The sequence below is a fragment of the Amblyomma mixtum genome, chromosome 2 (assembly GCF_055824585.1).
Source record: "Amblyomma mixtum isolate Tamu chromosome 2, ASM5582458v1, whole genome shotgun sequence".
NCBI classification, from domain to species: Eukaryota; Metazoa; Arthropoda; class Arachnida; order Ixodida; family Ixodidae; genus Amblyomma; species Amblyomma mixtum.
The window spans coordinates 317,757,290-317,880,951 of NC_143013.1; the positions used below are offsets into that span (position 1 = coordinate 317,757,290).

General features: G+C 48.0%; 5 protein-coding genes and 1 non-coding gene across 6 annotated transcripts in view; 4 read left to right on the top strand and 2 right to left on the bottom strand.

Annotated features, from left to right (window-relative positions):
- Positions 1-3,632: 3,632 nt before the first annotated feature.
- LOC149365108 (scoloptoxin SSD14-like) lies at positions 3,633-26,742 on the top strand. Its single transcript, XM_089575181.1, has 12 exons — positions 3,633-3,778; positions 7,942-8,289; positions 9,900-10,022; positions 12,242-12,339; positions 13,348-13,537; positions 15,146-15,309; positions 16,649-16,853; positions 19,150-19,225; positions 20,704-20,897; positions 22,650-22,887; positions 24,174-24,287; positions 25,958-26,742. Exons 1-12 carry the CDS (start codon positions 3,750-3,752, stop codon positions 26,102-26,104), a joined length of 1,926 nt encoding a protein of 641 aa, XP_089431307.1. The 5' UTR covers positions 3,633-3,749; the 3' UTR covers positions 26,105-26,742.
- TRNAT-GGU (transfer RNA threonine (anticodon GGU)) lies at positions 14,396-14,469 on the top strand. Its single transcript has one exon. It is a non-coding gene; the product is annotated as a tRNA-Thr (tRNA).
- An 889-nt stretch (positions 26,743-27,631) lies between the features above and the next one.
- LOC149365110 (uncharacterized) lies at positions 27,632-55,035 on the bottom strand. Its single transcript, XM_089568787.1, has 9 exons — positions 54,948-55,035; positions 40,961-41,296; positions 39,676-39,907; positions 38,153-38,324; positions 35,993-36,132; positions 34,678-34,816; positions 31,531-31,686; positions 28,457-28,588; positions 27,632-28,035 (listed from the first exon to the last, which is right to left on the bottom strand). The coding sequence occupies exons 1-9, from the start codon at positions 55,033-55,035 to the stop codon at positions 27,841-27,843; spliced, it is 1,590 nt and encodes a 529-aa protein (XP_089424913.1). The 3' UTR covers positions 27,632-27,840.
- Positions 55,036-56,723: 1,688 nt separating this feature from the next.
- Positions 56,724-76,613, top strand: LOC149365111 (uncharacterized). The gene is made up of 5 exons (XM_089568788.1): positions 56,724-57,028; positions 61,152-61,329; positions 66,961-68,199; positions 71,419-71,736; positions 76,479-76,613. The coding sequence occupies exons 1-5, from the start codon at positions 56,724-56,726 to the stop codon at positions 76,611-76,613; spliced, it is 2,175 nt and encodes a 724-aa protein (XP_089424914.1).
- Positions 76,614-81,088: 4,475 nt separating this feature from the next.
- Positions 81,089-103,875, bottom strand: LOC149365112 (uncharacterized). Its single transcript, XM_089568789.1, has 12 exons — positions 103,869-103,875; positions 102,594-102,645; positions 101,607-101,630; positions 100,188-100,273; positions 98,537-98,605; positions 95,728-95,841; positions 94,406-94,578; positions 93,806-93,930; positions 90,774-90,855; positions 88,246-88,395; positions 81,933-82,028; positions 81,089-81,256 (listed from the first exon to the last, which is right to left on the bottom strand). Exons 1-12 carry the CDS (start codon positions 103,873-103,875, stop codon positions 81,089-81,091), a joined length of 1,146 nt encoding a protein of 381 aa, XP_089424915.1.
- Positions 103,876-111,608: 7,733 nt separating this feature from the next.
- The window catches only part of LOC149365113 (solute carrier family 22 member 13-like), a 21,624-nt gene continuing 9,570 nt past the window's right edge, over positions 111,609-123,662 (top strand). Inside the window, exons 1-3 of the mRNA XM_089568790.1 lie at positions 111,609-111,857; positions 113,259-113,387; positions 119,321-119,455. Coding sequence (XP_089424916.1) covers positions 111,609-111,857; positions 113,259-113,387; positions 119,321-119,455 — 513 coding nt within the window. The remainder of the gene's footprint in view (positions 111,858-113,258; positions 113,388-119,320; positions 119,456-123,662) is intronic.

Consider the following 123,662-nt stretch of genomic DNA (forward strand, 5'->3'; position numbering starts at 1 on the left):
CGCTGAGCCACCGCGGCGGCGCTTAGATTTGATATCTTAGCAAGTTTGCGCCGTCATAAGCTATACGGGAGCACGGAAAACGCGGCCGTCACGCTCGCCAGCTAAAGATTTGGCCGGCAGTACCTGGTGCGGAGTCCAAGCATATTGTTTCTTTTTTGCAGAGCATGACTGGAATATAGTCTTTCAGTGCACGAGGAATGGACGGGGCTTTGGAAAGAAGCGAAGAATAAGCTTTATCTACGCTGCACCTTTCCACCCCATGTATTCTTTTAGGTCTAATAAACTTTGACTTTGAGAGACCACCACAGTGTTGTAGGAGATTTAGTGATTACATATGCGAAAGTTGCAGGGTCAGTTCGGAGAAATGTTTATCTACAGCGTAAAAGTCTGTAAGGCCATTCATTAACTTGGCGTTCGAATAGCAATCTTGGACTTTTGCTGTCTAGCCGATCAGCTGCACATCGAATAGTTATAAGTTTTTCAACAAATACTGTGCGAGCTACGCATAGCTTTCGCACCTTCCCGAGCCTTTCCCTCAGCGAAACCATCGTTTCATATCATGAGCCATAGGTCGAGTAAAGGCTCGAGCGCACCGCAAGTAAGCATGCTTTGGATATAGAATACTGAAGTGTCGTGACACACAACTTCTTTCGCGGAAGTAATTAAAAAAAATGGCAGTGGTTTAGCTCCAGTTAAACCCGGAGGATTGCGAAAGCAACGAGGAGAGAGAGAGGCGATGGAGAGCGCGCGGCAGTGGCGGCGGCCCCGGCAGGCTAGCTATGCCCCGCTACTGCGCGTGCGCAACTGGCGAGCGCTGCGGCGGCACCTCTGAGTCACCCGCGGAGCGACGGCGGCGGCGCGCCAGCTGTGCGCCGTGTGGCGTCACTGCTCGCGCATGCGCAGTATGGCCTTTCGTCAGCTCCGCGTAATGGCTCCGCGACTCACGTAGTGTTGCTTTCGTAACAAAATAACCGTCTGTACAGCGCTGAAATTTGTGCAACGTGACCGTTTTTGATTAAATAATTCTGAAGAATTATATAACGCCGTTTCAAGAGGAATTGCCTTTTCTTCGCAATGAGGTTAAGCTGTGATTAGAATTGGTTGGTGGCTTGGAAGATAAGCAGGCCGAGAATTAAGCTTGTAAGAAAACTATCCGACTTGAAGAAAGCGGAAATACCTTAGTAGAAAACAAGATAGGCATGCTCAACTGTATTTTGCTGTGTTTCAACGTCTGCGTTAATTGAACAATATTTTCTCGTGTAGCTTCTGCAGAATATATCAGCGCTTTTTCAGGAGCCGCGTTTCATGCCTAGCTGTAGTAAAACTCCGTGCAGTGAAAACAGTTGAGGCTTCTTTACAGCCTTGCTTCGTTGTTCCGCCGATAAGAAAGCAGCTTAGGATCGGCACGGAAGCGGAGGGGCACACTTGGTTTTTACTTTGTGCCGTAAAGAAGTATAAGACCGGCTATAACAAGCCGAGTTATCTCGGAATATCACGGCCCTATGTTGCAAAACAAACCATACACTACCCGCTGGAAGAATTCCAACCGGTGCTGTATAACCTGCCGAGAAGGCCTTTCTCCGCGTCTGCGCTGAAGTGGCCCCCATAACACAACATGCGAGACAGCGTGAAATGCTGCGCGTCCAAAAGGAACTCTGCGTGTGGTCTTAGCCCACACAGGGCTGGCGTTCGAGGTTTCGAGATTTTTTCTTTTTTTTTTCTAGTGGAGATAGCGTTACTGCGGGGAATGGGCGGAGTCAGTTTGAAACGTGCGAAAGATGAAATTCAGTACACTACTGCCGGGAGCCGCCGCGGTGGCTCAGTGGTTATGGTGCTCTGCTGCTGACCCGAAAGATGCGGTTTCGATCCTGGCCGCTGCGTATTTCGATGGATGCAAAATACTAGAGGCCAGCGCACTGTGCGACGTCAGTGCACATGAAATAACCCCAGGTGGTAGAAACTACCCAGAGCCTTCAACTACGGCGTCCCTCATAGCCTGAGTCGCTTGGGAATATTAAACCGCATAAAACCAAACCATAAAACCAAAGCTACTTAAGGGTCCACTTCAGAGGATTTTGAGTTCGTCTTTTTGTCGCGGGAATTCGATCTACGCGCCCCGAGCATTCTTAGAAACTTCGAATTAACCAGTGTGGCCGATTTCTCTATTAAAGCGGATTTCTCGGATTCCACGTTTTTTTTTTTTTTTTGCTTTTAACTCACCGTGGATTGTGAGAGGAGTCAATCAACATGACTATCGTGGCGGAAAGCATGCGCGGAGTGCCTTCCAGCCAATCGCGAGATGGCAAGCCGCTCCGCCGTTGGCGGAGCAATACACTCACGATAATGCGCGGGTTGCTGGTAGGACCATGGTCAGCCAGAGCAGGCGGTCGGGTGCATCACCCTTGCGGCAGCAGACGAGGAGAAAACATAGTCTGCTTGATTCGGGTTCGTCATTTCGGGGATGTGTTCGCTGATCCACAAATACGTAGCGGCTTTATTGAACTGTTAGTCACGGCGAGTCAAACAAGAGCAATAAAAATTGTCTTGGATGTCTTCACTTAATATAATATTTTCATTGGCAATTGCAGACTGATGAGGTTGAGTCTCGCGGACGGAAATTGTCACTGCTTATTTTTATTTCTGTGAGATAAGTGGTGGCTACGTTGCCTGCGACTGAAACTATTTATTCACGGAAACCCCATGAACAAAATAAAGCGAAAGCAAATTTTTCCAAAACGCTCCTTAGTACACTCTTAATACGAAATGAATTGAATTTAGCCTCTACGATTTCGGTGGAGGCTTAATGAGCAGAAACACTCGTGTGATGAGATTTCGGCGCACGATAAAGAATCGCAGGTGGTCGAAACATATCGGCAGTCCTCCAATGCAGAGTTCCTCATGCCCTTCATGGAGTGCTTCAACGCCGCGTTCAAGTGCACTAATTAAAGTTTTTACCGCGATAACCAAGTCGTTTTCAAATTACCTGTGGTAATGACACGCGCCTAAACAACTGTTATGCAAGTATTTAAGGCGTTCATGGTGCTTTGGTGCGATCCACAACAGCTGAATGGCGTTAGTGTGTAGTATACCTTGGTTGGTTCTTTGGAAAAAAATGACAGCGTAATCTGTAACTTGTGCAACAGAAGGAAAGGAACTTCAAATAACTGACACCCTTGACATTTTCTGAAAACCAAGACTATTGAAAATTATGAAGAGCGAATAGCCGAATATAACGTCCTTGTACACAGTGGAGGTTCCTCAGCCTTAGCAAGGCCCGAATAACCCTAAACTAGTTTTCTGGTTTTTTTTTTTTCTCGCTTTGAAATGGCATGACTGCGCTTGAATTATACAGCGTTATGTCAAAGCGCGAAGCAGTAATCTAGACCAGGATGTAATGTCAGCCGGACATGCTTTTAAACACCTGTAAGGGTCATTCGGGGGTAGGCGACTAGCAGTGAATGACCAGAGTGTGAATGCGTTTCTGTCTACGAATGCGCCAGACAGTAAACACCTGAGGCCGGTGCGTAGTCGGAAAGGGACATGTTACCGTAATCTCCCAAACGGAACACTTCGTGACACGGAGGAGGTTTTTATCTCAATGGCTGTTAGATTATTTGTTTGCCTACTTCGCGTACAAGACATTTGCACTGTGTTTGGAGCGGCACCACTCCATCTGCGACTACTGGACGCTACGGACCAGCCACTAGCTTCAGAAACTCTGTCGGGGTTGTGGAAAGCGTGGGAAAAAGATGGCTTCATTAAGTAGGAGACGTAACACGTGAGTGCCTTGCTTCAGTTTTCTGATCTTAATTTTCATACGGCGTAACTTTGTTCCTTCATACAGCTTTTCATATCGCGGTATATGAGGCAGAGCGCGGTCAGAAGCTGCGTATAAAATGCATAGAAGCAGAAATGAGACCTTAGCCAATACAGTGACCCTCTTAGCGTTATTAGTTGCCAAGGCGGAAAATTGATGGGGTTGATTCGGCTGCACTGGTAAGACAGAGAAAGAAAACAAATGAAAATGAGCGCGAAGGAAAAAAAAAAGAAACTCTATGAGCGAGTTTTTTCGTGGTGTTACTAACGAGGTCTACGAGTTTAAAGAACTAGCTGAACTTGCCTTCTTATTAGCGTTTATTTGTAATGCATTCGGCTGCATTTCTCTTTGGAGTTTTAAAGAATGAGCTTGTATGTTCTCTGTTCTCGTTCTCGAAAATGTTTTTTCGCGCAGTTAGCCAATGATGGGTTTGCAGTGATGTGAAATAGCTTTATTAAAACGAGGGGGTGGAGTCTTTCGCCAAAATGAAGAGCTGTTCAGCAGTATCTAAGTTCAGTTTTATTTCCTTAATGGCCCCCGTTCAAGAGGTGTAACATACGTTCTAGAAGTGTGTGATGAGAGGCTAGTTGGTAAGGCATTCTGAAGACATAAAACTACGCAGGAGGCAGGACACAGAAAAGATGCAGACACGACGAGCGTAGTCCGGTCTGCCTGTCTGCCAGCGTAGTTATGTCTTCAGAGTGTAACATAAGGGTGAGATTGCACTTAAAGGGAGAAAATAAATGGCGATAATTACTCACAATTGAATATATCAGTTACAAGTTCTTGGAAAGCAGATGACGAAGCGATGACGATGATGGGTTGGTTGTTCGTGAAGGAGGAGGAAAACTTTATTCGTTCCAGAAAAAAAAAAAAGAAAATCAGAATTTGAGGTCGATGCTAGTTGATTGGAAGACGTTGCTTCATGATGACGTCGGCGGCTCGCTCGAGGGCCCGTCGTTTTGACAGTCAGGTCCGAGCTGAGCAGCGCCGCCTTCCATTGCTCAAAAGTACGGAGTTGTAGTTCTGCTTTAGGGAGATGAGCGGAGAAAGCCCGCATGATGTAGGCGCCATCGGCGCGTTGACCGCAGAGGGTGCAGTCGGGCCTGTAGCTACCGGGAAACATGGCATGGCTGGACAACATGGGCCAGCGTAGGGAGGGACAGCGCTTAAAGCGGTCACCAAAGGACTGTTTCATATTTTGTACTAGATTTATCACCCGGTGTAAACAGGAGTCGTTCGAGTCGGTAATGTATCGTGATGGCGTGGTACGTCACCAAGCGGTCCTTCGCGGAAAATACCGCGTCGTAGTCGGCGCTGTTCACCGGGTGAGACCTCGAGAAGCGTCGTGTGCGACCCTATGGGCAGCGGGGATCCAGGTGCGGGGAAATGGTGCGGCTGTCGACTGGGACTGTCAGAATCAGGAAAAGAGCAGTTGGGGAAACGCCACCTTTGGCAAAGCTATGTATTGCAGACTGAGAGTCCCCAGTAATAGTAGTACATAGGAAATTCATGAGCGATCAATGCGAACGATGCGGAGAGGAAAGCCTTAACACGTGCGCTCCGATTTCGTGACCGCTTTCTGTTGAACTCGATTAATTAACAATAGTGACAATTTATGTTCTTTGTTACCCTGTTGCGGTAGTTCGAACTTCCAGCTGTTTCATGTAACTTGTTCCATTCTCGTCAGATGGCGCTTCCTTGCGCCTATTTTTAAAGTCGAAGGACCTGCGTACTTTTCCGTTTATAAGCGGGTGAAAAGTGATGAAGACCTGGATGTCCAAAGCACAAGATGAGAAACTGGTAATTTAACATGCGGGTGAAAGGCTGCGGTGATGGCAGAGTGGTCTAAACCAGGGGGCAGGCGAAGCTGGAGTGAAACCTGCTGGAGGCTACGTGTTCTTTTCTGACCGCTATTTCCTCACATCGAGAATTCATGCAGTCTGAGGACGGCTTTAAACTTAATGGCGCTCCTAACGATATGGCATTCGAAAGTTGGCGGCAGGAAAGTAAAATCAAGAGTACGAAGCACCGGGAGACGCTTAAGCTTCACCTTTAAGAGCAGAACGCGGTAGCGACATCGGGTGCCGTTCGCATCTCCTACTCCGTTACTTAATTCCGAATCAGTACACTCATTTTCATTCAGCACGCATCAGTACATGTCTCTAAGCCACTTCACTTAGTCAACACCACAACACATTCACTAAGCCCACCTTTATTTAGCTTCAATCAACGAGCCTTCGTGGCTTATAACCTTTGGAATGACCTTTGATTTGTGCGGAATCAAAGGCCGTAGTATTCAAAACCATATCCATATCGCACGTTCCGGGTTAGACACAGCGTCAGATGAGGTGAGTCAAGTGGCTGTTGTTCACATTGATCTGGCAAAAGATTTTGATAAAGTGCGCCATAATTTTTTGTTTGCTGTGTTAAAGAGTGCAAATATTGGTGATATCTTGCTTAAAGGTACAGAACTATGTTATAAAGCGGCCACTACAAGACTATTTGTAAATAAAACGTTTACCAAACTGATTCCGCTTAAAGCGTCAGTTCGGAAGGGCTGCCCGCTATCGCCTTTCTTATTCGCGTTATATCTTGAGCCCCTATGTCGTATTATTATCAAGAACTCAGCAATTCGTGCCTTCTCATTATCGCAGTGTGAAATTAAGATATTGGCTTATGCTGATAACGTTGCCCTTTTCTGTTCTGAGAAAAAAGTAGCGTTCATGGCTTATTGTTAAAGTGCCAGTCTTGCAATCGGGAGGTCCTCGGTTCGATTCTGACTCAAATGTAAGGCAACCCGGTTTTATTTTCAGCTTCATTTTATTAATCTTTTGCTTCCATCGAGATTTTTGCTAACGGCCAACAACGCCGACGAGGACAACGCTGGCTTTTCTGTCCTTCACGCGATCGTGTTAAAAGATTGTTGACAGTCAATTTACTGTGAGCCATTTTTTGGATAGAATACCACTATATATGCCTTCTAAAAAGCAGACAGTTCGCACAAAGGTAAATTAGCAAGTGAAATATGCTGTAAAGTTAGATTTTTTTTTTATGCCTAGGAGCGTGGCAATAGAAATTTGAGCCGCTCTTTTTTTATATGAAGGAACGCACTTTGGGAGCCAAAGCAAGTTTCATGCAGAGCTTGTTGATGGCTTTCCCTCGCTTCACCATCCATGATTATTTTGTGTTTGCAAAGTATGCCACTGACAGGTTTTAAAACAATCGAATGCAGCGGTGCCTGCTGGTAATGGCGTCCCCCCGTCCTCCACCCCCTTTTTTTGCGGCGAGAATGCTTTCGAACCTCACTTATAGTCTTGAGAGCCCTAACGTTCTTTAAAGAACTGTAAGTTATATCACTTCTTGTCTCATTTGTCTCAGAAATGAAAAGACGGACGTGTTTCACTGAAAAGCATGCATTAACTTAAGAATTTGTGCTATGGGTCACGGTATCCTGATTTCACGATTAAGAGCGACATAATTATCATCTACTAGTGTTCCCATAAGTTTATGTTAATGGACTCGCATGCATGACACACACACAAACACGCATGCGCACGCACAGACACTTTATTAACCTTCAAATTTACATCGCACTTTCTGGTGCGGGTAGAAGCGCACAGGCGTTAGTGCGCGGGCCACGGCAGTTGGCAGGCGCTTGCTTCGAACTAGCAAATAATGAGTAGTCAACGGAAGGTACATCAAACCATACAGCACAGTATTTGGCAGGTTCCCATTCTGCGCTATGTTTTCTACACTCAGGCTTTAGTTTTACGTTTGGCTTGAGGAATTGGCGGCAGCTGTAATATTTCTGTTGAAAAAATCTACTGAATACGGAAAATAAAATTCACACCTCTTCCCCTATTTCGTGTGCATTCTTGGCAGTATAAAGAGTTCATCCATAACTCTGTGCTACATAATAGTCATGAACAAAAAAGCTATGAGTAGAAACCATAGCGCAATAGTGAACAAGCGGTGCTTAGAACTGAAGAGTTCGTTGGATCTCGGCTTGCTAAGGACACTTATCTTCTTCATGATTTTTGCGTGACATGTCATCCAGCCTAAAAGGACCATAAGCTGATATTTTATAGCATGTTTTTGTCCTTGCTGTTTCCGTCTAACAGGCTCAGTTGTCTAACGGCACTGGGAGTCATTTCACTCATCTTGGCGTCCGCAACTGCACAAAGCACCACTGCTCTACCTGAGGAAACCGTAACTGCAGAACATCGAGATGCTGCTACCGGGACTGAAGTGCCAATCACAGAGGAAAGCACCGCTTCAGCACCCACGGCTGCAGTAACGGCCACGGACTCGCTCTTCACATCACCGGCTGACGTGGACGACCTAACGACTGCTGAAGAAGAATGCGACGCATCAACGGAGGCCAACCCGACTGTTATACAGTCTAAACTGGGGAACTTCAGCCACTGGGCCGTGTCTACGGACGCAGCGCCATGCGCCGGGGTAGCAAGGTAAGCACGGCTCATTGTCGAGAACATGGTTAGCGGGGGCACTGATAAACAAATAGCTACATGATGCGCAGACACACTTGCCGCTGAAAAGCCTCAGTTGCGCGCAGCGAGCTTAACCGCTACTGTGGCGTCCACGTTTCTCTCTGGATAAGAAAAAAATTGCCCCGGATTTGCCTGGTTGACCTAATGCGACTTCGCTGCGCTAGCACGTTTGCCGTTCTTTAACTTTTTATAATCTTGGAATTTCGAGCTTTCCCGCAGTTCTAGGAGTCTTTCCTTTGCTGTCCGCTTGGATGAGCCGTCTGAGGATCTCGTTGCAATTCGACTCGTCGTTCCCTCTGCTCGGCGGTCTCTGAAGCCTCTCGACTGCCCGTAACTCCGGCGACTTCATCGATCGCCTTTTCTTTCTCGCTCTTGACCTGTTTCCGCATCCCGTTTAGCAAGGTTATACGCCGTTCGGCTTCGGCTGACAGCCTCGCTATATCCTCTGAATCGATTGATTCACGTTGGCGCTCTCTTCTTTTGCTTTGCTGTTCAGCTCGCCGTGCACGGCGTTCGGCTCGGAATTCGCCGAAGGACCGTCTTCATCCATGATTCACCGTTTGCTGCACTGAACGTCTTTTTCAGCGACTTCATCCTTCGCCTCTTTTTTCTGGCATCTGCATGTGCACGCAGCAGCGTTTCTCGTCCTTCATCCTCTCACCCTCTCCACTCGGCTGCAGCTAGCGCGGCACCCTCCTCTCAGCGGCTGCAGCTGGGGCGACGCTCCTCCGAGCTTAACCGAGCTTATCCGGGCTTAGCCGAGCGTACCCGAATCACTTCGAGTTACTCCAAGCCTCCAACACGACGAGTCACGGCTTTTCGCTAATGATCCATCTAGTGCTAGCGCAATAAAAGAGACGATAGATCTGCGAAGAGTGGTTCATTTTCATTTCGGAAAGAGTCATCGCTAACTCCAAATAACACACAATGAAGATGAACGTTTAGCGATGGTCCACATGGAATAGTTCTGTCCTTGGTATTTTTTACTGCACACTGCTGGCACTTATTTGAATAAAACATTAAGCACAGGAGAAACAACATTTTAATAATTTCATTCCGCTTTAGCCATGTGGCTCATCGCAACTTTGAACGAAAGTGCGGTCATACCCACCCATACGATATCTACCACTGACAGTAGTTACAGGTCAGTGGCAAGAAAGGCTTCATTGATCACCTATATAGGCTATGGACTTATGTGGGAGCTTGACCTAGATAAAACTGCACATTTATGCGTTCTGCCCACAGAGACCTCTAATGCAAAATTAAGAATTTTAATTTCCTTTCTAAATACGACTGGTTGTGCGAAAACGTTTGGTCGGTGAGTTCGACCTTGGAGTATTTCTATAGCATTCAACAGCATAGTTTCCGTTGTCAGTGGCTGCCGCGGCTTCAGCGTAACACTGCCTTTAACTTTTACAGTCCAACCTTCTAACGTCGATGTTTCTTGAAAAAGGCTTTTTTTGCCGCTACCACCACTTGCGAAGTTGCTGCAACGCTGAATATTTGTGATTTTCGCTTTCATTGAAAAAAAACTGCGCTCATTCACTCCCACTCCTTTGTTATTTCAGAAAGATTCTGATGAAAGGCGGCAACCTAGCTGATGTTGCCGTAGCCACCATGATCTGCATGGGTGTGGTGCTCCCACACGCCATGGGCATCGGCGGCGGCTTCGTGGCTACCGTCTATCTGAGGTGAAAATTACTTTTGCATCGACAATTGTCAAGCTCCTGTTCTCTGCGTTTCGCGTCATTGTAGTAGCCGTAGTAGAAGTCGACATACCCGCAGGGCAGTTTACAATGGGAAAAACTCGGATGGTGTTCACCTTGGAAGGAGGAGAGTGTGAATGCATAACCTGAGGGTGCTTACCACGGGAACCATGCGGAGGACGTTTACCATGAAAGAATGGCGAGGGTGGAAGGATGCGTCACCGGAAGGTGGCCACTTTAGAAGACGGAGGAAATACGCGAGGGTAAGAATGCTCAACCGAATGGAGATTTCCATGGAAGGAGGAGAGGGAGGCTGTTTAAGGAGGCTGGTATGGAGAGTGCGAGGAATGTGCAACAAGTAGGTGGCTGCCACAGCAGCCACAGGAGCGACTGCTACAACTGAAAATAATGCTCTATAACTCTACATTTACGCGTGCCACTCACAAATTATTTGCTTCAATCTATAGTGAAACTAAAATACTTGAACAGCGGTCGCTGAGCCTTGCGTGTGGTAATGGTAATCGCCAGGGTGTTAAAATTTTCGTACACCTTTGCAGCAGTCGCGTTGGCGACTATCCTAATAACGTAATATGCAGAGTGCGGTGAGAAATAGGCGAAGATAATAGTGACAATGGCAAATTTAATGGACGCATAACTTCACTGGGATTTATCAGATAAGGCTCAAAACTGAGTCTAACGAGAATGGGCAAAAAGAAAACAGACAAAAAATGAGGGGTCAAACGCTAAAGAACCGTGAACGTATTACAGCGTAAAGTTTCTGACAGAAGTTTGTGATGCGACGTCTCGCCCATAGCTGACGAGTCTTGCAGGCAGGGCAAGGGTAAAAGACGGTTATTTTACCACGTATTCACTAACCCATGGACGGAAGTTGAGAGGATCCAAACAAAACTCAAAGTGAACGAAATGAGCTTACACAAAAAAGCATTTGCATTATATAGTGCAAGAAGTCGCGAAGACAATGAGTGGACCTATGTAAGCTGGGAAAGGTTCCCAATCTCGGTAGAGCCGAATGTGCACGTCTCCTTTCGTACTGCTGATACGATTAAATTAGGATTTCTCTAAGCAAGTTGCAGTCCAGCTGCGAATAGTTCGATCTGGTTTAACCCTACCATCTGCTAGCCTTCATTATTAGCTTACTCATAATACAGAGTACCGATGACTGAACGCTGTTGAGGGCATGCTTTCGAGGCCACAGCAGGCTGGATATCGTCTCTAAGGCACAGAAAGGAGTGGGGTAAGAAATACCAAAAACTTTGCTGCAAATAGAATTAATGGCATGATTGGATGCCTGCTTTGAAGCTGTGGTCGAGGCGAGCCGAGATGTACCATTAGAATGACGGAAAAAGCAATGACATTATTACTGTGTGGGGTGAACCGTGAGCGCTCTGTCTTCACATGGCTTTTTTAGCGTCATTTAAGGGATGTGGTTTAGCCTGCTACACCTCCCTTCGACTCTATGGGAGAAATATATGCGCGTGGAAAACAGTCATAACAAAAATCAAAATTAAGTTATCACCGCAGAGAAGAAAAGTGGGAGCACAAAAGTACGTTTAATATCATCAAGTTCGATACAATCCAAGTATCCAACATATTCGCTCCACTAAACGCGTTTGCACTCTCATACTGCATCGGTCAATGATCTTTTCTGAATTAAGCATACCAAACACGAATCTTCTGCCAAGATTGCAACTGTAACCAGTAGAGTTTTCCTGCATAAAAGTGTAAAAGAGTCACTTCTTTGGCCAGAGTAACAGTTAAAGTAATATGCCAATATTTTTCCGCCAAATGGATGGAGCAGAAAATAAAAAGAAGATTTTAAACATAGTAAACGGCGAACCACTTCTTAAATAGACGAACGACACAATAGACAGAAATAAAAAATGGCCCGAAATGCGACGACAGCCAGAGTGTGTGTGAAAACTCTGGCTACGGGTGCCTTTTGTAGCCTTTGGGTACTGGAACTAACCAGTCATTGGTATTCTGGCTAATCAGGTTGGAGCGTTGTCACGGCCTCATGCGTCACGTCACCCCATTCCGACCAATCAGTGTGACACCTTGCATGTGATGCTCGTGGCGCGTTGCAAGACATTTTACAGCTATCGCTGTAGAATGTTTTGCTGTCCCGGTCGTGGAATTACTGCACACCGTAATGTAGCTAAGGAAGTGCCTTTTCATTGATGCAGGTGTCCGAGGCAGGCCATGACACTAGTGGCCAGAGAAGTAGCCCCGGGTGCGGCTTCGAGAGACATGTTTGTGGGAAACGAGACGCTGGCCAGGAGAGGTGAGAAAGACGACCGGCTTTTGCTGTGCTCCGTGACTATTTTTATTTTCTGGCAGTGGAGCAGAATCTACGCAACCGACACAAGCCGTCTCTTCCTACGCAGGGTAATATAGTCCCTGTTTGCAGTTATTTGTTTTTATGCGAAGCATACTACTTTAGCTACCACTTCAGCCCTTCACCGTGGTTATGCGCCTCCAAATCACGTGATACATGACGTCACACCACGTGACACGATGACGTCACGACAGTGGAGAAACGGGGGCCCACCTCGCGCCATCGCTGTGGTTGTGCGCCTCTAAATCACGTGATACATGACGTCACACCACGTGACACGATGACGTCACAACAGTAGAGAAACGGGGGCCCACCTCGCGCCGTCGCTGTGGTTGTGCGCCTCCAAATTACGCGACACGATGATGCTTCGCATTCTCCAGGCTTAACCAAGTTAAGCCTCAGCCATTTTTTTTTCTTAAAAGAGAATGTATCGTCAAGATTCCTAGTTAAGCCATATTCAAAGATCAATTGTCAACTTCCGACGACGTGCCTGACCAGTGCTTGATTATGCAATTCCATCGTCACGCGGATTTTTTTAATCCTATGGAGGACTCCGCAGCACAGGGATTCGAACTTCAGTCGGCTTGCACTCGAGGCGGACGGTTTTCCTCTACGCTACCACTAAATTTCACGAGCGTGGTTTTACTGCTCTGGTAGATAGAATCGAGTCTATAGCAGTTTAAAAGTCACGACACAACTTTTTATTACCCTCGATCCTCAAAAAGAACCTATTTATTGGTCAGTAAATAGAAATATGACACATAAGACCCATGATTGAGGGATTTTCACCGATAAGCTTCGTTTTTGATAGAGTAGTAAGGCGCAGTGTGTTACGTAAGTGCGCTTGAAGCGAAGGGAAATAGGCAGCATGGTCGGTTGTATCGGGACACCTCTATCAAAACGAAGATTACATTTGCAGCGTCTAGATACAGACGCAGTACCTGCAATGCGCAGGTGGCCTGTCCGTGGCTGTGCCCGGTGAGCTGCGCGGCTACTACGCGCTGCTGCGTGAGCTGCATGGCGCGCTCAATTGGCGGGAGCACTTCCGGCAGGCCATCCGGATCGCCAGGGACGGATTCCCCGTCGGACGGCAGCTTGCGGCCGCCCTACAGCAGCACAAGCACGACCTCTCGGACAGCATGAGGTGGGCACCTGAAGCCGCCGTGAAATGCACTGAGTGATGCGCATGCGTGCAGCCGCCCTTAAGTTGCTTGTTTTACGATACTCGTCTGTGACCGCCTGTGCACTACCTACATGGTTAATGACATGTGTTGGTGTTTGTGTTGCAGACACCAGTTTTATGTGCGTCTACTAACCGCGATGCGAGTGCCAGCCAGTGTTAAGTGTGTGTGTGCGTGTGTAGACATCACCCGTGAAACTCATTGTATTATGCCATCATCAACCTTGATTCGCACTTTCCTTTTCCTCCTCTTCCCTTTCCCCTGTGTGGAGTAGCAGGCCAGGGCCATGTTACCACCGGCCGACCTCTCCACCTCAGCGAATAAGAGTGTCATCATCATTATTATAATCAGTCTGGCTGCGTGAAATGTAGGACGCAAGCCTCTCCAATTGATTTTCAAATAGCCTGTCCTGTGCAAGAGGCGGCCATGCTGGCACATCCAATTTATTTTTCTCCTCTGCCCATCTAACTCTCAGCCCCCCCCCCCCCCCCCCCCCCCCAAGCTAAGTTTTCCTTCCTTCACTTCCATTCTGTTACCCTAGGAGGCCATCTATGATTCGTTCTCTGCAGTACCCGCCCCACCCAAGTCAGTTTCCTTTTCTTTATTTTGAGCTAATTGACGATTAACTGGCGTTTGTTGTGCAGTCAAGGCTGTTGCATTTCTTTGTTAAAAAGACACACAAAAAAAAATGTCGGCGCTATAATTTATATTGCTATAGTTGACTGCGCTGTCCTAAATTTAATTTCAAGGCTAATAAGGGAGCAATTACTCATTGACATCCACCCGAGCGCAGCCTTACGGCTGCAAAGGAAAGCTTGCCGTCCCGGTTGGCTCAATTGGTAGAGCGACTGCTCCGGTGAAGCGGTGGTCCCGGGTTCGAACCCCGGACCAGGAAGAATTTTTCTTTACGAAGTTTCTGAGAAAGCTGTTTAGCTTTCCTTTGCAGCCGTAAGGCTGCGCTCGGGTGGATGTCAATTAGTAATTACTCCCTTATTACAAATCTACTCCACCTTGGGGATTCCTCTAAGCATTTGACCAATTTCAAGGCTGCGCTGCGTTTTCCTGAATTCCAGCACGTAACACTTAATGAAATTTCATGAGCGTCAAAGACAAAAACATTTCCTTCACATAACATTCTGGTTTTGAACTCGTACTGTTTGCAATCGAGAGACAAGAAGTACATTGCGGTGGGTTGAACGGCTTTAACAAGACTACATAATTTGCAGACTGGAGATTCTTATTATGTTCCTGCCATATGTTATGGCAGTGAGAAAACATTCGTTGAATAAGCGCATGCCCGTCCTCATAATCCACTAATAATGTGCAGGCGCATCGAAAGTCGCCCTCTTCATTACACTGAGGATGGGCACAGCACATTATTAAGAACAAAGAGGGCTCTTTTAGGGATGACAGATGCCTTTAATACACCAGCGCCATTCGGTAGATGCAGACGGACAAGTTCATGTGGAGAGAGCGGACACGTACTGAGAATGTTGTATGGCGGCGCTCCCCACACTGAGGCGCAGTTGGCTAAGGTTTTGTCCAAGAGAACTAAATGTGTCTCGTCACAGGAAAGTCTTCTGGAACGAAGCCACCAACGACACTTACGCCGAAGGGGAGCTGTTGGTTCAGCCAGACCTCGCGGACACCCTGTGGGCAATCGCCAATAAGGGACCTGACTATTTCTACAAGGGCGACTTTGCCGAACAAATGGTCAAGGAGATCCAAGAAAATGGTAAGAATTCTGCCGGGAAGTAAAACTTATGGGGTTGGCGTGAACGAACCACGGGAGTGATTTGGCAGTAGGAGTATTTAATGATGCTGAGCTACTAAAGCAGGAGACTAAAAAAAAACAAAAACAAACCTTGCCATTGGAGCAACCATGCATAGGTGAGGCCGAAATCGCACTTTTTTTTTTTCAGTGATTATGAATAAATGTGTTTTTGTTTCTTATAATAACTTTCTGCCTCAAACAGTTTAAGCCGAACATGAAGGAGATGGTGAGGCACCCGTAGTCACCCTTCTTGCTGTTCAAAAAACATCAGTATCAGGCTTTCCGCAACAAGCGCTTCTCTTGAATACGTAAAGTTTCCATATCATTCCCTTGCGTGGGCTGTGCGCACTACCCAGTATGGGTGAACCGACTGATTTATTCGTATGAAATGGAACGTTATGTGACAAGTTCAATCCGAAACCAAGCGCCAACATTCCGGGCGTTTCACTAATGAGAAAGCCTACCACCAAACTAGGGAAGGCTTACACGGAAGACAAGATTGGTGCGTTCCCGCGCCACAGGCGATCAATGCGATTCATGTGGCAGAGTATACGTTAGCATTAGTGTTCCAGCTGCTACCGCTGACGGGTTCAGACCGTGCGAGCGGGTGGCACAGTCAAGTCCATCAATCGCCCTGTGACCTGCCGTATCCACGCTCCACTCTCCCCACCCGTAAACTGGCGACAGCGGTGTCCCTCTCGCCATCCGCACCCTCCGACCCCATCTTCTAATTTCCACTTCCTCTCGCCTCTCCCCTGAAAAAAGGAGAGAAGGATTTTCTTCTCTCAACTTCTGACTCCTGCCATCCAACGGTTCACACTCTATAGCCGGAAACTTTTTGCGATAATGGGCGTTCTAATTTTAACGCATTAAAATATAGAAATGATTCAATTTGAAGAACCAAAAATTTTGCACTCCAGCATAATAATTCCAGCATAATCAGACACCACAGTGTCTTGAAATGAAACACGATCGACCATAAGTTCAGCTGACCTTTAGTTGGCAGAAAAACAGATAAAGATGTGGAGGTACCACTGCGTATAAAATATTTTTCGTGCACGCAGAATTAAAGGGCGCGTAACCAACCTGAAATAACGAACAGCTTTGCTGCTTTGCATCATGTGCATAACTAAAAGATGAAACGCTGCTGAAGCTGTTACTGAAACCCCAACGATCAATTTAACGTGTGCGTTGGCAATCTTTGTCGTTGGTATTTAATTTCACTACCAAGCGTACGGCGCAGGGTGAACTAATAAATAGGGCAAACCCAAGACCTAACGGCTATCTACTCAATGTGCAGGCGGAGTGATGACGATGAGTGACCTGAAACGCTACGCCGTGTCGTGGGAAGCTCCTGTACAAACCACGTTCCAGGACGGTCTGACGCTGCACTCTGTGCCGGCGCCCGCCAGTGGCGCTGTGCTCGCGCACATCCTCGGAGTAATGGACGCGTTCCGGACGTCGCCAGACGACCTGCTGCCCGACGATGCGCTCACTTTGCACAGGTGCGCTGTCCGCCAGAAACTGCTACCCGCTTTTTTCAAACAGGTCTCAGCTCAAATGGACCTGGGACACTGTTTGTATCATTTCATTTGGTCGTCTGACATTGGTCGATGCTCCAGATGACGTATAGGCTGTGGGGTTGGCTTGTATGAACACGTTCCGTCACTTGCCACACTGGTGGGCCTGCGCCGACAAATGATGAAGCACGAAGACGCGTTTGACAGCCCTTCTTCTCGGGAAGGAAAGAGTGGGGTGGTTGTGCGACCAGCTGGCGAAGCCTGGTGCCTTGTGTCGTCATAGACTAGATGCGGCGGAACGCGATCAGGCTGGCCGTGCCAGTGACTACTGTCTTGCCTCCTCAGAGCCTGTTGCTTTCGTCACGATTGACGTCACGACCAAATAGAACGAAAGCAAAATGAAACGTTAGAAAATACGGCTCCAGGTTTTAATCACATGGATTAAAAAAGTGAAGTTGGGATTGAATACAAGCGATATACTATCGTGTGTTGCGGAGATAAACGCGCCCCGTAAATTGCTTCTTTCAGCTAAACGGGCTGATTGTTCGAGCTCAAATTTCGCATAGAAATGGCATTTGGTCGTCAGAATTGTTTAATACCACGTTTGCTTGGGGTACTTACCTGATGCGAACAGAATAAGTCGGATAGTCACATCGTCTGCGGCGACGACGAAGAAAATTAAGCTGCTCTGTCAGCTATCGCACTGGTGGCGCCATCTCGTTTGTTGGTCGGGAAGGATCAGCAAAGGAGGGGATTTTGGGGGGTTTGAAGACGCTCTTTCAACTGGTTTTTTCATGCTCACAAAAAACTTAACTTGCTGAAAACTTAGTTTTGCCAAGCTAAGTTTTCTGTGACCATTAAAAAAATGGCCTGGCTTAGCTTATGGTTAAGCCTAGGATGCGAAGCATACCGCCGGCGGAGGCTGCGCGTCCGCAAGCGAGCGCACGAGTTGAGCCCCAGCTTTCACAGCTGTTGTGACGTCATATCACGTGGTGCGCCGATGTAGGTCAAGTGGTAGCTACGCGGCCGCGCGCGGCGCAGCAAGGAAGAGCTCGGTTGTGCGGCTAGTATGCTTCGCATAAAAACCAGTTGAAAAAGCGTCTTCAAACCCCCCGGACCCCCTCCTTTGCTGATTCTTCACGACCAATAAACGAGATGGCGCCACCAGTGCGATAGCTGACAGAGCAGCTTAATTTTCTTCGTCGTCGCCGCAGACGATGGGAATATCCGACTTATTCTGTTCGAATCAGGTAAGTACCCTAAGCAAACGTGGTATTAAACAATTCTGCCGACCAAATGCCATTTCTATGCGAAATTTGAGCTCGAACAATGCGCCCGTTTAGCTGAAAGAAGCATTTTACGGGGCGCGTTTATTTCCGCAGCACGCGACAGAGTACGATAACTGTTTATTAACAAAAGTCAAGTTGAGATTGAATACAAGCAGTCTTAGAGTACAGAATTCGAATATCTTGCGTCTGCCTCGTGTTCCTTCCTAAGGTTGTCTTTATGCCTTGCTCGCCAAGATTGCCAGAGGACTCCGCTCTCTCCGCTGAGCGCGCTCACCCTGTATCGTGCCGCAGAGCTTCGCGAACAAAAGTAAGAAAGCCTAGGAGAGAAAAAGAAACCAGAGGAGGAAAAAAAAATTAGTCGCGCTCCTCAGATCAGTGTGAACATTTTTTTTGTTGCGAAAAAGGCGTTCAGTACAAGTCGCTATGTTACGCGAAAGAGTAAAGGCCCCGTTGCGCAGAAAAGATGGCGTTGGCGTTACCGGCGGCATGACCGAAAACATAGGACTAGTAGATTGAGATGAGGCGCCCATAGATGGCGCCAGCCACCAGCGGCGGCGCATCGGAAACCCCTGATCCTCGGGACCTCGGGTTGCGAATGAGACACGCTACCGCTAAGACATGCAAACACGTTCGTAAGCCGTGGTTAAAGCGAGGCTTAATATGTATGTCCGATGGTCTTTCACATAATGATTCTGACTGTAAAAGTGGAAACAGTGTCCATGTCTGGATGGGCAAGAGGAACCGTTGTCACGTCATGCCCTTAAAGGCGAAGCTTTAGTGTCCTCCAATTTCCTTGTGAAATTTCATGTTCTAGATGTACCAAAGTTCTCGAAAATAGTTTTTTTAGAATATTTCAAACTACGTCACCTAATCATCAGTCACGTCAGCACGATATCTTGCATGCGCTCTTTACATACCCCATCTCGGTCAGTAAATACCCACGATGACTGCGTTTACAACCTTGCAATGTAACACCGCACTTTTTTTTTCAGGTTTATTGAAGCGTGCAAGTTCGCTTATGCCAAGAGGGCTCTCCTTGGAGACCGGAGGTTCGTGCGTGTCGAAGAGGTGCGTGCAGTAAATTGAGTCATTGGGAAAACGGTCGAACAAAAAGGTCACGTGATTAGAAGGATGGAATCTGAGTATCCAGTATAACTAAGGTATTTAGAAAAAAAAAGAGAAGCCACTCTGCAGATGGCATGTATCCATCGATGTCAGTGCATAACTGTTGCGTTCACACACACACAAAAAAAAATAGCAGGAGCGAGATTGTGGTCTCAACAATCCCTATTATACGGGATGGTTTCCAGGGTTCGTTGACGTTAACATTTGAAAAAAGAAGATTATGAACGCAACTCCGTGAGACGGCCAGTTACTGTATAGGTTCTGTGGTTTTATACCGCGTGACCCGTACATGAAAAGCCTTTTCCTAACTAAGTTAAATAATAAAACCTTGTCCGAAAAAAAGCTTTCTGATTGTTCAATTCAACAAAGCATTCTTATGGCCACGAGCAGGAAAGGAGCGTATTTTAGCAATAATAATGCGACTACGAGCAATGCGCGAATAAAAATGCATGCTGAGGGATCCAACTATCCGTCCGCCCGTCGGCCCATTCCTCTATCAGTCCATCAGACAGTCAGCTGTTAATTAATCGACTGCTTTTTCTTAAAGGGGCTCAGAAACACAATCTTAGTTAACTGTTTTGCTTGTTGATTGCATACAGTGAGTTATAATGGTGCTATTAGCGTCGGTAATACCGTGTACATTCCGTTTTTTAATATTTTAATGTCCTCCCCAAAAAAACTTCATGGCTCTGATGGTGTCGCCACACAGTGGCGGGTTTTTAGCAGCGGATATGACATCACCTGGCGCGAGCTTGATGACCGGACAAACAGTAAATATACTGCAAATTATGTGAATAAATAGAGACACATTTTGTCGCCTGTCTGCGTTTTATATTAGATCAACAAAAACAACTTGCTTGTCTTAGATAAAAGCCCTGCAAAGCAAGTAAAATAAAAATACACCACCAGGGGCGCTCTGGCATGAAAACAACGCTGCCAGTCTCAGCAAGAACGAGTTACAGAGAGCAGGCAACCATGGAGTACAGACTTCCGCGACGTGCTCTGGTTGGCTGTTTTGATTGGTTGCGCCAGGTGCCGTCATTGGGAGAGCGAAATAGGAGTGGGAAGCCCCGCCAAAATCGAGTTGAGGGCAGCGTTTTGTTTGCTTGTATTTTGAAATTTCTTCACTGAATAACTCCCGTTCCTATGCATCGATTCCTGTAATTCTTTTTAAGTCAACATCTGTGTGACATAAAGAACCCACCTGAAGTATAGCCGGTATTCCCCCAGGCAGTGTTTCGCAGCCCCTTTTTAACAAACAACCGGCGATTACCAAAGGCGATCTCTTTACTTCCAGTCGTCATAGTGTGATAGTGGCACGGAGTTCAATCACGCGGATATCATTATTGAAAAGGGCTTCTGAAGTATTACGCCTATTGCTATGCGTCCTCTGACACTTACCGCTTTTGTTTGCGTTGCAGCTCCAGTACAACTTGACGTCGCAGGAGTTCGCGATGGCTGTGAGGAACATGATCAACGACTCGTGCACGTTCGACGATCCCGCTCACTACGGATTCGTGAACGAGACACTGCCACCGGACGCAGGGACAGCTCATGCGACCTTCTGGAGTGACACCGGTGACGTCATAGCCATCACCTCCACAATTAACTCCCAGTGCGTATCGAGAGATTGGTCTCCTTAGACTCGTTTTCCCCACCTTGTCTCAAGTGCTGGAATATGCAAGACCCGGTAGAAAAATTATGAATGCGTTTGTTCGCTTGCCCGTATAACGTCTTTCAGGTACTCACAAGAACTGTACCAGTGAAGTCATTCCTGTATTTCTTTTTCACTCGTGACGCGGTCGTCTGTGTGTTGGTACATCTAGGTTTATACATGGAGTGGCCTATTATGTGCCGTCACATTGTGCACGAGGTGTGGCCGACCAGATTGTTTGTGTGCAGCCTTACTTTCTTTTATGGTTTCGCTATTTCGGTAGTCTCTGTAGCATACTAAACTTTGCACCAGCAACGTCGGAGCTACGCGGACAGACGTAACCCTGTACACACCAAGGATGATCGCATTGCACCATAGCAACCTCTTTTGAACTGCTCTCGTGAATCTGCTGTACGCTGTATGCTGTACACTGTTAGCCAGCGTAACGCAGTATGAGTGACATAAAATCCTAAAGCACAAAAAGAAACGCAGGAACGAAAGGAAAAGGAGACGGCCATTTTTTAAAAACGCAGATTTAAGCCAGCATATGGAAACCGCCGACATACTACTCTGCGTTGGGGATTGTTTCTGGGCTAAGTAGGTGCTAACAGAAGGGTGCAGAGAATAGACAAAATAGTAAAAAAAAAATGCGATGCGGCCATAGAACCGGGCTGCATACTATGGGGTCACCCGCGAGCAGCCGGCCGGGAGGGCGAGCTTCCGTGCCAGCTATGCGCGGGCGTTCTCGTGTCCCCAACCCGTGGCGCAGAGTCACAGCCACGGCGGGTTCGGACGAAGTAGGCAACGAACAGAGTACGCTAGGAAACCGTTTATTTACCTAGCGCAAGGCAAAGCACACTGCGGAAGAATGTTCTATCCGATAATAGATGGTTCAGCAGCTTACCAGGTCGTCGTCGACCGGCGATGGATAATCCGGGAGGGCGTGGGCAGGATACGGGGTCGGCGGGGCAGTAGCGGCAGTAGCACCGCGGCGAGAAGAGAGGGCGAGTTCCCTGTTCCCGCGCGAACTTCGCCTTTTAACCCCTACGACATTACCTCCCTCTTGAGCAACTTGTTGCAATCAAGGGGGGTCGTTCACCCGTCCCTAAGACGCCAGAGCGTAGGCGTGACGTCACGTCCGAGCTGAGGGTGAGGAGAGTTGCCGGGTGCCCTCCTCTCCCCATTCCCTGCGGCGTGCGCTCTCGTCTCGTGACTCAGCGCGGGGCGGCGAGGGATATCTGTATATCCCACAATACATATCAAGAGGGTATACAAAGATGATTTGGCTTGGTTTATTGGGGTTTAACGTCCCAAAGCGACTCGGGCTATGAGAGACGCCGTAGTGAAGGGCTCCGAAAATTTCGACCACCTGGGGTTCTTTAACGTGGACTGACATCGCACAGTACACAAACATCTAGAGTTTCGCCTCCGTCTAAGTTTGACCGGCGCGGCCGTGATCGAACCTGCGCCTTTTGGGCCAGCAGCCGAGCGCCATATCCAACGAGCCACCGCGGCGACTGGTATACAAAGAGGTTTTAAAGTATGTCATGCAGATAGCCAAACTATCTTTTGAACTATCGTTGATCAGGAACGGGATAATTTAATGGTCATAATCTTTATGATCTGAGCACGTGCCGTAAACTATTTCGCACTGCTTTGCAGACAACGTGTTACGCGTGCTTCTCCATGTAATTGTATTTATTTCCCCTCCAGCTTAGGCAGTCACGTGCGCACGTCGTCAGGCGTGATCCTCAACAACCAGATGGACGACTTCTCGACGCCCGGAATGATCAATTCGTACGGCTTCAGACCTTCGCCGTCCAACTACATAAGTCCTCGCAAGAGGCCCGTCTCCTCGATGGCGCCCTCGGTCATCGTCAACAGCAACGGTGACGCCGTGCTCGCACTGGGCGGTGCCGGAGGATCCAAGATCACCTCCAGTGTGGCGCTGGTAGGGAATGACAGGCTTTCTGTGCGACCACAAGGCCACGCGATTAGCGCATTTGTCGTGTACTGCGCAGTCAACGATAGGGCGAGCTCCTATTCTGGCCGACGGATTGCGGTTACTCAGCGCCACCAGTGGCGCAAGTTAAGAAACTTATTGGGGCTAGCTGGTACTGTTGATGAGCTTCTAAATGGTAGTGCAGAAGACGCGGAGGTCTTGGAAGAGTGGTTTCCAGTGAAAACAGCGCTATTTCCAGTGATAATCACTTTAGTGAGTCCTTTGTGTTTTGTGTTTGTGTGTCCGCGCTGAGTGCAATGTGAAGCTATTTAACGAGCGGAATCGACTAGTTATCGAGGAAGAGTTTGGCGAATGTAAGGTTCCTTACAAAAGGACGTTGCCACGTACGCCAAAACAGATAAGAGTTGGTGTTCAGAGGGGATCGGTGCAGCTTCACTCATCACCGTACACTGCAGGGACGACTTTGGACGGTGCACGAAATATGGATCTCGGCCTGTCTGGGCAGTGCAGTAATGAACTGTGCGAATAAGAGGAATGCAAGCGTGGGACAGAGATAAGCATGTTAGGGAAAAGAAAGCAAGGACACAATTTGTGTTCTGATGATGGTTTCATCATGACTCCTTTAATGATAGCTTCGCATGTGACCCATTATCTTTTTATGTGAAAAAGGTAATAAGCGTTAATAGCAGACGCTTTTGTTTTGCTATTATACAGGCAGCTAAATATCCCGCGCGGGAGAAGTTCGTATAATATCCAAGCGCTGCAGCTTCTTGAGAGCGAATGAGCGTTAACTGAGCTCGTCTTTCACCCTTGTAAGGGATTATTTCCCTGCTGACCTTTATCGCAGAAAGCGCTCTTTTTGCCTTTTCTCCCAACAAATAGACAACCTCATTCATTGATCTGCCGAGCTCGGCGCGAGCTATAACACTATGGATTATGAAGGGGTGATAGTGATGATAGACGGATGCTAGGCTGTCGTTTCACATAATAGATTGCGTTGGCCACTTATACGAAGCTTAGCGCTTTCGGCAAAATCTCCGAACGCTTACTGTACTATCCCCCTGCTTCGCAAGTGGTTTATACGCTATAGCGTGCTGCGGCCAACGTAAAAGAAGACGCCACTCGACAAAGTCTAGCACTGTAATCCTGCACTTACGTCTGTGTGGGAGAGCGAAAACTAAGACAACATAAATTCGAAGCTAAAATTACATTTGGATTTTTTCCTCATTGTCAGCTTTATTATTTTAATGTTCACTCTTACGCTTTTGACGCAGGTGGCGATGAGAACTCTGTGGCAAGGCGACAACATCAAGGAAGCCATAGATTTCCCGCGTGTTCACCATCAGCTCATTCCCAACGAAGTTGTAGCGGAGCCGGACTTGTCAGAGGTAAATTTTAAACTCCTAACATTTTGCCAGATCACATGCTTAATTATTAGCACTAAGATTCCGCAGAAGTGGGTAAAGTTCATCAGACGTCTGTATTTAGGTGCTTAAGGTGTCCGCAGAAGGACTTGCCATCTCCCGAAATATACCGCCAACATGTAAAGAGATCCTCGGTGCCTTAATGTAGCCTTTGATAGAGGCTCACATTTTTTTTTGTGCGCACAATAAGGCATAAAAAGCTATTTGGCCAAGAAGTAATGTCCACTGGAGAATTAAAGAGAGGCACATAAGAATTTCTTGAACTTTTAGTGTTCGCAAGCTTCTGAAACCTTGAAGTAGAGACGTTGTGCGAGAGTACCAACTATAGATTTGAGTACATCAATAAACGTGACGGTAATCGTTGAGATGAACAGGGTATCATGCCCAGGTGTGAACCGAGACAGGAGCAACGTCTCACCCACTGCATAGATGAATGAAAAAAATTTTTTGAACACAGCCCCAATGACCACGCCGCCACACTCGAATCAGTATCCAAAAAAAAAAACAAAAAAAAAACAAATGGGCATTTGAGTGTCGCTTCAACTGTCCTTGAAAACCATCTTCCAGGAGCATCCATAAACCAATTAACCCACGCGAAAATTCATTTTCACTTTACTAAAACACTGCCCACTGCACATGCAACAGGTCTGTGGCACAGTGGAAATCCAGCGGGTTCGTCATTTCCCCTCTATTGTGTTTTCTGTTTCTACTCTATCCTCTGAAATCCAATTCTACTTTTTCTATCATTCATCTACGTCACTCATGCGCTCCCTACCAATCAATCACGATATATTTGCAGCGGAAAATGTAGAGATTCTTTCCGGGGCTCTGAGCATCAGTTGTCGGCACCTAGGGCATAATACGCCGTAACAAACTGCTGCTTTCAGGCTCTAGCTACCGCTTAAGTTGCCAGCAAACGACAGGTGCATCAATGGGTCTGGAAAAACCCCATCTGTGCAGTGTTGTAGCGGCTGGGTCGAATTTTGAGCTTCATAGACACCTTTTTGAGAATTCCGCACTATTCAAGAATTCAGATCTGTATAAGCTGCAGGTAAAGCATGCGAACTGTTTTTGCGTTAGCGTTGAAAATAGTGGCGCAATGGGCGCTTAAATTTTGAGGCGTCTCCTCACTGCAACGGAGGAGTGCGGAGAAGCTCGATGTGACGTCATGGAAGGTAAGATTTCAAATTTCCGCTGCCGCCAGCTACAAACTGCTGTGCCTAGTTAAATGCTACCAAACAACGCTCGGAGGCCTTTACCTTCGGTGGCCTTTGATTTTTTTCCTTGGAAGCAGCCTTTTATGTGCTGGAAATGTACTGGTACCTTCGATGACGTCATGATGAGCCCCCCACTTGGAGCTGTGAGCCGCGAGAAGCTTGATGACAGTCTCGATTTCAATCGGCGATTGCTTCACCATTTGAAATGCTAGCCCGAAAGGACTTCGCCTGCTTTACCTGCAAGTTGCTCACATTCGACCCATTTAAGCTTGTCGATTTCTAAAACCTATGCAGTTGCCCTTTAAGGCGCGCCGCAGCACTTCAGTAAAATCGTAGTGCAAATGAACTCAACGTCGAATGAGCTTTGTCCGCTGCCTGCTAGGCAGACATCAGCCTTTCTTTTTCACCGTGTTCCAGGACTACGTATCCGAGCTGGAAAGTAAGGGCCACGTGGTGACGACGACTGAAAAGAAGAGCTCTTCTGTCAACGGCATCATGAGGGACGGCGACCGACTGTACGCCAGCTACGATTACCGCAGGGCTGGCGGTGTATATGGCGAGTAACTAACAGGCGTAGAGATAGCATAACTGTATTCGCTCAATAAGCGGTCTGTCTTGGAACCAAGGATGCAGACAGAATAGAGCCCTGTACCGATGCATCATTAGCTGATAGATTTCTTTTCACCATTTTATATGCGGAAGACGGGACCGGTTACTGACAAAATGTCCTCATAGAAAGGCTCCCTCTTGTAGAGCTGTTCCCATTCTAAACGATTACAAACTTTTCGTGTCTTTGCAACCACACGATTGCCGAGCTGTAGATGAAGGGACGCAGAGTGCTTAGGTAATATTTTATAAACCAAATAAAAGACAGAAAATATGCCTAACTAGAAAACAAGTGCACAAAGTTGTTTACCCTTTCATAAAAGCTGGAGGAGAGTGCGGACGTCGCCAACAACGAGTCAGCAAAATGTGTATTTTTACTTTCGTATTTGAACCATATTTGCGCGATAAATCAATTCAGTTGTGGCCGAAACACGCTTCGAGCTTTCACAGTTAATGTAAATTTGTACTTGGAAGTTTCACTTGTGCGCTCCTGCAGCCCCACAGAAATGTGCGAGAGCTGACGCCACCAGTTACAAATAGCTTTAATGCCAAAAATGAAGAATAAATCATACTTTGTTATTTACAGAAAAATCGAATCTGCGTCTATGTTTTTCGTAGACTAAGAAACCTATTAGCGGCGCCGACGCCCGATCTCTGCTCCTCACAGAGCACAGTAGTTTTCCGGAGAAATTTTTCTGGGTGTTCACCATAAATATGTAAAGAAAATTATGCCATCAGGGCCCTAAACGTATAAACTTGCCTGAGGCACCACAAAGTCATACCTTGGACGTGGTCGCTGTCTGGAAAGCAGGTTTACGTTTAGAGTGAAAAAACTCAGTACTATAGCCTTGATATACACGAAGCCTGAAACAGAGGTGAAGCGACCAGCATCAGTGGCTGTGTGACTGCGGCTTATGGTTCCTTAGCCAGATGTCCCAAGTTCGGTCGCTGCTGCGACGCAAGCGTTTAAAAGGAAGCTAGATGATAAAATGCTAACGAGCCGAGATCCAAGAGCACTTTAAAGGAAGGCGTGAGGTTGAAATCAAGCCGGAGCCACACGCAGTCATTCAAACCCCTTGTAAGGGCATGTGAGCGACCGGACTTACAGGTGATGTGGTGCAATTAGTGTACCGCTGTAACCTATAGGGACACCTCATAGAGACTAATAGAGGGCCAGATGAATATGCTGCACCGCGATGATTCGAACATCGATGAAGTAAAAACAACACGCGCAGTACTGAAACCGGCGAGTATATATACGAATAATGTAAAACACGCTAAGAAACCAAGCGTGCTTGTTCCTTACTAACAGGAAGCGAATAAAGCATCGGATAACAAGAACTGGATAGTAAAGCTCTAATCAAGCGCCGATAACTGTAGCAGAAAGAGTGCATGGCTATAGTGTTGTACAACAGTACGCTCAATTGCAAGGCGTCGTACATTGTTCACTAAACACATGCACGCAGAAAGTATATTTAAATTTCGAAGTGATGCGCATTTCTCGGAATGGCTTCAGAGTTCAGTTCAACACGCATAAGTTCGCCGCAAGGAAGGTCGTCGCCGGGCGTAAGCGGCTCTGTGTCACTCTTCACGTGGCAGAAATTGAACCTTCTTTTAACCACGAAAAACAAGCAGAGCGCGAACGCAGGGCTTCATGTCGGCAGCGCAGCCAGTGTAGCAGCAAGGCGATCTGATCAGGGACAACTGAGGTGAGCGATGAGGTATTCATAGGTCAGGTTGTGGGCGTACGGTGTGGTTTCCCGAAGCCTCTCAGTGCCCCTGAGGCCGATGTCACTGCTCGAGCATTTCTGGTCCCAGTCTTCGCATTCAACGTCGAAGAGGGCGATGCTGATCTCCAGTTCCTTGTAGCGGCGCTTAACCAGGCACAACTGGAGAGGCAGCGGAAGCATTGCAGTACAGCCGTTAAGCGACTTCGCCTGGATCTTACTGCGCTACAAGTTCTGATGTGGACACGCCGAACGATAGAGAATAAAAACGTCAGTTAAAGTATCTGCGCCTCTGACGCGTGGTACATAGCTCAAATGAGGCTAGATTGCACTTCAAAACTTTCCGCGCATTACAATTCAGCTGCTTCTTTTGTTACAGAAGTGGCAGTTTGATTTGACCAACGCTTAAGCTGCACCTATGCATTGTACCATGCAATGAACACCATAACTCTGCCCCGCAAAGTGAGGGTCAAAGTATAACGCAAATCCCAGTTAACATGCATGCCTTTCCATCAAGCGTTTTTACTCAAGCATGCCAGATAGTCGCTATCAGGACCAATGTGATGAAAATCGGGGGCCTTACCTTTCTACGGAAGTGGGATGCGAGGTGGTAGGCGACCAGGTCACCCCAGTGGTTGACGAGGTGTGGAGAATAGTATTGAAAAGGCTCTACGATGGGATGAGTGATGTCTTCGTATAAGCTAAATCCACATGCCTGAAACAAAGGATAAAAAAAAATGGAAAAGGAAAATAAGTGACGCTCTTATCAAAATTAGCCAGACCCGCCAGAATCAACGAAGATGGAAGCATGAAATGGAAAGCACAGCATTGTTTAAATGAACACGGCTGGTCAAAAACTTGCAACGCAATGTCCTGCTGCGTCGTAGTTCATGGAGCTGTTAGTGCATTGACGCTTACTGCCGTCTCAGAAAATATACGTATACGAAGTGCCAATCGTTCAGTTTTCTTCAGACGTGAGGCGTGCAAATCGAGCATTAACTTAGTCGTAATAAGGAAGAATCGTGATAGTGAATTTTGTGTCCAAAATTTTTCTGTTCAGAAAAGTGACTGCATTTCTAATGTGAAAAGCATTACCCTGATGTAGGCGCAACGCCATTTTTATGTTCCGTGAACCGGCCATTGTGGCTTCGCCGTTCGGCCGCTGAAGCGAAAGACGCGGAAACGAACAGTGGCCGCATATTGACGGAGGCGAAGTGTAAAATAATTTGGCCTCCTTAACCACATTATTCAAGAAAATTCGATACCATTTGGAAGCTGGCCCACCCCCGAATGTTCCAAAAGCTTGCCCAAATTTTGGAAGTAGGCCAAACCAAGAAAATGGATTAGGCCTTTCAGGCGCTTTGTACATCATCGTTTATACAGCAAACTCCCAGCTTTTTCTGAGAGACTGGTGCGCTTAGCAGTGATTTCGTTGTTTCAGTCGAATTGAACACCCTTAAATAAGTTGGTTTTTTGTGCCAGGTAGCGAACGCACTAAATAATATTCCACTCAACAGTGAGCTAGGTAGCACTTTGTCCGCCATTTTTGTAAAGAGAGATTTTGTCGCAAGTGAAAAAAATTGATTGTTTTTGCTCAATTTCGGGTGTAATGTGTATATTTGAAACGCAAAGGGATTGTACGATCCCTAGGGTGCTTACCTGACACACGAGAATATTTTGGATGTTACTATTTCTAATAAATCTGACACTTTGTACGAAATTTTGCACATCGTTGTAAAAGCTTACCCGATAGTTTTTCATGCTCAGAAACTAACAAAATCTATTTCTTGAGGCCTGAATACACTACTTAGGTAAAAAAACAAACTGATTTTAATAAAACAAAAAATGACGAATGAAAGGTTTAAGGTGGATTAGTGGGTGGAATAAGATGTGTTAGAGGGAATTAGCGGGCAGGATAAACTAGATTAGTGGGTGGAATGAGGTGACTCAGTAGCAATTAGTGGGTGAATTAAGGCGGAAGAGTGGGTCTGATTAGTATAACCCCATATGATAATACAGTGGATACTACTCAGAACATGATTATCCTCAGATTTTAAAATTTTCTGGTATTTATGTCATTACGACCCTCTAGATCAATCAGACAAATTCGTGCCGGAGAAACCCGGTGGTTTTCGCAAGGCGACAACCTAAAAAGGCTGTCGTATTAAAATTGAGGGACGATTACGGTACCCCTAATGCAAAATTCAAGCACAGCTTGATTTTGCGACAAACTTAGGCAGAAAACTTGGACGACGCTTAAGCTACCCTTAGCAGTACAGTGTGAAGCATTGCTGCTTTGTCGCACAAGGCCTTTAAACTATCGCACAGAACGGACGCAGCGGCGCGACACGACCTTTGCCCGGTTGCGACGCCATCTCGTGTGTTTGCTGCTCCCTACGAAAATGCGTTGGCGCCTTTTGCGTTTCGACGGAGGCGAAATGCAACGATCCCCGTGTGGTCGAAATCATCCCGGTGCCCTCTAATGCGGCATCTCTTTAACTCCCACCTTTCTCCCTTCCCTTACGGTGCGATTCGCGTGTCCAGCTAGATGTAAGACAATTACAGTGCGCCATTTCCATTCCTCAAAAACCAATTTTCAGTTTTTCTGCAAACCATAGCATAAGCTCTCAGCTGCTACTCCAGAAGCGGAAAATAGGCTTGCGTCCCATCAAAGCACTCAATAATATTTTCTGCCAAGACGCGACAGACAAACTGCCAAGAGGAGGACACATACCCACACGTTCAGTATGCGCTTTCGCGCTTTCGGTGTCTTTACTGTAGCTTATGGTTAGTTAAAGACTGTACATATGCACCGCGAAAAGGAGTCTAAGACTAACGAATGCACTGATGGAAATCTAGCTCTTTCTATACTATACGCTCAATGCGCAACTTGTCAGCACCGCCAGGTCCTCACTTTTTAAAACAGCGCAAAGGACATCTGGTGTAGGTTTATTCGTTGGTTTATTGGGTTTTAACGTCCCAAAGTGACTCGGGCTATGAGAGACGCCGTTTTGAAGGGCTCCGGAAATTTCGACCACCTGGGGTTCTTTAACGTGCATTGACATCGCACAGTACACGGGTCTCTAGAATTTCGCCTCCATCGAAATTCGACCGCCGCTGCCGGGATCGAACCCGCGTCTTTCGGGACAGCAGCCGAGCGCCATAACCACTGAGCCACCGCGGCGGCTTAGCGCGAAAGACGGCGATGACACAAAAAATGGCTGACGGTTTATTATCGCTAAGCACGATATATTGTGCGACAGCACGGTTTCCTCTTCATATGTCTCTGTCGGTGCCCTAGATGCCGTCGCCAGCTTCGACCCAATCGGTTACAATTTGCTTATCTCGATCTTTCCCGGTTGCGCGGGAAAGGCGAGACAAGCGTCGTTGTAACGTGAACTTGTGACGTCATCGTCCTCGCAACGAATCAGAGGCTTTCGTGACTAACGAAATCGCAATCGCATGATGTGAAGCGCCACGGTCGGCAGGTGACAACTGAATTGAATTTAATTGCCACCTGCTACAGAAGGCAGGTTGTGATGACGTCACAATGTTATGTGACCTTATGATGCCATCGCTATCTCTATCAATAGTTACTTTTGTGCCTAACGGACGCGAAATCACATGATGTAAAGCCTAATGCTCTCAGGGGCTTACCTCAGCCGACGTGAGCGTCTCGACGCCTCGGCAGGGGTGATCGATCTTCTTGGCGTCGCTTGCGTTGTAGACGCGCGTACACAAAGAGAACGAGACGGATAGAGAAGGCAGCATATTCCACTCGGTGCTTCTGTTCACCCAGTCCATCACCTGGTACTGCGCCCGGTGACAGCAGACACGCAAGCACACAGTGCGACATAAGATCAGATGGCTGACGACAATAGGTCGGCAGCTGGCTATGATGATATCAAGCCCCTTAATTAAAGAAGTCGCACACGAAATCGCGGGTACCCTAACACATATGTATGCAACAAAATGTTGGAGTCCGGTATTTGTCCTAAGGCGTTAAAAACTGCCCTTGTAGTAGTCATACACCGATGTGGCCAGTCCGATGACCTAAATAAATACGGACCAATATTGGTGCTACCACTTTTTTCTTGAAAATAACAGAACTCGTACTGTATACACGGTACATCAGCTTTTTTTCAGCCAGACACATAACTGCTGAACGACAATATTGATCTCAAAAAGAGAGAGGCACTGAGGAAACCCTTTTACAATTTAAAGGTATAATTCTGCAAAATACTGAACGCCTTTTTACACTCTGTATATTCATCTACTTCAGGAAAGCTTTTGATTGCATAAAACGCAGGGTACTGTTAGAAAAACTAGCATTATTCGGTATCAGGAGTCCAGCAAATAATCTCAATCGTAGTTATCTTGAATCTTGCTCTCAGTATACGTCTTTAAATGGGTTTCAATCTAGCAAAAATGTTATAAAGTACGGTGTCCCACAGGCATCTGTTCTAGACCCGTTGCTATTTCTCGTTGATATAAATGACGTCGTAAACAATCCCAAGACAGGTAGGATTATATTATACGTGGACGATACAAACGTCTCCTCTTCTGATACGAACTTACAAAGACTGGAGGCTGCTGTTAACGCCTGGTTGCATGAACTAAATCAATGGGTCTCATTGAACCAGCTAGAACTTAATGCCAAGACAACAAAGTTCATGCTTTTCCACAAAAACGGTAAGGCAACAGATTACAACATAAATTTCTTTTACGGAGTTTTTACGTTGCAAATTGTAGAAAATCACCGTATTCTTGGCGTTACCTTTCAGTCTAGCTTGAGCTGGTCGCGTCATATACAGAATGTACGTGTAAAAATAGCTAAATCCGTTGGTCTGTTGCATAGAGTGCTACTTTTCTCACCTTTATGGATAAAAAATAAGTTTACTTCTCAATGGTTCACTCTCATATGAGCTATTTTGTATAAGTATGGGGAACCACTAACTGCACTGGCATAGGCAGGCTTTATAAGTTGAAAAGAAGGGCATTTCGAGCACTGCTGAGCACTTCCGCATTAGTGGTTGACTGAGACGGCATTCAGGCATAAACATAATATTCCAGAAGAGGGCAAACACACAGCAACCATTTGGCTGTTAGTCAGCGCTGGTGTTTGTCCTTCTCTTGTCTCGTCTTCCGTTGCACAGTTTTATACAGTTCTTCAATAATGTTCCAATTTTCAGCATTGTCTACAGGCTTAAAATAGCTATGTACATACTCCTGAAAGTTAAAACCGAATACAATGAATTTATGAACCAATATTACAGCAGAAACATAGGTCATTACTTACGTAGCACTACCATTATTACTGACGCTGCGTGGACTAATTGCGGCAAACAAAAGAATGACCATCACAACACGCTCCTATGCAACGAATATCCAAGCATAATTGAAGCAGCAAATAGTGCCTCTACAACTTGAAAGTTCAAATATAAAATGCGGGCTTTCTAATGCTCAACCACTCCCGCGTCAGGAGTGAACAAGTTGGCTGTTTTTCGTATCAGCAGCTACGAACGAACGGGTCTCTATCGCGGATGAACATTCCACGCGATGCGCCATAGCCCGAGCATTGCCCTACTTTCTCCGCAAAACTCCGACAAAAACTCGTTCTGCCACAAGCATGATTTCGCAATAATATTGTCTGCTTAAGTGTGGCAGATCAGAACTGCAAGGGGGAAAAATGAGGGCGCACTTGAGCACCTGCTCCTGTAGACATAGTGCGGCGCTTCGTGTGCCGAGTCACTGATGGAATCGTCCGGCCGTGGGACGAGCAAAATGGCCACATTAGAGATCGGTCAAACTGAACAGTACACTTAGAGACGAGCTTTTGATACATACATGAACATCTTTAGCAGTGGCATGTGCTACTGATGTTCACGCTTAGATAACAGCACTGTGCGTCAATAGTTATGCGGGCTGCTGTTTGGAAGCTAGCCATGGCAATTAACTAACCTTGCCATTGGGAATTTTGCTTCTCGCTACTTCAGTGTAGCTCGCTTCCGAATGGTTGCGGTAGAATTTCGGTAGAATCTCATTCCATGCCATATGCCGCCTCTGAGCCGACTAAAGTGTCAATGGGCCTCATAAAATTAGCCGTGCGATAACTTCCATGCTTATCATAGTCTTGGCTCCGTCCTGCTGTAATGCGCATCCTAACGCTTCATTCAATCTTTGTGCGACATTGCCTGCAGTGCTACGAGAGAGCTTTAGCATAGCCTATTCGCCACCGCTTACCTGGACCATCGGCGCTGTCTGCACATGCGCATTGTAAGGATGCTCTTCGGCCTCTGCGCTTGCTAGAAGCGAGAGTTTTCAAATGCGGGGCGAGTTCACTGTGCCTTGTCGTTCGCTATAACCGAGTGATGCGCACACAGATATCTTTTTCACCTGAGACGGATTGCAATTGCCCTTATACGACGACGTGGAGGGCTTGGTTAGCCTCGGACCAGCAGTGGACTAGCTGGCTATGGTGACCCTTCAGTCCAGGACATCCTCGATGCTTAATATTGCGTTGCAATAAAGTTTTCTCTTCCTTTCTTTTGCTCTAATAAATTTTTGACGGCAGCACCGCCCTCATTCGTATTTAGAGGTCGTTCGTTACACCTGCGGCCGTTATAAGTGGGCTCTGCTGAAAATCTATGTTATGTTTCGGTGGACCGTACCGCGCTTGAACAATCATCACTGACATTGTTTACGAGGTTACTCCGGTCATCCTGCAATCACCGCTAGCTCGACCCTGGAACAGTTCTGATCAAGTTGTCAATCTGCAGTGTCGCAAAGGAACAAAACACTCACCGCGCCCAAGATGTTGGTGTTGTTCGCCCCCGTCAGGTCGACCGGCGACGCTCCTGAAATCCAGCATGCGGGATAGCCTGCTGTGATCTCGTTTTCCGTGAAATGGGTCCACGGCACGAAGCCGTCTACCGGGAAGTCCCTGCGCCGCCAGCAGAGAACGGACAAAAACGGGCGCAGACGATAACTCCGCCTCGCGTGCACCGAGAACTTCACAGTTGTTAACATCCCGGAGAGCACAGGCTCTACCAAGATTGCACTTTATAGCACAGAGGTGGGTATTGCTTGGCACACATTCCACCTTCGTCAACAGATAGCGATATGCAGCCGGCCCTTAAGGGCTACTCTTTCTTGCAGGTGAAATAATTTCAGGGTTTACATCAGCCGCACTTGACGTTTATAGATCGATCATTGCGTCGAATTCCCCTGTGTGCCATAAAAGATATGACAAGAAAAAGTGGAAGAGATAAGCGCGAGCTTCTTGTGAAAGCCACTAAGTAATAGAGGAGCGCAAAATAAAAAAAAAATTATTATCTACAGGTTATAAATTTCCTTGTATGCATGGGCACACAGCTTTCTATTCCCCTCAGTAAGAACACAATCAGCATCAGACATCAGCCATACTTTAGACGTGGGTGGATTTAAAGGCAGAGGGGGGGGGGGCTTTGGCATTCATCTTGATGTGTTCAAGCGGGTCGCATTCTGTGAGAAGTCAAAGACACCGCGGAGCGACATGAATTATTTTTTTTTATCTATTAGTTCTGCGTGGTGCAGATGGAGTTCCTCTGTTAAACCCTCTTCCACTCATCTCCATTTTTCAACGAAATAGTGCAAAACTCAGAATATTCAGGTGCGCAGTAGAAGTAAATCCTGAGTTAGCAGGCACGCGGGCATTACCTGTGATGAAGGTCTCAGTGCTTTCAGGTCCTTTCCTTCTTGAAGAACGCCACCATTAAGCTCATGATTAGTTAATACAGCGTACTTCTTTTAGCATTACCATATGCGAATTTTATACTCGTATTACGGGTGAATGGCTATAGTAGCGGTGAATGATTTCACGATTTTTGCCAGCGCAAGGAAGTACACGAGAAAGGGTATCACGAAAAAGAAAGTTCACGTCGCAGAAAAAGCTATCGAATAGAACAGAAAAACTGAATTTCGAAAAGGCACCTCAAATGTTGCTAACCAGCAGTATATAGCAGTAGTATAGCGAGAGTGTGTCCTTACACTTCCGACGACACGGTGACCGAAAAAAAAATAAAATGAAAGCATTTTATCCGGGTCGCCACATGGTTAAAACTATTCGACCGTTGCTCACCGTAACTCCGAGCTCACTTCTCGAAGAAACGCGGCTTGGTTGGCCGGCCATATTCGGATTCCTAGGATCACGAAGCCGAAATCGGGTGCAGTAGGGCCAGGGTAGTCTCTTTTTAGCTCCTCCTGCCTGGTACGCAGCTTCTGTGGCCACCGACAGATGCATAGGTGTAAGAAAGTCATGGCTAATGGTAGAACAGATGAACTAAATGGTACAGGCTGTAGAAAATAAAGGACTTGCGTAACAAGAACCACAAACTATGATATAGAAGAAAAGAATGATTTATGCAATTATGCATTGGAACGCTTTATGCGGGACACTAAAGATCCCAAGACCATGCAATGCGGTTTTGGTAGCGTGCGTTACGCATATGGTGCGAGTAATCTCGCTGTTCGTCCTTTAAAACTTCGTCTTTGTCATCATGTCTAGCATTCCTTTCACACTAGGAAGCGAAACCTCTTCAGTAATCATTAAAGAGTCTCCCTCTCTGCACTCTGTGAGGGATGCTGTACGGCAGGCTCCGGAAAGACTTAGTTGTTTAGTATCTTTAAGTCAGCGTGCGCCGCGTAAACCTGAGGTGTCTGAGGCGGAAGCGAAGCGAATGCTGCAACAGACATGCACCGCCTTACACTTGTGAATCGTCTTTGAAATCGCAGATCTCCAGGAAGTTTGTGGGAGAGCTCTGTGGGCAACATTTGCGATATTCTAATGGTTAAATACGACCACGAGCTGAATGCGTGCATTGGCATGCATTACATTCCTAGAACAGAGAGGACACTGCTGAAGGACACTCGAGTCACCCTAATTTCAGTATGTAAAGCAGTACAATCTGTGAAGTGAAACAAAAGTAGTCGAGTTGCCAGCCAAGGCAGGTACCAAATAAAAAACAAAATGTAGTTAAAAAGTCAAAGGCACACTCGATGCCGCCCCTCTGCGGTGGCTCAGTGGTTACGGCGCTCGGCTGCTGACCCGAAAGACGCGGGTCCGATCCCGGCCGCGGCGGCCGAATTTCGATGGAGGCGAAATTCTAGAGGCGCGTAAACTGTGCGATGTCAGTGCACGTAAAAGAACCCCAGGTAGTGGAAATTTCCGAAGCCCTTCACTACGGCGTCCCTCATACCCTGTGTCGCTTCAGGACGTTAAACAACAATAAACCAATAAACCAAACACTCGAAGCCAATTGTGTTAACATGTACACACTTGCCATCACTTCCACAGTGTCTGACAGATTGCAGCACTGTACAGTATTCTTTGTGCCGAACTCTATGGTGATAAATGCAGGAAAGATCAGCGGAAGAGCCGCCGCGGTGGCTCAGTGGTTATGGTGCTCGGCTGCTGACCCAAAAGACGCGGGTTCGATCCCGGCCGCGGCGGCTGGAATTTCTTAGGAGGAGAAATTCTAGGGACCCGTGTACTGTGCGATGTCAGTGCACGTTAAAGAACCCCAGGTGGTCGAAATTTCCGGAGCCCTTCACTACGGCGTCTCTCATAGCCTGAGTCGCTTTGGGACGTTAAACCCCATAAACCAAACCAAACCAAACCAGATCAGCGGAAGAAGCACATTGGTTGAAAAGCTGCTGTACTTGCAGCTAAGCGGGACGTGAAATGCCCTATGCATACAAGGCTACGACAGCAGTTCGACAGGAAGTATCAAAGAACCACGATAGATGGGGATGTGAGTGAAATCTGTATTTTTCTTAGCGTAAAGCACCAAGCTATGCAAGCAAAGACCATGTCCGAAAAGCAATCTGCAACCAAATTCAATCCAAATCCAAACCAAATCAATCTGTAACCAAATCCACCTGCAAACCCTTGCCCCAATGTGTCAGCTAAGAGAACATCCTAAGTCTGAGTTGAAGCAGAAATTAGTCTGGTTATCGCTTTTGGTGTCGATGCATGTAGACGTCATGTTCGGTTAACGTTTTATTTTCTTCAGCGTTTCGTCATGTACACACGAACAAAAGCTGCCATGAGAGGACCAAGGGCGTCCGCAGAACTTTTTCCAGGGGGGGCACCCGATGTCCGGGGATGGGGGCGGCGGTAGGTAAGAACCAAAAAGGAACTAGTGCATAAATAATATCCGTAATTCCAGGAGGGAGGGGCAACCGCCCCCCCCCCCCCCCTCCCCTTTCGGACGCACATGGAGAGATGGAGAGGACTCACCTTAAGCAAATTAAACACCGTCTTGACTTCGTTCAGGATGTCTAGGTTAGACCACGGCTTGATCTCCAGGTCGAGGACTGCGTAGTGGTAGATCCTCTTAGTAGTCCAGTACTCGACCATTTTGGCCTTGCCCGCCGCCTCATCCATATCTCTCGCCGCGACGGAATTGTTTCTGTAAGGACAGCGAATTGAGAAAATAAGTTTAATGTGTATATAACGGATTCTGTCAAAAACGGCCTCACCGCGTTTGCTTAGTGGTTACGGCGCTCGACTGCTGGCCCGAAAGACGTGGGTTCGATCCCGGCCGCGTCGGCTGAATTTCGATGGAGGCGAAATTCTAGAGGCCCGTGTACTGTGCGATGTCAGTGCACGTTAAAAAATCACAGGAAGTCGAAATTTCCGGAGCCCTTCACTACGGCGTTCCTCATAGCCTGAGTCGCTTTGGAACGTTAAACTCCAATAAATCAACCTGTCAGAAGCCTTATCAAATGCTGGTTCCCTGTCTGATTCATTGCGCAGGAAACATTTCTAAACCATCGCGGTGCTCCCGCCATTAGGGAAGAAGTTGGTGCAGAGCTGGAGGCTGCTAGAGCAAATCTCTTGCCCGCACTTGGTCGCTACATGCCTCTGCAATCGCAGCAGGAGCACATGGCAGAAGCATCCAGGGAGAGCGCGAGGCATTATTCTGGCTCTACACAAGTCTTCAGCGCGGCAACTAATTTTTGCCTGGACATGCCACGCCGCCGAAGTGAAGCGGCTTTCGCTGCGCTGAGAAGCTGACTTGGATTTTTACAAAGGATTCACTGAGCAGCTTTCCCAGCAGTCTATGAAGAGGTGGCTAAATTCCAGGCTGAGTCAAAACTATTCTCCTTTGCCATACCGTAGAAAGATGGCTACGCTTGGTGCGCCTGTCGCCATTGTATTGAATGATTGACGTGGTCACTGGAGACCTGTATTATAGAGAATAATTAGGAAATACCATAATATCTTTGTAAACATGCTGTTAAGGCATATTATCTTGCTTTTGAAGCAAAATGTAACTTCATTGCGTATTGTCCGCACCAGTAATTAGGAAGGCAAGCTTGTAGCAGCGTGCGAATAGCGGTTTTACAACGAAGTCACTGCTACTCAAGTTAATGAAATTCAGCGCATCACCTAGGTGGCGGCACAAGACTTGTGCTTCGCTCAAGCGTCACGCTGGCGCTTTATGAGACTTTCGCTACCATTTGATCTTCCTTGGTATGTACTCATGCATTCCTGCCGTACAGCAGTATAGGCGTAGCACTAACTGGCCCCGAAATGTTTTTGGAATAAGTGGTCGAAACTTCGTAGTATTTATCGAAAACTGTTTGAGAACTTCAGAATGGGTTCGATTAGTTTGTAATAGTTTTCAGTGAGCAGGAATGAAAAATAAGTGCCGCAATTACTTGGCACAGGAGAACGATCATGGCGTGCATTGATTCGCTATGTCCTCTCAGTGCGAGCGCATGCATGCTTCAAGGTGCGCAAAAGCGGGCACCTACCGGTGCGGCACGTTGATCACGTACGATGTGTTGACCGAAATCGCTGCCTTCGCTATCATCTTCTGCGCTATCGGGTGGCTGTCGTCGAGAAAGTTGTCACGCCCTCGCGTGTACAGTGGAATGAAGCCGAAGTCGCAGAATGGCTCGAGGTTGATCCGGTCGTAGTTGTTGTTAAAGGTGCCAAACGTGCACCAGACCAGATTCCTTCCCATGGGCCGCGGTCCGTGTGTGGCTGTGGACGAAAATAGCAAGCGAGAGAACAGTGCTTGACGAGCACAGGTGTGAATGAGTTAGCTCAAAAGTGCTCCCACTCCAGTAAGGCCATATACCTAGCCCATTCAGTGTCGACGAGCTGGTGCATTACCGCTTTACCACGGAGAGTGCAGGGTGCCTCTATACAGCGTTCCATCGGGGCACCCTAGAAAGCTGGCAGCTGTGAAACCGGCGAGTATATACGAGCATGCACAGAGTGCTCACACCACTGCCAGCTTTGTTTCCTAGGCTCTCCGCTCCTGCGCCCGAAACTGCTGCTGCTGTTGGCGCCCTTCAATCCATTCCAGAGAATGAAAGAGAGCGTGAGTCTGGTTCGCATTTCTGTTTTAGTGCGAAAGCACTACGTCAGTAGCAAAGCTGAACAACCAGAGGTATGTGTGAAGCCTCAACTTCTGACCTTTGACGGACGGCCTGCGCGGAGGCCTTGCGCAGCTGCTGCGTCAACGCGTGGAGACAATTTCCAAGAACCAATCGCACGGGACATATGGCAAGTGTCATCACTTACCTACGCTACACGTGTGTGAAATGCTGCTTCAAGAAAGCCTAGATTTATTTATTTCTTTACTGAGTTCTTGTAGTTCCTTGTGTCCACTGCGCCTTTGTGGCATTACGTTGGTTGCGAATGTGGGGTACACATACGAAACATACTTCACAAACAGCAGCTTATGCTGTGAGGTGCGTACGAATAGCCGGCGTCAAAAGTTTGCGGAGCACACGTTTCTACAAAAAACGCTATTTCCATGTAATGTGGGCAGATAGCCTAAACATGACAGAGGTTCTCCAAACTTCCCACCGTAAAGCGCAAGCGGTAGGTTTCTATTTCAGGGTACATCTCATGGCTTCCACAAAATGTACATTTTTCGCAATTCGTGTGCCCCGCGAACTTAAGACACAGGGTCTGCTTGTACACAAATTCGAATAGAATAAATAACAGCGACAGCTAAAATTACAACTGGAAAGACAATTAACGCATAGTGGCAACTTTAGAGACAACACACTACTTTAGAATTGCAAGTTTCAACATACATGTTGTGGTGCTGCTTGTTGAGCTTGTAGTAGTGGTAGTTGTGGTGGTGGTAGTTGTGGTGGTGGTAGTTGTGGTGGTAGTCGTGGTGGTAGTTGTGGTGGTAGTTGTGGTGGTGGTAGTTGTGGTGGTAGTTGTAGTAGTTGTTGTAGTGGTTGTGGTAGTAGTTGTGGTAGTTGTAGTGGTTGTTGTAGCAGTAACTGTGGTGGTAGTTGTGATGGTTGTGGTAGTAGTTGTGGTGGTAGTTGTGGTGGCATTTGTGGTAGCTGGAATTATGGTGGTGGTGGTGGCGGTAGATATAGCGGTGGATGAAGGTTCGGTAGACTTTGTTGTCGGCGGTGAATGTGGCACATCAGGTGGACCTGCAGATGGAACAAATAAAAGGCGCGAATCAAGAAACGAAGCATTTATTTTTGGCACAGCAGTTCACAGGCGAAATGAGCATGCAATAGGAAACCTAGAAAAGCAAGGACAGCATAATATACTGCTAATGTAGCACCGCAGAGACACACGTACTATGAAGTAGATTTTAGTATGTACGACCTTGAGAAAAGTGCCTCATTGCACCCGAAAGCGCCACTCTTTTTCCATCGTTGTCACCAAGGCTACTTACAATTCGCTGCTTTGCATTAGGGCTCTACAATTTTGGCAAACCATTCGATGTCGCTTTTTCTGCACCTCCCGTTTTCTTAATTCCTTTGGCCACAGAAGAAAAAAAAAACGCCGATACAAATTAAACTCAACTGTCGGGTGATTTTGAAGGACATGGACTCTTCTTCCGTATACACGAAAGGCCTAACATGCATGTCTGTTGGAATTTAAGCAACATACGAGGTGTAATAACCTCACGCTGCGATGATGCAGCTTCTGGGATTTAGTGTGTTAACGTCAGCCTTAATTTATTTACGCTGTGCCTGCATATTCTCCACAACTGTCCTGAATTACGAATGCATTTGCGAATCACATAAGCCTACATGGTGTTAGCGCGTCAATTAAACAGAAAGTTCTACATTAAAGAGCAGATGATTTCTCAAGTGCACGTCCTTCTGTAATGGGCGCCAGCCGCAAGCATAGTGATTTGAACAAACGGATGTATGCTGTCACTCGTGACATGAGTGCGAGGTACCACCTCTTCTCTGGCCGGAAGGCTGCAACCTCTAAAGCGAATGAACGCCACACCGCAAGAGCAGAAGACACAAATAGCGCTAGTCCCTCTTCCTGCCTTTCCCTTTCGCACAACTAAACTGCTAAGAATATTGCAGTTCGACGCTTATTTATCAACTGGTTTCCCGTTGTTGTGATCCTTGAAGCCGCCACGTGCTTGAGCACCTAGGTGAGCTCCGTTGTCAGGTAAGCGTCGCATATACCGTGAATATAAGCATTTCATACTGGTCCTGCACAAGTGCCACTTAGTAACTGCAGTATCAATGTCCGATCAAACCGCGTTGCTGGACCGCTCCATCCGTTGAATGTCCCCTAACGTAATAGCCGCCGCTCTTGGTAGCCTGCATAATCCATGTGTTGGGATAATCCCCAGCTCGTCAAGAACAGAAGCCCAAAAAAGCCTATTTAATCCGGCTGTTTGGACCTAGGACGTTTTCGAAAGCTTTCTTTCTCCGTACCCGCTGCGGGGGTCAATGGCTTTGGCGTTCAGATTCTGACCCGAAGGCCGCGTGTTCGAATTTAAAGAACCGCATGTTAAAGAACCCCAGATGATCTAAAATAATCAGGAGCTCTCCATACGGCGTCCCTCATAGCCCATTGCCTTTTGGAGGGTGTGGTAACTTATAGTAAACGGTGACACATATCCAACCAAAACCTGCCCCCTGTATACACGCAGGGACTTTGCTTTGCAGCCCACAGACGAAGAAAATGCGCCATCTACCACCCCCGCGCAGCCCGGCAAAGTGACTACAGCCTTAACCCCTAAGTGTCAACGTCTGTTCCCCTCACATACCATTCACATCGCCGCATTCATTCCTTCCGCCCCTTTCCGCGCCACCAACTAAACACGAAGACGCTAGGCATAACCTCCAATCACCTCTAAAGAACGACCGAGCCGGCTGCGAATAGTTAGGCTTCAAATTAAGGAAGTTATGGTTAAAGATGTGTCAGTTTACCATAAAAAAAAATATCATTACCCTTGTATCACTTTGGTGTGCAAGATTTCACAGTTATAGAATTATATAATTTCTCTCTGTGTTGGCTAGAGGTTCGACATAATTTGAAAATGCTGCGTACGGCCGTTACTCTAGGTTATCCAATATTCTAACGTCCGCCGAACCAAAATTCCGGACTACTAGAAGGAGAAGGGCCTCCATGGTTTTTTAATGCAGAATTGCAGTCTGGGGCTCGACTTTAAAGTTTTAGATTTAGAGTTAGAGCCCGTAAAAATGGAATATCTACATCTCAGCCAGAGCTGTCGATCGTGGATTGCACAGACGATGGGCAGCCCGAGGCAGTACTTGGACGGTCTTCGCGAATCTCGCCGCCAGCGCAAGCGACGACTACGCCAAGATCCCGGAGTTGCATGATCCGTGAAGCGGAGACAAAGCGTTGACGGGATCCTGGCGCGGAAGCTCTCCGTACCGAGAAGGTGAGACAACGGCGCCAGGCTCCTCCGCGTCCACTCAGAGCGAAGTTCGTGCAGCAGAAAGCGCTGAGGCGCTGCGACGCCCGGCTGCGAATACTTGGGACGAATAAGCAGCGGGCGTTGCCGCGTGTCCCTCGACGCGAAAACGAATGTGATCAAGTGGCAAATACCAATGAGCGAGGCGGTCCGTAAGAGCAGCGATGCTGACCTTTCTGTTAATATCTCGAAAGTGTTCATTTCGACACAACTCTCCTAATTCTAGCACGCGTGCATAGGTACTTATAAGGATTTGCGTGCTGTAATGAACGAAGTCGCGTACCTTCGGATGCCCGCTCAGCCGCGGACATCAGCGGCGCGGTCTTCTTCGACACCATTCGCTTCAGGGAGGAAACAGAGGCATTTCGATTCAAGATTAGCTCCTGTTCTCTCAAAAAGCGTGGCATTTCATGCTTGATTAAGGGTTTGTATCCACGGCAATGACATATCCGTGCCCTAATCACTGCTTAGCTCATAGCCATAGCGGCCATGTTGGCGGCGGCGGGCGATTTTTTGTTAGTGCTTTGTTAGTGCATTCGTGAATTCTCTAACGAATTTGTGAATTATTACTGAATTCGTTATTTATCCGCATTTCTTTATTCTTTATTTGCGCTGTCGGACGAAAGCCGCCAACCTGCCGCTGTAAGGTCGCGCCATGTATCCCGGCCATAAGGTCAACGCAAGGGCGGTCCGCTCCATCCTGCGCTTAAGAAGAACGTCGCCAGGGCACGCGGGGGCGCTGCAGGGATGCAACCTCCGTCGAACTGATGACCGTGTCCAGTCCAACCTCTTCCCGTAACAGCAGTTTAGGCCTCACGATCGGTGAAAAGTGTCCGGTGCGCGAAATTATTCACATATTGACTCCTTTCTGCGGACGTGCCGCGATAATGGTTACAATGGAATAAATGGAGATTACCTGCGCGGTCTTTTCTGGCCTCTTACTGGCTTCGTAAGCCTTGCCGTTGAGAGGATAGCTCACAGGACGAAACAAAACGCCGCATCTTGTAACTTTGATGGGGACTTTTTGTGGTAAAGAAATAGATTCCTGGGCTCTACCTCTCAGTTCTCAAGTACTTCAAAACGCGTTCCGATGTCAGCCCGAGCCGTCGCACCGGTGAACATTACTGACTCTAATAGCACAATGGATTGGTTTGGTTCATGGGATTCAACGTCCAAAGCTACTCAGGCTGTGAAGGATGCCGTAGAGAGGGACTGCGAAAATTTCGACCACCTGGGGTTCTTTAAGTGCACTGACATCGCACCGTACACCAGGCTCTAGCATTTCGCCGCCATCGTAATGCGACCGCCGCGGCCGGGATAGAACTCGCGTCTTTCGGGTCAGTAGCTGAGCCCCATAATCACTGAGCCACCGCGGCGCCATAATGGATTATCAGTCGAGGGCTATGACATGTGGCTAGTAAGATTTCAAGAAGCATATTGCCGAATTTTATTATCATTTCGAGAGGTTTTAGGCGATTTTGATGGCGATTTTGATTTTTTACCATACGCGAACGTGAATCACACCCAACTCGCCAAGTTTTCAGTTCTGTACTAATTTTTATCAGTGCTTCACCCTCTCCATTTGCTTTTACCTTCTCTGTCAGGCTGCCACAAAATATGCAGGCTCTTCTTAAAACCCGCGATGTCGTCGACGCAACTAGTGAAGCCGAAGCGTCATCCCTCAACAGAACTCTACGACCTATATTGTGGACATCGGCTTTAACGCAGGGGCCGTATGTTGGGGTGATTCTTTTTACGATCAGTCATTTTGCCCTTTTGTCACGGCTAGTTGAGACTTGTGACGTCATGGCTAACATTGAACACGGTCATCCGCCGCATCCGCTATCGAAGGCATAATCGTGTGAGGATTCGTTGCCAACTACGGCCATTGCTTTTGTTCCTACCTCCGGCAGTGAGGCTCTCACAAAGAGAGCGCATTTACTAGGTGAATTCAGTCGGGCTTACTGGCCACGAGGATGAACACAACGTAGCACAGCGCGGCCAGGAGGAGGAAGAGAAAGCAGAAGAGGAGGGTCAAAACGCTTCTGCTTTTCCTGCGAGAACAGAACCATCGACGTCAGTTTCGCCGCAATCGAATGTGCAAACAAATGAATGTACGAATAAGCAAACGGCTGTTGAACTAATGACCTAATTTCCGTAAAATATACTAATATACTATATCTTTTTGTGCGATTCCGCAAAGGGTGCCACATGTTTATAGTCTATTCTGTATTATTCACTGTAGCCTGTGTACGAGTTTTCCTGGCACAGTTTGTTTTGAAAATACGGCCAATACGAAGATTTCACTCACCAACTAGAGAGTGACATTACCTTGCGAACAATCTGTTAATGCCAACGTGTTGATATTGAGAACCATGTGCCCGTAGCCCAAGAGAGGAGATCACGAGAACACACAGACTGGTTCCTGCTTTCGGGTTTCATTTATTTCACTGTGCATCCCTCGTTATGTTTCCCCAGCCAGCCCAAGATTCTGTATACACTGATACTACTCTCCCATATCCATGTTCTTTGTCTGTGGTATCCTATTTCGTAGCAGTTCTCGACGCAAACAAATGTAAAATATGCAGCGATTTCCTTCGCTATTTCTTTGAAGTAAATCTGACCTACAGTGCAGCCTCACTCAGTATGGCTTCGTCAGCCAGATGTCTTCACCTTTAGTTGTGTTAGCGGGCTAAGAATTAAGGCACAACGTCGCCACAAGCTTGCCCTCTAGTCAACGTTACTGAAAGATTTTATGCTGTGACAGCCCGACACAACAGGTGTGCGTCTAGCAAGAACAGGCTATGCTGGCATATTATGACTCGTATTCGCTCTGGCAACGGCAGCCGCAGCCATTCGACATTCACATAACTGATGATTGCTCCACCTCCTCATTTGTTTTGGCACCAAACCTTGGGGAAAAGAAGGAAGCATTCCGACAACACGTACCAGCTTGCGTCTGTGGCTGAAGGGGATGGCGGAACGTAGGATGTTCTTGGGCTGCAATATAAGGATGACGCAACGAAGCCATTTCCTTTAATGAGATCCCTCATCTGTTGGGGGGCCGAGTTAAAGTTAAAAATGCAGTCCAGCCTCGTGACATTGTCAAACACTAACAAGAACCCAGGCTGAAAAGTTTATGGAAGGCAAGATTAGCGAAAAAAACAAAATTCTGTCGCCGTCTCTCCATGCATGTCGGAGTAGATATATGCGGACTAAATGTCCTTTTGCGACTTACGCGGTGCACAATTAGATCTGAAGCAATACGCCTTGAATTCAAGAAATAAGTTTTTCCGACAGAATCACCGTCCATAGCTTTTAATACTCAGTGTACGATCTCGTCACCTGCCTCCGTGAGCTGAGGGTTCGTTTTGTGCATAGACAGAATGTGAAAATGTCGTGATCAGGACGACATTTTTTATGCGCTATACACCATCTCAGAGACTCACAATTTGACAGCACGACAGAAGAGGGGAATTATTTTTCGCCACTGCCGATCCTAGAAGGGTTTATGGGGGTTTAACGTCCTAAAGCGACTCAGGCTATGAGAGACGTTGTATTGATTGGTTGGTTTATTGGGTTTTAACGTCCCCAAGACAAAAATACAAAATAAAACGCTACAGGGACGATGTCTAAGTGCGCTGACTACCACCGCCGTAATATGATCCATTGCGGACGCACCGTAGGCTTCCCTCAATACGATCTTTAGGAGATATGTTAGGAGATAAGGAATCTTCAGCGGCCGCTCACATGTTAGGAAATGTTTGAATTATAATAACGTTCTTCTCTGATGAAGAGGATGGCTTAGAGGATTAGAATTTATTTTTGTGACACTGAAATTATTGGTCCAGATCTACTCGTAACCAAGGGAATATACACGCATGGGAACCCTAATTCTCTCAATAAAGGTTTAAGAAGGGAACTACTGTTAACCGTGATTTATTCCGAAATACTTACAGTGCGGCTGAAGAAAAGAAAGAAAGCAAAATAACTAATATTTATTGCTGTCATGAAGCTGAAAAAAAGATCCAATTTTATTTCGTGCCAGTTATTCGGCGCTTCTTGCCACATGGGCACAAACGAAAGCGAATTGCTTCTTATTTACGTAGGCAACTGGTTATCTGTCGCGTATAAAAATTGATCTAGCCCTGGCTCTTCAGGAAGCTCAAGTGATCTGAACACAAACCGACTGGAATACGTCATGTTATATTAAGAGGATTCCCTTTTCCCATCACCTGCCTGAGGCGCCGAACATCGTCTCCAACGCTCTCCATTGGCCAGTCACGATGACTTCCCTCCCCCACTTCCCTCGAAGCGGTATCGGAAGAGGGGCTTTAGTGTACGAGGAACCACTGGACCAGAATGAAACGCGAATACTGGGCCGCGTAGTTCTTGGTTTTGCCAGCGCCGTCTAGCTTCTGATGTGCGGTCTGGGTTTGTAACTTCGTCCAAAACTACCCTATGCGTCCCCATCTTTGAAACAGAAAGGCGCAAATGGGACGAGTACAAAAAAAAAAGGAACGCGAAGCAACAGGACAGGCGCCAACTATCAACTGAGGTTTACTGCACCACACCCCACGTTTATACGCAACGCCCAGCCATATCACAGACGCCAAACACAAGGAGAGAATTAAAGAACGAAATTAACATCCACAATCAGCACACAGATTACAGGCGAGCGAGGTGACTGGCAGGAAAACACCTCAGAAGAATAGACACGTCACCTAAGAAACCAAAAAGCACCTAACGTGAAAGCTACCTCACAAAGCAGAAGCGCACGCGTCGAAACACGGAACACATTTTTGTGTTAAATTTCTGTACTTCGTAAGTAAACAAAAGCAGACAACCGACAATAGAAAACTAAAACTAAAATGGCCTACAAGAACGTGGAATAAACGGTGCACATGAAACAGTACCGGTGGTATAACAAAACAAGCGACAATGGAAAACAAAATGTCCAACAGGAACTCGGGAAAAAAGGAGCAAATGAACTTTTAAAAAACTTCTAGAGACACCCTCGGTGTCAAAGTGAAAGAATATGCTGCTATGGATTAAAATTCGAGAAGATGGCAAAGGCACGCGAGAATCGCGATTGTAAAACCTAAAGGAACCCTTCGAGGAAAGCCACCTCTGCGTCACTGATCGAGATGGTCTAGTACTGTTTCATGTGCACCGTTTTTCCCACGTTCTTGTTGGCCATTTTAGTTTTAGTTTTCCATTGTCACTTGTTTTGTTTACGCACGAAAATCAGAACTTTAACGCAAAGGTGTGTGCCGTGTTTTTTGACGCTTGCGCTTCTGCTTTGTGAGGTAGCTTTCACGTTAGGTGCTTTTTGGTTTCTTAGGTGACGTGTCTATTGTTCTGAGGTATCTTCCTGCAAGTCACCTCGCTCGCCTCTAATCTGGATACTGATTGTGGGTGTTAATTTTATTCTTTAGTTCCTTTCTGGTGGTTGGCTTCTGCGATACGGCTGGGTGCTGCGTATAAATGCAGGGAGTGGTGCAATAAACCTCAGTTAATAGTTGGCGCCTGTTCTGTTGCTTCACGTTCCTTCTTCTTCTCGTCCCATTTGCGCCTTTCTGTTTCAAACATGGCTACGAATCAACCAGCCGAAACCAAAGTACTTCTATGCGTCCCGCCACTCAGCAGTTCCGCGATCCGCGTCTAGCGCCGATGTAGCGATAGCCGCTCGTCTTCATTCCAACGCTCGCCGTGGCCACGGCCCACCTAGAGGTACGACGCTGCTGTTGTCGCCCTTTCCCGGCCGCGTCATTTCTATCGCACATACACTGACTAAAAATCAACCAGAGTCACGGCCCACCTAGAGGTACGACGCTGCTGTTGTCGCCCTTTCCCGGCCGCGTCATTTCTATCGCACATACACTAACTAAAAATCAACCAGAGTCACGGCCCACCTAGAGGTACGACGCTGCTGTTGTCGCCCTTTCCCGGCCGCGTCATTTCTACCGCACATACACTGACTAAAAATCAACCAGAGTCACCCACATCGTTCCGAAGCAACCGTCGCTTGCTCATTCATGCCGAGTTTATTCGGCCGTCGAAGTTTCGCGGCCGACCCCCGACGGAGCAGACGGGCAGTCGAGGAAGAACGAAACCAGGAGACGGTCGGCTTTGTTCGGGCGCAGACTGCGTGTTTTTTGCGCCTTTCTTGGTCTTCGACGCGGATCTCATATGGTTTCCGACGATGGCAAGGTGAGGTACGTTTTTTTGCCCAACTACTCTGCATTTCAAGCAGTTTCCGCTGACAACGCCGGCCGGTGCCTTGAATTACGCAGTTCGCGGAGAGGCGCGCACGCTTTGTGCCCTGCCGGCTGTTATGGCGTGGTTCGTGACACTCCCGCTCTGTCTGACAGTGGCAAGGTGAGATACGTTTAGCTTTTGCCAAACTACGCGTTATTACACGCAGTTTCGCTGAGCTTGCCGGCCGCCGCAATATGGTGCAGTTGCCAACGGCACGCCGGTAGTTGCGCTGTTAGCGAAGGGCGCGCCCATGCCTCGTGCGTTTTGCCTAGCGGTTAGTTTCGCATGGTTGTGCGTTGATTTTTACGGGAACGTGAAATTTTTTATGCGTCTAACAGTACGCAACTTCTTTCGAGTGGTATTTGTTGACGGTCGAGTAAAATATGAGGTAAGCTTGAAAAAAATAGGCAAACGTGTCGAAACATTCCTAATTTTAATAGCCTGTCCGTGCTAGTGCTCTTTGGTAGGTTTAGCGCTGCTTTGGTAGCCATGCGGATTAGAGCATTGATCTTATCTTTATCCGCAGAGGAGAGGTTCAGGTAAGGAGTGGCGTAAAGAATGCGACTAAGCACAAAGGAATGCAGCACCTTGAGATTGTCTGCTTCGTCTAGACCGGCTCGTGAATGTGAAACCCTTCTAAGAAGATGGATGACGGAGTAAGTGGACTGTGTTAGTGCTTTAAGGGTAATGCTGTTTTTCCCCCGTGTCCTGTAAATATAGGCCAAGAATGCGGAGGGTAGGTGTTTACGGTATGGGAGTGTCATGCAAATAAATCGTGATGGGGGAGGTAGGGACGCGCCGCGGGCGGATTACGAGGAGTGGTGATTTTGTGGGGGAGCATGCAAGCCCAATGTTTGCCGCGTGAGTAACACAGTACCTTCGTCTGGCTGGCACGGAAACTGGACGATATATACTGGATTCTCTGGGAATTCGCATACCCGCACACACTACCGACTTCATCTCTCTCCCTCGTGCCATACACACCGCGCTTATCCTCAAACCCCTTCCTAAGAATGTCCACCCTGAATACCACAAATCCCGCCGAGTCGCGCGAGCCAAAGCTCTCCATAAAGAATATGGCACTTCAGAGGACGTGCGCTGGGTGGACGCCGCGTGTGCTCCAGACAGTTCAGTAGCTGTGGCTTACCATCCAGCAGCCCCCCCCCCCCCCCCTTACCCATTTCATAGACCCCCCTTGTACCCCGGAAGAAGCAGAGGAAGCAGCTATAGCAATAGCCATTGCCGAAACCAATGCGGCTTATATAGTTAGCGATTCAAAAACAGCCATTCTTAACTTCGCCCGCGGACGCGTCCATCCCTCCGCGTGGCAGATATTGAGAATGTGCACCCTAAATTCCGATAGGCGTATTGAGCTTGTGTGGGTGCCGGCTCACTCTGGCAATCCTGGAAATGATAGGCCGCCGATAACATAGCCCGAGGACTTATTTGCCGGGCAAATGGCGACCCCAGCCGGGATTTCTCGAGGGAGCGGGCACACACGTTCTCAGAACTGACTCAACAAGCACGCCTTGCCCGTCGACTCTATCCCCCTCCCCACCCGCGCCTATCACACTCCCAACAAATCCTCTGGAGGCGACTCCAGACCCGAACTCTTCCTACCCCTCAGCTTCTATCCTACTTCCGCCATGTTTCCCCAGAGTGCACTCTCTGCGGAGAATCGCACGCCACCCTAGACCACATCCTCTTCGGCTGCCATGCCGATCCTCCCCCGCAGGGACAGCCCGCCATCGGTACACGGGAGGAATGGGAGGCCCTCCTTGCGTCGCAGGACCCGGACGCGCAACTTCGCTGTGTGAACCGGGGTGCCAGTGCCATGGCCCTACGTGGCCTGGACACATGCGCGTAATGTGAGGGCTGTGCGGCGGCCCTTAGACCTTGCACGGTCCAAACTAGCTTGCGTAATAAAGTTTTCCATCCATCCATCCATGTCGAAACATGCGTTCTCGCGTTATTAATTAGTACGGGTGCGTAATTCTCAAGAATTCCGGGAAAAGAAGTAAGGCATGAAAAGCCCAAAAACTAGAAACTTGTGCGTTGAAGACCCCGTTGGCTGTTCCAGTGAAAACGCGCATGCACCCGCGCCTAGTGATAACATGGGAGTGCGCTTTTCTAAACGACCAGGGGAAAAAAAGTGAACAGGTATGTAAACAAGTAGCTGGTGCGCCGAAAATTGTCTTCTACGCTGCTGAAGACCCGCAACTTGTGCCCGCGCATTTGTTCTCAGTGCTCTAACGGACTGTGACCGACTGGTTGGCAGCCACTGTTGTAGCCGTCAGGGTGCCAAACATTTGTCGCACAAAACGCACAGTTGGCCTTGGAATGGGACTTACAGCTTTTTTTTTTTTTGGGGTGGGGGGGGGGGGGTGGGGGGGGCAGAGAATAACGTCGGGGAACGGAGGAGTGCATATAAATCATTGGGTGATATTTTGTAGTATTGTATGTGGTGCATAAATATTCCGCATGCGGTGTTCGTAAAAACATGTATTCCTTGTTCGTAGCGTTTCGCCTGTTCGCATAGTTTTTGTGTAAGGTTGATCAGAACGACACCTGCTCGTAATTTAAAATTTTCAGCTTACGGTGCCCGGCGGTAGTGCCACTGTTGTTAGCCGTGTTTCAGTAACAATGGACGCACAAAAGCGCGGAACGAGCTAAGTGATGCGCCGAATGGCGACGGCTACTGAATCGTTTTCTATGCAGCAAAATAAACGTTCATTTCACAAAGCACCTGGTGTCTATTCTTGATTGGCTCTGTTGGACGAAGGCCGTGGCGCAGGTGCGTTGGTGGCCGGTCAAGAGCGCCCGGAATGTAATTTTTCATCTTCCTGGACGGAAAGTAGGTAGATAACAGGAGACCATACTGAACAGAAATAATGCGCCATGAGGGCGCGGCATTGATTGTAAAAGATTTTATTCGCCGGAAAGAGCTTGGTAAGAGGTAAGTGGTCGAGAGTACATAGCCCTCGACGACTTTGTCAATCCACTCCACCGCCAAAATTTGCGTTCTGGGGTATGAGCTAGCCAGCACGGTCTCCCACCGCTCGAGAGAAGGACCGGTACCTAGATCACCCGGAGGTGGCTGTATTTCACAATCCCATAGGATGCGATCGTAGTTGGCTCGTTGACCAGTATTTACAGTTTGGGTTGTACAGATCCGTATAAATGCGCGCGAGGAGTTATGGGGTGCGTATCGATCTCGTCTGTAGACGACGCCACGTAACTTCTTGTTCTTTAGTCAGGCTTTTGTCCGGAGCGGGGAAGTTCTCCTCCCTAGTTTAAAATGATTGGTGAGATCACATGGGATCATGAAGTCCTTCGTGAAATTCATGGAGCCAGGCTCGTCCACTGACCGGTCGATGGAACCTCAGGCTTTATTGTGGGCTGCCTCGTTCCCCGGATTCCCCGAATGGGCTGGTAGCCATATCAGTTCAGGCCGCAGCCCATGCTAGCATTCAAACTGCGCGCGCCTGAAACCGAAACCGGAAGTCTCTCACCCAGCCGATTGGTGCGCTACAGTCAATTAGGCCGCTGGATCCCATGGAAGTGTCTGCTCTTTATGAATCCCTTTCTCTACGGTTTCACCAAGTTTGAAAGGCGTGAAAGCAAATGACCTTGAGGGTGTAAAGATCACCCTTCAGATTACCTTTCTATTTGCTATAGCTGGCGCGACGCTACTACGAACTTACCCGAGCTTCCTCCTATTAGCTGCAGCTTGCGCGAGGCCCCTCCGTACTAACCTTAGCTTAGCCGATTTGCTCCGAAGCTTCACGCACGATTTTTGGTTAAAACCGTGCTAAGTAGTGCTTTCGTACTAAAAGAGCAGCGTCATACCGCCAGCCAGGCCCGCAGACGCGGAGAGCGTCGAAATGAAAGCAAGGAGGCTAGGGACACGCCTGCGCTATACGAGCATCGCGAAAATGTGTGAAGTCAAGTGAAGAGGCCCATAGGGTGGCTGGGGAAGAAGCTACGAACCCAGTGCACACGTCGGCAACATATCGCGGCCTCTGCTATACGGCGGAGCTGTACTCAAAGGCACGTGGTCACGTGTTCGAGTTTCATTCAGGTCCGATTGTAGACCAGTGCTGTTTAAACAACAAAGAAGCTGGAGCAACACCGAGGTAGGCGCAACGACGCGGGCCACATCTTGCAGTCAAAGTGGCGCACCGCTCCATTTGCGTTGCTGCCCTGTCGGCATGCCTGCCTGCGCTGCCGAGGGAGGCCAGCAAATCTGGGAGGTCACAATAAACTCAGTTTTGCCTGCTGGCTATTCTTCACTGTGTCGTTTTCCGCCGCCACAGGTGTGGTCGGAGTTAGCGTAGCAGTTTTGGCGCTGACCGCTGCAGAAACTCGACCATAGAAATAACGAAAAACGGTTGTCGGCATACCTGTGCTCGATGGCCGAGATTTTCGGGTTGGCGATTTTATTGCTGCGAAGTGGGGATAAAAAGGAAGACCAAATATTTACACTGTCTTCCTGAAACAGAAAAGCACGTTTAACAAAAGTTTCTGATCGGCTGTACCCGTTATCTCTTGTCGCAAAGAAAAATGGCTGTGGACGAAACATATTTGGGGCAACTAGAAGGCTTCATTCGTAGGACTTTTTTTTTCATTTGTAGGTAAATTCTTTTGCCTAATTGCTAGGGTAAGCAGTGTCTCTGATACTGTAGCTGACGAACAGATTTATTCACCTAGCTCGCAGCAATCGGCGGTTGCAAATAGTAAAGGATAATTCATCAATCTGAAAGAAAAAAAAAGAACACTGCAGAATACGACATGAGTGTTTCGGAACGCTGTTTTCGCATTGCCTGTGACGCACCACGGTCCGCCCTTTGCAACACAGTGCCGAGGACGCAATTCGTCAGGACGCTCTTGTCTTCTAGTGTCTAGAGCTCTTAATTTCCTTTCTGCCAACCCAGTGTAGTCACTAATTCTCTAAACGCTTTATCTTTTGCATGTGATGGCGAATCCTGCCTTACTATCCTTCTGCCGTCTTCTTTTCCTGCCGCGTGATAGTACAGCTGCCCAACATTCCCTTGTGGAGCTGCCTCAAGATGGTTCCCAACTCACGTTCGGTTGATAGCAGAGTCGTGCCACTCATGGCGCTGGTTAGACTTGTGCTTCCGGTGTTGCTACTCGGCGGGGTTGTGTCGGTCATCGTGGCGTGTCCGGAGTCGATTGGCGCCTTGGCGGCTGGGTAACAAGTGAATGGGAGAAACACTTCGCTCCAGCTTACCGCGCGTCATTCCAGGACCTCCTCCAGAAGTCTAAGAAGCACAAAATGCTGAGAAAGCAAAAGCAGTCGCACCATAAGCAACAATGCTGAACGTTAGGTGCAGTACACATTTTGTAGGGGGACCAAAACAACGCATCGGTATATTTAAAAAGGGCCACTGTACTGGCAGCGATGAAACTGAAATCTCTTTCGTATTTTCTTGGTTCTGAGATGACACAAATGCACACCTGCTTGTATTTGTCGCCTAGAGCTGGACCTACTAAGAATACAGGAAACAGGTTTTTTTTGAGCTTCCAGGACTAAAAAGAAGAGAGCACGTTGTTGGGCGAGTCGGTCGTACATACTTAAAGAAGGAAATTGCGCTAAGGAAAGAAGGAATTGCGCATGCCCATTCTCGTCCGTGTGTTTTAGCGCAACTCCCTTCATTAAGGACTAAAAAGAAAAACTACAATATCCAAATGATTCTCAACGTGCCGCCTTTAGGCTGGACAATTGATCTTCGCGATCATGCGAAGGAGGTTTAGGATCTCAGATGAAGATAGAATACTCTTTACCCATGGCGGCACTGTGGGGCCCGTAGAAACGCTGAGTAGTTTGTGAGAAGGTTGAGACGAAGGCAATAAAAGGACTGGTCGGGGCCGGCAGTCGATGAGCGATGCACACCGCTTTCTGGCATCAGAAATCTTCGAATCTTCTTCCCATGCTCGTGCTTAAGACTGGCGTGAGCGGCTTTCAATTTTCATTACGATTTTGGTGCCACTGATAATAGCTGATGCACAACATATTGTGCAGCGGAACAAATAAAAGAACGTGTTGAGTAAACTATACAGCCGAGACTACTTTATAAAAATAATGGGATTTCAGATGAAGGTGTGCATTTGTTTATTTTCGAGCGGGAGTAACAAAACGTTGGTCGTTTGGTGTAACCGGTGACGTACACAGGGATACATGTGTATGGGCATGCATAATAATCTGCAATACGTACGTGTGCGCCTGTGTAGGTTTGTGTTTGCGCGTGTGGTTTGATTGGTAAGTAAGTGCTTGAGGGGCGTTTTAATCCTGCCAACCAAGAGCGAGACTGGAATTTGAAACCAATAAGAATGGTTTCACCATATAAAAATATAGTCGCAAGCTGGAAAGATGATTTTTTAACCCTAAATATAATGGTTAGGTTAAATACTTAGGTTAAATCGTTAAGAAGAAGAGAAACACGCCTTACTTAACTGTGTGCTCATCGTCTTCTACGAACACGCAACCTCCAAATAAAAGCCTCGCTTCAATGAACCAAGCACCGGTAATAGCAATGTAGGCGTCAGCAAACTTCAGGGAAATTTACTGCTTGCCGCATATTTGATCGCCAATAGGTAGGCGAGAACACTTCCTGCAACAGTTTATGTGCTTATATGCAATGTCTGGGATGATTTGCTGTGGCCTCTCTCTCTAAGAGAACGTCCTTGGCCACCTGGCGGAATTCTTCTGTGTAGTGTGGCATCCAGTTTGAGACACCGATGAGAGTAAAAGACAAAGAATGGATGCACAGGCACGAGGATATCGTTAGAGAAGCCCCGTGTGGTTAGCATTTGCAGCCGTCCTTCCATTTATGAGCTGGCATGCGGCGAGGTACAAGCCCCTTCCAGCTTCCCGCGCGACCTCGGGGCCCCGTTCCGGTTAAGCAAGAGTCGGCGACCAGGGCCAACCCTCGCGCACCTCCGCAGGACACGTCCCGTCGCGTCTCCTGTCTGCGCTACTCTTCCTTCGTGCTGGTCGCCGTCGTGGTCACGTCGGCCACCCTCCTGGCGACGCCGGCGCTGCTGTTGAATCGACTGGAGCTCTCCCGGCGGCGGCGATTCTTTCTGGAAGAAGACCTGCGGCGCTCTCGGGATCTGGGCGTGCACCCGTGCGACGACTTCTACCAGTGAGCGCTCCTGGTGGCTGTCATTATGTCTAACGGGCAAAGTAAACATCGGCCTCAAGCGTGTAGTTTTACATGGCAGTCTAGGAGGTCAACCATTGTGATATATTGTCTGACGCTGTAAACCACAAGTACAGACTGGCTCTGTATAGTGTTCGCGAGTTGTTGCTAAATATTAATATCTACCAAGTTTTCCTTGCATCATTTTCCACCAGTGCTTAGAAATATGGCTCCGTGTCACACATACTCCACTCAGCGCTCCACATAACGACTTTGTAACCTATAAGAGACCTACGATGGTTAGGTGGCGCGGAAATTCTTCCACTGCGCGTCTGAAAATTGTCAGTTGGTTGGTCGCAACAAAAGCGGGACGACGTACTGAATTACTACGGGCGCAAGCTTGTCTGGCAGCTTTGCTTACCCAGGTGCTCTTGACTGTTAGCTCACGCTCGCCATGTGTGGCTTCTCCAGAGAGACAGATGCGTCTGAAATACGCTTGCCCCTCTCGCTAGGCTGTGTGGGGCGCAGCTGCGATCGGCACGGAAAAGTCTATTGCAGGCTGTCTATCGCTCACTTTTAGGAAATTTCTCTAAAGTTGTTGCACAGGCAACAACTTCCTGTGTAGTTGGTTCGATTCACATGTTCGCGCTCCATTTTCAGCAGGAGGTCTCAGTACTAGTTGCTTACCAATGCGTGTTGCGGCCTTGTCGATTTCGTTCGATATAGACCGATGTGACACACGCCGTCATGTGCGGTCGCAAGTAATGCTATCCTCCCGATTTCTGAAAGAACAGGGGTGCACTTTGCAGTAATTGTGGCTGTAGGAAGGAACCACTTGAGAAAGAAACAAGAAAGGCTGGGCCTGATTGTTGTCTGCCCTTTCTGTACGAAGATTTTGAAGTACCACATCTTTAAGGCCAAAATTATCCTCACACCTACTTTCTTCGAATTATATCGTATTTTTACTCGACAGTGTTAAAAGCCCCGTTGTCCAAAAAACTGCAGTGGCCTAGCTCAGCTAGGCCGGGATATGCAAAGCGAAAGCAGTTTCGTTTACTAACATTTCGGTAGCGATACGCTGTCATTCGCCAGCTTGGCAGCGTCTCTTCGCGAGACGTTCTTCTCGTTCTTCGGGTGTCTTGGCCTCCCGCTTAGGCTTTCTCGCCTGGTTTTCACGCTGTCGGCCGGCCTTGCACCATACGAGACTTCTTCTGAATCGGAAGACTCAATCTCACGCATCCTGTACTGCTGCCGCAGGCCGGCGTGGTGGCTCAGTGGCTATGGTGCTCGGCTGCTGGCCCGAAAGACGCGGGTTCGATCCCTGCCGCGGCGGTTGAATTTCTTTGGAGGAGAAATTCGAGGCCCGTGTACTGTGCGATGTCAGTGCACGTTAAAGAACCCCAGGTGGTCGAAATTTCCGGAGCCCTCCACTACGGCGTCTCTCATAGCCTCAGTCGCTTTGGGACGTTAAACCCCATAAACCAACCAACCTGTACTGCTGCCGTGACGAACACGGCCACTCTCCTTCCGTGGTGCGCGTCTGAGGAGGAGACCATCGCTTCCGGCTTATATCCCATCTGCGCGGCGCGACTCTGCGCATGCGCAGTGCAGCGCAGCGACTGCGTCGCCATGGTTGTCATGGTACTGGTTGCCATGGTAACGGCGCATGCGCAGTTGTGGCCTTTGGCAGGCACCGCGAGATGTGTTTCTGCTAGCCTAGTGTAGCTTTCGCTACAAATACCCGGTGTCGATGTCGACGGTGAGAGCAAAAAAAAAAAAATGGGCATGACTCTGGCAGGTGGTGTTCAGAGAGTAACCTTGGAGGCAGGTGGGGTCAAGTGACCTTGCGGCGTCATAACAACGTGCCCAACAGATAGCAAACTGCCCACCATGGCAGGTCGCAGTTACATTAATGATTAGAGGCTCGGGAAGAGCAACATTTGTAGCACAAGGCCAACCGCTGGGAGCACCTGCCATCGCCGGGCAGTGGCGCATCGCTTAACCGCTGCAACAATGTGCCAGGAGGGGTATGAGGACTCCCGGCGATCTATGAATATAAGGTAGAGAGTGACCTTCTGCATATATGGGAATTAATTACGCTCTCACGTCATGCCCTTAAGGCGGATCTTAAGTGTCCCGTCTCCCTCCAATTTTTATATTTATCCTAGAAGTTAACACGTATTTATCATCATATTATAAATAACAGGATCGGCACAGAGAGAAAATGGCTTTGAGAAATGCCTAGTGTTGGGCTAAGCATTTATTTAGACCACCCAGGGATTATATGTGCCAGGCCCCATTACACGACGATTTTCGCGACTCGCTTCTGTTAAAACACGGCCTCTGGAGCTGGTTCAATCCCATCGCCTCGTTGTGCTCAGTATGAGACCAAACGAGCCACAAACCGGTTGTTGCGCTGGAGTTGGGGACCTTGTTATTAAAATTCTCGGGCACGTAAATGCTGGATATGTTCAATCAAAAGGCTGTCTTACACTTGCTTAACTATCTGTGGACACCTCGGCGTATGCGCTGCCACATTGATGAGACCAGCATTGGAATAATTTCTTGCTGCCACATCGCTCTGCCTGGGTAAACGAGACTAAAGTATTCTCACGTGGTGGTGACAGCAACGAAGAACAGACGAGCAGACTGATGTAGTGCTGAGATGAACTCTTTATAAGCCTGCCTTATGCCCCGAAAGAATTAAACAACTCGGCGGCGGCGTTTGCAGCAGGCGGCCTCAGCGGTCATGCAACGACAGAATAATCGCCGCTGTCGGCCGCGCTCAATTTTAAAGTTGTCTAAGAACGTCTAAGATTAAGCGCCAGTAGCAGTCACAACAATTTTGAACCACGTACAAGTAGTTCCGTGTGCTTAAGATCATTCGAGATGAACCTGATCGCGTCTCGCGTCAGAAACAGATAAAGCCAGATGCCGGCTTTGCGGCAGTATAAGCACGCGAAACAAGAAATCTCGGGACGGTTAAGTTTGTGTAAAACCTCTTCCACATGCAAGCGAAAATGCTAGCGAATCCTGCCGCCGCGGCGGAAAAACCTGTTTTGAGTCGTCGCTGCGATGAGCGGTGAAGTTCCAACAAGTTGGAAATTTTCGCTGCGGCGCGCCGCTCAATCGCTCAGTCGCTTGCATGTTAACCAGCCTTAACGCGAATGTTTGGCTGTTAGCTGTGGTGTGACACGAAATAATTTTTTGGACGCGTTTTGTTTTTCTCGCAAAGTCAGGATGCCGGAGGTGTGTCCTTGTTTGCGCAGTCCTGCAGTGGTACTCTACAGTGGGTTTCAGTGGGGCGTTTCGAGCCAACCACTCCTCGCATTCGCGGCGGACAGCCAAGCCTCTAGGCCGCCCGTCACCTCTCACCGTCTTTCCCTCTCTCTGTACTCTTCACTAAGAGCAGGAAGGGCGTTTCCCTCTTTTCACTTTTTCACCCGTCGCCTCCCACCCTATCTTCCCTTTCCCTTCTTGGTTATGGCGCTCGGCTGCTGACCCTAACGACGCGGTTTCGATCCCGGCCGCGGCGTTCGAATTTCGATGGAGGCGAAATTCTTGAGGACCATAAACCAACCATAAACCAACCAACTATCACTTATCACCCCATCACGGCTGGCTGAGTAAGTCTGAGGCCAGGCCATCCCTACGTGTGTGAGAGCTGAGTGTGTGAATTGCAGGTATTGGCAGTGCATTGTAGTGTGTAGCGCTTGTTGTCCCATGTCCCTTGGAGAGTGTTCTTTGAAGTTATAGTGGATGACTGTTGGCGGAGCAGTCCTTCCAGCGCTACTCTACTGTTTTGGCTAAAGTGCACATATGTTCTAATGTTTGTTTAGGCCTAGGAAAATGTTACTCCAAGGCTTATCTGTAACGTTCCACAAACGCTAGAATAAAAGGAGATTAAGAACAATGTATTAATTTTTGGCCATGATGAAAAATTAACGCGTTTCGTGGTTACCCGAAGTTACGATGGATGAAAATAATAGCTAGGCAGAAGCTTCTCGTGCAACATTATTGACAAATTTGGTAACCACTTGGTCTGCCACTTGAAGGCGCACACAGTAGTATAGATGCTTTCGGTCAGTTATGTTTCAGTTTCATCCGAGATAAATTTGGGTCGCAGGCATGTCTGCGGAGGTTGGGACGCGAACGTCGGGCGCCGCTACCGGTCGCCGCTGGACAAGTACCGAAGCGCCTTCGACGGCCGCGTCATCAAGAGCCTTCTCCTGAGGCCAATCCCTGCGCTCCCGGTGAGGGCGCGAGACAAGGCTTCGGCGATGCTGCTCAAGTGCCTCAGCAGGGTGAGGAAGACAGTCGAGTTGATCCCTTTGTCAAAAAGAACTCACCAACCACTTGCACTTTTCATCACTACTCCTAGCGTCGCTTCCAAACTTTTGCGCTTCCAAGTTTTATTTCCTTTTTGTCATATCCCGAGCACTACTTTAAAGCAGATGAACGTTACAATCCGAGCGAAATTTAACTGTTGACACCATTTTTCTTTTTTCCTAAAGCTCAATAACTTACCAAAACTTCACCAAAACTCCTCTTGAAACTGTGTTCTTCTCAAGCGTCCTCGCAATGCGCGTAAATTTTTTTTTTCAAGACCAAATTGTTGCTATTTTGCCGTTTAATATTTTTCGTCATCGTTTGCAATAAATTAGGCCTGTAATGTGTTTTCTTAATTGCCTTTCCCACTGCAAACTCATGTATTATTTTGCATCATTTTGTCCGGTGTATAAATATATTTCTTTATGTACAGCCTACCAAATCTTTAGCTAGCGTGCACGACGCCACTTTTTCTGTGCTTTATGACGAAACAAACTTGCGGAAAACTCGATATTAAGAACGGGTTTAGTGAGCCTGCGTTTATTTATTTACTTGAGACGCTAAGTGTGCTGAACGGCATAAAACATGATGTTAGTAATGAACTGTATAATGCGTTACAAGAAAGCGTGAAGCCCGGTTGTGTGTAAAAAGTCACATAAGCTTCGGATGTAAATGTTTTTCGTTAGCCACAAGTGAAAATTGGAGTCATTGTTTGAAGACAGGCCTGCCTCTTGAAGAACACGAGCGCGCACCAGCGAAGTTCTGGGCATGTCCACAGTAGGTGGTGGACATTGGCGTCGGAAGCGGGTGTTTCGCAGTGAGGGCATTTTTGCAGCGCAGGAATCTTGTCACTTTGCCACTGGTTGCGAACTGCAGGCGTAAGGGCCACTCTGATCCGCAGCCGCCTCAGAGAGACCTCCTCCACCTGTGATAGGTTGGGGGAAGGGGGTAGGTACACGGCGGAATAAGAGCACGTGTATTCTGCCTGAGGGAGGCTGAAGATGTTCGATGTGTAAGAAGTGGATCTGGTGGCAAAGAGGCAGGTGGAATTTGTGGAATGTCAGTTGAACGAGATATTATGTCAGGTGCGATGCGATGGGCATCTGTGCGAGCTTGTACCCAGTGGATGAGCATAGGCACCGGGTAAGATTGACAAGCAGCATGTATGGCCTGGGTAACCCGAAGAGTACCCCGGACTTTCATTAGATGCTTCAGAGCTTCTTGTGAATGAGTACATAGGTGCACCTGATTATAAGGAGGGTCGTCAGGTAAAGCCTGTGTTTAGATTTTAGATTTTCGCAACTTTGCTCCGTCATAACTACAGAAGCACGGAATATGCGGCCGTCACGCATGCCAGCTGAAGATATGGCCGGCTGTACATAGTCTTTGCACTTCACGCAATCTTCCCCCACGCCTATGTAACACCAGAAAGGGCACTTAGGATGAACAAATTAAAATAGATAAGAAGTACTGAAACAAAGGTAACAGCACAAAAAACGTAAGACAAGGTAACGAAAGGGACCGACTAACGCAGCGCTCACAACTGGCTTTTTTTTTCGGAAATGCGCACTTAAATGTCTTCCGCCGCGGAACAAGCTAGTGTTGGAGTCCACCTATGAAATCTCCACCACTTGTTGTAAAGGTCGTTTTACGGGGAGCTGCGTCGCGATCTATTATCAGAACGTCCAGCAGTTTTCAAGAGTACACACGAGCGTTGAAACGTTCTTCCTTGAGGGCCGGGGCTTCCGGACCAAAGGTCTGTCCTGCACAAGAAACAAGACATCTCAGCTGGAGTACAGTGGCGCACTGCTACAGGCGTGTATCTTGCTCCACGAGCCCTATATCGTGATTAGGTCATGCTATGGAAGCCTGGCTTATATACGCGTCTGCTTCTTGGTGATATGCTATGCCTTCAGCCTGCTCAATATGTTCTTTGTGGTAATACGACACAACTGTGCTGAGCAAATAAGGAGTGCATTCACAGTTTTACGAAGTGGAACCAGCTTCGACGAAGCCTATCCTTCCAGTAACTTTTCAAGTTCCCACAGGTGTTCATTTTAAGCACCTGCCTGTTTTTCTGCGCGTAAAAATGGCCACAAGAGAACCAGGATCCGTTATACTATGCCAAACTTGCACTGCGCATATATACGGTGTGCTGTGACGCACACCTCAAACTTCCGTGGTAGTGTCAATTTGTCTTGCGTTGCAAAGAGACAAAGATTCTTGCTCAGTTGGTTTGAAGCAGAAGACAATGCCTTCGCCTCGAATTTTTCCGCTACTTTTATCTTCTGTGCGGTGACTCGTTAACATACCTTTTGCTGCCTTGTCTGTTATTTTTTGGCTGTGCGGTTTTCAGCCCCTTTCTGCTTCTTTGACTTCATTCATTCAAGCTGCTCGCCACCAGGTGGCTGCTCTGCACCGAGAACATTGTGCTCTGAAGTTTGTTTGAACCTCATGCCGACAGGATCCCTTTATTGCTGCTCCAAGGCCCACCATGACGGTCCTGTTTTTGACCAGCTTTGTGTGGTTGGACTCCAAATCAAGAAGCGGTTTTTCAGATCTTGGTGCATAATGACAACACACTTGGCTAAGTGAAAACATAAAATTTAGATCCATAAACTGCAGGTTGCTCTATTTTGGCATTCCTTACGCAAACTTAAGTTCAGGCGCCTTGCTTAAAAACACTGTCGTTATGTTATTCAGAATTACGGAACACGAGTCGGTAGCACAAGAAAGACATCCACTTACAGTTAGACCTAAATGGAGTGCGAACAGCGCCTGTGAACAAAACATAAATGTGATACCATTGTACTTTCAGTTGCAGGGTACAACTAGCCAGATTCATGCTTCTGGGAAGATGTAACAAAGCACGTGTTCATAATCGGGTTGTAAACGAAAATCTCGCTGCAAAGTAGAAAAGTACTGCATATGCGTGTTCGCGCTTGATTCCAGCCTGACAGTACTTGAAGTTGCATGTACTGTCCTTCAGGTCTTTTTTGAGTACTATGTCTACTCTGCTTAAATATATGCTGCTCAGTACAGGGCCGAAGCCTGAGCCAGTGCAAATACCGGAACGCTGAATATGCGCGTAAGCTCCACACAGCATCGAAGTGCTCTGCAGGTATAAAAACAGCAGCAGTCTTTCGCGGACAAGCTCTCGTCATTGTCCCTCTGCTAAACAGCGCGGAACCAGCAGAGTACAAGAAAGAGACATGACCACACGAGCGCTGACTTCCAATTGCTCATTTCTTGCTCTTACTACGTAAACATACTCGGGAAGCGTCAGCCATTAACCAGTTACGAATTACCAACTCACTCTGCAAGCTTCAATTCATCATTGTTTGCTGTGACACATTTCTAGAAGTAGTACTTCTAACTAGTACGCTGACGATTGCGTCTAGTATGGAGAAAGACAACATGATTCCGACGCATTAGTACTTCGAAATGAGCATAGCAGTATTTCTTCTTGGTGACACATCTGGCTTATGAATTTAAATATGTCTGAATGTAAGCATAATCGCTTTACTCGAAAGCATAAACTGAAAAATACACAGTACTATTTAAACAATGAAATTATTTCACAGGTAAGCGAGGCAGAATTAACACTTGAGTTTAACCTTTAGCTCAGACTTGTCGTGCAACCGCCATGTAGATAACCTAGTCTTGAAGACTGGGCGCTTTTTAAATTTTATAAAATATTATAAAAATGCTCCACAAGTCGTCAGAGAACTGCTGTAGGTAACAAATGTTCGCCCTATTGTTGAATACGCCTGCGTCATATGGGACCCGTGCACGCAAGTTCTTGTTAACAAATTGAACACGATTCAGAATCGAGCCGCGTGTTTTGTGTTCCGCAGCCACTTGTTTCAATCCAGTGCCACTGGCATCAAAAATAACTTGGGATGCCCTCTTTACTCACGTCGGGGTTTTTTTCGACTCTGTTTTTTAGTAGTCATGTTTCACAGCTACGAATAAAGAGGCCTGTCTTTTCTCACCTAAATACATTTCACAGCAGCGATGTCTCCAGGAATAAGCTTAAAGAAATATCAGCGCGCACTTTAGTTTTTTCACATTTATTTCTTTCCACGTACAATCAGCACATGAAACCAACTTCCCCACGACATAGCTGTGGTTGCATCACATTTCGAACTGAGCGCGGCGTTAAAGGATGCCCTTCTTGTAGAATACTGATAGCGCCAGTCTGTAGGTCAAGTTTTAAGCATGAAATGCTTTTAAGCATGAAATGCTTTTAGCTGCCGTTGTCGGCAGTGTGGTGACATCACGCCGAGACCGAGAGCCAACATCCGGGCACTGAATTCCACTCATCCGGGCACTGAAACGAGAGCATCCGGGCACCGTACGAGATTTAACGAGACTCTCTAAGCACTCCTACAGGACCGGCATACAAGCGCCGGTAGCTTCGCGCCGAACGGGTAGTGGCGTTCCTCCCTTCCTGTACGGTGCGGTTCGGGTGCCCACCGAGATGACAGAGAATTACTGCTCCATTTCCTTTCCTCAAAAAGAGTTGCGTTCAATGGGCAAGGCATCGCGCCGAACGGGTGGTGGCTTTCCGTGGACTGCCTGGCAGCGCTACAACACGCTGTCGCGTTCCACTTCTAAAAGCGAAGCTTAAGCGTCATTAATTAGCAGTTAATTAGTATTTAGTCACTATTTAGAGATTTGTCATTACTTCGTCATCAATTATTTGTGACGTAATCCAGTGGTGACGTCACCAGTGTCACATAGGCAAAGTGGTACAAATGACCGAGGAATGAAAACAACGATTACAAAGCTGAAAGGCAAACAGAAACCGGATACAGCTGACGAGTCAGGGCGGAAGAGATTCCCCAGACACTCACAGGAAACGACTGCGTCCCCATGGACCAGTGCACAGTATGTGTGGTGTGTTGAACACTAGACCCATTTCAAGATTTTGACTAATGCCATCTACAACGAGAGGCAGCGATTTTTTTGCTCAACGTTCCTCCCTTTTACCGTGTGTTTCAAGTTTTGTAGATTATATTTGTGTGTTGGTATATTACAGTGCATTTTCGTACCTCGAGAGTCTTTTTGGGAGCCCATCCTGAGCCGAGCTTCTAACCTGACGACACAGCTGGCGGAGACACCCGAGTCATAGCGCGGTCCAAGTTCGTGCTAAGGTGGAGCGGATGGTTGAGCAAGGACAGGAATGAGGAGAAGCCGATGATTGGGCCAGACATGGCGCGACGCCAAAACCTTAGTGCAGCCTAGACAAGACGAGCATTTGGTTGCGCTGGGCCCGCGCTCCTACTGTAGTTATGCTATGGCCGGAGAAGCTCGCACCCGCTGCCGCGTTCAACAGCGTGAAAGTCGTTGCCATCGCAGAGAAGTCCCTGCCGTGCGCGAAAGCAATAATATAAAGTTGCGAAATATCGTATGTTTTGCTGCACGTACTTAGCACAGCATGGCTCCCCTGTGTTTACTACATGTGGTTGCTCCAGGCTTTGTAAGCTGAAAGCAAAGCAGCACAGCACAGTGCGCGGTAAACTGGCTCTAACCGGAAATGCAAGCTTTGAATGGGAACATTTATTTCAAGTACTTCACTCTTAACACTGCTGGTGCCACAGGTGCGCAGAAAAAGCACGTGGAATCTTCGCCAGTTGCTGCTCGAGCTGGGTCTTCCATGGCCGCTGACGTCTACGGCTACGCGAGCTGCGCTCCTACAAACTCTGGTGAAGTCTTCTTTGCACTTTGGCTTACACGTGTTCTGGGCCTTCTACGTCGGCCCTCATCCGTCGCTACCTCACCAGAGCGCCATCTACACAACCTTGGACGAACGTTGTGTCGAGTGGATTCGGGATTTCGAGCTGCTCATAGCGCGTGGAACGCACCACAATTACTTGCGGCGCTGTGCAGAGATTGTGGGAGGCACCGGGCAGTCATACTCGGGCATGATCGAGGCCGTAACTGCCGCACATGACGACATCGCCCAGCAGGTTCACCTTTTGTGGGACCCTGCCGCATTGCCAACCTTCCAGAGCCTGACGGACTCGGAACTTCGGCGGGCTATCAATGGCCATCTTCCAGACGACGCGCAGTTGTGGCCCGAAGACGAGATTGTGAACATGCAACCCGAACTTTTCCAGCAGCTCAACGCGACACACCTCAGCCACAGAGACTTCACAGAGCGCTTCAAGCTTTTCCTCGGTGCTTACGTGGTTTGGGTTCTGTCGCCGTGGGTCTCACGCTACCTTGCAGCGAGCATGCTTGCCGACATTGGCTGGGCTAGCACCGAAGAAGCCTACCGCTACGATAAGTGCCTAGATGCTGTCGAGTTTGCGATGCCCCTGGCAAAATGGAAGATCGAACATGACACGCAGGCTGAGAGGGCCAACAGCTGGAAGCTCATGCGCCTGTCCGCGCTATCGCTCAAAGACATGAGTCGTATTTACGGTGAAATGTTCACAAAGCTCTTCGCTCTCGTTGTGGACAGTGTCTCGACAAACGCCTATAATATGACCCTGATCTGGAGCATGCTCGACAAGGTATACGTGTACGTACGCCTCGACAGCCGCGCGGACTTCTTCGACGGCTACATAAGGGCCGTCGGCAGAGGCGTGGACGTGCTGAAGAAGTCCATGAGCCGGCCGCTGCCGACCATGCTGCACGCGCCAGGTATTTCCAGCCACGCACTGTATCGTCTCCTGGTGGCCAGGGAGATCATCGTCCGGAACTACCGCACGGCGCCGCCGCTTTTCGGCCCGGCCAGTATGCTGGCTGTCCAAGTGGCAGTGGCTGCTACGTTGATCTGCAGGGAGTTGATCGTCCTGGCCCGGTTTGTTTTTTTCTACGACGATCGCTTCAAGGTGAGGGCATACGGCTTTTACCTTACGTTCGTACGCTCTGCTGCTTTTCTCAACGTATGCGTGATTTTCAGAATTACTGAAAAGCCTGCGGTCGGGATAAGATCATTGACGCTTTATGCCGACTTCATACGCTTTATACTATCTGCTAACATGAACGGATACTTTTTGAGGCTGTAGGGAATTTTGTAAAATTGAAATCAAGATTAACAGACGTAACTATAATTAAAATTTAGAACCTTTTTAATTTTGGGCTAGGTACGCTGGAAATTTTGATAGTCAAACACACGAGTTATGAAGTCGGCATTGGATTTTTAACAAAGCGGAGAATTTCCTGTTAACGTTCCCACCTCGGCGCTTGTTACAACAAATTGAATGGTGGCGTGGCAGGGCCTATTTTTACATTTCCGGTAGTGATCCGCCGCTGGCAGGTAGGACTGTTTAAGCGTCCCGTCACGACACATTGGCCATGAAGGACGCCTTCGTGGAGGGCTCCGAATTAATTTAGACCACCCGGTGTGCTTGCATTGCACAGCACACTTTTGCATACCGCTTCAGTGGACACGCTGCCGCCAGGTTCGATCCCGCGATATTGGTGTCAGCAGCCGAGCACCAAAGCCAACTGAGCAACGACGGCATAGCAGTCTGACAAGCCACTTGTGTTACTTGCATCCTGAATGGAAGTGATACGCAGAAGTTTAGGGGAGACTTAATTAGAATACGTGTCGGAAATGCGGTGTCCGAAGTCAGCTCGGCCTGCTTCTCTTCCTTCGTCAGTGCTACTCGCCGTATGCGCTGAGCCTGGGCAGCCGGCGATACTCCATATTCCGCGAAATACTGCTGGGGTCGCCCTCTCCGCATGCGGGGATTTTCCCGTGCGGTAGACACACGCGGCGTTGATTCCGGCTCGGTTCCAATCCGACACGCGGAGCTGTCTAGACACGTCTGCACACAACCAAGCGCACCTGCTAACACACGCACAGCCCGCCACCGCGCTCGGCAGATTTCACGTAGTCTCATGACGTAACCAAGCCGTTGAACAAACCAGCGCTCGGTGAGGTCAGTTGGCCTCATGACGTCACCCTCCCAGTATACCAATCAGCGATTTTTATCAGACGAACGCGGGACGCCGCCGTTTTTTTTTCTGCTCATACTATGCTCTTAATGCTACCAGCATTAATAAATGCTTAAACAAATAATGGTGTATCCAAGGGTATCCCCTGCCAGGTGGCTTTGCACAGAGCCACCTTCGGGCAGTGAGTAACACGTGCTGGACTGGAAGGCGCTGTAGATTACACCAGCAATCCGACACGCTGGAGAAAGTAAAAAAAAAAATGTGGGGCTGGCACTAACGCCGCAAGTAAAAAAAAAATTATTTTGATGTTTACCGCTAGGGTAATGCGAATTTATGCTACAGCTAGACTGGTACCAAGTGCTCATGGCGCCAGTTGAAGTGTACAGTAACTACTAGCGACAATGACTAGCGTAAACTTTGAACTGAACTTCTATAAAATTTCCGCGTCAGTAAATACGTGACCATAGCGCTAAAAAACAAGCATTAGCCGTCTTTCTCATGTCTGCGAATTTACGCGAATCACTGTCATTTGCGCCTCACACAAAAGATAAAGCGAGGTGACAATACTTTAGAAGAAAGGAAAATTATTTATCTAGCGGTGCCAGTAAAAGATTTCTTGCACACGCTTAACAACATGCGTGATGTATCACCGATGCCTCAGTCATCTGTCATAAAGCAGGTGCAAGCGATTCTTCAGTGGCACAAGCAGATGAAGAACGTTCGTTTCTTGCCTTAACGTTCCCTCGCTACGCGGATTGTCATGTTGCGTAAGGCGGTGACGCTTGGTTAATCGTTGCGTTATTTGACAGACACATTAAAGGTAGTTGGTGTTTTTTCTTTTACCAAACGGACATGTATTTATTGACGCAGGATTCGTTATTCCACCTCACGTCAAAGTTTAAACTCGTTCTTGTCTTTTGTCTTCTCCTGTACCCTCTTTCCATCCGCCCATACATTTTCTAGTTTTGAAGCCCGGGGTGTCTGTTGCGATTATGACGCTACCCTTGCACTGACGCCACGTATAAGCTCTAGTGAATGCGTTTTATTGAGGAGCCGGTGCAAGAGTGAGCCATGCGGTGTGGTGGTGGAGTGTAGGTGTTGTAGGCGTGCATGGTCATGTCGTGTACACCCGGCCAAATCTTTAACTTGCTCGGGTGTTGCATCGCTAAATGCACCTTGTAAAAGGTTCTTTTCGGCTACACAGCTGGCATATTCATGCTGTAATTTGACACTTGAAATGGCATTTCATTGTCTTTTTTTGCTCATTTAATGTTTGTTTGGAGTACTTGCGTGCTTCGATCAAAGTTACCAGAAATATTCATCTTCTGCCACTACGAAGAGCCGAAACAAGCGGAATACGCAGCAATGGTTCTGGTGGCGCATTTGCGCTTACTCTGGGTAAACGACTTGTCCGCCATGAAAGGAGTGGTAGTTTACCCAGAAAAGGAGGCCATATGGACCAGAACCATTGCTGCGTATGCCGCTTGTTTTGGCTCTTCGTAGATTCGGACGATTTGGATTTCTAGTAATTTTATCTAATCATGCAAGTACTCCACTCGAATATCACGTGAAAAAAAGTCCCCCAAATTCCACCTCAGGCGTCAAATTACAGCATGAATATGCTAGCGGTGTAACAGAAAAAAAACCTTTTACAAGATGTATTTAGCGATGCAACACCCGCCGCGGTGGCTCAGTGGTTACGGCGCACGGCTGCTGACCCGAAAGACGCGGGTTCGATCCCGGCCGCGGCGGCCGAATTTCGATGAAGGCGAAATTCTAGAGGCCCGTGTACTGTGCGATGTCAGTGCACGTTAAAGAAGCCCAGGCGGTCGAAATTTCCGGAGCCCTCCACTACGGCGTCCCTCATAGCCTGAGTCGCTTCGGGGCGTTAAACCCCAGTAAACCAAACCAAACCAGCAACACCCGAGGCACTTCAATATTTGGCCGGGTGTACGCGTAGCCGAATGTTTTGATGCTCTACCTTTGAGAGAGAGGAAGTACTCTGTGTGCCATGCCGCTGCAGGAAACACAGGAAACACAGGAAGCGTGCAGGAAACACAATGTAGGCGCTAAATGTTTCACACTTGTGCGCTATTCGCTTCACTAAGGAGCTAGTGATCCTGCTCTCCCATATCTGCTGTGCACAGTGCAATCCCACGGATCCGATCCTCCGCTACCTGGAACCGCTGGTGAAGATCGTTTCGAACTACGAGGCTGCCATGAACAGCAGTGGCTTCCTCTCGGCCCCGACAACGCGCGAGCGGCGGGAGCTGATGACTGCCGGCTGGGCGGCACAGATCGCCAGTAACATCCTGCGCCTGCCCGAGGCTCGAGCCATGGCTGACGCCGAGGCAGCGCTCCCGCAAACTCAGTGGGCTTTCCACGACGTCCCCGCAGAGCAGCTGTACTTCCTGATCAGCTGCTTCACTCACTGCGGCGCCACGGGCCGCGAGCTCCAAGTGCAGGTAATGGAGTCTCAAGCTGTTTCGAGCACCTCTCAGAAACTGTTCGGCCTCCAAGGGGTGAGCATCGCCCCTGACTGCGTACTTGTTGCACGCAAGGACGAAAAGTTGCAGTGAGGGTTCATCTTGCCACTGTTTATTTTCCTTGCCGGAGTGACTTCATGTATGTATGAAAGGGTGGAAAAAGCACAAGAACCTGTTGTTTTGCGTCCGGTACACGTGTATAATATCATTTCGCTGCCAGTAATTGGTTGGTTTATTGGGGTTTAACATCCCGAAGCGACACAGGCTATGAGGGACCGGAAATTTCGACCACCTGAGTTTCTTTAACGTGCACTGATATCGCACAGTACACGGGCCTCTAGAATTTCGCCTCCATCGAAATTCGACCGCCGCGGCCGGGATCGAACCCACGTCTTTCGGGCCAGCAGCCAGCGCCGCAACCACTGAGCCACCACGGCGGGGCTCGCTACCAGTAATGAAATTAGAATTGCTACCGTGGAGAACAATAGATCTCAGGCTTCATACAGCCTAGCTAGTTTTATTTTTCCGCTGCCAAAGAATACATGTACACCAGAAAAGAAGGCTGTCACGTCAGTGTTTGTGACAAAAGGCTGCTATTTGCGTTTACCCACTTGTATTGCAGCACAGTAGGGCCCGCGAATCCACACAGTAAACTTTTGTGAAACAAAGTTTACGTACTGACACTAATTAAATTATTTGCCTAATTTTTCATTACATTGTTGTCTAGTGTGGCTCCTGCTTATATCTGAAGCGAAGAATTTAACATTTTGAATAGTGCTATGGTATATGTCGATTATAAACTTTCGCGTTTTTCTCGGTTTCCATGTAGGTGGATTCGACTCATTTCGAAAAAAAAAAAAGATGGCGGACTATCGTGGCTAGGCCATGCGAGTTATGTGCGCTAGTGCTTCGGTTTTCACATCGGTATCTGTTCAAGGCTTCGTTTTCAAAATCAAGCAGGCTTCAAACCAAGATCTGCGAAATTGGACTTAAGGTCCGCTTTAAGGATATGACTCGAGACCGCTAATGGATTAATCTCCATATTTGCGGAATCGGTCATTCCCTACTTTACATCCATAGATCCCTGGGCGTCTTCATACCACTCCTGCTGCAGTTGTAGCGGCTAAGCGATGCGCCGCCACTGCCCTGCGATGGAAGGTGCTGCTACCGGTAGCGCCGAGCAACCGCTTGCGGCCAATCATTAATTGAACTGCCACCTGCAACGGTGTGCAGTTTACTTACAATCCGTTGGCCAGATTGTGATGACATTGCAAGGTCCCGTAACCTGGATGACCTGCTTGCCATCTGGGGGGACACATAGGTGGCAGGTTGCCCACAACCAGATGGGCGCAGGAACCTCAAAGACAACAGTTAAGCGGCTCAGTGCAATCTGTAGTGCTGCAGCGGCAGCAGCAGCGGCGCGGCCTGTTCTCGCTGTCCTATCCATAGAGATGCAGCGATGGCGTAGAGTTAGAGCATTCGCCTCGCGTTCAAGAGGACCGGGGTTCGAATTCTGGTGCCGCGGAATTGCATAACGAGGCCCGGGGTGCGGCCTGATCTCGATGGCCAGAACCGACAACTCACTGCCTCACTTGAAAGTTGGTTTTGAGGAAAGGAAATGACGCAGTAACTGTCTCACATATCTTGGTGGAAAACCGAACCGCGCTGTGCCGTAAGGGAAGGGATAAAAGAGGGAGTGAACGAAGAAGAGAAGAGGTGCCGCAGTGGTGGTCTCCGGAATAATTTCGACCACCACATCTTTAACGTGCACTAACATTTGCGTTTCGCTTCCATCGAAACACGGCCACCGCGGTCGGCTAGATACGGTACCCAGCACTGCTCGACGTTCCGACAGGCCCCTCGCGAGTCGGAAATAATTGTTTTTGAAGTGGGATTACATGCAGCCAACGCAATAGCGACCTCCTCCGCGTGTGTTATGTGACGGGCTCGGAAAGTAAAGCCGTTCACTGTTTTGGAATGGTGGACAACTGCGGCCTTGTACCAACCCCCATGGTGGTGGCCGGAGGCATCCACGTAGAATACGCCGAGTTTCGATCCATAGTGGCGGGCCAAGGCTTCCGCCCGCGCCAGGCGCCAGCCATTATGGTCCTCACGGTTTACGTTCGCGGGAAGAGGGCACACGTGAAAGGCGCATCTCCACTAGGAGGGAATACGTACGCGCTCTTCCATGAGAGTGATGAGTCGGATGTGTAGTCGGGCAAGGAGGCGGCGACCCGACGATGTCTTCGAGAGACTTGTGTATTGGTTGGTTAAGTGAGCTTCCCGGAGCTCCCGAAATGTGTTCACCATGCCCAGCCCCAGGAGGCGCTTGTTGGAGGTGTTCGCGGGGTGGTCCAGAGCCCGCTTAATAATTTCGAGGATGACTTCGAGTGAATCCTGGTCTTGCTTCCGCAGGTAGAGGTATGGAGTCGAATATAGCATTCGACTGGTTATAAATGCATGCGCCAGCCGCAAGGCGTCCTTACATTGTAACCCCCCGCGCTTGTTAGAAACCCGGTGGACCAAGCGGCCCGCCTGGTCCCCCACCTGACGGAGTTTGGCCAATGTTTTTTCTGACCGTCTGTCTTGATGTATAAAGAGCCCCAGTACCCGGACATCGATATTTTCAGGGATTGAACCTGTCTCAAGAGACAATGAAATTTTGGTTGTGCACTTTGGTGAGGGGCGTATGTGCACAAATTCAGACTTTTCTTCAAAACAGCGTCTGCACTGGGGACCTAGCTCACCGGCGTATCGTTTGGGCTTCTGCTCACATGGGCCTTGAGGGAAATTAGGCAGCTGACCGCTCCGCCCACGCGCTCTCTCACCGGACATTACCCTCGAACCCCGACGATCAGGAACTCGAATTCACTCCAGCTTACTCCTTCAAAAACATTTTCTTACTTTATCAATCTGGCCACGTCCTTTATCCCCGCCCGTGTAAAGGTCTCTCAAAGGAGGAGGAGCGGCTTCTGCTTCGCCTGTATACTAATACTTTGCTGTGCCCGGCAACTCTCAAACACTTCGCCCCTATCTTTCTCGGGCAGCTGTCCGCACTATGCGGAGAAGCTAGTCTTCGGACATCTACCCCATGATAGGGGCCTGCCTCTCCAGCTCCAACCCTGCTATCCCCCCCTCACCCCAACCCAACCCGGGAGGACTGGGAGGCGACCCTGCTCGGCTGCTCTGACCTGCAGGCCCAACGGGCTTTGGTCGCGTGAGCCCGGGCGGCGGCTGACGCCACTGGGGTACCGAACTAGGAACCTCCACGTACTTGTAATGGCTGGCCCCCTCTGGGTCAGCTCATACATAACCTCCTTAAGTGTTTCTGTACATAAATGTTTTTTCACCACCACCACCACCACCGCCGCGGTCGCGTTTGAACCCAGGTACGGCTCAGTAGACGAGCGCCTTTACCACTTAGCCAGAGCAGGATTTGGCCACCCTGATGTAGCACTTGGCCACAAATCTTCTATGAACAAACCAGTTAACAACAGTGATGTTGAGTAAAGAAAGGTGTCATCGTTCTTTTCCCGGCGTTCGATTTAACTCTTTGAATTCCACGCGAGGCATATGGTTTTTCTACTTTCTAGTCAATTATATTTTAGCCTTAATGTAACTGCGCTACTAATGTCACATTCATCAACACCGCAAATAAAACAGAAATAATGCAAACATCCCTGTATGCTTTTACTAGTTTCGGAGACTGTTGGTTTCTTTCATATGCATGTCATAACAAGCCCCTCACTTCTCTACCCTTGTGTGGTCAATGGCTTAGCGAGGGCCTCGCTTCTGGCAGTCTTGATGCTATAGGTAGCATAACAGGGTTCTCTCACAGCTTCCGTCCTCACCATTAGATTACGTTTCACGTCACATTCGCGGTAGTACAAAGTGTGATATACACCCACTGCTAGGACGAGGGTTGCGCTGATAAATATTCTTAAATTTAAGTTTAAGTGACACGGGTTCGATCCCGGCCGTGACGGTTGCATTTCGATAGAGACGAAATGCTAGAAGCCCGTGTAGTCTGCGATGTCAGTGTATGTTAAACAACCATTAAACATCAGGCGGTCGAAATTATACGGAGTCCTCCACCACTCCATCCCCATAGCCTGAGTCGCTTTGGGATGTTAAACATTATAAACTAAACTAAGGTTAGATCACACGCAGCATAAATATTCGCAAAAGTAGGGAATCGGACAGCCGCCGCAGTAGCTTAGTTTGTGCGCGAAATTGAGAGGTCGTGGGTTCGAATCCCACCAGAGACATGTGGTTGTTTTTCTTCCCTTTCCTAATCATCTTTCAGCCTTAAAATATTTCCCATTGATCAACACCAGAAAAATAATAATAGAATCATACTTTTATCCCCCGCCGCGGTGGCTCAGTGGTAACGGCGCTCGGCTGCTGACCCGAAAGACGCGGGTTCGCTCCCGGCCGCGGCGGCTGAATTTCTTGAAGACGAAATTCTAGAGGCCCGTGTGCTGTGCGATGTTATTGCACGTTAAAGAACCCCAGGTGGTCGAAATTTCCGGAGCCCTTCACTACGGCGTCTCGCATAGCCTCAGTCGCTTTGGGACGTTAAGCCCCAATAAACAAAACCAAACCAGACATACTTTTATGCTTACCATGGTTTCAGGAACCGCTAGTTTCTGCCAAAATGAGCGTTTAAGCATTTTCAAAGTTTACGCAAAGTTAACAATTTTCGTCTTTGTCCCCACCAGAGGGCCATCTGCAACGTTGCCATGCCCTCCGTGACGGCCTTCAGAAAGGCGTTCCAGTGCCGGCCACACCATCGCCTGGTGACAAACTTCACTTGGCCGGAAGCAACCACGACGACCGGTGGTGTCGCACTCTAGTTCTACTCACTCAAATTTCGATGAACTTTACTGGTAATCATGTAAATGTCTAAGCTCGCAAGCTTTTCCACGCGCATTTTACGTGACTTCACCCCGTCGCATGTTAATCGTTGCCGAAAATGCAATATAAGTTATAGATCTACGCGATTTATATCACGTTCACGCTTGTCTGGTGACAAATTTTTTTACTCCAGGTGCCTTGTGTAGAATTTCGCTACCGGAGGTTTCTGGACGAGCATCGAGGGTTTATGCGGCAGGAGTGCTTCCTTCTGCATCCCAAACAAAGCCGGGCTAAATGATAGCTTCAATCGCCGAACTTCTGCCTTGTTTAGTCTACGAATTCGTTAATACTTACGCTTATTCATGGGGCCCACTAAGAAGAATGGGCATCTTTCGGCGGGCACTGTGGCACAGCTGAAATGTATGCATATCGCGTCGTCCTGCTAGAAGTGCCTTGAAATGGGACAGAGACGCGCTCTTCGCTTCAATTGCTTTGACGCAATTTTTAGAGAGCAGCTGCTGTATCTACGATTTTTTCATGAGCTTCTATCGCTCAAACTGCCACAATGGTGTGGCTGTGGTTGTGTGGTCTTCTTTTTCTAATGGAGTGACTGAACACTAGCGCTGGACGAAACTCTCGCTTCTAAGAGGAGCTTTCTTGGTGTTCTTTTGTACAAAAGAGCCTGGGTATCCTGCCCGAGGCAAACATTTCATCATTGCACTACTTCTTTTTATTTGTTCAATTTTTACTGCTAAAATATATTGTAATAGTGCGTCTTCTCCGGATTCCGCGAACACTGTGCTGTATGCCGCAAACTCCGAAAAATAAATCCTCTTTGTTGTCCAGCTTAATTTTTGTTTTATGCAAAACTGAGGCATACGTAAATAGATTTTTTCAGTTAATCTTTCGGATACATCAACTTGACTGCTGCTATAGCCACTTTCAAACCAGAGCACAAATAAAGAATTCTTAGGCCTTAAATTACGGCTTTCTGTGTCTAACTAGTACTCTACGAACTGGCTAAAATAGTGCATTGTTTATCACGCCATGTTTATTTTTAAGTGCTCGACTTGTACATAAATGGAACGATGTCTTCAATAAAGATGAGTTTGTAGAAGTTGCGTGCAGTTTTGAGGTATAGTGCGTATTGCGCGCATAATCGAAAAACGCTGACAGGACAAGGTGACGCACAATTGGGCACAATTTGCTGTTGTGTTTGGCAGCTTGGCCGCACTATAAAAATAAGGGGACACTTAAAGCTCCGCCTTAAAGGTATGACGCTATAGCGTTATGGGTCCCTTAAGCGGTGTGCGGTCATCTTTGGAGCAACTTCGCACATGTCGACAATGCTTTATTTTTTACTTTTTATTATGACATACATAGAGTCGGACGAGCGCCCGACGGCAAATTTTTCTTTCATCGCTATCGTTTGTCTGGGCACAGTGCAATGGAGGTGGAATGACGTCACTACCCTCTAGACCACTAAGGAATTGCGTTGTGGCGTATCACTGTTGTGTTGTGTGATCGTTGTGGGGTGTTTGAATTATCCGCTCGAGGTCAAACGGTTGTGACGTCATGTTCCTCTAGACCAATCCCGATTTTCTCGACATGCCATCGCCGATGGCGGGACGCTTAACGCTATCGCACTAAATATAGTGAAGTGCACATATCCTAGTGAATAGTCAGTATACATATGTGTCAGTGAAGTATACATATCTGGCGTCTGAAGCGAATCCTCCGAGCCAAGCGAGGTACCTCCCGCCCACTTTCACCTTCCAGAATCATCACTTACCTCCTTACAGCACACCTTAGCTAGAGGCTGCTTGCCCTCCCCTCGCCACCCTGGGTCCACCGCCTTACCCCCCCCCCCCCCCCCCCCCCCCCCCCCCCCCCCCCCCCCCCCCGAAGCGCTATTCATCACCCATCCACCTTGCTCTGCTCTCCAAAAGCTCCAGCCACCACAAAGCCACCTACCTCATCTTCCACAAGGCCTATACACACACGAAGTAGTCCATGCAGCAGAGTGTCTTGTGGCAAAATAAGACTTACACTTAGGGTTGTAGGTGTTGTGAGGTGAGAAGTTTTCAGGCGAGGGAAAGGCGTTTGTCTGTACTTGCCGCAATATAGGGCAGCTTCCTCCCTGAGAGTTCGTGGTGAGGGAGTACAGTATAGATGCGAATGTCCTCACGGCGCTCGTTTAAATACTGTGCCCAGGAGAAATGCGTGCCCAAAAACTGCCCCGCATTCTGGGTCAAACCCCGAACTGTCCTCGGGGCAACCTGGTTCCATCGCTGGTAGGTAAGCGCGTTTGCACTTTCTTTCCCATGGAGTGCCTTGGCACCCGGACGATTCAGTAGCAGCAGGCGTAAGCGGCGAGAGGGGGACTCGCTACTCGTGCTGCGATATGGTTGAGGCTGCCTTGTTTTAGATGCACGCTTCATGAGAGTCGATAAGGATTATAATTAACTGTTAATTGTTACCGTGCAGTGTGTTGTGTGCTGCATGGCTTATATCTTGCTATGGAGAATTCTCGAGGTCCGAGGCGGTGCCAGCGTGAAGTTCAGTAGCGACGAGCTTTGGCGAGCCGCCGGTCTAGGCTACTAGAGTGTGTTTCTTGCTCTCTGTGTTGGCAACGGGGATGAGTCTCTTGCAAAGCACGTACTCGGGCTCAACCGTAGCGATTCTGCATCCAACGTTCACGGAGTTATCTTCTGACCTGACGTCGTATGGGTGCATACTGCGCAGTATAAGTGAGACGTGGAATTGAGCGCCCTCCTCGTGAGTGAATTGTTCTCTGTGGTTAATGGTAATATCGTGCACCGCGTAGCCGACGAGCACGAAGACATCGCAGTCCAGCGGGTTTTCACACAGGCGCTTTATTTGGATTGCATTGTGCGCGTCTAACAGTTTGTCTAGCGTGTTGTTCATGGCGAGAGAAAGGAGTCCTGTTATGCATGTGCTTTCTTTGCCTTTCATATAGGAGCCACCAGATGCTCTTCTTTGATGACGTTGATGTACGGGAAGTAGTAGGTGGGGTGCGAATGATCTAAGGCTTAAGTCAGTTCAAGGATGTCGGTCTCTGCCTATCCACGTCGACTGTTGGACGCGCACCTTACTATCTTCGTGACCCTGTGGATCTGTTGCTAAGAGAAAATATATGGTGGAGTCCGCGTTGCCAAGCCCACGGATACTGTCCTCGTTGAGGCGTACCGTAAGGTGTGGAGGTTAGCGCGGTCCTGATTGTACGTGGAACATGGAGTCCGCGTTGCCAAGCCCACGGATACTGTCCTCGTTGAGGCGTACCGTAAGGTGTGGAGGTTAGCGCGGTCCTGATTGTACGTGGAACATCTCTAGTGAAGCAGCGCAACGGCACAAGGCCAAGGGAAGAACAGGACAAACACAGCGCTGATTCAACACAGCGTTGCGCTGCTTCACTAGATATGTCAGACCAACTCGCCCACCAGTTCATGTTGTACGTGGAACAGTCCCGACTTCTCGCTGCACATGTCAAGCCCGAGCTCTGCGCCCTAAACGGAAAAGAGTATAAAGGGAGTAAGCTCTGCTCTAGCGCACTGCCTTTTTGCCACCCATATGGGCGTATTCGTGTTCACAGTGTTCACTATGCATGCACCGGCGTCCGTTGTCTCTTGAGGCGCATTCTCTGTACGTGTCCATCCGAGCCCGTCGGGGTCTATATGGCACGGTCGTCTGCATAGATGGCATGCCTTACGCGGTCGATCGTGTTGAGACTGACAGGGGGACCCGCCATTGTGACGTTGAACACCAGGGGCGAGCGCAGAGGCCCGGTGGCGCGCCGCGCCCATGGAGCTGGAGGCGAGCAGGCGTCGCCGAACTGAATCTCTCCAGTGCGACTGCGCAGGAAAAAGCGGTCGTGGCCGTACACACGCTTACCCATAGTTTGCGGCCCCAAAATCGTCTCTCCCTCCGACCTCCGGGCTCGCTTTTATACCCTCGGTGGTTGACTACCTTTGTATCACACGTCTGCAAGGAGTGTGTCTCATCAGCGGCGGTGCGCGCCGGCCTGGGCACGTCCGAACGTGCTGGGACGCCTTACCGCCGGGCGCTGGGCAGCGCTGGACCCATGAGCTCGGCACCTGGCTTCGGCATGATGTCAGCGAAACGGTTTGGTTTGGTTTATGGGGTTTAACGTCCCAAAGCGACTAAGGCTATGAGAGACGCCGTAGTGGAGGGCTCCGGAAATTTCTACCACCTGGGGTTCTTTAACGTGCACTGACATCGCACAGTACACGGGCCTCTAAAATTTCTCCTCCAAAGAAATTCAACCGCCGCGGCCGTGGTCGAACCCGCGTCTTTCGGGTCAGCAGCCGAGCACCATAACCACTGAGCCACCGCGGCGGCCTGATGCCAGCGAAACAAATTTCTGTTGAATAAAACTCTGGCACATCATCATGTACAGTCTTCCGCAAGCAAAAACGTTTATTGCAACCAGGTGTCAAGCACGGACTCTTCCCGCCAACTGTCTGGGGCCTTTTCTATAGAAAGTTTTCAAATCAAATATCGGACAGAGCGTGTCGTTTTTGGGCGTGTACTGTTCTATGTCGAAGAAGGCAATGTTAAATTTCCACGAAGAGGACGTCGATCCGTCCCCAGCGGATACAAACTGAAAGGGAAATAAATAGTTATGTCATGATTTCTGCTTGCGCTCCCGAGGCCAAATTACTGCACGCAAGGGATTAACAATTGCCACCATACACTATGCAGCGCATATGCACACAGCAACGCATTGTTGCATGACAAACAACAGGAATAACGAAGATCACGACAGAAAATCATGCACCGTCAGAACATAAGGAAGGCTACAAAGGACTGGATGAAAGAGTTGTGTGTTCTTTAATCGAGAATTTTTAATTAACGCTATCATTTTTTATCATTCATGAAAGAGCATCCTAATATCTTAGGAACTGTGATAATCTATTTTTCCCAGCAAGGGTTTTAAACACCTGAACTTTACTTACCTAAGCTTATAAACTGAGTACCTAAAGTCTATAGCTGCACGTGCTATCTTTCGCTTCTTCGTTTTTTTTTTATTCACCAGATTCACTGGCATCCAGTTGCTCAAAATGTGCTGTGTATTTTATATACCAACGCAAGCATGATCATAATTGTCGTATTAACTACGTTTCCAGCAGGGAATGACCACTATCATATCCCTCTAATTAGTTACCTTCCCTTCGCATTACGTGTTGTGCCCCTGTCCATCTCCACTACGCTTAATTAACATTGCACAGTACAGAGCACTGAAGTAGAATACGTGAGATCGCGATCACTTTACTTACCAGCGCCTGTGCTGTAGCATTAGTGTTGCACAGGAAAACATGGCCATCTTTTGTAGTGTGGCCCGTGTCAGCGTTGAATGACAGGCCTTCGCATGTCTGCATTGAAAAATAAAGACGAGTTAACCTTTTCTGCCACTTTGGACGCAATGCGTATGTGTCACCAGCTGACAGCTTTTGCTGAGCATGCGCTACAGGTCTGCTTGGCGAAATTTTTTGACGATGAAGTGAAAGGTACAGGGGCGGAGCGTCTCTGCGTCACTCTGCCTTACGTCCAATCGCAGGACAGCCGCCTGGCTGAGCGATTGCTTTGCTCCGTCGATGGTGTAACTGGCGCCATCTATGGGAGCTTCGTGCAACAGGACGTACGAGTGTTGCGAAAAATCCACGGGGGATCAACGCGATTGACGCAGAGAGGAATGCGTGAGCATGTGGGCTCCGATTTCGTGAGCGATTTGTGCTATCGAGCTGTAATCACTTAAAGCAATGACAATTTAAGTTTCGTGTTGACAAATTATTCCTCCGCATGTTTTCCACTTCTTTGGCTGCAATGAAATTTTTTCCAATTCTATTTCTAATTTTCTTCCAATTCTAATCAGAACTCATTTATTTATTTATTTACTTACTTTTTCTCTCACTTTACGCATTTGCTCATTTTGCTTATTTACTCTCTTTCATATTTATCTATTTACTCTCAGTGTCAAAATACAACAGAGAGGAGCGAGTTAAAATAACAAAACACAAAACGAACAGAGCTAGAACGGCAGCGCTACAATGTATAATTGGTGACAGGTTTTCGAACATGACGGCATTTGTAATGGAGGCGACGGAGGTGGCGAGGTAGTTCTATTCCTTGGATGTCTTGGGGATGAATGAACCGAAATGTGAGTTTGCACGACTGCTGGGCACATCAACCTTGAACTGGCGATGGCTGCGGGATGAAATGTATGGTGACGGCACAACTAGCGAATATCTGAGGGGAGGGTTGGGATGGTATATTTTATGGAAAAGACATATGATATATGCGAAATTCTGCGACGCACGAAAAGATCGGGCAGGTTTCAATTTGACTTCATTAGAGTTACGCTTGCAGTTCGAGAGTAGTTGGTTCGATCTTTACAATTAGCCAACTAAGGTGAGGGCTCCATATTGACGATGCAGATTCGAGTTTTGGCCTGACTAGTGTTTTGTGAAGTAAAGATTTCATGTTAGTGGGTGCCGTAAAAATGTTGAGCCCTCAATAATGAAGTGTTCGGTTGTCGTTGTAAAGTAGTCCAAGTGAGCTTGCCACGAAAGGTTACTACAGATACGGACACCAAGATATTTGTAAGAAGAAACCTGGGTTAGTGGAGAATCACTAAGGGAGTAATCACTGCGTACTTCATTAGATTAATGACAGGAAATTCTCATGAACTTGCATTTAGTAACGTTAAGATTCATTAGCCAAGTGTTACCCGAAGAACAAATCTTATTAATGTCGGAAGGAACGGTAAGGATATCTGCAGGGCTTGCTATTTGACGGAAAATAGCGCAGTCAGGAGAAAAAAGGTTTATGGGAGAAGATTATTTGGCAGGTCATTAATATATACCGTAAAGAGCAACGGTCTCAGCACTGATACCTGTGCCACGCCAGAGGTTACATTGCAAGAATGAGAGCCCTGGCTATTAGCAGTTGCAAATTGTATGTGGTTAGACGAGAAGTATGCAATCCGTTTTAAAACATTCGGGTCAAGGTAAGCTTGCTTAAATTCAGAAGCAGTAGTCAGTGGCAAACGGTATCAAATGCCTTGGCCAAGTCAATGAAAATGTAGACAATGAAGAATCAAGAGCAGAAAAAGAAATTTGTGGAGGTTGAAGCTAAGTTTCCCATGAATGGCGCTTCCGCAAACCGTGTTGTTCTTCCAATTACAATTTCATTTTCAATTCCAGTTCTTCCAATTGCAGTTGCAACCCAAAAATTTTCCATTGCAATTACAATTTCAGTTCTGATTCGAGCTCTGATTCCAATCTTTCCAGTGCTTTTGTGTTTATTTCACTCCTACCCACTGAGCCGAGGCGCATTTGGGTGCTCTGCGCTTCCTGCTTCGTGACGTCACGGGGCCTGCTCGGACTTCTCACTCCACTTCCCCTCCTCTTCACTCCATTGTGCACGGACAGACGCGCTCCGGTCTTTCGTTCGTATGGTCGTCAAACGCTGACGCATAATAAAAGTGTTTTTCGCCGTGACCGTCTAATGTTGAGAATATGAAATTATGTTCGCCTTAAATAACGAGCGTTACTAGTGAACTATGTTTTAAGAGAAAAACACTGACTGCAACCGGAGCCTATATTACGCTGTGAAGAAAAAAAGAAGAAAAGTTGCGGTGCATCGCAGTGAAACTTTGTTTTGTTTCTAATAAATATACCACTGCTCGAATAAAAAAAAAATGGCAGTGCTTTAGATTTGGTTAAACCTGGAGGATTGCGAAAGCAACGAGGAGAGATAGAGAGGCGATGGAGAGCGCGCGGCAGCGGCGGCAACCTCGGCACGCTAGCTATGCGCCGCTACTGCGCATGCGCACCTGGCGAGCGCGGTGGCGGCACCTCTGAGTCACCCGCGCAGCAACGGCGGCGGCGCGCCAGCTGTGCGTCGTGTGACGTCACTGCTCCTCGCGCATGCGCAGTATAGTACATAGCATAGTACCCAGTGACAACACCAGATCTCAGATATCTGAATCACAGCCACATATCTTAACACATTTCAGTACTTGCGAGGTATGTCCACCGCAAGTTCTTGTTTTAGATGTCCTGACATGTTATACGCTGGATACCACGTTCGGGTAATACTGCGGGCATTTAATTGAATCATGCCTCATTACGTTTGCGTAATGTTCGCTACAAAGATGGCAGAGTGAACTCTTGTTTCTTTTTTTGTAATACAAGATATCTGCAACGTGGTCAGCTCAATTTCATTTCTTGTTTGGGTCATCACAGATTCACAGTTGAATGAAAAACGTTACAGATCACTGAGGCGACCCGCTTTGGGAAAATGCGAAAGTATTGATGCCTCCTCGACACTCGTCGCACCTCTTTGCTTCACTTTGGACTGTTTGCCTCTCTTTTTGCCTCTTTTGACTGTTTGCCTCTCTTTTTACTTGTTCCAAATTTGACGTCTACCGCTATTTTCACGTCCTTGCACTAATGCACTTCCGACGCCAGCCATTAAGCAACTGACACTGTCCATGCTCCACTTCGAATACTGGGACCGTACTCACGTCTATACGGATGGATCAGTAACCTCTACTAGTTCTGCTTGCGCTGTGGTCGTTCCTGCGCGACAGACTCAAATTCACCAACAAATTTCGCATCGGACTACCTGTACTGGAGCAGAGTTGGCCGCACTTCTTGCGGCGGTACAGTGTATCTCACAACAATCACCTCAAAAATGGGCTGTTTTCTGTGATTCAAAAGCTGCCCTACAATGTCTTCAATCTGCCTTGAGACATAGCGACCATGAGCAACTTATAGCGGAGATACGATATCTGCATCACCAGGCAATCGAACAAGACCATGAAATCATCTTCCAGTGGGTACCAGGCCATAGCGGCATTGTTGGTAACGCCTTAGCTGACGATGCTGCTCGATCGGCTCACGAGACAACCAACACTGTCCGCATACCACTGACAAGAGCTGACGCAGCAAGGCACCTTCAACTGCTCGCCCGAAACCTGACTGTAACATCGTGGTCTGCCCCTGGGGGTTGGACACCCCGCTCGCATCACTTCAACCTCTTGCTCCAACATCATATACCATTCGGCCTCCCCCGCAGTGATACTACGCTGTTGTGCCGCCTGTGGCTGGGAGTGGCGTTCACAAACGCCTATTCCCATCTCATCTCAATGGCTGACTCTCCTGCGTGTGGCCAGTGTGGTTGTGACGAGACGATCAGCCACCTCCTCTGTGACTGCCCTCGTTTTGAGCGAGAGCGCGGTTGCCTAGTTGCTTCTCTGCTCCGCTTGGACTCGCGTCCTTTAACAGAGTCTAACGTTCTGGGGCCTTGGAGGCAACCTTCCAGACAACGGAAAGCGGTGAAAGCGCTCCTGAATTTCCTAAGGGACTCAGGGTTGCATTCCCGCCTATAATCTAAGTTTTCTGTGCGCGCCCTCTGTCCCTGTGACATAGTGGTCGATGGACACTTGACAGACTAATTTCTTTGCCGCTCTTTTTCCTTTTTTCCCCTTTGTTCCCCTCCCCAAGTGTAGGGTAGCCAACTGGGCACCGCCTGGTTAACCTCCCTGCCTTTCCGTCCTTTTCTCTCTCTCTCTCTCTCTCTCTCTCAGGGCTATTTTAACATCAAAATGACTTTTTGGCCTCTAATTAACTAAATTTTCCAGATCAATCAACTTTGGTGTATAAGGACATTTTATCACCCTCCGTCACGTGGTTGCGTTTTTTTCTCCGCAATCTTGAGGTCTAGTACTATTTTCAGGTCCTCGCACTATACCAACGTTCGATACTACTTTAACGTCTAGGTGACATTTTTAGCTCTAATTAATTAATTAATTACTGCACATTGACCCCATTTTCACCTGCATCATCCTCACATCATCCTATATCGCACGCAATTAATCTTTTCCGTTTTACTCTCATAGGAACGGAGAAATGGCTGCCGACACAACTTTTGGACACGAAATTGTCGATGTAGCCACGTAATACTTTCGCATTAATATTATTGCTTCATTGAATTGTATGCAATTTTTCATTTTACATGGTCTTATGTTTTTTATGTATGCATTCACATCTTGTCACAAATGCCCTTCCTTCCTGGACCGCGTACATATGAGGTCTGCAGTATAAGCAAATTAATAAAATAAATAAAAACGTGCAAGAGTCACTCGCTCCATAAGGAGGCTCTTAGATTCGGAGTAATAACCTCGTGGAAATCCTTGGTTTTGAGGATGTGCGCTCAATATGTAGGCGCCGCATGACTTCTGGCTTCTAGCATTTCTGTAGCCTGACACGTGTTTGGCATGTGCTTATTAGATATGAAAAAAAAAAATGGCTGAGGCTTAACTTGGTTAAGCCTGGAGAATGCGAAGCATCATCGTGTCGCGTAATTTGGAGGCGCACAACCACAGCGACGGCGCGAGGTGGGCCCCCGTTTCTCCACTGTCGTGACGTCATCGTGTCACGTGGTGTGACGTCTTGCATCACGTGATTTGGAGGCGCACAACCACAGCGACGGCGTGAGGTGGGCCCCCGTTTCTCCACTGTCGTGACGTCATCGGGTCACGTGGTGTGACGTCATGTATCACGTGATTTGGAGGCGCACAACCACAGCGACGGCGCGAGGTGGGCCCCCGTTTCTCCACTGTCGTGACGTCATCGTGTCACGTGGTGTGACGTCATGTATCACGTGATTTGGAGGCGCACAACCACAGCGACGGCGCGAGGTGGGCCCCCGTTTCTCTATTGTCGTGACGTCATCGTGTCACGTGGTGTGACGTCATGTATCACGTGATTTGGAGGCGCATAACCACGGTGAAGGGCTGAAGTGGTAGCTAAAGTAGTATGCTTCGCATAAAAAATAGCGCTGGGCTAAGCAGCTGCGCTATTGTAATCAGCTGTAGTCATTTCATTCTCCACGTCGCAGAAAATATAAATTCGGCTTGGTAAACATTTTTCAAGTGGGCCGAGCAAGTTTTTTCTCTTAGGCACATAAAATTCCCCAGGGAAATTTAGAGTTAATTGGCGAATTACCAATATGGCCTTATTAAGGCCTATGAAAATTCTCAGGGACTTCCTACAGACCTCCCTTGAATGCAGAAAGTGCGGCCAAAAAGTTATGTGACAGTTGTCTGCATGTCCTTTCAAGATTTCGTAGTAATATTCCTTGGATGCCAGTGTTGTAAATGGGTACATAATCTGAGGTCGAGGAAAGTTGCTCTAATATGACAATGATCACAGTGCGAACGACTTTATTGCAGTTTTATTTGATAGGCCAATTAGATTAATTTCGTAGTGCACATTTTTTTTCCAAAACGATAACCAGTTTTTTTATTGACTAGCCATGCTGGCATCTGTCAAAAACTATATGATGCTTTGGACGAGCCCAACTAGCCTTAAACCAAGCAGAGAAGTCAGAAAACAAAACAAAAAGCTGGACTAATTACGCGCCAGAATGACAGCCGGCTAAAGACGAGCCTGGCTTGTCAAAGTTCGCGGGGGGTTAATGAATAGTATCGGTATGTGGTCAATTAACGTATGCAGTGTGCCACCTAATGGACTCACGCCCGAAGCGCGGCGCGTTAAGAGGTACCATAAAAGCGACACGTACTTTACTCGAACGTTGTAGTACTTTGCTTTCCGTGCACGGATCGCCTATGTTTGTCTTGCCCGCGTCTTTGGGCGTGAACTGCGTGATTCCGATGGTCGTAGAGATGGCCACAGAGCCGTTGATGCCTTCGGCCAGCTTTTCGTAATTTTTCTGGAATAATAACAAAACGAGAAATTTATGATTGAATTGACCGTTAAAAAACTCTTATTAAATTCACTCGCACGAAAAGTAGTACCTGTGTGTTACCAAGAGAGCAGTCTTAAGTATGTAATCACATTTATGCTGCATATCTGGAATTCAGTTTATGCAAATACAATACAATAAATTGCACGTATGTTTTTTTTTTGTTTTTTTACTAAGTGCAGTCTCTGGCTGCCATGAGTTTGGCCGACAGCACAGATGTCGCCCAATTGGCAAAACAAGCGTTATCCCCAACCAGATGTTTGAGCAAGTGGTGGTTGTACGCTAGGTCGAGGAAGATTTTAAACTGTGTAACACGCCAGAAAAGCCGAATTCGCCGTACGAAGCCGCTGCACACTTAATACACGTTGGAAGGGTGACCAGGAAGTTCTTCATTACTGAATTTCACGATAATGTCTGATCGCGTTCTAAAATAAGAATTTATTTTTGAAAAGTTTCCAGAGCGGCTAATTGCGCTCAGTGTGAAAATTGTGACTGCTTAGCACGCTTTAAGGGTTGCTGTCCCACTAACTGCCAACTCTCTATTTCAGTTTCAAAAAGGACGTCTTGAAATGTTATCGGAGCAGCATCCTTCTGCCCTGTACTGTGAGTGAGAGCAGCAAGCTACGCCTGCTCTCGCCTTACGACGACTAAGACGCCAAGGATACTGTTGCGTCAGAATGCCTTTTACGCTAGCGGGACATCACAGAGTCGAAAGAAAATTCTCTGGTTTTCGTAGTGCGTTCTTTATTTCTACACCCTGCTCTTTTCGTAGATTCAGAAAAGCGAATAATGACACTTTCTCTTCGTCTACAGGTTGTGCAACAACGCGAAACAATAAATGTTCGACATTCATTGCCACGCTGACAAGCAGAATTTCACACGCACAACGCAGAATAACCGGTAAAAAAAAATTTGGGGACACAAGTTCACCTCATAAGTATGACGAGAAAGCGTTGAAGGGCCCCTGCCGTCTCGTGGGGGTCTCTTGCGCACCCTTTCACTGAAATCGACACGCTTGTTGCGATGGCATACTCCGTAACACATCATCGGCCATATTAATTGGTGACGCTAATTAGTAACTAATTGCCTAATGCACCTAAAGACCTTAATGCCAGTATGGGGCTATGTTCTGAGCCCTGTTATCGGACTTCTGACATGCTCAGTTGTTGTTTGGCGCTCTTTCTTCTTTTCTGTTTTTTTTTTGTTTGGTTTGAGGGGGTTCAACGTCCCAAAGAAACTCGGGCTATGAGGGAGGCCGTAGTGAAGGGCTCCGGTAATTTCGGCCACTTGGGGTTCTTTAACGTGCACTGACATCATACAGTACACGGGCCTCTAGAATTTCGTCTGCATCGAACCACTGCCAGAACTTTGACGGGTGTGAATGCACATTGCGCTTTTATGCCTGTGTGTATGTCTGCGCGGTTCCGCTGCCTGTCGGGCTCTGCCACTCAAGCCCTATGAGGCTTTGGCAGGCCGGATTTTTGTACATTTTTATTAATACTTGGCGCAATAAAGAATTATTATTATTATTATTATTATTATTATTATTATTATTATTATTATTATTATTATTATTATTATTATTATTATTATTATTATTATTATTATTATTATTATTATTATTATTATTATTATTGCACAAATGGTTAGACCATGCCGTATGTTCGACTTTTATATGTATATCCACCCCCACCCCCCCTCCCGCCCCCTCAGCCACAGCCCCCTGATGTTATGCCTTCACGGCGCTGCAGGAAATGCAAATAAATAAGTATTCCTGTAATGCAGTGCTGCTACTGTGCGATGTGAGGCGCTCGTGCAAGGCTTCCATTTATCCCGTGTTACGAACGTCTGATAGTAGTGTAGAGGTAGCGTCCCTAGCTCCTGGCCCGAAGGTGAGTGGTTCGATTCCGCTTGACTACCTTTTTCTCTTCAGTGAACCAGCTTTTACACGCCACTACTCCATCGACCCTCCAGGACTTTGCAGCCACAACGATGCCGACGCCGGGTTTCCCGCCGAACGGGAGCTTTAATGCTATCCAATCCATCATGATATGCTGTCTACCCGATGCCTCCCAGCGAGTGGTAGCGCCGAGATGCGATCAAATCTGGAAGCGTAAGAAGATCACTCCTTTATTTAATTAAGGGAAGGCTTCTTGGACAGTAAAATCAAGTTCAGCATAACACGCCGAATACTTTTGGATGAATCAGTCAGATACGGGCCTGCTTAGGCAGCAAATACCTAAGGGATGCTGGTATATTTTCTCAGCAAAGGCTCTTTTCTATCAACCTATTAACCGGTTTGTGTCTTTTCCTTTTGAAGGTTATTTATGAAATGTTGTGCTTACCTTCGTTATCATGAGCTCATTGATGCCGATTATGCATGAATCCCCTGGAGGCTTGTGCGTCTGGAAAATAACTATAGCATTCCTGCAAGAGAAATATTTGTGGCTGTGAGGAGCGCATATGAGGCACCTCCGGTACAGTCAGGCCGGAATGAAACGTGGACGGCGCCCCTGAACAAAACAAAAATATTTTACCTGTATACTTTAAGCTGCAGTATACAAGTAGCCTGATTTGCGTTTCTGGGTGAAGTATCTATCGGAATACACATTCACACGGCGGCTATAAAGGGACATATCGCGGCAGGCTAGAACAGTACAGCATATGCGTCTTCGTGTTTCATTCTGGCCTAACTGTTCCTGAAATCAAAATGAAAGCAGTCAGCGAGCAAATGCAATGAGATTATAATAATGCAGCTCGATATCATAGCTCACGGCCAAGCGTACGTGTGAGGAATATTTAATAGAAACAATGCCCGCTTTCTTCAACATGTGTGACCTTTGTTATGCTCTACAGCTTTCACAAAATATTTACATGTCACAAAACTCCCTACCGCTAAGAAAGCACACACCTACTCCGCTGTAACGTATGTTAGTGGGCAAAACGATAAACGTCACCAGTTGGTGATACAACAAGGCACTAAGTACACGCAGAGTGTTCAGACTGCTACATCCACAGAAACATGTTAGTACATCGCTATAGTACTTGGCCACACTGCGAGTCTGTGGGGGGCGGAAATCTGGAGTGCGAGGTGCGATACTGGCACAGGTGACCCGTAGCTGTTGACATGCTGGCGGCATCTGTCCACACGTAGAGCGGCGAGCTTTATACGGTCAAGGTTTACCACAGATTGCATTACAGAATTTGGAGCCGCCGCGGTGGCTCAGTGGCTATGGTGCTCGGCTGCTGACCCAAAAGACGCGGGTTCGATCCCGGCCGCGGCGGCTAGAATTTCTTTGGAGGAGAAATTCTAGAGGCCCGTGTACTGTGCGATGTCAGTGCACGTTAAAGAACCCCAGGTGGACGAAATTTCCGGAGCCCTTCACTACGGCGTCTCTCATAGCCTTAGTTGCTTTGGGACGTTAAACCCCACAAAAACAAAGAATTTGGAGCTACTTATAGTTAAGGCATATAGACGTTTAGGTGCAACGATGAATTATGGCAGGCACGCCACGCAAGATATGAGGGACGAAGTAATGATGATTACGGAAAGAAGCGCAGCTGTCAGGAAGCACAGGATGCTTCGCGATCATATTAAGAAGTGGCTCGCAGAATCTAATAAGGCGCAAACGCGCTGGGATCGTTATTCGCACGAACTATATTGTTCTTGCCACCTGGCACAAATATACATTAAAATAAAACAGAAGGCAGCCCGATGGCTTGCTTTAGACGCATCAGCCTGACTGATCAAGCAGTTCAAGGAAATATGAAGGTATCAGTGTTAGAGAACGTAAGCCTACTATCGGACGTGATTCGGTGTAAGTGTATGTGTATTCGAGGACAGATGACATACAGCCACCATACACCCACCATACCCTAGAGATGTTGAGGAGGAGCTCGCCCCCGGTGGCGCCATGAGTGACGAGCAGCTGCGTGCCCGGGCATACGCACTAGTGGCCGCTACAGGCGGCCAAACAAACAAGTTCGTCCCCACATATTTCTAAAACTATAAAGCATCCGTACAGCCCTGTCGTAAAAATAAAAAAACTGGCTTAGCTCAGCTAGGCCAGGATGCACGTAGCGAAAGCAGTTTCGTCTACTGACGTTTCGGTAGCGACACGCCGTCGCTGTCGTTCAGCAGCTTTGCGGCGTCTCTTCGCGAGATGGACCTCTCCTTCTTCGGGCGTCTCGGCCGCCCGCTTAGCCTTTCTCGCCTCGTTTTCACGCGGATAGAAAGCTGTGCACGGTCTGCCACATGCGCCACCTGCTGGGTCAGCGCCGTACATTACGAGAGGGGATTTCAGTGATGGCGCTTCTACTACATGCCAAGAACGGAGGAAATTTACCAGAAACGAAGGAAATTCGGTACTCGCTTAGTTGCGACATCTGTAATTAACATGCTCATAATTACTCATGAAGGCCTTAATACATATATCTCGAAGATATGTTTTTAAGAACTGCGCATTCAATAGACGCGTCTTTATTCCGCTCCAAACGTCGAACCTCCTGTGCAGTACACCAGAGACAATTGACCATTGTTTTATTCTGTGCATGGACGCTGTGTTATTCTGGGACGTATTACAACTAACATTTAAGGACACCGACATCACACCCTACGGCATCCGTTTTTTGCATGTGGAGAAAAACTGTGCTGTGCCATTAGATCTATTTATGTCGCTGGGACTATTTAGTCTCTAAAAGAGCCGCACGATGGACAACTACGCCGAATGACCACGGTCGTCGAAATCGTCGAAAACAATGCGCTTCGGTGCGGCGAGTATACGCTGCCCTGCAAGATCCGCCTAGCTGGCTCCCCTACCTGGATGCATGTGTGTGCCTCCCAGACTTTTGATGTCTTGGAAGGTGGGGTCATGCGGGGGTATGGGGGCCTGGTGCTTTGCGGCGTAAGCATGCTTAGATTTTTCTTGTAAGCACAATTTCCATGCAAAAAACAAAAAGAAGTGTCGTGGCAGAGTGGCAGCGTCTCGCTCGCCGGCGGCCCGGGTTCGACTCCCACCTAGACACCAATTTTCTTTTTTGCTTTTCTTATGATTGACAGTCCGAGCGGCGCCATGCTTTCCATAGTACTGTTTGCTATGGTAACGACGGATGCGCAGTAGCGGCCTGTGCCAGGCACCGCGAAATGCGCTTCTCCTAGCCTAGTGTAGGTTTCGTTCCAAAGCAGTTGTCAGTTCATTATGCGCGGTGTGCGCGATTATTACCTTAATGATTTCTTTAACTAACTAGCGATCATTTCTCGTCGTACCCGTGGGGGTAAAGGCCATGGAATTGTTATTATTTTTTTTTGCGTAGAACTAACCAAGAAATAGCATAATTACGCTGCTGTGCTGTTATTGCAGCCGCTTTCGGGACTCACTTAGCGATGCTTGCCAGCTTCTGTCCGTTCTCCGCTGTGGCGTCAGCATCCTTAGGTTGCACCTTGATGCCAAGGAAGGCCACCGTGGGCTTTTGGTAGCTCTTTCTGATGTTACTAAAGGCGTCCTAGAGGAGTAAGCAAAACCATGCGCTGCGTATCACGCGCCATTCCTTTTCAAACACGCAGCAAGGAGCCGAGTAATGACAATAATAATCAATAGTAAATGATCGGCAAGCAAATTATTATTCGCGTTTTGTCAACAGGTGACCTCCGCTGCAAGGCCGACCCCGCGACCTCATGATGAAAAACGCTGCGCCATAGCAGCTCAGATACCGCGGCGGGCGAAAGAGCCGTTCGCGCTAACTTCTTAGGTTCGCACACCGTAACTTGACAGAGGTTTAAGATAGTGCCACGTGCAACAACCTCGCCTTGCCGCTTTGTCTCGCCACTAAATGCTTCGTGAAGTTTGCGGCGAGATCGCAAGAACCTCGTGCACTGCGATCGGTCCACATTACAATGAAGCAACGACCGCAGATGAAGAAAGAAAACTTTGAGGTTTTGTTTTCTGCGACCGCGGAATCGGACCTCAGTTTCACGAACCTGGAGTTCTTTCGTCTTCGCGGAGATGTCGGAGAAGTCGTTGGCGATCGTGAGGTCCAATATGGCGTACTTGATGCCGACCCAAGAACTCAGTTGCTCGTAGTGAGTTTTGTTCGGGTCTTTTGTGTTAAACCCGACAATAACTTTTACACCACGAACGTCGAACGAAACTTCTGAAAAGGAAATATGCGCAAGTCAAAAGTCATTGAATCCAACCTTAAGGTTGCTTAAACAGCCTGCAGCTCAGTATTCACTAGATATATTATACTGGTGGTGTATTATCCTGCGTGTAAGTGAAGGCCCGCCTGTTTCAGCAGCTGTTTGTATTAGTGATATGATGGCTGGCACAAAAAACGCAATCTTGTGTGAACGGAAATTTCCAGTGAGATTCGTTCGCTAATGACCCATGCATGTACTACATGCAGTATAACAACGCAAGTTCTCGTCGGCCTGCCTTAGCAGCAGGGCACCGCAGACTAACTACCGCTGTTGGTCAGATTATTAATGCGATGGCATTTAGATTATCGTCTCACAAAACTTTTCCGCTTTCGTTGTCACGAAATTGCGTGATTGAGAGCTGTCACGTGACCTTGTGAGGTCATCACAACCTGCCCATCAGGTTGTGAGGCACTTAATTGCTCAGCGTAGTGCTGCGCGCGAGAATTACGGGAGTTCAGAAAGAGCAACTTGGGTCTCACAAGCCCCACCAGTGACTGAGTATAAAACAGTCACATCCGGGGCCAGTGCTGCATAGCATACCACAGCGCCAGTAGTGGTATGAGGACTGCCCGAGATCTAAGAATGTGATTGAGAGGGTCGTGACGTCATCAACAGCACGTGACCGCCAGTTGACCAATCATAGAGCACCGCTAAATTTAGAAATCCAAAGACACCCAAAATTTTGGCGCTAGACCACCTCAGAAAATTAAGGTGGATTAGTGGGTCGGATTAGTATAATCCCGTATGATAATTGAATGGAAGGTATTCGACATTCTACGAGGTGATGACATATGCATATCATATAAGGGCATCAGAAGCGGTTAAACCGAGGTTTGAGCGGAAAAATTGGAAAAACAACATTAGACAGTAATTGTAGACACGATGGCAGGCAACCTAACTGCTATCGCATTTGCTCCTTTAAGAATGTGGTTAAGGAAGGTCCCCAAGTTTTTTCTTTGTAGCCCTGAAAAATTAAGCACGTCGTTTGAAAGATCTGCTGTTGTATTTTTTCGTCGTATTATAAGAATTAGTCGTCACTTCCCATGATAACAAGCTATTAGAAAAGAAGAAAAGTCACCCGGCCTAAAGCAAAAGTTACGTACTTGGATCGAAATTGTCGATATCCGGATAGTATATTAAAAAGTCGCAAGGGGTGTAAGGAACGTCGCCCTTCTTGTCGTAGTTGGGGCTTATCTTGATCACGCAGATTAGGTGGGCTGAAATGAATAAGAAAATCACAGCTTGAATGCAGATCCTACGCAGGATAAGGAGGCCTTCCTTTCCGGTCGAGCTTCATGATTATATTGGAAGGTACAGCGCGAAAAGAGGCGCAAGACGTACAGAAGACGACAAAGACAAGCTCTGACTCCCAACTTAATTCTTATTTGGAAAGATACGCACTTTAAACAACTCTGTCATGGGATAACACGTCGAGAGCACTTGCGTTGACATATTGCAAGACGAAAAAAACCGCTATCACCGGGCAATATCTTACAGAATTCCGTCCCCTTCCTTGAAATTAAGAGAAGGTTAGGAATTATTGAGAAACGAGGCCTCTTTATCAACTGCATAACAGAAGGCTGGCTTACACACTGCCATTGTCTTTTTCGGATGAAGTAGGCCTCCATCAGTTCTTTTGTTGTTTCATATTTGTGCCTAAATAAAACCTTTTTTACTAGTAACTAATGGGCGACGGGTCTTTCTTTTTTATTTATCTTTTTTTTTCTTTAAATCTTTTCCACATTCGCGTCAGTGCTCTTTCATATGGGAGTAGTTTTACCAGGCAGGGTTTGGTTTGGTTTATGGGGTTTAACGTCCCAAAGCGACTAAGGCTATGAGGGACGCCGTAGTGGAGGGCTCCGGAAATTTCGACCACCTGGGGTTCTTTAACGTGCACTGACATCGCACAGTACACGGGCCTCTAGAATTTCTCCTCTAAAGAAATTGAACCACCGCGGTCGGGATCGAACCCGCGTATTTCGGGTCAGCAGCCGAGCACCATAACCGCAGAGCCACCGCGGCGGCCCTTACCGGGCAGGGATTTGAGATGTTCTCCGAGGCGAATATTTATACATCTTCCAGCTTGCGCTGTGTATACTTAGTTGCATGAAAGTGGTATTTAGTATATTACGGCACATGCGGGTTCCACCATCCTTGACCTGTGCGATATCTGGCAATTCTAGTGGCTAAATTTTATCACTCTCTCTTGATGGTCCCTGATCACACGGCACAGACCACTGAACTTACACGGCGCTGAGTTACCATGAGTTACTCTCGCAGTATTCTTCCTCTCCTTTTTCCTCTTTTTAATCTGGGGAGGGGCGATTGGGGGGGACAAAGAGTAAAGTCATACTGTGTAAATAATGGCTAATTATGCGCTACACGTAATCAGTAACTATTCTCGGCGACTTGCAATCGTAAGATGTTTCTTTTTAGTTCGCATGAGCGATAATTCTAATAGCGTATTTTAAAATGCGAACTGGGTGCAAAATTGTACCGAGCTCCTAGTGGGTGGTTTTAAGAAAGGCCCACGAAATGAAAAAGGGAAAATGCGTTTTTCTTGCTCGTACCTTGGCTGGTCAGTACGGTAGCTAATGAAGACTGATACGTATTGTTTGGAACGAATATCCAAGACTATAATCCTGGACTGCAAACCGCAGGAAGCAATACAGCCAGAGAGTGGTGGTCCGGGAAAATAGAAGACGTTTCATTGCTCAAGCTGCATGATGGCCATAAGGCAGGCTTTAGTTGGGGCCTCCTTTCAAGCTCTGATGTAGACTCAGGTGGCGTAATTCTAGAGGAGTGCCCCAAAACAGGCTGCAGATGATGCCTGTTCGGCAACCGTGGTTTATTTGGATTCACTGCTCTAAACTGTGCTGCTGTTTCCGCGCCTTGGAACAACCCAGCCAATCTGCGCTTTTGAGTGCCGGTTCCCCCCAAAATTGGTGGAGCGCGTGGTGATTCTATCATTCACTTTTTGTTATTGTTGAGACACTAGATGGGCATATGTGCGGAAGACCACAAGGGCACACTTAATGCGGCAAGGGAGGTGTGCTAGGGGATATGAGCCAATGCACCCGGGTTGTGCCCTGTTCCCCTTTCTTTTTTGATCACGTAAAGCGAATGCTTCTACATCGTTAAAACTTCCTGTTGGGCGAGTTGCGCTATAATATTTCTAATTCTACATCGCTCCTGTAGAGAAGCTAGCCAATGAAAGTTTGTTTAATTTACTTTTTTTTTTCAGAATGCTAGGAATGACAGCTTAAGGTTAACAAAATGTGGCGACGACTGAAATATAGAAAAATAACAGTACAAATAGAGAAAGGAATGTGCTGCGCGCACGCGATATCTTTGGAACCATGGGGAGGCTTCATATTGCATGTCCGCGGGTGTAATTCACTTTTTGTTACCAGTTTACAGATTTTTTTTTATAGATAAACTGACAGGGACCACCCGTGCTGCATAAGTTCTAACGTTGTGACCTTCAGCGCACACGCCCAGGTAGCCCGCTCTACAAGAAAATAAAGATAGATAGAATATAGCATCAACACATCGCCACTTAATCTTTAGGTAATCCGAAATGATTGCTCTGATGTATGGGAGTGTAACGTTCCCAATAGACTCGAACTATGAGGGACACCTTATTGAACAGCTCCAGATATTTCGACAACCTGGCGCTCGGCTATTAACGTGCACTGACATCGCACAGTACACGGGCTTCTAGAATTTCGTCTCCATCGAAATTCAACCGCTGCGGCCGGGATCCAAACCGGGTTTTTCGGGTCGGTAGCCGACCACAACAACCACTGAGCCACCGCGGTAGTGGCTCAGTGGTTATTGACAAATGTGCAAGCACGTGCTCTTGCTTTATACTTGCAACAGTTGGAATAAAAATATTCTCGGCGCACTTACGCGTTAAACTTATGGCACTCTTGTCGTGAGTTTCGTCTGGCTGGCCATCATCATCATCATCTTGGCGGTCTGCGGAAAATTTAAGGCTTTTTCATGGACGAAGCAGACAAACTTGTCCTGCGCTTGTGTCCGCTACTTGTAAGCATGAGCGAAAACGACTTCCAAGAATGAATATAGAATGCCCCTTTTTGCTTATAAGTCAGATTACTTTGTACAAGGGCCGTGCTTTGTAGTGTGTCGTTTTCCTTTCCTTGCTTTGCCGGCTTGCCGCTGTTCGGACCTGCCGTCGATAGAAGGAGCCGATGAGCGATAAGGCTAGCCAGTTATCGGCACTGACATCACAGGCGATCGCTGTCAATGATAAAAAAGCCGAACAAAGAAAAGGAAAAAGAAAGCCTATAAAGGCCTCGCGTAATCCCTGAGACGCTGACCTAGGTCAGTGCCAGGGCCTGTGATACAGCAGCGGTGTAAGGCCGGTAAAAGAAATGAGGGATAAGAGTTATTGTGATGCAGAAGTACGGCAGGACCAGCTGCCACGAAGGCTGACTGCCTAGACTTTAGCTAAGTTTTACTTCCCACAATATACTGACCAATTTTGACTCAGTTTACTTGAAAGTAAGCTTTACAAATATCATTTCAACAGAAAGAAGCCATGACGTAGATATGTGCCAATGTGTGTAGGAAAGATGGCACCCGTTGCACTTTTCTGTTTCGCGGGCGAGGAAGGTGGGCTCGCGCAGAGAAATATTTCCGCGCGGCGAGGCAATCAATTAAAAAATAAACATTGAGAAGTGGTGGGTTACGTACGCTTTATGCACTATAATAAATGCCAGTACTGTAGGTAACGAAGCAACAACATACCTATATACTTTCGTACTACCATGTTGCTTGGGGCTTAAGATTTCGTTGCTCACTTGACGCAGTGTTTCGTAACCGAAAAGGAATAGCGCAGAAAGTTTCATACTGGAGCTCATAGATAGCTAGCGATTACGCTGGCCACTGATTGTAAAAGGGGCATGTAAGTGGGTCGAACACCCTTTGGTGTGCGCGTTTTCACACTCTTTACACGCCCAAAAATTCTGAGAAGCGCGCATTTTTTCAACAGAATGTTGTTTATGAACGAACTTTTTTGGCCATATCATAAGATTGCATAATAACAATCAATATATCCGCAGATTCCTTGTAGAGGTGCTTGAAGTTTTCTGCTGTGTGCTGTCAAACGTACCGCATCAGGTTTCTAAGGCAGTCTTAACTAAACAGTGCAAGTGCGGGACAAACTTTAAAAGCAAGATTTTGCTATTGATCGAATGATTAGGCCATTCTCGTCGATATTACCTTATCTTACAATATTTCAAAGTCGCTTCACAACAAAAAGTGATGCCCAAGAAAGCTGGACTTGCACCCAGTTCCTGCACAATCACGGGGCATCAATTTAAAGCAGCGACAGGCTTTTGAGCGTACAAATGGTTGAACCATGCAGAAGCTGCCACAAAGATCAAGGCTTCGTGCCTAAGACAACTTAGTGCCATGTTTTCTCGGTGTCTGCGGCAACTGTTGCAAATTGAGATAGTTCGCACGGATGCATATTCTTTGCGGATGGAAGTAAAAGAAAGATTTCTTCGGCAAGCCGAAATATCATGGTCCTTACTACTGAGCGCCAGGAAGTACGCTCCAACAGCGCAGCCAACTGCCAGCAGTGACAACATCACGATCATCTTGAAGGAGTGCGCAAAGTTGCTGAAAAAAAAAAAGAGGGCCAGATGTGATTAAACGATAGCTCCGGAACAGACAAATGAACAGCAAAACATCTCTCCTTTATTGAAATATACGCTGAAGGCAGTTCGAACGTCGCTCAGAGTGGCTATTTCGAGGACTCTGGCAGCTCAGGCAACAACGCGGTTCCATAGAGACGGATAACTCGAACGACACAACAACTGATTTATTCTTGATAAGATGGTAGCTTGAAGAAGAAAAATATTCTCGCCTCGGAGAAATGGAGTCACCTCATAGAAAACTCCAGCATCATGATAGTACCAGTGTGCTACAGCAACCAGTAGAGGCTACGGCACCGTCAGCGTCCATGAGAAGAGTCATGTGCGAGATTGTGGCGCATGCGCTGTGCCTGAGCCCACGCCAAGCACCGCATGGAGGCCGGGCGTAGAAGGTTATCTCGATATTCGGCGGGTCCAGATGGCCCAATACAGCACTAAGGCACAAAAATCTTACTTGAAATATAGAAGCTTCGAGTCAATGTCAACGGTCGGTGTCATGCTTGCGAAACAAAATGGCAGCTTTCTGATTGAAAAACGACTGTCACGCCGCTAAACAGAAGAAATGGCATGCAGGCGTCCTATCGCGCAGCTTACAGTGCTCTAGAAAAATGGGATGCGCACATGGAACAATCAGAAGAAAGAAGACGGGACGGGCGTAAACTAGCAACTGAGGTTTATTGAAGGAATCGACATTTATACATAAGCATGTCAGCACTGGACACAAAGGGAATCAAAGGCAGATAGGGAGGATAAAACAAGAGATAAATACGCTAGGTGGATTCAGGTCACCATGTTTTCAAGGAAACGTGTCTCTCTATTATAAAGTGCTGCAGTTCTCGACTAAGACGAGTTGATCTTCTGCATGTCGAAAGTTATTACGAGAACGCTAATTCAAGCACACTTGTCTTTTCGACGGGCCTCCTCCAAATGACGGTAGCTTCGCGTTATGTGATCGCTCCCGTCACATGAACTTTGCCTCTGTCACTGACGAGCGCAGAAAAGTGATGGCCTGCCTAATACGTGATGGCTCGACAGGAAGCGGTAAAGGCCTGAAGTGGGTGGAAGCGAAACGCTTTCTAAGGCAATTACAGTGGAAGCACCGATGCGGCTGCTGTCCCGGCACCGGTGACGCCTGTTTTCATTCTGTTGTGCTAGTTCGCCTTATTAGCCGCTCATTAAACAGGCTTTCAGCATTCTGTTTACTCTACTAAGGTTCACTGGCTCCTGCACTACGTCGCAGTAATGTGAAGTCAAACCCGGATCGCCATTAGCATTGCAGTGATGAAGGCAGGACTTACGATTCCGCTGCCGCTTTAGCCTCGCTGCAAAATGAAAGCATTCATATTAGTGCAGAACGTGAATGATAGGTGACACACATCACCATCACATTATCATCATCAACATCACTACGACCACAGCAGGGCAAAGGCCTCTCTCACGTCTCTCTAATTAATCCTGCCTTTTGCCAGCTTCGGCCACCCTATCCCTGCAAACTTCTTAATCTCAACCGCCCACCTAAATTTCTGCCGCCCCCTGCAAAGCTTGCCTTCTTTTGGAATCCACTCCATTACTCTTAAGGACCAGCGGTTGTCTTGCCTTCGCATTACATGCCCTGCCCAAGCCCATTTCTTCCTCTTGATGTCAATATAACCCGCGTATAATTTTTTTTCCATAGCTCGTTGCGTTGGCCTTAACTTAAGCTGAACCTTTTTCGTTAGCCTCCACGTTTCTGCCCTATAGGTGAGCACCGGTAAGATACAGCTGTTGTATACTTTTGTATTCAGGGATTCGGTAAGCTGCTATTCATTATTTGCATGCCATCGTCGGAGAACGAGCGTGGCCTTATATTGCCTCGTGCACATTACTACACCAACCTAGCGCCATCAGGCACTTGGCTGGTTCCGAAGACGACAGAACAGGTGAAAGGTCCCTGATCCAAGTCTAATTCACCGATGCGTTGTGCCGTTGGTGTCAACGTTCAATTTTATGTCTGGTTTTTAAAACTTTATAATTTCATTAGATTCGCAGCAAAATAAAGCTCGAGTGCTGAGGCAATGGGTGAGTTTTGACACCATATCATGCCGGTACCCTTGAGACAATAGATGAAGCCATACCGGGGACACGAAGTGAATTACAAGGAACAAATAATGACTGTTTTCCCTAACACAATTCATCCCTCCCGCGCACAAGGCTGCGCACACGTTGCACGCATACATCGCGAAACCAGGCGCGCTTTCTACAAAGCGGCCGGGGTCTACCGAGAGCACTTTTGACGTTGAGCTTACTCTGGGAGACCTTCGTCCACCTTGTTCTCGCTTATGCCAAATCTTCCAGGCCCTGCGGTAAGAGCGCCTTATTTTATATGATCACATGAAATAACTACGCGGAATGCAGTCAGCATAGAAGCGCTGAAGGGAGTTAAATGGTACACTTTTCTAGAATACAAAGAAAAAATTACCGGACAGCCATCAAAGATGCGCCAGGTTTCAAAACGAGATGAAGATCGCTGCAGTTCACGCATTTCTTCTGTCACACGCGTGCTGAGCCACGGAAGAACTGGGGTTACTACGCGAGTGTTGCGCATCGTGGCTCTAGATCGGAAGATTAAGTGAGATGAGGGAAGGCTCAAAGGTCCGTGCACACCTGTCAGGTACCTGCACTTATCCGGTGCACAAGTGCGTCTCTGAGTGGTAAAGCTGGAAGCACCGGTAAAGTGAAGGATTACTGGTGTGGCTGGGCATTGATTAGTTCGCGAGCGGCTTTGTACACGGCATTCGACGCACACTTGCGCCGCACCTCAGTTCAGTACTGAACGGAAGGATGATCCCAACGGGTTGTCAAAACACATTTGGCTTCATTCGCATGTTTCCCACGATCACAGTAGAGTGAAATTTGTTTTCGTAACCCACTTCGCCAGCTGTGTTACAGTCGCACTAAACACGCTGCTAACTTTGTCGCTGACCATACGTTGACAACTTTTAAAGCACTAGCCCAGCTGGGCTAGTCAGTGGCGACGTCAAGGCCAAAAATATTTGAAGGTTAATCTAGGGCGTTCCGTGGCCGGCGCCGTAAAAGGGAGCGTAGAAACGTCATCGTAAAACGCCACTACTGTAGGCAGCGGATGTTTCCATCACTAAGAGTGTCAAAATTTCTTTGCTGTGGTTAATCTCCGCTATTGTATGGCCTTTTCTTGACCTGAGAGGTGGGAGTGGTGCGTTATAGTAACCTCTCGCAAACACTTATTGGTCCCGTTGAGCTTTCGTGACGTTTCAGAGCACACCTAATTTGTATCGGTTGACCAAAATCCTTTCTCGGACGCCGCATAGTTGCGAAGAGCAACGACACATGTCCCTGAAGAGAGTTGGTTGGTTCTTCGCGGATCTTTTAGCGTGCCAATGCATTCCAACTGCCAAAACTTGCGCTGGTGGGCGCTGACACGGTTGGGAACGCCACCACTGAAAACACGAGGCGGACAGAGCGGGGAAAGGGCTTCGAAAAGCAAGGCACTCCGCTCTAGCTAGACGGCAATGCGCATGAAGACAGTTCCATAGGGCGCTCACCTGCCATCGTCTATCGGCACTATAGGCTCTCTCTTCTTCCGACGTAAGCCTCGCAAAAAAACAGGGACAGCCGCGCGCGATCACTGGATGATGATGACGATGATGATGTCCTCAGGCTTAATGGCACATACCCACGACGGGGGATTGGCCATGGTGCATAGTGGACACAAATACACTCTTGTACGAGGAGGGGAGTGTTCAGGTAATGTTGTGGCTTAAACTAGAATTCGTATAAAAACACGAAAAAAAAAACAATTAAGTGACATTCTGGAGCAAGGAGCTTCCGTCTTCTTTCTTTCACATTCACCGCTTCGCGCTTTTCGTAACCTGCAAAAATGTGCGCTGTTGCCACTGTTGTTGTTAGTGGCCTCACAACAGATGGCAATCTGCTGGAGGATGTACCAATAATCGCGGGGCCTCTACTCCGGGAGAGGAGTAGAGCATTTATTTAGTAATAGACTAACACTTTAAGTGGTGCTGTGGATGCCAGTTGGGTCAGTTCATTTTGCACCCTAGAATCTGGGCTTCTTCATGCTTCATTCCATACTCTACCATCTTAATAATTGCTTTTTCCTGGAGCTTCTTCACATTATCTGATGATGTGATCCATTTCGGCCACTCCTTTCCAAAAAAGAAAAACAAATAAATAAATAAAGGCAAGCACGTGTGCGCGGGCCACTTGGTTCGACATTATTGCTTTCCATAAAACGATATAAAGCCTTCCTATTGTTTAGGTTTGACAAATATGAATTAAAATTTTGATTGTAGCCATCTTTTGCTTTTGCTATAGCTCTTATACACGAGGCCAAGTAAAATTTGTAGTTGATTCAATTTGCGGGCTCTGGTTATGCGAAAGGCTCCTCCACGCTGCTTTCCTGGGGCAAAAGGCTGTCGCAGACGCGTCTTTCCACCATCGGGATGGTGATTTATCGCAGACAGCAGACCGCACAGTGAACTGGGATCTTTCCGTAGCCTTCAAAAGTGAAGAAAGCACTCGCTGCGCCCTGTCTGTCCTACACGAACAAGGATGAGATGTAAGGGAGGAGCACAAAGGAGATTTGTAGATTTGTAGACTTCTTTGTAGTCTGGCTCGTGTCTTCTTCTCAGTGTGAAGTCTATTTCTTTAGCGAATTTTAATAACAAATAAAGGCAGATGAAATAAACGCGGGAGTGCGAAGTAAGGCATCGGATGAAAGGAAGAGAATTACAAAGTAAAGAATTCAAAATTAAATAAAGAAGGAGAAGATGATACTATCTATCGGGGTAGTCGATGAGCATGAACGGAGAAATAAACAGATCTGAGGCTGAACCAAGTGTCGTGGCGCAAAATGGTTTGGTTTGGCTTGGTTTATACCCAAAGCAACTAAGGCTATGAGGGACGCCGTAGTGAAGGGCTGCGGAAATTTCGACCACCTGGGGTTCTTTAACGTGCACTGACATCGCACAGTACACGGTCCGCTAGAATTTCTGTAGTAAGAACGGACTGCTCGAACTAAGGTCAAGATGCTGAAAGAGCTCCTCCAACAACTTTCTTCTCAGTGAGGTTCCTAAGCAAGGCGGGCTGCGAAAACGGTCGTGGCGGGGCTGCGAGTTGCAGTATTGATAATGAAGACGTGTTTCAATAGCGCAAGGGCGACTTGGTCAAAGAGCACCGATGCGCAAGATGCTATGATCTATACCGGGGTCAATGACCTAGGTTTTAAACATGTGACCCCATGAAAGCCCGGCACCATGCCTGGGGAAAGCTTGTTCCAGTCAGGCAACCGGTGAGCATCTGGGAACAATAGAAACTGATCCCCGCACCTCCAGCATACCAGGAGAATGCTCAAACCAGTAGGCCACCGCTGCTGTCCTGTAGATGCTTCTATAATACTAGTAGCTGTTTTTTTTAATAGTAGCCATAGTAGCTGTTAGTAGTATAGTACGCGTCGTTCAAAGTCTTTAGGCTGCACATAGCCTGCAATAGGTGCTTAGCAGAGGGCTCCGGGAGAATTGCGACCGCATGAGGTCGTGTAACACTCGCTGTCATTGTTTCTAGCCACCGCGACCGGGATTCGATCCCGCGACCTTGGCCTCAATTAACCCCCTATCCACTAAGTCAGTAGAGGTGGTATCGGTAGTGGCACAGTAACACCTCGTTGATTTGAACCCCGTTTATTTCCGAAAGGGGGCAATTCGGGTATTGCATACGGTTCCGTCAAACACATATACAGTTGAATGGCGTGAAACCCTCGTTAATTAGGGGGAAATTGGCCGCGCTTCGATTAATTCGGACAAGCGGCGGAGCTCGCATGTGCACAGGGCACCGGATGTGGAGGGACTGTGACGCTGAATTAGCAACTGGGAACTCTTGTCTTTGTAGCGCGAGTGGCGATGGCGTCAAGCCGAAACGCAAAGGTGACGTAGTTGTCGTTATGAGGGTCGTAAAAAAAAGGTACATCGAGATATTTCCTACATTGTTTTCGTTGTATGCGCATCGCGGAGCCTGTAATCGTTTTGTACTACAGCGTGTGTAAGAAAGCATGGTGAGCTGTTTTTTTTATATTTCGCGGTATGTGTGTGCGAAGGAGGGAGGGGGATGACGAAGCTGCTGATTTCCTGAGTGTCCTGAGAACTCATGCGCACGGTTAATCTGACTATGTATAATTTGGCGGAACTGTGAGAAATAGCTACTGCAACGGACACTTCCAGCATGAACAATCAACGCTTGCGTATATTGCCGCACTGTTAACCACCCTAGTAGCGTTATGAAGCGGCCGGCCTGAATTATTTGGTACTGGCTTAGCACTGGACATTCTAGGGGCTAGAGTTTTCTCCGGGTTCCTCTCTAGAGTTCTCTGCCTGCTGCCTTGCGCGTCCTAGCTATAGTCTCAGTAAACCTTCTCTCTTTACGCCAACCGTTTGTCGGTGACAATATTTTCGTGTGGAAATAAAGGAATGTTAATGTGGGGCACCTTGTTATGGTTTTTTTATGTCCCGCAGATAATTAGACTACCGTTTATTTATACATCTCTGCGGTACTGCGAAATCCGAATTAGCTGAATTTTAATGTAGTAGCAATAGCTGTATTAATATCCGCATTAGTAATAGCTGTAGCTGTAGGAGCAATAGTAGTAGAAGAGTTAGTAACAGTAGTCGTAGTAATAGTAAAATAGTAGCTACATCGATAGTAATAAGTATTTTTATTAATAGTAGTACTAGTAGCTGTAGTAAATACCGGTTCAGACGGGGCTAGTTTGCAATATCCATGATCTTCCAACTTTGTGCTTTTCAAAGCGACATGAATCAGTGTAAAAGCAAAAAGGACGCTATTGTGCGGCTATCACCTGAAAGTTTATTTCTGACTGCATACTTACTCTAACCCGTCTATTAAGAATACGCCTTTTGCGATTCGAGGACCGCAATAATAACAACGCCATTTCCTGCTGATTCGCCACCGCACGCATTCAGAATTTGGTTTATTCCAATGCGGGTATGGGCCTTTGAGTATACAGACAACAGCGGCACTCGCACAATGCAAACACAATACAAAAGCTCGAAAAAGAAAGCAGGACAAGAACAAAACGTCCGCATCTGCAACGCCGTCACGGTCACCTGAATATAAGGAACGGGCTTTCACATGGGCGATAACACTCTCCAGTGCGTTCAGAAGGCTTCGATGGAGGTGAATGAACGATGGTTGAGCAAGCTATTCCGCAATTCGGGTAGAGCTCAACAATGGTGGGACCTTTTCATTCATATGTGTATTTTAGTGTGGCTCGAGTCACTCATATGCTTTATTTTTTTGTATTTTCTTATAATGATTATTCTGATTGGTTTTCGTAGTCCCAACATTACAGTGTTACTTAGTGCATCGCCTTTGTTTAGATTCAATCCATATCTGAGTGCGGATGACTCGTGTGGTTTTGTAACCTATGATTATGCATTGCTGTGTTCTGTAAATGTCTCCCAGAGGCACATTGCGCTGTGTGCGTTCCCGTGAACAATCTTGAACAGACGACTGCAGAATGCGCGAAAGGCTGTCCGCTACCACACATGAAAGCACATGAGTTAGATTTGCACTTCCACTATTTCGTCCCGAGCTAAGGGCCGATAACACAGGTACTAGGATGTGATTCGCCTTCAGCTCACGTGTGACCCTAACTTCTGTTAACCAAAGGACCACTCAACCCCACTCCCGGGCAAATAAATAATTAGTGCGAATTTTCTCCTCAAATGGCTCTGTGAGCGATATTAACGGCGACGGAGGTGAAACAAGCCGTCGATGAGCGAATGTCGCGAAAGCATGCACTTTGCTGGAGGGTTTGGTGTTGGATACACTGCTGTGTATTTTCTGCTTGATGCTATTCTCAAATATTGTGTAGGTTCATTAGAAATGTATACATATGCGTTTCTATGGGGGCTGCATGCACGCGGCTGAGTCTAAGCCCGCGCGTTTCTCAAGGAAGAAGAAAGCGAAGAAGACTGGACCACCGCGTGATCTGCAGTTGTTCCGGCTTGAGAGACTATCTTGACGTCGCTATCTCCTAGACTGACAGAAGAATGAGCGACAACGGTACCACCAGTCCCAGAAGCGACGGTGCAGATGTCCCATCGCCCAAGCGTCTCTCCAGCCGGTCTGCTCATCCCGTGGCAGCACCAGATGCGAGGTGAGCCCTACGCGGTAGGCTTTTGAGGAGAGGTAGACGAGGAAATCCCCCCCCCCCCCCCCCTCCGCCGTCAGTTCCTGCACTCCCGTCTTGTTCCTACCACTCCTCTCCTCGCACGTCATGGCGGTTGTCGGTTAGGAGAGACAGCCAGATGTGCCGGAGTTGTATATTCGGTGGTGCGAGCCAGTTCTCCCACGAGGCAATCGGCAGGGCTTGAGGAAGGTGGTACCAGGTGTTGAATACTACGATTCTGAAGCCGGGCTGCTGGCACATTGTGCGTGCATTTTTAGCGTGTTAGCACTAGAGAGTCCACTCAGCCGTTTAGTCTTTGTCTTTGAGGTTTCTCTGTGCGTCCAGTGGGTTGTGTTCAGCCTGTCCTAGGTGGCCCCCTTAGGAGACAAGTGGGTCACCTAGATCACGCGACCTTTTGATGTCATCACAATTTCTGGAATAGCAACCTGGGTCTTACAAGCTCCAGCGGTGGCAGCTTCTGCCATCGCAAGTCAGTGGCGCGTCGCTTAATCGCTGCACCACTGCGCCAGGAGTAGTAAGGGCACTTCCAGGGATCTACGAATATAAAAGAAAATGACCAATTCGGCATTCATGGGCCTGGACCCATTAACGCTATTGAGGATACTGAGGCGGTTTTCGAATCAGCTAACCTTCTAGGGTTTTGAAGTACTGTCATTGCTGATCACTTCTGTGAAATTATTTTTTCGATTTTGGCTAAAACAGTGGCGCAATCACCAATTAAAAATGCGATGTTTAAATTTCCCGCGCCCCGCGCGAGCGCAGGAGAGGGGAACAGCGGAGAGGGAAACCTCGTCTATGTCGACCAGCGTGACGTCATGTTGAGGAGCCGGGGATGCTTCGGCGCACCCGAGCGCGCTTTCAGCGCGCGTTGTTTCTCGTGCTGCATGCGTTGTTCCTCGTACTGCGTGCGTTGTGACGTACAAAGCGTGTCAGCTGACCTTGAGAATCAGATTCAACAGGCACTACTCTGCGTTCGTGTCCACGAACAACTACGGCCGCGACTGTGTCGTCTTCCACTGTTTTCCGCAAGATCACAAGCTCGCAGCGCAACCGCTCGCTTCTGTGACGAAGAATTCAAGCCGACTAAAACAAGCTTACTCTGCTCGAAACACTTTCGTAAGAGCGGCTACAGGCAGAGCTTGTCCTAGTGTGATCTCTGGAGATTTCTGTCGAAAAGCCGCGGCTGAACCATGACACAGTTCCATTGATTTCCTCGCGCATAAGAGGCGTGTCACCATTCCGAAGAAGCGCCTCTTTTAAAAGTAGAAACATGCTCACTTAGCCCCTGAAGAAACCTTATAGAGGCTTAAGCATGTGTCGCTCTCCTCAGCTTAGGTGCGGCCAGACCACCTGAGACGTGCTCAGCAAGGCTCGGTTAGTGATTTTATACTCGGTTCGACGTGTCCAAGCAAGTAAGCAAGCAAGCAGAGCAAAGCACAATAAAGCAAAGCAAGCAAGCATCGAAGCTCTTCATATGCGGCATCTCGTTTAATCCTAGCTAAGCAATTAAAATGAAAGCGTTCGACGCTGATTTCGGATGCAAATTTATGAGAGAAATGAATGCCAACCGAGTTTTTGCAAAAAAACGCCGCAACCTTATTCGGTTTCTTCAAGTTGTGGCAGCGGGCGAGTTGCAGCTAGCTTGGCTTTTAAACACACATATAGTTGGCAACTACTTCACTGAACCTAAACTGCAAATCTAGGAAGGGCGAACGTTTCCGAGGCAGCGATTAATATTTTCTGGCATCTGCTGAACGCGCCAGGAGTGAAGCGTATTTGTGCGCGTATTTGGCTTGGTTTCCAGCACACCATGATTGCGTCACTATCTTGTGGTCACATGCCTCGCAGTGCTTGGCCACTGCGCTTCGCTAATTTTGACACCAACTTTGTGCTCCTTCATCGTTTCCTTGAAGTACTTTCTTGCCCCAACCTGGAACGCCGGGTACTGAGAACAGGATTTTTTGTACACAGTGCTTTGGGCCTTTTCTTTAGGATGACGCTCTTTCGGGCGAGCCAGGAGGCGTCCGGTGGTGGTAATTGACTTGAGCATTGTTCGCACCCCTTCCTTTCCGAGAATACGAGCCGAGGTTGTGCTGGCACCTTTTACGCATGGTCTGCATCGCGTCTTTGACGCTGGCGTATGCTTGTGCTAGGCATAGAATTTTTTGCTTGTGTCTTTTTTGGTTTCAGGCGATACGTGGAATGAGCAAACTGTAGTATCCTTTTCTTCGGTGGTCAGTAAAAAAAAAATACTCGCCGTATTCGCTTTTACAACGACACAGAAAGCTGCGATCTGCCCTCAACGCAGCGCCGGCTCCGCATCGGCAGCTTCTCCAGTCCTCAAAGTGACGTCACGACCTCTATTGACCAATCACGGGCGGCGGCGCGCCGCGCGGCGTGCCCTGCGGCACAGGCCGCATATTTCGGCTAAAAAAGGCAATTCGCGCTTGTTTTTGCCTTATTTGGATGCGATATTCCAGTATACAGCATGAAAAACTATAGGATGCCGCTGCCAGCCCGATTTTCAGAAAAAGTGCTTCAGTCTCCCTTTAAGTGTCCCCTCCAGTGAAACTGAAATTGCGAAACTGAAGTTAAAACCGAAGTTCTAGAGCGCCTAATACGTACTCTCCTAACTACGCATATCGTCCGTATTTTTTTTTTTTTGTTTTGACGGGTAGCACCCACCATAGAAGCAGGAAGGGCGTCAGGTCAGCCCCTGTAAGAGTGTGCGTACCGCAGGGGTGGTGGTGGTGGTGGTGGTGGTGGGGGGGGGGGGGGGGGGGGGGGGGGGTTGATAAAGCTCGTGTCGTAATAAAGCGCCTTCTCGCGTAAAACCTTCGAAGGGGATGCAGGAGAGTGGTAATGCGTTTTCAGGGCTGTTAGTGGATAGCTGCCCAATCTACGTCGCTGCTCCCGATTTTCGCATGATTCAGGATTCAGGGGAAAGAGTGAAATTTGCATAGAGACAGGACATTAGCAAAGGTTCCGTTTCGCTCATCGCGGACTGCTTTGTGCGCGCAGGGGGAAGAAAAAGAAAAAATCCGTTCAGTCGCCGTCAATGTCGTCCGAAGCAAACCTGTCCGGAACACCTTCGCCGCTTCACGACAGCACGTCGGAAGCTTCGGCGGAGGGCGTGGCCAGCGGCACCTCGACGCCCGCTCGCCGGCGCACCAAGAGTGCTCCGTCAGCGCCGAGTAGACTCAGTCGACGTGGACTGAGCAGCACCACGCAGGGGACTGATGTCCGGGACAAGGCCTCGGAGAGCATCGGCATCGCCCAGGATGCCACAGATAAAACCACGGCGGCAGTGAGATCTCGGTGTTTTCCTATATGCCTTGCTTTTCCCTCGGCGAATCACATGCCGAAGGGGTGACAATGCTGATAATCTCGATAATTCCTTAGTTAAAAGAGACGGTTTTATTACTGCTGAGTTAGAATTACACCAGCGAAATGAGCAGGACTGTACTAGACGGATGAAATATTTATCACTTTTGAGGTCTTGCTTGTTTCACAGCACGTTGCGTTGCGAAATTTTCTACCTTTTTGTTGGATGCATACCAAGTGCTTTCTTCTCGAACCATTTATTGAACTGACCATTTTGTTATTTTTTTAGTTCTACGTTCAAAAACCTTAAGCTGGCCTTTCCGAATTACTGAACCGTGGGATGCGTCCTCTGTGTTTTCTATAACTGATGATGTTTCCATAGTTAGGTTCCGGAATATTGATTACCTGCAGCAATCTTGTCATAAAAGAGTAATAAATTACATTTAACTTTCTGTTTAGTCAGTTGTTAACGAGCATTTTAGCACCCGTCGCTTGGCAGACTGGCTTTGTCGTTCGTCTGCTGAGGCTAAAACAGCGGTATTGAAGCTTGGCCGCACCAGCCGTATCTCAGTGGAGAAAGATGCAGATTCGGTAGACCGTTTTGCGATGCCAATGCACTGTTGATTTAATGTGGCGGGTGGTGGGAAGAAATCTGAGTCGTTAGGCTTGCGTTTGCTGTCCTATTCCAACAACATGGCTCCTCGCATGCACCTGCTTCTCGTGTAGCTCACACGCTGTGCTGCTTCTTCGCACTACTCTGGTGACCATACCATACCATACCATACCATACCATACCATACCATACCATACCATACCATACCATACCATACCATACCATACCATACCATACCATACCATACCATACCATACCATACCATACCGTGCAGTACTGTGCCCAGCGTGCCATATCATACAGTGCCGTACCGCAGCCTGCAAAACCACTCCCTATTGCGCCATGCCATACAACACCGTACTACATCCTGCCATGAATTATAGCCTCCGTACAGCCTAAGCCGGAGCATGGACCACGTTGTCAGTCCAATCCTTCAAAAACCATTAATTACACTTGAACCATGTCCTGAGTTAACCGATGAATCTCCGAAAAATTTCTAGGATAGCTGGAATGACATTACTCGTTAAAAATCTAATGACAGGCGTTTCTTTGCAAAAACAGTTCCTGCAGCTCCGCCCTTTAGTCGACCAACATCGCACTTTTCTGTTTGAATTACTAGAGTGGTTGCCAGATCGACTAGGCTTATGACGCTTTCATTGGTTACTAAAGAATTTGAGTTGAAAATTTGCATATGAAATCGGCCTAACCTGACTGCCTAACCTGACTGAGGTTGGGCTTGTTTAAGCAGCCTGGGTCTGACTTTCACTGCAGCTTCGCAAGATCATCCACGCCGCAAGTAGCCCAACTTCAGAGGCGGCAGGATCGCAGAGTCCCGCGGAAGTGCCGGAAGACAAGTATACCATACCGTATACAAGTTCGTCGTTACTGACGCCGCCGAAGGTAAGTCCCTCGGTGACTTGCATTACTCCTTACCGTTTTAATTCTTGTTTTCGGTCGCAAAAGTTATGCCAACTCTCATTTCTCACACAAAAGTCCAGGCGCTCTCTTATGCTACCGTCACTGCGATTGTTCATCCAGTGGTTAACGTCATTCGCGTACAGTCGCCACGAAAAGTAAATGGAAGGCGACTTTGTGAAAAAAATTTAATATCTTTAAATCTAAGGCATAATGGTCCGTGTTTGTTGGTGCACAGTGCAATTCACACAATCACAATTAGTCTGCACATATGTATTCAAGGATGCATGAATTGAGCGGGCAATGATTAAATTTTTTCGTTAATATTTCCTTCCATTTACTTTTGACGGCACCTGTACATGCTAAATTCTATGCCTTCTATGTCCTTGAGAGCCGCGGGAAGGCCCTTCATCGCCGCGTTAAGAAGGAAGGGGGAGCACCGAGACCTGCGGCGTACCCTTACTTTCCAGTGGACCGAGGGGGATTCTAGGTCCTGAAATTTTAGTTTTAGCGGCCTGTTTGACAGGAAATCCTTGATGTAATTATGCCTCCTCTTGCCGACTCCTATGTCTTGAGGCCCCGCAAGGATCGCCGCATGCTTAACACTGTCGAAGGCTTTAACACTAAAGGCTTTTTAACATTCTCGAAGACTCGACAACTCTCCCACTCCCGCAATAAACTGGACTCTCGATGCGCCCATCACGGAGGCGGAGGTCAGGGCCGAAATTTTGAGTTTAAAGAAACGATCGGCCCCCGATCCTGACGGGCATACTGTTGTGTTCGTCGACCAAGCGACGCCAGGCCGCTCCGGCAACCCTTGCCTCCTCCGCGCATACTCGCCGCCCGCTTCCCAGAAACAAGCGCGGGCCGGCCGCTCCAACAAAAGCTAGCACCCACAAAAGCTAGCAGGCGTCTCCCCCGACGGCATCTGGTCCCCACGGCCCCGTCGACTGACGCATTCCCAATTCCCTTACCGTGACCGTCTGCATTCCTACAGCAGCGAAAGTGCATTCATGTACACTCGCCCCCTCTCTCTCTCCCTCTAAAGAAATAAACCCCAGTCTCTACCCAGCAACCGCCTTGAGAGGTTCCTCGCATGCGGGGCTCCCACGCCCCGCACTAACACGCGCCATTAACACATACGAACAAAATAGTAAGGAATCTGGACGACACGTCTATAACAGCGCTCACCAAATACCTGCAGGAGGCGTGGATTAGCGGCCGTCTGCCTCAGCAATGGAAAACTGCAAACTTGAGGCTAATACCTAAACCGGCTAAACCACCCAAACTGGAAAATTTCAGAACTATTTCCTTAACTTCGTGCATAGGAAAGCTTATGGAACGCGTGATTCAGGCCAGACTGACGTTCTTCATGGAGCAGAATGACCTATGGCCGCACGAGATGGTCGTGTTCCGGCCGGGCCTGTGCACGCAGGACGTGATGATTCACTTAAAACATGAATTATAAATTCGGGATCCAAAGACGCCAAGGTAATTCTAGGTTTGGATCTAACAAGCGATGACCAGAAAAAAAAATGGCATTGGCTTAGCTCGGCTATGCCAGGATATACGTAGCGAAAGCTGGGGCATAGCTTGGTTAGCCTTGGTTAATCTTGATTGCAACTCCAGGTTAGTCTGGTTGCGGCGCACGCGAGCTCTCCTTTTCAATCCTCCCACATGTTATCAGGCATGCGACACAACTGGCGAAGCGAGCGGGGGCGAGCGCAACGACGAGGCAAGCGGTGTGACGTCATACCAAACGGCGGCGGCGGCTCCGCGGCGAGGCGCCCGGTGTGACGTCATGCCAGATTGCGCGGTGAGCGCGCGGTGTCCGCTAGCTCCGGCGGTTGGTAGGCAACGGCTCAAGGAGGCGGCGACCACAGTGGACCGTTATGCTCGCCGCTGCGGCCTCCAATGCTCCACCCAAAAGTCTGAATTTGTGCACATACGCCCCTCACCAAAGTGCACAGCCAAAATTTCATTGTCTCTCGAGACAGGTCCAATCCCTGAAAATATCTAAGTCCGGGTACTGGGGCTCTTTATACATCAAGACAGACGGTCAGAAACAACATTGGCCAAACTCCGTCAAGTGAGGGACCAGGTGGGCCGCTTGGTCCGCCGGGTTTCTAACAAGCGCGGGGGGGTTACGATGTAAGGACGCCTTGCGGCTGGCGCATGCATTTGTAACCAGTCGAATTCTATATTCGACTCCATACCTCCACCTGCGGAAACAAGACCAGGATTCACTCGAAGTCATCCTCCGCAAAATTATTAAGCGGGCTCTAGGCCTCCCCGTGACCACCTCCAACAAGCGCCTCCTGGGGCTAGGCATGGTGAACACATTTCGGGAGCTCCGGGAAGCCCACTTGACTAACCAATACACACGTCTCTCGAAGACATCGTCGGGTCGCCGCCTCCTTGCCCGACTACACATCCAACATACCACTCTCATGGAAGAGCGCGTACGTATTCTATCCCAGTGGAGATGCGCCCTCCACGTGCGCCCTCTTCCCGCGAACATGAACCGTGAGGACCATAATGGCCGGCGCCTGGCGCGGGCGGAAGCCCTGGCCCGCCACTATGGATCGAAACCCGGCGTATTCTACGTGGATGCCTCAGGCCCCCACCATGGGGGATGGTACACAGCCGCAGTCATCCACCAATCCAAAACAGTGAACGGCCTTACTTTCCGAGCCCGTGACATAACACACGCGGAGGTCGCCATTGCGTTGGCTGCATCTGATTCCAATTCAAAAACAATTATTTCCGACTCGCGAGGGGCTTGTCGGAACGTCGAGCAGGGCTGGGTACGGTATCTAGCCTACCGCATTCTTCAAAACAGCGTCTACACCGGTGACCCCGCGCACCGGCGTATCGTTTGGGCTCCCGCTCACATGGGCCTTGAGGGAAATGAGGCAGCTGACGCCGCCGCCCGCGCGCTCTCTCACCGGACATTCCCCTCCGACCCTGACAATCAGGAACTCGAATTTATTCCAGCTTACACCTTCAAAGACATCGTTTTACTCTATCAATCTGGCCATGGTCTTTATCCCCGCCCGTGTAAAGGTCTGTCAAAGGCGGAGGAGCGGCTTCTGCTCCGCCTGTATACTAATACTTTGCTGTGCCCGGCAGCTCTGAAACACTTCGACCCTTCTTTCTCGGGCAGCTGTCCGCACTGTGCGGAGAAGTCTTCGGACATCTACCACATGGTGTGGGCCTGCCCCTCCAACCCTGCTATCCCCCCTCACCCCAACCCAACCCGGGAGTACTGGGAGGCGACCCTGCTTGGCTGCTCTGACCTGCAGGCCCAACGGGCCTTGGTCGGGCGAGCCTGGGCGGCAGCTGATGCCAATGGGGTCCCGAACTAGGGACCTCCACCTAGTAGTTGTAAGGGCTGGCCCCCTCTGGGTCAGCTCATGCATAACCTCCTGTATTATACCTGTACATAAATGTTTTCCACCACCACCACCAAGGTCGGTCTCTGTGCCTCCACGGAGCACCGCCACCGCGAAATCGCAAGTTCGTGGCCAATGTAGCTTTCGCTACAATAGAGTGAATCATTATGGAGCCTATGCCACACAGCAAGCCGAAAAATTGGTTTTTGAGGAAAGAAAATGACGCAGTAATTGTCTGATTTATGTCGGTAGAGGAATCGCGCCGTAAGGGAAGCGATAAAGGAGGGAGTGAAAGAAGAAAAAGGTGGTGTAGTGGAGGTCTCCGGGATAATTTTACAACCTGGGGATATTTCACGGGCACTGACATCCCACTGCACACGTGCGCCTTTTGCGTTTCGCTTCTATCGAAACGCGGTCGCCGTAGCGCCGCCATTTCACCTAAGATTTTACACAATTTTTAAAAATAGGCTTTTTGAGTTAGAAGGGAGCTTTTTTCCGGCATATCATTGTCAGCGGTGAAATACGTAAGGATACAGCTAAGACGAGCTAACTAGCAGTGTGGCCAAGTAGTATTGAATAGTTAACTTCTTAGCTATTACTGTTAGGCTCCTTAATTACTGAGCAGCGTGTAGCCCACCGTAAGTACTACCTATACCAGTTTTTAGAATTTAGCATTTCGAAAATGCGGTGACCCCCGCCGCTGTGGCCCAGCAAATTTTGGCTATTTCGGCGAGTTCCGTGCACTGGAGAGATTGCTTTGCCTGCAAGCTTGTCGAACGCGCATGCATTTTGGTGTGATGTAAGCGAAATTTGTCGGGCCACGGAGCCGAGGGTAACCGTGTATTCGAAATTCTAGAAACTGATATGGATTTTAGTTACGGTAGGCTACACGCCTCTCAGTAATTAAGGACCCTAGCTGTGGTTTGGTTTGGTTTATGGGGTTTAACGTCCCAAAGCGACTAAGGCTATGAGAGACGCCGTAGTGAAGGGCTCCGGAAATTTCGACCACCTGGGGTTCTTTAACGTGCACTGACATCGCACAGTACACGGGCCTCGAATTTCTCCTCCAAAGAAATTCAGCCGCCGCGGCCGGGATCGAACCCGCGTCTTTCGGGCCAGCAGCCGAGCGCCATAGCCACTCGAGACACCGCGGCGGCTGGACCCTAGCCGTAAGCACGTCTTAGCTGCATTCTGATGTAGCTGACCCCTGACAATGTTATGCCGAAAAGAGCGCTCTTCTAGGTCAGAAAGCCTATTTTTAATAATAATGTAAAGTCTTAGGTGAAACATCCTGTATATACTACCCACAGCCAACCATAATATGGCTGCAGTTTTCCCGACAACATTCGCGTCAAAACTGTGACGCAGCCGTTTGTCGTACAGCTTTCCGAGTGGTGTCATACGATTTCTCGTTGCGTATGTGTGCCAGTCAAGTTTGGGATTAGCTTGCGACAGGTATTCCAAGCGATGAAATATGCGCCTTCAATTATATGACTCCGCGGTGGCCCTGAGACCTTGTACGGTCCAAACTCACTTGCCCAATAAAGTTTTCCATCCATCCCCAGACACACTAACTTCTTTTAAGGCGTGGCTAAGGTGTCCACCGAGTGAGACAATTACTGCGCCATTCACTTTCCTAAAAAAAACGATTTTCGTACCAGACAGTGTGATGCAACCGTTCGTCATTCAGCGTTCCGGGTGGTGTCCTTGGCTGCTGAACTCGACTGCAGTCGGGCTGCATTTAAACGCGCGCGCGTGTGTGAATAGGAGTCAACGCACCCAGGGACAGTACTGCTAACTTTCGAATTCCTACACATAAGCAGTCTTAAGTGTCTCTGTGGAATTTTTTCGTCTGCTACCATGATGTTGAAAACTGTTCCAAAGGCGGAGTAATAAATATGTTTTCTTTAATTGCCGAATAGTGCATGAAACGTACGTTAAGGCATCCATGTAAAAAGGATATGAAACCCTGAAAAATTTTTCCAAAGTGGCCATTGTTGCGGGGGGGGGGGGGGGGGGGGCGCTACGCTGCGCACTCTTCCATGCTCAATATTGCCACGAACCTTTTACTGTTAGTTCACATCAAAGCCGCTGGCAGTGGGCTTTACCATTCGTTTTGTGTCTGGAATGATCTGAGCCACGCACAACTGCTTCCACTTGGTTTCAGATTGCTTTAGTTGTCTTGTTGCCTGATCTCGATGATTCCTGGCCAGCCTTAAGTTGAGCGGCAGGCGTTCTGTTCGCTGACCGCCGAGCATGCTTATTGCTAAGCCGCCGCCGAGTCATTCAGTTCTTTGTAGGCGCGCGTCAGCCCCGTACAGAGTTTGTTTTGGAAGTCTTTTCGCCGTCTTCCCGACTTCCAGACTGCCGTCACAACCATGTCGCAATATGCCAGAGTTCATTGCTTACCGCTAGAGTCTAGCTGAAGAGAGAAGCTGCCGTGTAACTATGCGGGGAGGAGATTATTACGCTGTCTTTTGGCATTGCGCTTGGTCCAGAAGCCTCCCACTATGTTGTTTGCAGCCTTCCAGGAACGCCTCCGGCACGGCTAGCCCTAGTCCACAGGCGAGTGGCACACAAAAAGAGTGGCCCGCGGAGGTGCAGGACGACAAGCTTATGACCCCGTACACGACGTCTTCGCTGCTATCCCGGCTAGGAGTGAGTTTCCTATTGAGTAAATTTATCCTTGAGTGATTTATCCTTAATCGAGCAAGATCACTTTTATAAAAGTGAACGCCATGATTAGCGTGTTCATTTCTGCTCAAGCTTGAGTCAAAGGCATATACACTTTTCAAGAATCTTGCTTTTCATACTTGGTGGGGCTTGTGAGCCGCCGGTGGGGCTTGTGAGAGACCTGTTTCTCTTAGCGTGCAGTGCGAGAAGGAATAGCTCCTGCATGGCTCGTTTTAGCACACATAGTTCTTCGGGAGGATGCATATTTTGCACGTAGTCCTGCGGTTGTCCGATTAGTTTTCTTAGTCATTTTTGTTTCTGCTGAGCCATTCTGCGTCTACCGTTTCTCCCTCTCACTTTAAAGGTTGCGTGGACACTTTGACAACTGAAGTGTTCAGAGGCGAAAGCCGAGGACACTATGCCGTGAAGACTTCCGGTGGATGTGACGTCACACCGTTCTCGTGACTATATCGATACCCAAATTGTACATCTTTCACGGATCTTAAGTGTTAATTACGCTTAATTACACATTTTCCCATCTAATTTGACACAAATCCGACGTTTTTCCGACTATTCTGTGGCAATTTTCACTATGACGTGACGACTTCCGGTGGATGTGACATCACACCGTTCCCGTCGCCATATCGCCCTCCGCGCTATTTCGACGCAATTTCGACATTTTTGCCTATAATTAAATAACTAATTAACCTACAGACATCGAACTTGGCTTGTAGGTTCATTTTTTCCTCCTCTATCCGAAGCAACAATTGGTCTTCTTTTATCTTTTTTTGTTCCCGAGTTAAACGCGTGTGAAGCTCTTTGTTAATGGACGACAGTATGTGCTTAATTATTAAAGGCTCCTTAAAAGTGAATAGGGGAGAGGATGACGTTCGGCAGATGTAAAGAGGTAAACCCCCTAAACGCCCCCAACAAGTGGAGGCTCCTAATGATATCGCGCATTAAAACAACTCCCGTCACTTACCACCGCCCAGCAGGTGGAGGCTTCTCAGAGACGCTGATGCCGCAGGACAGTTTTCGCCTTCATGACCCTTGTTGTGTTATCTTCTTGTACTTGTCTTTTTGTGCGCAGTACCCCCCCTTGTATTCATCATGACCCTCCCTCCGCATTGGTTAGAAGCGTAAGGGCCCATTCACAGTTGCGAGTCGCAAAGGGTATGCGACCAGGCAGTCGCTTGAGACGAGGCAGTAGCTCGACGACACCGTTGTTCACACTTGCAAGCGCGACCTGCGGGTCGCCTTCTCGTTCGATTCTTGTTTGGAGCGAAAACTCTCGGGAATGACGTTGTTCGCGCGCTTTCGAGAGTTCCGTCTGCTTTGGCCGCGCCTCCTGCACTCGCGCTCGGTCCTGTAAGCTCCTATTGGCAATGTACTACGACGACCTGAGCGAAGAGGAGGGTGTCGCGGCGGTTTTGATCTGCACGCGGTCGTACAAGCGTCATGATGACAGAGGCGCGCTTCCCAGCAGGGCCGGCCTACCAGCCTGCAGTATACAGGCCGCCGGCGTCAGGAAAATGCGCCAGTATTGCTTGATCGCGTTCATACCAAGCCCTTGGGTAGAGGAATGTAAAAAATTAATCATTTTTGAGGGTCGTTGGCTGAGTTGCTGGTAGAAGTGATAACTGCGACACAAGAAAATTTCTTCCCATAGCCGCTTTGCTGCTGCTGCTCGACTGTTGTCTGCGAGTCCCGCTGCAGAAGGCGTCTCGCGGAAATCGAGTATGCCTTCATATTATTATGAGACTAGGTTCACAATAAACCAGTGACGAAAGCAGCATCTTAATTACTAGCGCTGGCCAGGATCCGAAGCGCCCTCAGCTGTGGCATCGATATGAAACTGGCTAGGCTTAGTGACGACTAGGGCAGCCACGGAGCAGCGCAGTTCGTCGCCCGACTCGCCCGCGAGCGGTGTCGTTGCCGAAAGCTTGGCTCGCTCGCTGATTGGTTCAACGGTTTGCGACTCCGAGGCTGGAAAATCGAGCAGAGAGCGACTGGTCTGCGACTGTCGCTTTTCGACCGATGCAACCGTTTGCTATACTGTCGCTTTTCGACCAAAACGGTCGCGCGACCTGTACGACTCGCAAGTGTGAACGGGCCTTAAAGCGTTCTGCTCCATCGGAACACAGCATGCGCCCGTGTGCTGTGCGATGTCAGTGCACGTTAAAGATCTCCAGGTGGTCGGAATGATTCCAGAGCCCTCCACTACCCCACCTCTCTTTCTTTCACTCCCGCCTTCCTCCCTTCCCTTACGACGCGGTTCAGGTGTCCACCGAGATGTGCGACAATTACAGTGCGCCATTTCCATTCCTCAAAAACCAATTTTCAATTTTTATGCCAGCCACAGTATAAGCACTGCTCTCAGCTGCTACTCCAGAAGCGGAAAATAGGCTTGAGCCCCATCAAAGCACTCTATAATATTTCCTGCTAAGCCCAATTATTTTACTGGACGCGACAGTAAATTGTCTGGCCTATTTGACTCGCGAAATAGGAGATGAAGACACCTTTATTTTCCTTTTTGGTCTCTTCTAGCATACAAAAGCTCCTTTCGGTGAAAGTGGTCTCTTAGTCGTTAGATTTGCGTAGTTTATCGAGACAGGCCAACTTCAATTTCTCCTCAGTGTTCCTTTGACAGCTGGCGCTGAGAAAACACCCCAGAAAGTGCATGTGCAGATGTGTAGAGTCTACAGTGCACGTACTTTGTCCACTCTCACGAACCAAATTTATTTTCACACCTGTATCAAGAAGCGCTAAGCATTCTGCATTAATCTTGGCTTACATATCAGCGATCATGCGCAGAGAAGAAAATATTTCTTAAAAAAACAACAACACAAGAACCTTCGCTTCTCATGTTTAGTTTTTTTTCTTGCTCAAATTTGCCTTTTGGCATAAATTAATGAGTAAAGGTTCCGAGGTTTTGTTGAGTTTATGCCAGTAATGCTTTTTTCTTCATGTTGCCTTAACCTCGACTTTAAATGCCAGTTTCGAGCAAACCCTCTCTGCGACGGCACGATATGAGAAAGCCACAAGTGCGACGCTGTTTTCATGTAGCGTGCTCAGCCAACAGTCCTGCTTCTTAATCCGCCTCGTGTGCGGGAGGTTCGATCCCCACTGGCGCCTTGTACCCACCGCATTTTGGTTTGGTTTGGTTTATGGGGTTTAACGTCCCAAAGCGACTAAAGCTATGAGACGCCGTAGTGGAGGGCTCCGGAAATTTCGACCACCTGGGGTTCTTTAACGTGCACTGACATCGCACAGTACACGGGCCTCTAGAATTTCTCCTCCGAAGAAATTCTAGCCGCCGCGGCCGGGATCGAACCCGCGTCTTTTGGGTCAGCAGCCGAGCACCATAACCGCTGAGCCACCGCGGCGGCCCACCGCATTTTCAATCAATACATTTTCCCCTAGGTGTTGTGCGCGACCTCGTTGCGATGAAACGCTTGAAGAATGGTTCTTTGGCAACGTCTTGTGCACCCTGTGTCAAGGCGCTGATTGGCCAAAGCTCTCCCTTCACTTATGAATAAATTAGTCATCATCCTCATCGGACCGGGGCCGCAACTGTACTATCCTCTTCGCAGTACCTTATTATCTACCTGTTGCCACTTACCATCCTTGCATATGGCACCACATCTGCAAATTACTTTGTGAATGGTGGATGGTTGAGCGGGAAAAAGATGAACGGGAAATGACGAAATACTGCCCCTGTAGATTTCTGGAACCGCAAGTAGCCAAAAGTAGTTGGTATGACGAAGAAGTTCTATTTTTGCTAGTGGTGATGACAACCAGGCAATAATGGAGATAAGCAGAGTTGAACAGAATTCTAAAAATAAATACTGGATGAACTCTTGCCTTCAGGTGAAAAAAACTGGACAGCAGCGATGACAGCAAATGCTCTCGGTGGTCGGCGATATAGGTTGCTGTCGCTGTCCGCCGTGCTCAATTTATCATTGACGACGGACGTTACAGATAACCTGCCTGAAACACCGACAAGAATCTTAAACGCTGTAGAAACTGTTCCACGTGGTCGCATTCTTTCTAGAGCAATGTGACCGCGTCTTGCATTGCAAGCAATGCGATCGACAAAGAACTTAGCAAATTCAAGAATTTCGAAGCATATGCATCATCGTCAAGTTGCAACAACTGACCTAGGCGTTTTATTTCTTGCCCCTCTGGGCCC

What these genes read in the sequence shown, in the direction of transcription:
- LOC149365108 (XM_089575181.1), top strand. Translation starts at nt 3,750, where the DNA reads ATGGCTTCATTAAGTAGGAGACGTAACAC. An exon ending in GACCTCTCGGACAGCATGAG is followed by an intron (nt 13,538 to 15,145) that starts GTGGGCACCTGA and finishes GTCTCGTCACAG; the next exon opens with GAAAGTCTTCTGGAACGAAG. An exon ending in GATGCGCTCACTTTGCACAG is followed by an intron (nt 16,854 to 19,149) that starts GTGCGCTGTCCG and finishes TTTTTTTTTCAG; the next exon opens with GTTTATTGAAGCGTGCAAGT.
- LOC149365110 (XM_089568787.1), bottom strand. Translation starts at nt 55,035, where the DNA reads ATGACCGACACAACCCCGCCGAGTAGCAACACCGGAAGCACAAGTCTA. An exon ending in GTGATCAACGTGCCGCACCG is followed by an intron (nt 38,325 to 39,675) that starts GTAGGTGCCCGC and finishes CTGTCCTTACAG; the next exon opens with AAACAATTCCGTCGCGGCGA. An exon ending in CATCCCACTTCCGTAGAAAG is followed by an intron (nt 28,036 to 28,456) that starts GTAAGGCCCCCG and finishes CTGCCTCTCCAG; the next exon opens with TTGTGCCTGGTTAAGCGCCG.
- LOC149365111 (XM_089568788.1), top strand. Translation starts at nt 56,724, where the DNA reads ATGCGGCGAGGTACAAGCCCCTTCCAGCTTCCCGCGCGACCTCGGGGC. An exon ending in CCGTGCGACGACTTCTACCA is followed by an intron (nt 57,029 to 61,151) that starts GTGAGCGCTCCT and finishes TTTGGGTCGCAG; the next exon opens with GCATGTCTGCGGAGGTTGGG. An exon ending in TGCTCAAGTGCCTCAGCAGG is followed by an intron (nt 61,330 to 66,960) that starts GTGAGGAAGACA and finishes CTGGTGCCACAG; the next exon opens with GTGCGCAGAAAAAGCACGTG.
- LOC149365112 (XM_089568789.1), bottom strand. An exon ending in GCTAAAGCGGCAGCGGAATC is followed by an intron (nt 100,274 to 101,606) that starts GTAAGTCCTGCC and finishes TTTTTTTTTCAG; the next exon opens with CAACTTTGCGCACTCCTTCA. An exon ending in TACTACAACGTTCGAGTAAA is followed by an intron (nt 82,029 to 88,245) that starts GTACGTGTCGCT and finishes TTTTCAATGCAG; the next exon opens with ACATGCGAAGGCCTGTCATT.